At 35.9% G+C, this 134,645-nt stretch overlaps 4 protein-coding genes and 2 long non-coding RNA genes across 19 annotated transcripts; 2 read left to right on the top strand and 4 right to left on the bottom strand.

Moving 5' to 3' along the window:
- Nucleotides 1-5,055: 5,055 nt before the first annotated feature.
- Nucleotides 5,056-10,234, bottom strand: LOC123532371 (uncharacterized). Its single transcript, XM_045313795.2, has 2 exons — nucleotides 9,934-10,234; nucleotides 5,056-6,023 (listed from the first exon to the last, which is right to left on the bottom strand). The coding sequence occupies exons 1-2, from the start codon at nucleotides 10,139-10,141 to the stop codon at nucleotides 5,392-5,394; spliced, it is 840 nt and encodes a 279-aa protein (XP_045169730.2). The 5' UTR covers nucleotides 10,142-10,234; the 3' UTR covers nucleotides 5,056-5,391.
- Nucleotides 10,235-16,512: 6,278 nt separating this feature from the next.
- LOC123532749 (uncharacterized) lies at nucleotides 16,513-19,080 on the bottom strand. The gene is made up of 2 exons (XM_045314313.2): nucleotides 18,956-19,080; nucleotides 16,513-18,461 (listed from the first exon to the last, which is right to left on the bottom strand). The coding sequence occupies exon 2, from the start codon at nucleotides 18,448-18,450 to the stop codon at nucleotides 17,068-17,070; it is 1,383 nt and encodes a 460-aa protein (XP_045170248.2). The 5' UTR covers nucleotides 18,451-18,461; nucleotides 18,956-19,080; the 3' UTR covers nucleotides 16,513-17,067.
- A 2,356-nt stretch (nucleotides 19,081-21,436) lies between these two features.
- Nucleotides 21,437-55,029, bottom strand: LOC123531695 (late secretory pathway protein AVL9 homolog). The gene is made up of 17 exons (XM_045312879.2): nucleotides 54,867-55,029; nucleotides 50,717-50,837; nucleotides 47,364-47,449; nucleotides 46,381-46,452; nucleotides 43,717-43,866; nucleotides 42,085-42,174; nucleotides 40,883-40,952; nucleotides 39,992-40,106; nucleotides 37,662-38,298; nucleotides 34,817-35,339; nucleotides 32,750-32,955; nucleotides 31,673-31,807; nucleotides 31,142-31,280; nucleotides 28,824-28,904; nucleotides 26,986-27,154; nucleotides 26,214-26,302; nucleotides 21,437-25,164 (listed from the first exon to the last, which is right to left on the bottom strand). The coding sequence occupies exons 1-17, from the start codon at nucleotides 54,945-54,947 to the stop codon at nucleotides 25,061-25,063; spliced, it is 2,868 nt and encodes a 955-aa protein (XP_045168814.2). The 5' UTR covers nucleotides 54,948-55,029; the 3' UTR covers nucleotides 21,437-25,060.
- A 4,866-nt stretch (nucleotides 55,030-59,895) lies between these two features.
- LOC123532199 (uncharacterized) lies at nucleotides 59,896-79,451 on the top strand. 8 transcript variants are annotated; one of them, XR_008366083.1, is made up of 12 exons: nucleotides 59,896-60,108; nucleotides 61,846-61,939; nucleotides 62,810-62,990; nucleotides 65,113-65,293; nucleotides 66,092-66,535; nucleotides 67,626-67,844; nucleotides 68,510-68,772; nucleotides 75,091-75,168; nucleotides 75,939-76,013; nucleotides 76,393-76,492; nucleotides 78,984-79,106; nucleotides 79,422-79,451. XR_008366083.1 is itself a non-coding variant. In XM_053517556.1 (6 exons), exons 1-5 carry the CDS (start codon nucleotides 60,052-60,054, stop codon nucleotides 66,530-66,532), a joined length of 954 nt encoding a protein of 317 aa, XP_053373531.1. In that variant the 5' UTR covers nucleotides 59,896-60,051; the 3' UTR covers nucleotides 66,533-66,535; nucleotides 67,626-68,499. The 8 variants fall into 8 exon arrangements, 1 of the variants encoding a protein (XP_053373531.1); XR_008366084.1 differs by lacking the exon at nucleotides 67,626-67,844 and having other exon boundaries at nucleotides 68,514-68,772; XR_008366082.1 differs by lacking the exon at nucleotides 67,626-67,844 and having other exon boundaries at nucleotides 59,908-60,108.
- A 956-nt stretch (nucleotides 79,452-80,407) lies between these two features.
- Nucleotides 80,408-101,646, top strand: LOC128546610 (uncharacterized). 4 transcript variants are annotated; one of them, XR_008366092.1, is made up of 5 exons: nucleotides 80,408-80,503; nucleotides 81,461-81,701; nucleotides 84,527-84,672; nucleotides 89,682-89,810; nucleotides 98,792-101,646. It is a non-coding gene; the product is annotated as an uncharacterized LOC128546610 (long non-coding RNA). The 4 variants fall into 4 exon arrangements; XR_008366091.1 differs by having other exon boundaries at nucleotides 80,824-81,701; XR_008366090.1 differs by having other exon boundaries at nucleotides 80,414-81,043.
- Nucleotides 101,647-105,044: 3,398 nt separating this feature from the next.
- Nucleotides 105,045-125,989, bottom strand: LOC123532798 (uncharacterized). 4 transcript variants are annotated; one of them, XR_008366080.1, is made up of 11 exons: nucleotides 124,670-125,989; nucleotides 124,137-124,209; nucleotides 122,937-122,975; nucleotides 120,908-121,390; nucleotides 119,807-120,332; nucleotides 118,800-119,695; nucleotides 118,419-118,571; nucleotides 117,851-117,987; nucleotides 116,955-117,094; nucleotides 114,930-115,060; nucleotides 105,045-108,357 (listed from the first exon to the last, which is right to left on the bottom strand). It is a non-coding gene; the product is annotated as an uncharacterized LOC123532798 (long non-coding RNA). The 4 variants fall into 4 exon arrangements; XR_008366081.1 differs by having other exon boundaries at nucleotides 118,800-120,119; nucleotides 120,233-120,332; XR_008366079.1 differs by having other exon boundaries at nucleotides 118,800-120,332; nucleotides 120,908-121,001; nucleotides 121,293-121,390.
- Nucleotides 125,990-134,645: the final 8,656 nt, after the last annotated feature.

Raw genomic sequence — 134,645 nt, 5'->3', positions numbered from 1 at the left:
TGTCACATAGTGACAAGGTGAGCTTTTGTGATCACCCTTCGTCCGTCGTCAGTCCGTGCGTCCTTCAACAATTTCTTGTCTGCACGATAGTAGTTTCATTTTTGATTTTATTTTAACCTAACTTGCACACAACTTGTATCACCATAAGATCTCGGTTCCTTTCTTGAACTGGCCAGATCCCATTATGGGTTCCAGAGTTATGGCCCCTGAAAGGGCCAAAATTAGCTATTTTGACCTTGTCTGCACAGTAGCAGCTTTATTTATGATTTGATTTTTACCATACCAGCACACAACTTGTATCACCATAAGATCTTGGTTCCTTTCTTGAACTGGCCAGATTCCGTTATGGGTTCCAGAGTTATGGCCCCTGAAAGGGCCAGAATTAGCTATTTTGACCTTGTCTGCACAATAGCAGCTTCATTTATGATTTGATTTTAACCAAACTGGCATACAACTTGTATCACCATAAGATCTTGGTTCCTTTCTTGAACTGGCGATATTCCGTAATGGGTTCCAGAGTTATGGCCCCTGAAAGGGCCAAAATTAGCTATTTTGACCTTGTCTGCACAATAGCAGCTTCATTTATGATTCGATTTTAACCAAACTTGCACACAACTTGTATCCCCACAGGATCTTGGTTCCTTTCTTGAACTGGCCAGCTTTCTTCATAGGTTCCAGAGTTATGGCCCCTTAAAGGTCCAAAATTGGCTATTTTGGCTTTTGCAGCCATATAGAGACTTCATTTATGGTTTTATTTGATACAAGCTTCCAGAATAACTTCAACAACAATAATTCTTGGATTCCATGACAAATCAGATCCAAGCGTAGGTTCAGAGTTATTTATATCTGATTACCTCCCCTGATTGTAATCAAAATGGATTTTTATCAGTAAGTGCTTATAGGACTTATTTGAAATTTCATTATTGTCATTAGTTGGACTGAGCCAATCAGGGTAGATAACTATGGACTGATTTTATGTCAAATTACCTCCCTTTATTTCAAATTAAAATGGGTATATCTCCGTAACTAATGAAGATACTGATCTGAAATTTCATTTATGTCAACAGATTTATTTGGCAGATCCTTCTTTTGTTCACTTACAATAATTTTTTTTTAATTAAATCCCTTTAACGTTACTATAAATAGCTTATTTTTAGTAACTTTTTTATTATTGGCCGTAGGGAAAAACCGAGACCACTTTTCTGTGGTACAAAATGGATGGTACCTCCAATTTTTATGTGTATTTTGACCTATCTGTACCTTGCAAGAATTTTTTTTTCTTTTTGGTTAAATTTCTTCCCTTTGTTGTTACTGTCCTTTGGACTTAGATATTTTTTCTGAGGACCTTCTTGTCCTCAAGTGCAATGATAACAGGTGAGCGATATAGGGCCATCATGGCCCTCTTGTTTAATGTGTTTTCTTTTTAGCTCACCTGTCACAAAGTGACAAGGTGAGCTTTTGTGATCGCGCGGTGTCCGTCGTCCGTCCGTGCGTCCGTCCGTCCGTAAACTTTTGCTTGTGACCACTCTAGAGGTCACATTTTTCATGGGATCTTTATGAAAGTTGGTCAGAATGTTCATCTTGATGATATCTAGGTCAAGTTCGAAACTGGGTCACGTGCCATCAAAAAGTAGGTCAGTAGGTCTAAAAATAGAAAAACCTTGTGACCTCTCTAGAGGCCATATATTTCAAAAGATCTTCATGAAAATTGGTCAGAACGTTCACCTTGATGATATCTAGGTGAAGTTCGAAACTGGGTCACTTGCCATCAAAAACTAGGTCAGTAGGTCTAAAAATAGAAAAACCTTGTGACCTCTCTAGAGGCCATATATTTCACAAGATCTTCATGAAAATTGGTCAGAACGTTCACCTTGATGATATCTAGGTCAAGTTCGAAACTGGGTCACGTGCCGTCAAAAACGAGGTCAGTAGGTCTAAAAATAGAAAAACCTTGTGACCTCTCTAGAGGACAGACTTGTGAATGGATCTCCATAAAATTTGGTCAGAATGTTCGCCTTGATGATATCTAGGTCAGTTTAGAAACTGGGTCACGTGCCTTAAAAAACTAGGTCAGTAGGTCAAATAATAAAAAAACCTTGTGACCTCTCTAGAGGCCATACTTTTCATGGGATCTGTATGAAAGTTGGTCTGAATGTTCATCTTGATGATATCTAGGTCAAGTTTGAAACTGGATCAACTGCGGTCAAAAACTAGGTCAGTAGGTCTGAAATAAGAAAAATCTTTTGACCTCTCTAGAGGCCATATTTTTCAATGTATCTTCATGAAAATTGATCTGAATGTTCACCTTGATGATACCTAGGTCAGTTTCGAAACTGGGTCATGTGCAGTCAAAAACTAGGCCAGTAGGTCTAAAAATAGAAAAACCTTGTGACCTCTCTAGAGGCCATATTTTTCATGAGATCTTCATGAAAATTAGTGAGAATGTTCAGCTTGATGATATCTAGGTAAATTTAAAAACAGGGTCACGTACCTTCGAAAACTAGGTCAATAGGTCAAATAATAGAAAAACCTTGTGACCTCTCTAGAGACCATATTTTTCAATGGATCTTCATGAAAATTGGACAGAATTTTTATCTTGATAATATCTAGGTCAAGTTCAAAACTGGGTCACATGAGCTCAAAAACTAGGTCACTATGTCAAATAGTAGAAAAAACGACGTCATACTCAAAACTGGGTCATGTGGGAAGAGGTGAGCGATTCAGGACCATAATGGTCTTCTTGTTTCAAATACAGACAGTCGGCCATTTTAGGGGCCGTTCGAACGAAAAATAGAAATACTTTGAAACTACCTTTTCTCATGAACCACTTGATAAGGTATCTCCCAAGATTGTTTTCTAATAGGTGCACTTGGCATCCTTTAGGGGCCACTAGAGCTAAAATAGAAATACCCTTAATGATTCTCATGAACCACTTGATAGATATTTATCAAACTTGACCTATAGCATATTTATAAGTCTTTTTAGATTTTCTCCCGAATTTGTTTAAATGGATGCACTTGGCCTTTTATACTTCATTTTCTGTAAAATTCAGAATTGTTACGTTTTGATCTATGAAATAGTCATGTACGGGTCTGATACAGATGAAAAAGTCAACATTGAAGACGCATAAAAGGCAAAACCAAGCATTTGAAATAACAGACTTAGCTAAGCAATTCCTTAAGTTTTTTCGTGACTTTGATGGATCTTCATTCAGCTTCGTCAGTAGCGCCATTGTAAGGTTCGCTCTAAATTTTGTGCAGATGGGGGCGCTTGGCGCCTTTTAGGGGCCACTAGAGCTGAACATAGAAATAACTTTAAACAGCTTTTTCTCATGAACCAGTTGATGGATCTTCTTCAATCTTTGTCTGTAGTATCATATCATTATAAGGTCCTTTACTAATTTTGTTCAAATGGGGCTGCTGATGCTTGGCCCCTTGTAAGGCAGATGGAGCTAAAATAGAAAAACACCTTTAAATAATTTCCTCTCGCATATGGCTTGATTAATCCCCACAAACCTTTGTATGTAGCATCATGGTAAGGTCCTCTTCCAAACTTACTGAATCGGGGCATTCTGACCTGTTTTAGGACTGCTAATAAAAAACTAAATATAGAAATGCATGTACCTTTTTAGTTTTAACAATTTGTCCTGACCTGCTGGATGCAGATAACCATTGTAAACATGGTAAAGAGACCTTCCAATTGATCCAGTCGTCTGTGTGTATTTTTGCCACCAAATGTTTAAGACCAAACAAGCATACAGTGTTTGCACTGTTCGTCATTTGTCATTATACTAATTTATGTAAATCAGCTTCTACTTCCCCTTAAACTCTCGACGCCTGAAGCATATGGTCCTCTTCCAAAGTTGCACACTTAGGTGAGAGATTTAGGGATGTCATGACCCTCTTGTTTTTTGGTTTTGTTGTTTGTTGGACATCACACTGACGCAGTTATAAGACGTACAATATGTGGCGACTTTCCAGGTTTTTATGGTGGACGAAAACCCAGGGAGCCCTTTCAGGCATTGTTTCAGACACGGGCTGGCACCAGGGTGGAACCACTGTCTTATAAGCCAGCTTGATGGCTGCCTCACATACCAAGCGAGGTTTCGAATCCACAATGGTGAGGGACTTGTGATTCGTGTTGCTTAGTTAAAGAAACAAGACAGAATTATTTCGGCACGGGGAAAATAGATTTTTTATATCCATGTACTTGTACACATTTTTTTAGATCAATGGATATTTAGATATTGTGTAAGTGTCGAAGTTTCATTATTTGAAAATTTTGATGTGTTTATATCAAACCATTTTTATAACTACAATATTGTTTCAAATTAATTTCAAACTTTTTGTGGAGGGTCTCCGTGACCGAGTGGTTGAGGTCACAGACGTTAAACTACTTGCTCCTCACCGATGTAGGTTCGAGTCTCATGCACTTGGGGCTTTGAATTCTTCATTTGAGGAATCCATCTAGCTGGCTTAGGGAAAGTCGGTGGTTCTACCCAGTTGCTTGCCCATGATGAAATAATGCACAAAGGGTCACATGGGGTCACTCTCCAATATCGAAGCTGGAAAGTTACCATATGACCTGTAATTGTGTCGATGCGATATTAAACCCCATTCTCATGCATCAGAGGTTCGTCAAAGTCGCTATGGTAGACCTCTGGTATGCGAGAATTCGTTAATCCAAAGAAAAACAGTTTTTTTTGCTCTTGCACATGTGTCAAAGAATGCAGATCTGTTTTTGCTGCTGTTTATCTTGCATAAAACTGAGACTTTCTTATACGTGATCAAAAGCTTATGCGTAAGTTTTTGATATCATTATGTATTTCAATGGCTTAGTCTGACATGTGGTTAAGCTTTGTTTGTTAATATGATAAGTATAATCATTAGTCCTCCACTTTTGATTCATGTGGGGAAGTTGGCAGTTACTTGCGGAGAACAGGTTTGTACTGGTACAGAATCAAGGATCACTGGTTAGGTTAACTGCCCGCCGTTACATGACTGAAATACTGTTGAAAAACGGCGTTAAACCCAAAACAAACAAACAAAGGCAGACTGTAATTTTTGATTCCATACCTCATGTTTTTATTTCGATGTAAATGAGATGTGAAACCAAAATTTGTAGTCCTGTTTGGCGCCATATGACTTATACTGTGTTGGTGCGCCATAAAACCCAAATAAATAAATAAATGTAATTTTCAAGAATGAAATGAGTGTTTAAACGTTCATATCGCCAAGACAAATTTGATTCATGTTCGAGTATGATGCTTCTTGAGAGAAACTGAATATTTGTAAAAGTTACACTATATTGTTATACTATATACAATCACTAATCTTGTTTATATTCTTGAAATGATTGTAAGAGACAGATCAGTTGCCTGTTCGGTTCAAGCTACTTAGAACAAACAGCACATGTAAGCTCGCGTCCGTTCACGTACGGCGGACATCGCAGTGATCCACAGCGTGCTTCAACGAAATAAAATAACTTCCCGTTCTCGTTAGATGCACCGCCATCAAATACCTCTGGATCCCTATCTAGGCATACAAATTCGGATGCATGATGGTGAACATGACCACTTGATAGATAGCCTCCGTATTCCAACGTCCAGCCGTCAAAGCATTTATTACGACCTGGAATCATCAGAACACCTGTTCGCATGGTTCGACACACAGCGCATGGAACATCTTGATCGAGTACTTTCTTTCTGAAGAAGTTGTCCATATTTCGACTATGCAACTCGTACTCAGCTCCCCACACTGTGCCCGCAGCCTGCTCGGAATCTTCGTATACGTCCCACAAAGGCTCCTCGGGCAGGCATAGGTAATTTGAAGATGCCCCTTGATCGTTATAATGAGATCCGGCAGCATAACCCCTGTACACTAACTCTGTTCCATTTTCGGGGCACTGTGTTCTTCCCCAACGAACATATGTGTTTCCCGTTCCATCAGATGAACGAATCTTTTCCATCTTCGTCAGTCTTCTGACAATGTTGTCCAGCGTTGACCTCTCTTGGATGCCATCTTCTGTAATATACATTATTTTATAGTCGATTTCAAATTGGAAGGGTGTCAAATTTTGAAACACTTAACACAAATATAAATGGTGTGTAATGGGTACTTTCGTTGCTGCTAGGAAAACCAGTGTGGAGAAATCATTAAATATTAAATGCAGATGTCTGTATAATTTGTCAATTACTTAAATGGTGACCTTCTAACACAGAATTGGATTAATTCCTGAAAAGTTTAAGGTGTACATTGAATCACAGGTTAATTTGATATACTTCATTCAGAATCCGTCAGTTTATGAAAATAAACGAACATATCTTCATTGATCATATAGCACTTACTGTGTCAGGCCGTTATATAATGTATGGATAGGAAGTCCATTATCTTGTTATGTCAGAATGAATATTGTACAATACAAAACATGTGTTGCTTAAGCAAAACCGATGGCCTACCTCCAACGAATAAATAGATGCATAATTATGTACTACATGTAGTGCGTATCAACACCGAAGACTAGGTACAGTAAATTATTCCACTGAAGTAAGTACTGTACACTGGCTAACATTGGGCGCTAAATTTCGATAATTCAAAATGCTAGCAAATATTTATAGGCGATCAAAATAGTATCGAGAAATATGGACGAGTTTTTAAGCGGAAATAATGCACAATACTAGTCCGCTAAAGAACGAGTGCATATTTCTTCATGCAAATTTATTGCTGATATCCTTTTTATTACTTACGTATCTAAACCTGTAAATGTTATATTAATATTATTAATTTGTCCATAGCCTAAATGAAAATGACAATGCTGACTGAGATAGGAAATAACGCAACGACGCACATTAAAATGACGTCGAGCATCCGATATAAGATTTATACGTCAAAGAGGAATGTTTTTTTTTCTTTCTCTCAAGAAAAAATAAAATGTGAATACTGTAAAAATGACCAGTGGTACAAACTAATTGACACAAGAAAGATATTGTTATATAAACTATTACTTCCTTCCGGGTTTAAACAGCAAAGTCCTCGATGGCAAGTTTCAGCCAAGTTTCCATAATGAAAAGAAAGATACATGCTCGGGCAGTTATCAAATGCCTTTGTTAACCTTTACCCTTCTAATTTTGTAAAATGGACTGGTCCAACATTCAATTTGGGCAGTACAACTTATTATTTAAAGGAATGAAATTTACTGACTGAATAGCGAACAGTGCAGACCATGTGCAGGTTGATCTTGGTCTGCACTGGTCGCAAAGGCAGAATAACTTACCGCCAGCAGGCTAAAGGTTAATGTTGTCAGATAGAAAAACAACCAACGCCATGAAAATTATTCATGACACTTGAAATTCTTTAACACGAATTTTTATGGAATGATATTTAGGTAAATATTACACAGTGCCTGCTGACTGTTACAATTTACTCACTGACACTCCCATTATGCTTACTGGTATAGTAATCATGCATGCTGTCACCTTTAACACGCTTGTTGACAATGATACCACGCTTGTTGACAATGATACCATGCTTGCTGACAATGATACCATGCGTGCTGGAAGTTACAACTTCTTTGCTGCTTAGACCGTGATGTCTATATCATAATTTCATTTGGCAAAATGACAGTGCCGTGTACCGTATTGGAATATTTCAACATGCTATGGTTATACTGGTTAATCTGGTGCATCCAAGAACAAAATTCACGAAGTGATCAACCAGTAAGGAAAATGTAATCAGGCACTAGGCAAAATAGGAGTAAGCATAATGTCATTTCAAAAGTATATGTCACATTTTGATAACAGGGGGCGCTATGTTCAAGTGGTCGTGTTTTTTAATCCCCCGTCACAAGTGGTTGGGGGTTATAGGAATGGTCTCCGTCCGTCCTTCCGTCCTTCAGTCCGTCCTTCTGTCCTTCCGTCCGTTTGTCCGTAACACTTTCGTGTCTACTCCATATCTCCTAAACCCCTTGAAGGATTTTCATGAAACTTGGGTCAAATGATTATCTCATCTAGACGATGTGCAGAACCCATGAGTCAGCCTTGTCCGCCCAAGGTCAAGGTCACAACTCAAGGTCAAAGGTTTGAGCCTTCCATTTTTTGTCCGCTCTATATCTCCTAAACCCTTGAAGGAATTTTATAAAACTGTGGTCAAATGATCACCTCATCAAGATGATGTGCAGAACCCATTAGTCAGCCATGCCGGCTCAAGGTCAAGGTCACAACTTAGGGTCAAAGGTTAGAGCCTTCCATTTTGTGTCCGCTCTATATCTTCTAAACCCCTTGAAGGATTTTCATCAACTTGGGTCAAATGATCACCTTATCAAGGCAATGTGCAGAACTCATGAGTCAGCCATGCCGACTCAAGGTCAAGGTCACAACTGAAGGTCAAAGGTTTGAGCCTTCCATTTTGTTTCTGCTCTGTATCTCCTAATTCTCTTGAAGGATTCATTTTAAACTTTGGTCAAATGATCACCTCATCAAGGCAATGTGCAGAACTCATGAGTCAGCCATGCTGGCTCAAGGTCAAGGTCACAACTCAAAGTCAAAGGTTTGAGCCTTCCATTTTGTGTCCCCTCTATATCTCTTAAACCTCTTGAAGGAATTTTATAAAACTTGGGTCAAATGATCACCTCATCAAAACGATGTGCAGAACTTATGAGTCAGCCATGCCGGCTCAAGGTCATACCTTAGGGTCAAAGGTTTGAGCCTTCCATTTTGTGTCCACTCTGTATCTCCTAAACCCCTTGAAGGATTTTCATCAAACTTGGGTCAAATGATCACCTCATCAAGAACTCAATAGTCAGCCATGTCAACTCAAGGTCAAGGTCACAACTCAAGGTCAAAGGTTTGAGCTCTGTATCTCCTAAACCCCTTGAAGGATTTTTATGAAACTTGGGTCAAATAATCACCTCATCAAGACGTTGTGCAGAATTCATGAGTCAGCCATGTCAGTTCAAGGTCAAAGTCACAGCTAAAGGTCAAAGGTTTACCCTTTCACTATCCATAGCAGTGGTGGGGGATTTAGCTGTCTTTCAGACTGTCTTGTCCGTACATTGAATAATTATTTGCCGGAAAGATTATCGAGGATATCCGAATATGTATAGAGATCTAACAATAGTTACTTCCTCTTTTTGCAAATCGCCATTTGTCTTAACTTTATTTATTTTTAATGTTGCGTTTATTTACAAGTGACGTGTTATATAAATGGAATACTTACAGTTTGAAATTCCTGAGATTTCACAAATTAAAGTGGCTGTTAAGGACAAAATTTTGCAGATTGCTAATAATGTGTCAAACTGTCATTTTGAACATGTAGAATATGAACTCGAGTCAGTGATGATTGTTTTGACACTTAGCCAAGAGCTAATTAAAATCCGTTATAGGCCGGACATTCCCGTTACCTTTCGTGAAAACCACGAACTTGCGCCCCCTGGTATCAAAATGTGACATGCAATGTTGCACTTTGCATTATGCTTACTTTCAACTTGCTTAGTGGCTGATTGCATCTTTCATATTGTGTGGTCACATCGTGTATTTTCTTCTGTGAGCATTGTAACTGTGCAATGTTGCTTATATACAGTCCCGCCATGTTGAAATATTCCGATACGGTACATGGCACTGTCATTTTGCCAAATGAAATTATGATATAGACATCAGGGTCTAAGCAGCAAAGAAGTTGTAACTTCCAGCACGCATGGTATCATTGTCAGCAAGCATGGTATCATTGTCAACAAGCGTGGTATCATTGTCAACAAGCATGTTAAAGGTGCCAACATGCATGATTACTATACCAGTAAGCATAATGGGAGTGTCAGTGAGTAAATTGTAACAGTCAGCAGGTACTGTGTAATATTTACCTAAATATCATTCCATAAATTTTGTATTTGCTTTCTTTTAAAGTGGTTCTCTGGATTTAAACAAGCAACATAAAATTTTACCTTTCTGTTCCTGTAAAACTTTACTGAGTTCTTCCGTCCTATCTTTGACTTTATTCTGCTCAATCTCCAACATTATCATTTTGTGTAACAATTTATGTTCATAGTCAAACCTTGACGTACACATTGGTTCTTCTGTGATTGCCATGAACGTGGTACTATACAACATAAATTCTATTACAGCGAAACAAAATATATTAAATCCTTCCATTTTTATCGAAGCTTGTGTTTTTCCTATTTCTTTCTTGTATTGATAAGTAGCACACTGGGAACAAACGATCTAAAAAGTTACAACTACTTAGAAGTAAAACAGTTGTTTCCTGTCATTGAAGTAAGACTGGAGATAAAAATAGACACTTTTTACTTGAACTTTCCCCTGTTATATAGATATGATTTATTTGACGAAATTACACATATGATTCCGACTTTTTGACGCGTAAATTGCAACAGCTCATAATGCCTTTGTTTAACCCTTGCCCTGCTAAATTTCTATAATGAACTTATCCATTTTTCAATTTGGACAGTATCATTAACTGTTAAAAGGGGGTGCTTACCAAAAAGATACTGACTGAATGGCGAACAGTGCAGATCTTGATCAGACTGCATGGATGTGCAGGCTGATCATGATCTACATCGAACGCAAAGGCAGAATCAGTCGTGTCCAGCATGATAATGGTTAAAATGTGACGACCACATTTTTCATTATGAACATAAATCATATTAATTTCTTGTTAAATCCTATTTCTCTTATAATATTTGACAAAGGTTTGAATATTGATTAAAACAGTAGACAGTTTTATTGAATATATTGTTTTTGATTACCTCCCTTTATGGCTCTACCTGTAAAAGTTCATGTGCAGCATTAAAAGTAAATCTAGTACTTTTCTAACAATAAAATTATGCATAACAACTATTTAGAATGCTGTTTCATCTGTTTTGAACAAACAGTTTAAAGCCTGATGAAACTTTAAAGACTGAATGCAAGTAATTCAGCAAAAATGTTCCTCGGATGACTCTTTTCAGGGACCATCAGGACCCTATTGTTTAAGATGTCACATATTTCAAGTTGTTTCACATATAGATACATAGGACTACAAATAGATATATATTTGCATCTTAATATTACCTAACGTTGTACTGTTTGAGTAATGTAACAAATATACTCCTGTTATATTATTTTATATACCTTACCGTAACTGGTAACAAAATTTGAATAGGATAAAAACCTGTAAGGAAGACAGGTAAACGGAAGCGCGCACAATAACCGGCTTTTGTGATCGCCCTGTGTCCGGCGTCCGTCGTCGTTAGTCGTCCGTCGTCGTCAACAATTTGACTGTTAACACTCGAGGTCACAATTTTGGCCCAATCTTAATGAAACTTGGTCAGAATGTTACTCTCAAGAAAATCTTGGATGAGTTTGATATTGGGTCATCTGAGGTCAAACACTAGGTCACCAGGTCAAATCAAAGGAAAAGCTTGTTAACACTCTAGAGGTCACACTTTTGGCCCAATCTTAATGAAACTTGGTCAGAATGTTACCCTCAATTAAATCTTGGAAGAGTTTAATATATTGGGTCATCTGGGATCAAAAACTAGGTCACAAGGTCAAATCAAAGGAAAAGCTTGTTAACACTATAGAGGTCACAATTTTGGCACAATCTTAATGAAACTTGGTCAGAATGTTACCCTCAATAAAATCTTGGACGAGTTTGATATTGGGTCATCTGGGGTTGAAAACTAGGTCACGAGGTCAAACCAAAGAAAAAGCTTCTTAACACTGTAGAGGCCACATTTATGACTATATCTGAATGAAACATGGTCAGAATGTTAATGTTGATGATCTCAAGGTCCAGTCTGAATTTATGTCATGTAGAATCAAAAACTAGGTCACCAGATCAAATCAAAGGAAAAGCTAGTTAACACTGTAGAGGCCACATTTATGACCATATCTTAATGAAACTTGGTCAGAATGTTAATCTTGATGATCTATAGGTTCTGTTAGAATCGGGGTCAGGTGGGATCAAAAACTAGGTCAATATGTTAAATCAAAGGAAAAGCTTTTTAACACTCTAGGGGCCACATTTATGACTGTATCTTCATGAAACTTAGTCAGAATGTTAATCTTGATGATAGTTAGGTCAAGTTTGAATCTGGGTCATGTTTGGTCAAAAACTAGGTCACCGGGTCAAATCAAAAGAAAAGCTAGTTAACACTTTAGAGGCCACATTTATGACCATATCTCAATGAAACTTGGTCAGAATGTTAATCTTGATGATCTTTAGGTCAATAGATCAGGTGAGCGATACAGGGCCTTCATGGCCCTCTTGTTTACATAATTTTACTCTATGTTACAAAGTTTTATATTATCGATATAGTATATGATTAAATGCTTTAAATGAGCGAGTACTCGTTTTGGGTTGAGTCGAATATAATCAGCGTCTCAATAAACGGCAATGACATGGCTTACTTGGTTAGTATCACTAAACCTATATTAGATTACTGTAGTACTTGGGCATCGCCCTCGTGCAAATACAGCTTTAGCCGTACTGAATACTTTAATAATCAATAAAGACACACCATTTCCGTTTCATAAATGCCTATATGTTACTAGCATGTCTATGGAATTGATCATGGTGCAGTTCAAATCAGTTTGTTGTAGACAGTTCTGTTAATTTTGTATTTATGAATAAGTCTGACAGTCAAAAGTCATTCCAGTTCGAAAAGCTTCGGTTTCATAAGGATTCTGAAGCATCACTTTCTGGAGACAATGGTGTGGTTTTGAACTACCCATCCACCTTCCTTGATTCAATCTTACCACTTGCACATTCAGATAAAACCGATAGTCCTTAGAGTTTCAGACAGTTTAGATCATACTGATGACAGAAGGAAATTATAAATGGAAATGATAATGACAAACATCAAGAGCATGACTAAAATTAAAAGTGTTCTGTTGATTGTATCACATATGTTCAGCACTTGAAGCAATTTACATCACCTTGTACAATCAACAATAGGCCTACTTGAACAGGTGGGCGATACTGAGAAACAGAAAAGTAAAAAGGCAATTAAATGTTAAAAGAATTTCGAATTTCAAGAAAAAAACTTGTAGTTTAGACAGGGTATGGTTCTAGACTTTAACAGATTTTATACGTTCTTTGTCGCATTTAGTTAAGAGATAGAACTAGTGGACACATATTGGCTATCTATAGTCATTGTGGACCACTGGGCACGTGATGGCCATATTTGGATAAATATGGTGTTAACAATGTTGGAAAAAATCATTGTGTGCTTGCTTGAATCTTTTTTTTCCAATGTATTTCATTTTGTTAAACGAATAATTCATTGACTATTTTGCATTATTCCTTCGTTATTCCTATAGCGCTCTGCTCGTTCAGCACCCATCCTCACATCCCACGACCACGACCACGACCACGACTCCGTCTCCATGCCCCTCCTCTTCCACCACGTAAACTGTTTTTAACACTTTAAACCATTCTGATAAACCAACATCCTGTATACCTTATTGACCTTTTGCACCCTGTATTCAAGGGTGATATTCTAGTGTCCGCCCCCCCCCCCCCCCCCCCTCCCCCCACCCAACACACACACGCGCACGACAATGACGTTTATATCCCGATCAAGCAGAAATTACATATGATATTAGGTCATACAATTACCTAATCAGTGACGTCATTTTTATCACTATGGCAATATGTTGGATATATTTTATATACTTTATATATATATGTTATACGTTTACTGCTGGTCAAAACTCAGTATCAGATGGTGGTATAAAGTTATGTTGACTTGTACCTTTATCATAAACCTGTGCTGACTATACCTGTGCTACAAAGCTTTGTCGACTGTACCTGTGTTATTAAGCTATGTTGACTTGTACCTGTGTTATTAAGTTATGTTTGTGTTATTAAGTTATGTTTGCTTGCACCTGTGTCATTAAGTTATGTCGGCTTGCACCTGTGTTTGTTATTAAGCTATGTTGTCTAATGTACCTGTGGTATTAAGTTATGTTGGTTTGCACATGTGTCATTAAGATATGTCGGCTTGCACCTGTGTTTGTTATAAAGCTATGTCGGCTTGTACCTGTGTTTGTTATTAAGCTATGTTGACTTGTACCTGTGACATTCACCGATGTTGGCCTGTTGACTTTTACCTTTGATATTAAGCTATGTTTAATTGTACCTGTATTATTTAGATATATTGACTTGTACCTATTTTATTTAGCTCTGTTGATTTGTATCTTTGTTATTAAGCTATACTGTCTCATACCTGTGTTATTAAGCTATGTTGATTTGTATCTTTGTTATTGTTGTTGACCTGTAAAAATATTTGTTATATATTTGTTTTTCATGTGCGCCTGTGTAATAATGTATCGAGATCTTAGTGCGACGGAGGTAAGTTTACTTTTTTACAATGCCTTAATCGGGAATCGTTACAGTCCATCAGCCGGACCAGAAATATGCGTTTGTATCAATTTAAAGGTAGATTTTGGAATAAAAACATCAATACTGCCCATATTTGTACTGATGTGAAAGACGTTGCGGTTCGGACAAGTTATGTGGAGGCTTATTACGCACAAGGAAAATGCGTATATCTTTCCAAATAATCCGAAGTCAGACGCTCTGTGCACGTGCCGGAAGACCACATTTTTTTTAATTCGATAGTATATCTCATTCAGTATATATCGCATGTTACCGTAGGTGATCGAATATCGTTATGATCGATTCTCTACTAAATGACAAAGAGTTTCTGTTATCAAGGGGTAGTTGATTCCATTCGGAAATTGTAAACGGAAGAAATGAATGTGAGAAAAGTTATGTGTTGCTGTTTAAAGTTCCTTGAATCATTAGAATTTCTGAGACTGTAAGCAGATATGCCACTGGCATGATCAGGGACAATTCTTGATAACTACAATGGAGACATTGGACATTTGTCGTTTCATAAAAAGTTAAACTCAACCCGATTTATTTACTAGTACCTGTTTTAAAAAAAAGGCTGAAACACACGCACTGTTTGTGTGTCACATTTATTTCGCCCTAACGTCAAACATCATGGCGATGCTGTGGTAAAAAAAAAAAAGTTTGGTGAATATCTTCTACGTTGTTGATAATAATCCTTGAAAAAGTTAGAATCGAGATATCTCTACCATTGATTGTTCTTAAATATTCGTAATATTGTCGTTCAGAAGCGTACTGTAATATCATTCGGACTGCGCCCTCGTGATATAATTCCTTCGCATCTGAACTCTAAGCAGTGGTTTTATTCAACAACTTATCACTGTTCGAGATATGTTATTTCTTTAACATCATTATATGAGCCGCACCATGACAAAACCAGCATAGGGAATTTGCGAACAGCATAGATCCAGACCAGCCTGCGCATCCGCGCAGTCTGGTCTGGATCCATGCTGTTCGTTAACAGTTTCTCTAATTGCAATTGGCTTTGAAAGGGAACGCAGATGCGCAGGCTGATTCATGCTGGTCGCAGATGTACTATATGTTGGTTTTCTCATGGTGCGGCTCAATTTATGTGATTTCGCTTTATGGGGGATAATTATTAAGCATCCCTCGTAGGCCTAATTCAAATTCAAATTTTTATTTATTTTCATACATGTATACAATATTATGTACAAACATAAAACATTTACAAACAACAACTATATTATAAAAGGTGAACAAGAAAAAGTTAATCATTTGTATCATTTGTGTCAGGAAAAAACATTTGTTTTCGAGAAAACAGATTTATGTATAGTATATAACTTTTGTTAATCTAATACATGCCTGTCCATGTATAGTGCTAAAACGAAATAAAGAAAAGATATGGACAGAATAAAGAAATATCTGCTATTTTGTGACTATGCCCCGCTATCAGCCTTGTCAAGGTAAGACCAATCATCTTGGCTATAATAAAAATAATCCTTTTATTTTTTTAGTAATACTTATACAAATATAAACGCAACAGTTATGATATATGTAAAACATACAACGCGCTATTTAAAACTCTCTCCATCTCAGACAAACTCTCTCCATCTCAGATAAACTCTCTCCATCTCAGACAAACTCTCTATATCTCAGACAAACTCTCTCCATCTCAGACAAACTCTCTACATCTCAGACAAACTCTCTCCATTTCAGACAAACTCTCTCAGACAAACTCTCTCCATCTCAGACAAACTATCTCAGACAAACTCCCTCCATCTCAGACAAACTCTCTCCATCTCAGACAAACTATCTCAGACAAACTCTCTCCATCTCAGACAAACTCTCTCAGACAAACTCCCTCCATCTCAGACAAACTCTCTCCATCTCAGACAAACTCTCTCCCTCTCAGACAAACTATCTCAGACAAACTCCCTCCATCTCGGACAAACTCTCTCCATCTAAGTCAAACTCTCTCCATCTCAGACAAACTCTCTCCATCTCAGACAAACGTATTTATTAAGGCATTGTATATTATATAATCTGCAATACTTCAAATAACATTTTCATTTTGGGAAACCAACAAAATATTGAATATATGAATATTTGGGTTTTCGTAGAATATTTTATGTATGTATTTTTATAAGTGATTTATACGAAGGACATAGCAATATAAAATAGCATACATTTACAAAAACATATTTGCAATGAAAGCAAAATCTCCTGTCTCTGTCTTTGCCAAAATAACGACCCTGTTCAGTCATAAGTGGGTGTAAAAAAGATATTCTCAAAGTACTGAAAGCATATCTATAATTTAATATCTAACATATCAAGATACCTTTCATAAATAAAAATTGTTTTAAGATACCTATAAGAAATCAACTTAGCATTGCTATTACATTCTTCTGGCCATTCTTGTAAATAGTGATCCTTTAATCGCTGTAAATACCGACATAGATAAAATTCAGGGTTTTGACACATTCTAATTTTCCCAAACATACCCAGATCCATTTCTGTATAAATCTAATCTTACTTTCGTTACCCAATTTTGGTAACCAATAATATTACATTTCTTACATAACATATCTATAATCTGGCATATTTATTATCGTTGGCAAAAACTTATAACAACAACGTTTCGAGCATCCCTGGTATATAGCGCTTATTTATTTCAGGTAACTATAGACCGAATGTTTGTCCTTCACGAAAGAAGCCGACTAACTTTAGCCTCTAAAACGTCCGTGATTTCCTGATTTGATCTCCCCATCCGCCTCAGTTCATGGGGATCAAAACCCATCAACCGATTAATTTGTCTGTTAACTATACGATATTGCTCATTGTGTGACGCTGCCTTTTCCACGTCTTTAAGAGACTTACCTGGTCTGTAAAACATCGAAATAATCAATGTCTTAATCAGTACCAGTATTTCCAGATTATCTCTCCTCTCTCCGAATTCTCTTAAAATTTCCGGATTTTTATACATAATTACCATGCCATTTCTTAACTTGTCACATATCAGAAACATTTTGCCTCCGTCAAGGAATGTAACTAGCAGATCGGAAACTTGCTTTCTTTGATGCATATCCAGCTTTCCGGCAAACAGGTTCCTGTCTGGTATCATGTAACTGGGTAGATAGTTCTCATTCAAACACTGATTTAGATATTTCAGACAATCTATTATTCTTTCTGTCAAGGCATGTGGCACAAACTTTTCTACACCTTTTATTTCACATACCCAAAAAAATACATTCTTCATAAGATATGATGTGATATCCTTGCAAATCGGCTGAAAAGCAGACTTTGACACTTTTTTAAGAATGATATATACTTTTAACTGTGTTTCATTTAAATGTTTCATCAGGTATAACTCTGCCAATGTATAACAAATTCTCCATTCCATATATGCGTTAGTAGATTCCTTCATTCCAACTGGAGCCACGTGACCATCCAGTCGAGATATTGTCTGCACGTCCTTTGGTGAAGGCCATCCATGAGGCCTGTGTCGCAAAACCCAACGTTTAAGAATATCCGGGCAGACACATTTGAAACATCTAATATTATCAACCATGAGGTGCCTGAAAGACGATGGGTTAGATGGACCATGTCTTACATGAGATGTAATTCCAGATCGTATGCGCCATCTCCGTACAAATTGTTTGACCGCTAGAGTAAATCGATCACTTGACACATATTTTGCGTTTGTATCTGAGAATAAGAGAGCTGATTTTATTGATGGTTTATAGCATTTTCCGTTCAATTTTGATAATTTTAATGTGGTATATCCTGGTGCCGTGTCCAGCTGGTCAGTCTGAATAAGTGTGGTGTTTCTTTGATGACAAAATTCGCGTGGGTGGTCCGCACAAATAACGTCCCGGGCAACAAACATGTAGTCAACATCACTTTCGTAATACAAGGTTGTCCCTTCCCCTTTGCCGCCGGTAGTAACACGTATATGATACCGGGAGTTACAATACCTGTCGGCATCCGCAAACATCCTTTGTCTATATTTTATCATGTTGTAGCTGTATCCAAGGCGATCAAGAAGCTCGGATATGTAAAGTGACGCTGTCTGGCTTGACTCCATTATATTTCTATCTGAAATCATACTAACTATTAAGCAAAGTAATAATTTAGGTCTAAAGACACACGAAAGATACATCTATATATCTATATGCAAAATCCTTCTGATAAAATTATTGTAACATTTTCCCCCCTTAAGTTTAGAGGAAAATATGTATTATTTCCTTAATAGTTTTTTGGTTTGATATCATCGTACTTTTCTGATGCCCTAATTGTTCTTTTATATAACTTTGTAGTCAATACAAATTTTAATTGTATTCAAATTACGAATATGGTTATACTGCACGTCTTTCCACTTACAAAACCATCAAACCAGGACAATATTCAGCAACAATTACAGTCTGAAACTTAGACTTAAGACCGGAAAATATTCAACTTGCAATAACTTTGTCCCGAGCGAATTCACACTAATGAAATATAAAATATTTTACTCGATACGATTTGTCTAAAACGACAGCTGAATGAAAACATTTTTTACTAGTTCACCGCTTATAAACAAAGATACATACCACTGGAACAATGCCTTAAAGTTATATCCGAAACTGCTATTTGACAAACTTTGCAAAGTAATGGGTTGAATGTGATTAGATGTATGTAGCAATCAAGAGTGTACAGAGATGTGAAATCTGCAAAACTACCTTATACTGGGGAACAAGGACGGAAAAGCATACAAGAAACGCCTTAATAGCTATTCCAGTTTCCTTAATAAAATGGGATTATCTAGAATCTAATTCAAGAACGTGATGTAAATGAAAGCTTAAGTGTATTCCTCTCAATTTCTCTTTAACAGGAAAATTAGCACCATATAGAAGTATTCTGGTAATTCGAGAAGTGTAAATTTAGGAATGTATGATGTTACTGATCAAACTCCAACACAGTGTTGATTAATTTTAAGGTCATGAATAATTTAAGACATGACTAAATGAAACGTGATACTTCAGTGACCTAAATTACACATTTCTCAGCTTTACAGCACACGTTGTATTTTGGTGGTCTGAAACCTAAATCATTGGTAGTCTAAAACTTAAAACATATTATGGCATTAAACCTTATAACATTTCGTGGTCTGTAAATTAAATCATTTGGCGGTCTCTGACCAACATTTGGTGCTAATCAGCCTAAAACATTTGATGGCCTCTAACCTAAAATCATTTTGTGGTCTGTAACTTAAACAACATTTGTTCGTCTCTGACCTTAAACATTTGGTAAAATTCAACCTAAACATTTTTAAGTATGTAACCTAAAATATTTAAAGGTTTGTAACTAAAAAATTTTGGAGTATCTAGCCTAAAATATTTGATGGCCTGTGACAAAAAAGGCACCTGGTACAGTCTAACCCAAAACATTTGGTGGTTTTATATCGAAAATCATTTAGAGGTCTCTGATAAAAAATATTCTGTATAGCCTAAGACCTAAACCATTTGCCATTTGGTGGTCTCTGACCATAAATATTTGTTGGCTTCTAATCTAAAATATTTGGTGTCCGCCGACATAAAAATATTTGGTGGTCTCTTATGAAAAAAAAAATAAACACTTGAAGGCCTCTGACCTAAAACAATTGGTTGTCTGTTACCTTAAAACATATGGTGAATACTAAATTAATCTGAAGCGTTCCGTGGTCTGTTATAAAACATCTGGTGGCTCTTAACCTGAAATCTTTGTTGGCCTGTTACCTAAAACATTTGATCGTCTCTTACCAATAAAATCTGCAAAAAGATCAGGAAACATTTTGTTATCTCTTAACCAAAAAGTATTTTGTGGCTTTTGACCTGAAACATTTGGTGGTCTCTTATCAAAATATTTCTTGGTCTGTTACTTATCAACACTTGGTGGCTTCTGACCGAAAACATTTGTTGGTCTGTTACCTAAAAAAATTTGGCGATTTATTACCTAAAAATATTTGATGAATTTTCACGAGATATTTGGTGGTCTGTAACCAAAATATTTGATGGTCTTATCTCAAAACATTTGATGGCATCTGACCTAAAACAATAAGTGGTAAGTTACCTTAAACATTAGTTGGTCTGTTACCTCAAACATTGCTTGACCTAAAATATTTGATGGTCTGTTACCTAAAACATTTAGTGGTCTCGAAACCAACACATTAAGTGGTCTCTGACCTAAAGCTTTTGACTGTCTCTTACCTTTTCTTACCTAAAACATTTGGTGGTACTTTAACTAAGAAAATTGGGTGGCTCCTGATCTAAAACATTTGGTGGTAATTTACCTAAATGATTGGTTGCCTTTTACCTACACTACAAACATTTGGTTGCTTCTGACCTTAAACATTCTGTTGTCTGTTACTACAATGTAAACATTTGTTGGTCTTTAACCTTAAAACGTTTGGTGGCTTCTGCCCAAAAATATTACACGGCCTCTTGTCAAAATCATTTGGTGGTCCTCTGCCAGACAGATTTTGCTAGCTATTGTTATAATGACACATAATATAGCTCTACCGCCACCTTTTTGTTGTTGTTCCCTTATCAAACGAAACCTTCAATGTTCAAGGATGTGAAAGTAGAACTTTGTGACGTTTTTATGTGCGCTGTTTATAGAAGTGTCAGTATGAATGTTTTTGTTTTTTTTTGGTTGGATTTAACGTCGCACCAACTCAATTTTAGGTCATATGGCGACTTTCCAGCTTTGATGGTTGACGAAGACCCCAGGTACGTGCCCCTCCGTGTATTATTTCATCACGAGCGGCAGTATGAATGTAGTAGTCCGGCAACATACAATACAGAAGGTACAACACGGATTTTTTTTTCTGCCTTTTTGTATTTATTTATTAAGTACAAACCGTTTTGTTGACAGATTTCACTGGGTATATAATAAAAAATATTAAAATCTCCTTTGCCTTTCACCACTCTGTGTTTGTATCACAACAAAAGCTGAAGTTTCAAAAGTATAGCTATGGAAATGCAAGGGTTTTTATCACATTTCAATAATGGTTGGAGGTAGCTAACTTTATTATCTTAAAAAACAACAAACAATTTATAAAGTTAAGTAAACCCCTTTTATATTTACAATAAACATATATTTCAGTATAATGTATCACATTTCTTAACAAAGTTCATTAATAAAAACAAAACACATTTTAATTTTATCACTCAATAAACAGAAATAGGTCACAGGTTGCCAATAAATGCTCATAACAATAGCATTTTTTGTTGGGTTAGCAAGGCCTAAAAAAATATTGTTTGTTTCCGGTAACATGCCCCTGAAAAATAGGGTAGGTAGGAAATCTTTTTTTACAGTGGAGAAAGAGCAACACAAAGCGAACGCCGTAAAAACATTTAGCGTCACAGCAAATTTTTAGGGTAGGTTGGGATACCGAAAACAAACATTGTTTTAAGCCTAATACTAATAGTACAGTAAATATGTGATATCATTTCACAGTTGCATCATTTTGAGAACTAGGGCAATTACACTGAGTTAGAGAAAATGCCCATTGCAAACGTGTTTGCAGGATAACAGCAGTGGAAACAAAAACAGATTATGCAGTTTCAATGTTTGAACACACGCAAACACAAATATGCATGACATGCCACCTGAAAGAGTTGAAAACTACCTTGGATTTTCAAGTGGTAATAACATAATGGATTGCACATACATGTAAGTTCAACAATAGTAGAAAAATATCCCCATATAACATTGCACATAATTAAGCCATACACAACACTCTACCTTCCTGGTAATTTGCATATCTGTTGAAGATGTTAGACATCAAGGTAAAGAATTTCATTCTTCAAGGAATTCATTTATTTCTCTAAATTTTATATTTTTAGCCGGCTCAAGTCATAACTAAATACTACATATATTACATGTATAAATAACAATAGCAGTATAAATACGAAATATATAAGCTAAACTACGTAAGCAAATAATATCACCCAACATTTTTATTACAAATAGTTTTTCATCAAATGAAAGTTATGTAACATAACTGAGCCGTGCCATGAGAAAATCAAAATAGTGGCTTTGCGACCAGCATGGATCCAGACCTGCCTGCACATCAGTGCAGTCTGGTCAGGATCCATGCTGTTCGCTAACAGTTTCTCTAATTGCAACAGGTTTTGAAAGAAACAGCATGGATCCTGACCAGACTGCGCAGATGCGCAGGCTGGTCTGGATCCACACTGGTCGCAAACCCACTATGTTGGTTTTCTCATGGCATGGCTCAATATTATTTTTTTTATTTGTGTAATGGTAAGTTCTCTCTTCAAAATTTAAGGCCGAAAAAGCAAAAGCAATGTTCAACTATTTAACAGCCTTGTCGATTAAATGAAAATAAAAGGCAATAAGAGGCCCAAATGGGTCCAAGTCGCTCACCTGAAGACAACCTTAATCATCTGACTTTGCTTCTAACTAGGTTTGGTGAAAATCCTTAAAGTTGTTCATAAAAACAAAAGTTATTCTGCGACCATTTATTTACACCCAAGTAATTACTAGGATGTTTTTCTGAAGCAACAAAGTTGGCAGGTTTTATATAAATGACTACAAATTTGAAAATGACCTTTCTGACAAGGCTAATTTACCAGCTTCAGCCTACTGGTGCAGGTTGATCATGGTCTGCACTGTTTGTTATTCAGTCAGTAAATTTTCAGTGAAAATTCCTAATAATAAGTGGAATTCATAACTTTATCATGACATCAGGAATTTTAACGGACCAATCAGAGAACTGCATTTTCAAGTATGTGCCTGTTTCCACTTGAATGGGTAAAACGAAGTATTTTTACAAGGAAGATATAGTGACTTTAGACATAAATATCACATTATTTAAGAAATCAAATTACATTTTTGACTGCACATGCTACAGATGATGCTACAAATAACAAAACTTTGAGGTTTCATATAGATTTAGTACTTTGATTTTAGTTTAAAATTTGAGATTTTTCACAGGGAGTCTATGACAGTCCAAGTAAAATGTAATCATTACCAAAGTGAAATTAGTACCGCAATGTTTTGGACATATTAAAATTATGAATTGCCCCAACTGAATGATGGACCAATCCATTCTAGAAATTTTGCAGGGCAAATGTTTATAAGGGTTGATTTTTATCAAAATTAAGAGAAAAGGAAAGTAAAACATACAATTAAATATCTTAAGTGCTTTATAAATACAAACTGCCAATAATCTGCCTGCACTACCTCTATAGCCAGTTTCTCAATATATGCGATTTACAATGCATATTTACAACCTTTGCAGTACTTGTCATTTTGAATCCTGACAATGGTTTGATAACTTGACATTATGTTCAGTGCAGAAACAAAAGATCTTGTTCATTATAGACAATTATACAATTATACCGAATGCCCGTTGTATATGTGACATGTCTTGGGATGAACATAAAACTAATTCTTAATTTTAGTGTGTTTTTATAACAACTTAACATCCATTTCCTTTAAAATCCACAGTATACATGTACAAGAAATACACCCTTTCCATTCAGCCTATCAGTATCTGTCACATAAATTTTTACTTCTTTTTAAATCTGAAAACTTTCATGAAACATTTCAGTAACTTAAAAAATATTTTGCTGAACATTTTAGCTCTTTCCTAGTTGAATATAATTGGAATTTCCAATAAAAACTCTTACATAACTATAACTGGAGTCCTGTCTAACACCATGTCACTGGTCAATTTTTGAATAATTTTAAAACAAGAGCTGTCACTACTGGTGACAAATGCCCCCGAAGCATGCCCAAGAATGATACAGCTGTATGCGTAAAAGGTCACACCTCATTTCGTGACCTTGACCTTGACCTAAAAAACCCGGGTCATAAGTGTGACAGACATTCTCAATATGGTTAACATTTTTTTTTAAATTATTTTCAAATCTCCTGGTAAATGGTAGAGTTATGAACCAGACAAGAAAAACCTTTGACTTCTCTGTGTGACCTTGACCTTGGAGCTAGGGGTCTGGGTCTTGTGCATGACTCCTCATTTCAATATAGGGAAAATTTATGCCAAGTAATTTCAAAATCCTTTCATCGATGGCAGAGTTGTGGACCATACAAGCAACAGACCCTGTTAACTTTTAACCTCTGTGACCTTAAACTTAGAGCTATGGGTCTGGATCTTGCGCATGACATTATGAGGAACATTTATGCCATGTAATTTCAAAATCCATTGATGAATGGCAGAGTTATGGACCAGACAAGAAAACCTTTGACTTCTCAGTGTGACCTTGACCTTGGAGGTAGGGGTCTGGATCTTGCGCATGACATGTCGTCTCATTATGGTAAACATTTATGCCAAGTTATTAGAAAATCCCTTCATGGATGGCAGAGTTATGGACTGGATACGAAACAGACCATGATAACCTTTGACCTCTAAGTGTGACCTTGACCTTGGAGATACAGGACTGGATGTTGCGAATGACAAGTCGTCTCATTATGGTGAACATTTATGCCAAGTAATTTCAAAATCCCTTGATGGATGAAAGAGTTACCGCCCGGACAAGAATTAACCGGACCCATGGACGGACAGTGCGATTTTAATATGCCCACCTTCGGGGGCATAAAAATCAACCTATCAGATTGCTGGAATTTTAAGACTGGTCTTCAAATTTAACATTTTATCCCATCTTTCTTTATCTCTAGATAGCTGTAATTCATGTCTGTGTATCTTCTGTATCTTTTGTGTCTTTGTCACTGGATGATTTCCAGTTAGAGAACCAGGATGACAATGATGACTTTGCCTGTGTTAATGCCCCTCCTGTAAAAAATTCAACAAAATTCTTTATTTTGTCAGGTTTATGTCACATCCAACAAAAAATTTCAGTCATATGGAAACTTTTCTGCTTTTCATGGTGAAAAAAAAAAAGCACCAGGTCTCTGGGCATTATTTCTGACATGGGTGTACACAAGGGTAGAACCACCGACCTTTCCTAAGCCAACTGGATAGTTTCCTCACATAAAAGAATTCTACAACTAAGTTAAGGTTTCAGACCCACAGTGGAGAAGGTCCAGCAACCTTAACTACTGGGCTCCAAATGGTCTCTTTATAAAATCACTGATCATAACATGCTGCTGAAGTGTTCACTTTTAAAATCAGAAAAAAGCATTTGTAATGATTCTATGAAAAGCATTTTCAACCATGAAATAGTGTTATTATAACAAAGGGATGCTGGATTCGCCTGAAATGGATTTTTGCCAGATCAGATCTCACAAGGTGCGCAAGCGCCAAGTGTGATCCACCCTTGCAAAATCCACGAGAGCCGAATACAAAATCCCAGATCGAGCTACTGTTGTAATGACCCTTTTATTATGTACCTCCACCTTCTCGTTTGTTGTTTTGTTATAGAATGAAATCATCAATCTTTATCAGTGTTAAAATGGAACTTGTTGAAGCTTTTATGTGTGCTATCTATAGAACTGTGCATATCAATTAAAGTAGTCCGGCAACATACAATACAAAAGGTATAATAGAGATTATTTTTCTGCCTGTTCATATTTACTTGTGAAATACAAGCCAAATTTTTTACAGAATTTATATAGGTATATAATAAAAGATTTGTATGTCTACAGCATAACACAGTCATACTGCTGTGGCCTGGATAATAAAATCAAGTAGCGTCTGGAATGTCTCCCTTGTCTTATCTAAAACAGTCAAAAAAGGACCTCCTCTTGTATCTTACTTTGTCCCAAAAAGGAGGTTGCTTGTGCAACCTGAAAACAATCTATAGCTAACAGATCTACTATTTAATAAAAACAACATATTGAACATAAACCCAAAACAAAACTTGGAATTTTCTCATAACTTACCAACAGCTTTTCCTGTCTGGACAACATATTTTCCAGTTGTGGATACAGCTGCATTGATTTTCTTCCCACCTTCAGTGTTGTTCATTGTACTGAAGAACAAATCATATCATGCAGATTATGTTAGTTTGTTTAATTTAGATTTAACCTTTAGCCTGCTAAATTTCTAAAATTGACTGTCCATCATTCAATTTAGGCAGTACCAGTAATCATTCGAAGGGATGTTCACCGAAATTTTACTGATCGAATAGCGACCAGTGAGACCATGATCAGCCTGCACATCTGCAAAAGCATAATCACTTGCCACCAGCAGGCTAATGGTTAATGCAATTCTTCAACAGTTAATTAAAAAAGGTAAAACAACAAATACAACAATATTTTAGTGGTTTTATTTTCGAGAAAACAAAAATCGATAGTACCGCGAGACTGATGCGGCTCTCCGCCGTGGAGATAAAATTTATTACCGGTGTCGATGTAAACTCTACTTTCGTTTTCCATCCATCTCAAAATTGACCAAAAATGTTTTTTTCCCAGGATTTTGGGCTAAAATCGGGGGTGCGCATTATACACGGGTGCGCATTATACATGGGTATCTACGGTATTTCAGGTATGCAATGACAATCTGTTAACCAGTACTAACTTGTTCTCTACATGAATCATGCATTATCTCAACTCTGGTGCCATTCCTTTTACAATTCGAGCAAAATGAACGTCCAAACTGTCAACAGAACAAATAGGGAGTATGTAAATATTTATTGTTAAAGTTTGTACTTACTGTGCAAATCTAACTTTTATGTCTGCCACACTAAGGTGTCCCTGGCATGGATGTCCTGCCTGGACGTCTTTCCACCCTGGATAGGCCGTACTTGCCCAAACCTTATAATTGTGTGTAGTCTTCCAACAATGTATAAATGATACTCCAAAATCTTCAATTAGCTTTGGATCTGCAAGGATATACAAGGTGAAAAAAATAATGGAACAGAACTGATGAATACAGCAAAGTTGTGCAAAGTCCTTGAAAACAAGATTTGTCCGTAAGACAGCGCGCTCGACTTTTCTCAGTACTTGACTCTGAATTAGAGCTTTGCTAGGTACAAGAAATTCCAGGTTAAAAAGGGACATAACTGTGTCAAAATTCAAACCAGAGTTATGGGAATTGTGTCTCTTGGTGTAGACTTTGATAGTAAATAACTATTTTGAGTTTCAAGTCAAAAGCTTTAATAGTAACACAAATATCTGACTTTATCAAAAATTCTAACAAAAAAATCTAAAATTAAAAAGGGGCATAATTCTGTCAAAATTCAAATCAGAGTTATGGGGATTCTTTCTTCTGGTGCAGACTTTGATGATAAATAAGTATTTCAAGTTTCAAGTCAAAAGCTTTGATAGTAACAGAGATATTTGACTTTATCAAAAACATTAACCAACAAGAGCTGTCACTAATGGTGACAAATGCCCCCGCAGCGCCTTGACCTTTGACCTGGTGACCTTGACCTTTGACCTGGTGACCCCAAAGTCAGTAAGGGTCGTGTACTCAATAAGTACTATCAGCATGTGAAGTTTGGAGGTCCTAGGTGCAGTGGTTCGCGAGTAAAGTGCCTTCATGCAAAAAGTTAACGTTGTGACTAACGAACGAACGGACGGACAGTTGAAAACTAATATGCCTCCCTTTGGGGGCATAAAAATTCCAAGTTAAAAAGGGGCATAATTGTGTCAAAGTTCAAATCAGAGTTATGGGAATTGTGTCTCCTGGTGAAGACTTTGAGAGTAAATAACTACTTTGAGTTTTAAGTCAAAAGCTTTAATATTAATAGAGATATTTGACTTTAAAAAGGGGCATAATTCTGTCAAAATTAAAATCAGAGTTATGGGGATTGTTTCCCCTGGTGAAGACTTTGATGGTAAATAAGTATTTTAAGTTTCACATCAATAGCTTTGATAGTAACAGAGATATCTGACTTTATCAAAAACTTTAACAAAAAATTCTAAGTTAAAAAGGGGCATAATTCTGTCAAAATTCAAACTAGAGTTATGGGGATTGTTTCTCCTGGTGTAGACTTTGATAGTAAATAAGTATTTTAAGTTTCAAGTCAATAGCTTTGATAGTAACAGAGATATTTGACTTTATCAAAAACTTTAACAAACGGCAACGCCGACACCGGGGCGAGTGCAATAGCTCTACTTTTTCTTCGAAAAGTCGAGCTAAAAATGATGCAGAAAACCTTACATGCTACTGTGAAATCATTAGTCTTCATTTGGGACTAATTTTTGTGGATTTCGTGGTTCAGTCATTCCAAGAAATTTAATCCCAATGAAGCAGTAAAGTTCCATTTATTTTGTTCAAAGGTCAACAGCCAATACTTTATATCACCATGAATGAGCCATTTTAGCCGAAATCGTGAAATTTTGAGCCCTTCAAATCAAATGATTTCACAGTACTAACTTCAATTCAAACAATCTCAAATTTCCTTTTATACAGTAAATATAACAGCTTTAGTATTACAGAGCTATCCTTGATTTACCAGAGGAAGACCCCAGATGTCCTTGAGGTGGTAGTATAAGACTTCTCTCTAGAAGCAACCACATTCAAACAAATATCACAAAGCAACGTACCATCTGTTAAAACAGCCGCTAACATTCCTTCCAGATACAACCTGAATTGTGCTCTCAGCCATTCATCATTACCTTCCCACTCTGTTAAAAGAAACAAAATGTGAAAGTACAAAATTTCTGTGATATCATTATTTTTGCTCTAAGCATTAACTGTCCCTCACAATTCATTTAGCTGGCAACACATTGCGAATATTCTACCATGCAAATCAATTCATTTTTGATCATTAGCCTGCTGGTGGCAAGTGATTCTGCCTTTACGACCAGTGCAGACCAAGATCAGCCAGCAGATCCGTGCAATATTTTGGTAATTCATAAGCATTTAGGGTATGTTGCAAAACTGATTTGTCAATAAGTGTGTAACACTGGTCACTATCACTGTACCCACATTTTATGAATTTTTGAGGGGTTTCATTTACAAGCAGAAGATGGAAGTTGCAATGTAGATTTATTTGCTAAAGGAACAGGACTTCAGATTACTAAACCAAGGGGAAATCCTGTCCCCTGCCTTTAATGAAACCCCTGATAGTGTAAGCAAGATTTTTGAACAAGAGGGCCATGATGGCCCTATATTGCTCACCTGTTATCATTGCACTTGAGGACAAGAAGGTCCTCAGAAAAAATATCTAAATCCAAAGGACAGGAACAACAAAGGGAAGAATTCAAACAAAAAGAAAAAAAATCCTTACAAGGTATAGATGTGTCAAAATACACCTAAAAATTGGAGGTACCATCCATGTTGTACCAGAGAAAAGTGGTCTTGGTTTTTCTCTACGGCCAATAATTAAAAAGTTACTAAAGATAAGCTATTTATAGTAACGAAAAAGGGAAGTAATTAAAAAAATATATATATTGTACGTGAACAAAAGGATGATTTGCCAAATAAATCTGTTGACATAAATGAAATTTCAGATCAGTATCTTCATTAGTTACGGAGATATACCCTTTTTAGTTTGAAATAAAGGGAGGTAATTTGACATAAAATCAGTCCATAGTTATCTACCCTGATTGTCTCACTCCAACTAATAACAATAATGAAATTTCAAATACGTCCTATACTGTAAAATCATTTAATTTCGTGGGCATGAAATTTTGTGGTTTTGGTCAGAACGGCAATTTCGTGGGGATATGAATTCGTGGATTTCAACTTTTGAACATAAAATGAATGTGAATTTTACTTGTTCGTTGGGATTAAATCTCGTGGATTGACTCAACCACGAAAATTAGTCCCCCACGAATATTAATGATTTCACAGTAAGTACTTACTGATATAAATCCTTTCTGATTACAATCAGGGGAGGTAATCAGATATAAAATAACTCTGGAACCTACGATTGGATCTGATTTGTCATGGAATCGAAGATTTATTGTTGTTGAAGACATTTTGGAAGTTTGTATCAAATAAAACCATAAATGAAGTCTCTATATGGCTGCAAAACCCAAAACAGCCAATTTTGGACCTTTAAGGGGCCATAACTCTGGAACCCATGATGGAATCTGGCCAGTTCAAGCAAGGAAGCAAGATCTTGTGGTGATACAAGTTGTGTGCAAGTTTGATTAAATTCAAATCATAAATGAAGCTGCTATTGTGCAGACAAGGTCAAAATAGCTAATTCTGGCCCTTTCAGGGGCCATAACTCTGGAACCCATGATGGAATCTCGCCAGTTCAACAAAGCAACCAAGATCTTATGGTGATACAAGTTGTGTGCAAGTTTGGTTAAAATAAAATCATAAATGAAGCTGCTATTGTGCAGACAAGGTCAAAATAACTAATTCTGGCCCTTTCAGGGGCCATAACTCTGGAACTCATGATGGAATCTCGCCAGTTCAAGAAAGGAACCAAGATCTTATGGTGATACAAGTTGTGTGCCAGTTTGGTAAAAATTAAATCATAAATAAAGCTGCTATTGTGCAGACAAGGTCAAAATAGCTAATTTTGGCTCTTTCAGGGGCCTTAACTCTGGAACCCATAATGGGATCTGGCCAGTTCAAGAAAGGAACCGAGATCTTATGGTGATACAAGTTGTGTGCAAGTTTGGTTAAGATAAAATCATAAATGAAACCACTATCGTGCAGACAAGAAATTGTTGACGCACGCACGCACGGACACACTGACTGACGACGGATGAAGGGTGATCACAAAAGCTCACCTTGTCACTATGTGACAGGTGAGCTAAAAAGGACTACCAAAGGACGGAAACAAAAATGAATTTCACTTTAAATTTATGCCTCCCTTTTCTGCCTTCTAGTTTTATTAACTTCGTTCTTATTTCAACTGAAGATGAAACTTCATAAAGGAGATAAAAACGAAAACACAAACCTGTGCCATCAAAGTAACCATCCTCTGTTGCCCCAGTTACTGCCTTAACGATGATGTCAGCAAAGCGGAGATCAGCAGTTGTCAGTATAAGCTGTTTCTGCAACTCTCGTTCATGAATATCTACTTTATTTTCTGCAACCTAACAAAAACGTTATCTTCTGTAGTAACTTTATTTGTGCTACAAAGGTTACATCTGCATATCTTCAAAATAAAATTACCAAGAGTTCTGAACTGTCAAAATATATGCCCATCACAGAAAACTATCTTTTATAGTCTACTAATTGAGCAGCCAAGTTGTCAATTTTCTTGATTTTGACTAATTCACGGGCAGTAATTCCAGAAGTACTTATCAAAACTGGCTGGTAATCAAAGACCTAGCCTTTACAGAGATAAATATTCTAATAGGTATGCTTGAAAAAAAAACTCCATCAGTTTTTGTAATGATTCATGAGTTCATGTATGATAAATCTGGGATACTAATCAAAACTGGCTGGTTATCTATTAAGTAACAAGGTTTCGAGCAAAACTTACATCAACAACAACATCTGTCAGGTGGCGTTTGTGTCGAAACAGCATATTGGTGGCACCAATAACAAAACTTCTGATATTTACATCATTTAACAAGTCAAAGTACTGCAGAGATAAATACGGAAAACATACACAACCCTGAAAAAAAAAATTTGTATTAACTGTTGAGTCACATCAACACTAAATAGGTCACATAGTAACTTTTCCAAAGACATAACAAAACTTTATTCAGCACATATTTTTTCCTATTTTTTTTGCACATAACTAGCTAAAAACAAGATCGATGAAACGAGACAAAAACAATATATTGCATTCTGTAAAATCTTTACCGGGTATTTTTTTCCTTTTCCATAATACAAGTATTAATGAATTTTACAACTGTGTATATTTGAAGGTTCATAACAAATTATGGTGAGTTGCGTCTTTCTACATATTGCAAAAGTCACTACTACAGACTGTACCAATTTATGCAATACTTTGTTTGCAGTGTCTTGTTACTTTATGTTGCACAAAATTTAAAAGCAGTGATTGTGTTTGGGTTTAACGTCTTCTTCAACAATTTTTCAGTCATAAAAGTTTAAAAGGAAGAAGCAAAATTTGCCATTTAATAGCACCACAGTGTAAACGGGATATGTCTAACATGTACTAATGGACTATGATTTAGACAAAAATTATACTACATGATGTCAATAATCATTTTATTTATTTCACTTTTATCTTTGTTGCTTAGGCATTTCATCGGCTATGTTTCTTACAATCAGCTGGCTCAACTCTTCTATGCCACTGCAATTTACTGCCAGTGGGAAAGAAGCTACAAGCAAAATGATGTGCAATGAGAATTACTGGATGTGCATTTTACAGTATCTTTCCTTATCAACAGTACAAACAACATTAACCTTTAGCCTGCCTGTGGTGAGCGATTCTGCCTTTGCGACCAGTGCAGACCAAGATCAGCCTGCACATCCGTGCAGACTGATCATAGTCTGCACTGTTCGCTATTCAGTCAGTAAATTAAGTGTGAACACTCCTTTAAATAATAAATGGTACTGTCCAAATTGAATGATGGACCAGTCCAGTTACCTTGGTAAATATAGCCAATGGAAATCCAAATTCATCTTGGTGCAGGATAGGAAGCATTGGCAATGAAGGTGACGGTGGTGTGCTGGACTCACGGGATCCGGGTGTGGATGGTTCGCTCGACTCTCGAGATGTTGACTTGCGTAGCCTGCCTTTGAACCCACCAAAAGCATTGGTCAGTCTGCTTTTAATTGCTGCAGCTTTCACACCTGCAACCATAGAAATGTAAAGTATTTAGGAAGGGTGTTATTGGGGATTTATTTGTTATTTAACAAGAGCTGTCCGTAAGACAGCACGCTCCACTATTCGGGGATTTGACAGTAAAATGAATATATGTCTGAATAAGAGACCTCTACTTTAAAAAGAATATACACCAAGGGGCATAATTCCATCAAATACACAAACTTGAGTTATTAGGATTGATACAACACATGCAGATGATGATGATAAAGATATATTTTGAGTTTCAATTAATTATCTTATATAGTACCAAATTTATGTCCAGAAAACGAAGTTTGTAAAAAATTTAAGTATAAAAGGGGCATAATTCGGTCCAAAATACAAATCAAGAGTTATGGGGTTTGTTACCACACATGCAGATGATGATGATAAAGATTTTAAGTTTCAAGTCTTTATCTTATATTGCATTAAAGTAGTATCCAGAAAGCGAAGATTGCAAAAAAGTTTAAGTACAAAAGGGGCATAATTCTGTCAAAAACACAATTAGAGTTATGGGGTATGTAGCCACACATGCAGATGATTATAAACAAATACTTTTAATTTCAAGTCATTATCTTTTAAAGTACCAAAGATATGTCTATAAACGAAGCTTTCGAAAAAAATTAACATGAAAATAATTCTAACTCCTTGGTGACCTTGACCTTGGGTATAATGGGCCCAGCCCCTACACATACTTTGTTTGTATGCTGGACAATGTTTATGTGAACTTACAGTATGATATAAGCAAAAGTAACAAAGGTATGACAGAAAAACAAAGGTTGCCAAAAAACTTTAATCTTAAAAATAATCAAAGTATAACACCTTGGTGAACTTGACCTTGGGTATAATAGGCCCAGCCCCTGTATATACTTTGTTTGTATACTGGACAATGTTTATGTGAAGTTACAGTAAGATATAAACAATAGTAACAAAGATATGACAGAAAAACAAAGGTTGCCGAAAAACTTTAACCTTAAAAATAACCTAAGTATAACACCTTGGTGACCTTGACCGTGGGTATAATGGGCTCAGCCCCTATACATACTTTGTTTGTATACTGGACAATGTTTATGTGAAGTTACAGATATAAGCAATAGTAACAAAGATATGACAGAAAAACAAAGATTGCCGAAAAACTTTAACCAAGAAGGGTCAGTGACACGCTGACGCCGATGCCAGGGCGAGTAGTATAGCCCCCCTATTCTCCGAATAGTGCAGCTAAAAACCACTATTATTTCACATATTTGGAAATGTCTATGACAACAACTATTTCAAATACTTGCCAAAATATTAAAATTTCTATATAACTATTACAGTAAAATTTACCTTAAAAACAGTCAATACAAATCAGTCCTGTATTTTCTAAATCCTGATGTAAGATTATCAATTCAATCTTAAGAAATAACATCCTGACTTTCTTGTTTTTGTGTTTGGATTAACTTCAAACTGACACAATTATAGATCATATGACAACTTTCCATCTTATGATGGTGGAGGACGACACCAGCTGCCCCTCCAGGCATTATTTCATCACAGGCGGGCACCTGGGTAGAACCACTGCCCTTCTATAAGCCAGCTGGATGGCTTTCTCACATGAAGAATTTTACGTCCTAAGCAAGGTTCACACCCACTACTCGGCCACAGAGGTGCCTAACATCCTGATTTTTGACTTACAGCACACAAACACATTACATATTATATTGTTGCAAACATGAACTTAAAATTTTGGTTTCACATCTTAGCGAATTAAAAATATGAAGTCATCAAAATGTTGATGCTGAACAATGGACATCAGACCATCCACCTTTGGTTCATGCAGACTGAAACCAACAAGACACACAATTGTTTTACCTGGGCTGGATGTACTGCTCGATGGCATGTCTTCTGTCTGCTCCTTTTTAACTACATTATCTTCCGTTCCCACTTTATGAGCTTCAACTTCAGTCACTTGTATATGATCTAACACAGAAATCTCCTTGAAGGATGACGCAAGACCCGCCATATCGTCTAATCTATGGTCAGTTTTATCAGTGTCTATGGTTAGTGATAATTTATCATCCTCCCATGAAAAACAATCTTCTCGGTCAATCTGGTTTATACTTTCCGGAGAATCCAGCTCATCGACTTTCTCACTACTAATTTTAGTTGATAAAAACTCTTCATCGGGGTTTAGCGAGTCTTGGGTAAAACCAAGTTTGTGACTATGTTCTGAGTTTGAAACTGGAACCACAGGTCCAAGTTCTCCAGCAGTAGGGTCTGGGGTGGGAATAGGGCCCTCTGCTGGACTGGTACTACTGAAATAATCTTCTTTCAACTCCAAGGAGCAATGCTCAGTGTCAATAATAGAGCCATTCTTTGGAATGTTTTTACCTGCCTGAAAATGTGAACAACAATAACTATTACTGAGTATACAAGCAAAATGTTACCTTATTTAGTTTTTGTTGTTTAATGCCACAACATCAGAATTTAGGTCAGTTTTTGATGGTGCCCCTCCAAGATTTATTTAAGATAGAGGCAGGCAACTGGGTAGTATCAACTGCATTTTGAATGGCTTTCTCACATGAAAAATTCTACACTTCAAGCGAGGTTTTAAACTCATATCGGCAGGGGCCAAGTGATTTGAAGTAAGCACCCTTAACCTCTTGGCCTTGGAGGCTACACAAACAAATGGACACTAACACAACAAACTAATTATATACAAGCCTGCCTGTTTAGCTCAATAGGGAGAGAGGGAATCTATGAATCGCGGGGCTGTGGGTACTCATTGTGACATTGAGACATTGTGTCTATAATCATTCGTCCTCCACCTCTGATTCATGTGGGAAAGTTGGCAGTTACTTGTGGAGAACAGGTTTGCACTGGTACAGAATCCAGGAATACTGGTTAGGTTAACTGCCCACTGTTACATGACTGAAATACCCAAAACAAACAATAAACAAATTAATCATATACTGTAAAATCATTCAACTTCATGGTTAGGATCTACTGTGAAATCATTTAAATTCGCTGGCATGAAATTTCGCGCAAATGTGAAAAAGGACTGTTTCGCGCCGGCTTTAATTTGCGCATTTTTGATTTATAAATGAAAAAGTAAATTAAAAAATAATAATAGCGCGGTCTTAAATTCGCGCATCTGTTCTAGCGAGAAATACGTGAAAATTCGTCCTACACGAATAAAAATGATTTCACAGTATGTTGTGGATTGACACAAACCAAGAAATGAATGCATGGATTTAAAGATTGGGATGTTTTGAAATTTTACTTAATTTTCATGAACTTAAGGTAATTCATACCCCTAATAATCATGTATGTTAAAATGCTTGTTTGAAAAGGTTGTTTTTATCTGACATAATAAAGTGTGACTTGTACTGATTAATTCATCTGGAAACTATGGCTGTTTCCCCATACAAGACGAAACTTATTTTCACAGACTGTGCAAAATTTCTTGATAGCTACAACATACAGAAGATATTACACATCAATCTGGTGCAAAAACAGGGCCCACACTGGGCTGAAAAAAGTTGGAGCCACCTTTTTTCTCGGAAACGGTAGGGAGGGTGCTGGAGAGGTTTCCCTTCCCGTGGCGTGCTGAAAATTTTTGTTACTTCCCATAAGCAAATGGTGATATTCTAGCTATATAGGGGGACTTTTGAATGAAAGTGGGTATACCTCTAAAGCAAGTTTTGTATTTTAAAATGTTGTTGGATGTTTGAAGTAACCTGTCTGAAATATTTTTCCATTACAGCTTCTTTTTGTTGTGGGCCTACTATGTAAATGCATGGCCCGGGGGCTGTGTTTTAAGTGCTCTGTGCTTCCGAGAAATCTACCCTGATACAGGATTACATTTCAAATCCATTCCTAACTTTTAAAGACATTCAAAAAACTTGGCAAACACCTTTACTAATTACTTACTAAGATCACAGACACGGGTCCAGTGTATATTTTTTTTTTGATTAATATAAAACAACAACCTTTTTTCACACAGATATGCTTTCTATATGTTAGTCAAATGAAAAAAAAATGATGACAAAAATCCGGTCACAGTGTCGTGTATGATATTGTGACCGGATTTTTTGTCATCATTTTTTTCTCATTTGACTAACACATAAAAAGTATATTTGTGTGGAAAAAAAAAAGGATTTTTATATTAAACAAAAAATGCACTGGACCCATGCCTGTTACTAAGATACTGTCTGACGGTGGCAACAACGTTAAAAAATTCATCAAACCATTCATTATTTTGCCGATTTATTTATTAATTATTTGATCCATGGAAATTAAACTTTAAGGCATGTCATTTAATCTGCCGTAATGACAACAAAACAAAAAGATTATTTTAACCCGATAATCGGTTGCTAATTGATTGCAAATTGCATCTTCTCGCGTGTCAAGATGTTTATTACACAGTGTTATATGTAAAGTAAACGCAGACTGGGTAGTACTATCCCGAAATAAGTTAATTTTATAAGGTAAAATTATCGGAACCAGTCAACTGTTTTTTAACATAATTTCTCGGAGGTTACGATTTAGAACGTCTGAAACAAAATGGCGGTCCAAATTACGAACATTTTTTTCATTTTCGCCACTTGCGATTTTTCTTCGCCACTTTCATCGCAGATTCGCCAAATGGCTCGAGTGGCGAACGACAGCGTGGGCCCTGAAAAAGAGTGAGAAAAATGCAAGTCATAGTTTCTACCTGTACTGCTTCATAGTGTGCAAGTCCTAATATCACATCATTACTATCTGCCAGCACAACACGATGCTGTAAACCATTGGACTGTAGAACTTTTCCACCTTCCTCTTCAGTTATCTCCCTTGTTTGTAAAGGAACCTTTACTCTTCCGCCTTCTGTATCACTCAACTGCCTTCTTGCCACATCTTTCCCTTCATTATTGTCACTGACATGGTTATGAACTCTAACTCTCCCACCAGTTGTATCACTCATTTGTCTATGCACTTTTACTTTATCACTTGAACCGTTCAAACGTTTATGTATTCCTATCGCTCTATCACTATCACCGAATGCTTTTTGGATTTTACCATTTTCATCCTTTGCATAATGATCATCGACATAATGTAAGTTTTCTTCAATGTCTGTACCTACAGTACTCTTCATATTTGCACAATTCCCGAGAGTGTTTGCAAAAAAGTGATTACTATTTTTAGCATTTAGTGTTGGCGGGAGGTCTTTTGTATCACTCAGATGACTAGATAGTTTAGAATTTGGAGTATTATTATTGTGGAACAGTTTTTCTCCACCTCTGTCCATTGTCGGTGATTCAGGTTCGTTACTGTAATACTGGTAGACCTCAGGACGTAAATCTTCTGAGTACCTGTATGAATACATCAGAGTTTGATAATTTTGAGTTAACTCTAATTTTAAAACATCTTAAAGCATTCTTCCAAAGTCCACGTTTGAAAGATTAGGATGGAGAGCAGTCTCCAATCTCAAAGAATTTGATTGGTTGATTATGAGCTCATTTTTCTAACTGACCAATAGAAAGGCTACATTTTGTGACTGGTTTATAACCTTGGACCCATCATTATCATCAGCATAGAAAAACCCTGAGGGCCAGTCCAGGTATCACACTATATACTCAGATAGACATGTTGTGGTTTACTGAATTCTTCATACGACATATAAAACTCGCATAAGGCTTAACCAATTACTTTGGAAATGGTGATAACCTTATCTTTAAGCTATGAAAAGTTATCATAACATTGACTACAGGTCTTATAATAAATGTTGAATGTAGTACAAACTAATGGCCTCTAAAAGGGGCCAAGCACCCTCCAATTGAACAAACTTTTGAGAAGACCTTATATTGATGCTACAGACCAATTTTAATGAAAATCCATTTTGTGGTTCATGAGAAGTAGTAAGTGTTGTTAAAAGAAATTTTTCTTTTTAGCCTTAGCAGCCCCTAAAAAGGGCCAGTGGTCCCCATTTGAATAAAATTGGGACAGGACATTCTAATCATGCAGCAGGCCAAGGTTGATGAAGATCGATCAAGCAGCACATGAGAAGAAGTCCTATTTTTAGCTCTAGTGGCTCCTAGGGGCCAAGTGCCCCCAATCGAACAAATCTGAGCAAGAACCTCTGATGAAGATCTATTAAGCGGTTCAAGAGAAGAAGTTGTTTAAAGGTATTTCTACTTTTAACTCTAGCAGCCCCTAAAATTTGGGCCAAGTGCCCTCAACTGAACAGTGTTGGTGAAGGACCTTATAATGATGATACAAATCAAGTTTGATGAAGATCCATCAAGTGGTTCATGAGAAAGAGTCATTTAAAGACATTTCTAATTTTTGTTCTGGTAGCCCCTTAAAGGGGCCAGACGTCCCCATTTGAATAAAATTGGGAGAGGACCTTATAAATGATGCTAACCATGTTTGACGAGATGTATCCAGCAGTTCATGAGAAGAAGTTGTTTAAAGGTATTTCTAACTTTAGCTCTAGAGGCCACTTAAAGGAGCCAAGTGCCCCTATTTGTACAAAATTGAGAGAGGTCCTCAAAATGATGCTACAAACTAAGTCTGATGAAGATCCTTCAAGTGGTTCATGAGAAGAAGTTCTTTAAAGGTTTTTCTGTTTTTAGCTCTGGAGGCCCCTAAAAGGGGCCAAGGTGAACCATTTGAATAAACTTGATGGAGGTCCATGCCAGGATGCTACTGACCGATTTTGGTGTAATTCTGACCAGTACTTTAAGAGAAGATGTTTAAGTAAAAAACGTTGACACAGGACGATGTATCACATGATGCAATATGGTAGGTTACATAAACACCTTTATGACAATAAACTATATATTAGGTAAGGATAGACATAATACTCTTCATATTGGAATGATATCCTTGCACTGCTATATGAAGAGTATTAACTATACTTATATAACCTATAGTTTAATGTCATAAAGGTGTTTATGTGACCTAACATATCATGACTGTAACAGTCCATGCTATATCTAAAGCATCATGTTTTTACAGGTGCATATGCCATTTCATCAATGTCATGTCTATACAGGTACTTGCCTAATCTCAAGAAAATCTTCAGAATCACTGCTGATCTTTGTGTTTGCTATGGTAGGTGATATCTGTTTGTGTATGCCATAGGCAGTACTCTCTACCAAACCATGCTCTATCATACCTGTAACAAGGATAAACTTTATTTTACATGTAATATTGGACATATGTTTCTGAGAAAATACAAGTTTGTTTATTTGAGTTTAACGCCATTTTTTTTCAACAGTATTTCAGTTATGTAATGGCGGGCAGTTAACCTAACCAGTGTTAATTGGATTCCTGGATTCTGTACCAGTACAAACCTGTTCTCCGCAAGTAACTGCCAACTTCTCTACAAGAATTAGAGGCGGAGGATGAATGACTTCAGACATAAGTCTTTTATCATACTGTCAAGGTGAACATATGCCTCGTCCAGGGCTCAAACTCATGACCACATGATCTGTAGATCTGCGCTCTCCCTATTGAGCTAAGCAAGTGGGCTAACAGTAATCTGTATCATTTTAGATACTGCTACCAGAATATATCATCAAAACTAAAATATTCATTCAAAAGGTACAGTTTAAAAGCTATCTTATCTTGAATTCATGGCCTTCTTATTAGCAATGTATTTTTTTTTATTAAGCACATCTCTAACACAAAAATACAATGACTGGCCTTGACCACATGCCAATCAATATACTTGTCTAATTGGGAACTGGTGACCTCAAATTTACCACTAACCCAGTCAACCTCTAAACATGTAGTTACACCACTTTTTCTCTATGTGCTGTGCTCAAAACTTAAGTATATTAAGTGTTGGTCACAAAATTCTATATCTTCCTTGGTGTTCATATGCTCGCAATTTACCCTAGGTCTGTGTTTTGTACAAGCATTATTACTTTATTAAAGAAGAACTCTTACCTGGATACAATGAGAGAACAGACAGTAACGTGTTGCCCAATTTCTCCACCGGTGAACCAGTAAACAATACCTATAATACAAAATATATACTGAAATATTATTAAGTAGAGATCACATCGTAGACATGTGACATGATACCCCACCCAGTTCTATTACACTGACACCTGGTTGACCAGTCCTACAACTATACTCTTAATGCTGAGCCCACTCATAGAATTTACATATACTGTTTACCATTTTTTTTGGCAAGACACAGCCAGACAGCGAAAACATTTGTGACCATCCACACTTGAAGCAGGCACTCTACCACTAGACTACTAAGGCAAACCTATCAACTCTAAATAATTTGTGGATCTGTTTGTAAAATGAGCCGCACCATGAGAAAACCATCATAGTGCATTTGCGACCAGCATCAATCAAGACCAGCCTGCGCATCTGCGCAGTCTGGTCAGGATCCATGCTGTTCGCTTTCAAAGCCTATTGCAATTGGAGAAACCTTTAGCGAAAAGCATGGATTCTGACCAGACTGCGCAGGCTGGTCTAGATCCATGCTGGTCGCAAATGCACTATGTTGGTTTTTTCATGGTGCAGCTCAAGTATACACTACACTGTTTTACATGACTCATTATACACCAGTAAATTGCCAGTCCACAGTTAGTGCTATCGACTAGTCTATAGCTAAACAAAAAAATTTCTTGGCTAAAGTGAAAACTTGAGAAAAAAACATCATAAGAGTTCACTTCTGATACCGTATAATAAAGACTTACTAATTGGCTTGCCTATCAACAGTCAAAATTATTAATCAACTCAGTAAATTAAAAAATTTAATGAAAATCAAAACTTTTTTTCGGCCCCTCTTCCCTTAACTGGGACATAAAATATATAATTTATTCCTTGTTATGATTCCTTCCTTGTAAAGAAAAACACTAAGCTTACATGTATCAAGGAAAATATACTTCACCTATAAAATGAAAATATTACTTCACTTGTTAAGGAAATTAATATTACTCTTTAATAACAAAAAGTTATGTTTATTTTTCTTTAGTATCAGAAATTAGTAATATTGGCAGGAAATTATCAACTATCCACATCACTTACTAATAAAAAAAATTCAATACTTTGACAGATTTTTTTTTCTTCCTGTTTCCTGTTGTGTGTAATAACAGTATAAGCGCTATCAAAGTGCAATATATTAAAATTACCCTTCTTTCCAGCAAGATCAATTTAAACAGCACCAGTACTTTATGTCTGAATGTCTGCACCAAATCCTTTATATCCATACCCAGGAAAACCTGAAACAAATATGGATAAGCTACATATAAGTAGATGATGCTTACCAAAATCCTGATGTTTGTTTTGGTTTTGTTCCAAGATTGTCTATTTTTCAAACTTTTTTTTTTCAATTAAGTTATTGCCATCTTTTCTTCCAATTTTTGAAAGTACTAGAATTTTATACATAAGGACATGAAAACATCTCCACATGAAGTGAATTGTAGCAAACACTTTCAGACAAACTGGCTCTAGTAGAACCTCAACATGCACCAATATACTCTCTCGTAGATTGAGATCATGACCATTTCATTGCTAGTCCAATCTACATTGAAATAACAATAGTTTCCCAAAAAGAGCACCTGGATAATATGATTTTAAACTAAAACTTGAGTGAAAGCAAAATATTGACATTGATACTACCTTTGTTAAAATGCAGTACATTTACCAGGAGACAACCATCAAAGATTTCTGTAAGTAAGGCATTAAGGTTGTTGTTCATCTGTTTCAACTGAAATCCTTACCTTGGATCCACAAACAAGAGGGCATTATCTGAGGCATTAAGATTGTTGTGTATATGCCTCTTCCAGCAAGAAAACTAAAATGAAATCATTCAATGAATGCTTGCCTGGAAACCACTACAAGAAGGCATTCTGTGAGACATAAATTTGCTGTCTCTCTTTCTGTAAGCAAGGCATTAAGGTTGCTGTGTGTCTCTTCCAGTAACGAAACTCCACTGAAATCCTTACCTGTGAGCATCCATCAAGGAGGCTTTCTGCAAGCAAGGCATTAAGGTTGCTGTATGTCTCTTCCAGTAGAGAAACTATACTGAAACCTCCATCAAGGAGGCTTTCTGCAAGCAAGGCATTAAGGTTGCTGTATGTCTCTTCCAGTAGAGAAACTCCACTGAAATCCTTACCTGTAGCCTCCATCAAGGCGGCTTTCTGTAATTGAGGCATTAAGGTTGTTGTATGTCTCTTCCAGAAGACAAAACTCCACTGAAATCCTTACCTGTGAGCCTCCATCAAGGAGGCTTTCTGTAAGCGAGACATTAAGGTTGTTGTATGTCTCTTCCAGAAGACAAAACTCACTGAAATCCTAACCTGTGAGCCTTATCATGGAGGCTTCTGTAAGCAATGGCATTAAGTTTTTGTTTGTATGTCTGTTCTTCAGCAAAGAAACTCTATGAAATCCTTAACTGTGAGCCTCTATCAAGGAGGCTTTCTGCAAGCGAGGCATTAAGGTTGTTGTATGTCTCTTCCAGTAAAGAGACTATTGAAATCCTTACCTGTGAGCCTCTATCAAGGAGGTTTTCTGTAAGCAAGGCATTAAGGTTGTTGTATGTCTCTTCCAGCAGAGAAACTCTGTTGAAATCCTTACCTGTGAGCCTCTATCAAGGAGGCTTTCTGTAAGCGAGGCATTAAGGTTGTTGTATGTCTCTTCCAGTAACGAAACTCCACTGAAATCCTTACCTGTGAGCCTCCATCAAGGAGGCTTTCTGTAAGCGAGGCATTAAGGTTGTTGTATGTCTCTTCCAGAAGACAAAACTCCACTGAAATCCTTACCTGTGAGCCTCCATCAAGGAGGCTTTCTGTAAGCGAGGCATTAAGGTTGTTGTATGTCTCTTCCAGCAGAGAAACTCTACTGAAATCTAACTCTTGGAAGTATGCATGTGTAATCAGCTCCAGCTTAGCTTGTATTAAACCATACAATGGCTGAAAGTAAAAATATTTTATGTAAATTGAAGATATTACATGAGTGTCTTTTCATATTGAATTATTAAACAAGTTGAATAAAATATAATAAAATGTGAGGCTCTGCCGAGCATTTTATCAATTTTATTCAACATTAGTTTAATAAATTCAATGTGGAAAGTCTCAAATGTAATAATCTTTTTATCACATGTTAGCTTTTCCTGTCGAAACATCAAAAATTCTACTTTCTTTTACAATATGAACAAGTAAATCTAACCAACGTCTCCTATGTCAACGTCAAAGCTTTATTACACTGAAGTATTATCATATTTAAGTAATGGCTTTATTACACTCCCGCAACATCAGACATGTGATGAATCACCTTTAACATATGTATTTTAATGAGGTAAATGTGCGGCAACCTAAAGGTCTAATATGAAGAAATTCTGAGTTGACGTATCATTAATACTTAAGAAACACTATAAATGTACCATAATTATACTTTATCAAAGGCCTGAATGGCCTGAGTCGGCTAATGACTGATGTAATGACAGTATAGTCTACCAGTTTCAGTTTGTTTTTAGTTTTTTTCTTAAAATTTCATAACACAGCTCGATATTTACCCAAAATATTATATCCGGATACGATTAGTTTCAACAATACATTTTACAAATTGTGATGATACGAAGACATTTAGCAGCAATTGGCAGTATCTGACATTGAAGTTTACAGTTAAATTACCTCTTATTTAAATCTTTTCATAAAAAAGTTGTTTCGTTTCGCCAAACATAGACGATCTACTTTCGATTTCAAAAACTACAAGAAAATACAATTTAATGTTTCGCCGATTTGTTTATTTCTCGAAAAATAAGAATTAAAATCATTTTTAATATCAGTAGTAACTAAACAAACCAGTAAGAGCTCCTTCTTCCGATAATTTATCCGTTTACTGACTGCAAAATTCAACCCACGCAAAGTTTATAGAAATCATACGATGCGTGTTTACGTTCAATGTGGGAGAATTAAGGCTGATAGGCTATGTTACCTAACGCATCCAGACGATTCAGATTTTGTTTTTAAAAAAGCATTGTGTGCGTTTCTGTAATTTTATATACGTTTTTATACGCTTAGAAATTATTAGACATGCGTATTTGCATTATTTCTATACGTAATTTACGCCAATACGCATCTTATCTGGAGCCCTGCTGGAACTATTTTTGTCTTTCGCTGGATGTTACCCAAGCTTTGAAAGCCTGTGCAATTCTTAAAATGCACATTTATGCTTAATGAGTTACATTCGAGAATTGCACAATAACAAGTCATAAATATGACAGATTACATCGTATATTGGTCATAGCAAAGGGAATTGACACAACTTAACTTCATTCATGCAGTGAACTGTTTGAAGTTTGAGAAATCTAATGAAACTACATCCCTTCACTGTGTTATTTGGTCCATTTAGAGAATCGTTGGATAGCAAGGACTCGTCAAAAGGCTTTCAGTCTTTAGCCGACTCAATAATATGATTCTGTATTCTGTAACAATTATTTTTTATAGGGGACTGACTTTCAAAGACTGTAATGCTCTGTCAATCCAAAAAATTAAATTTCTACATATATATGAAATTTTATTTCATTCTTCTTCTAAAATTTTAAATCCACATAGTCATTTACCAATGAAATAGCTGTTTTGGGCCAAATCCACAAAGTCTTATCATACAGTGTCACGTAAACATAGTTCTCTATATTATGAAAATCGACACTAAAATTTACTGCTTGCGTTACTGCTTAAAGATATGTTTTAGTGTTGCTCTTGAGGTAACACAAGCTGGATGTGAACAAGAGCTGTCAGTGGACAGCGTGCTCGACTATTCTCAGTGCTTGATAGTATAATATAAGCTATGAGTAAAACTTTAACACTGCAATAAGCATATTCTAAGTGGAAAAGGGGCCCTAATTTGGTCAAAATGCTTGATAGAGTTGCCTCCTCATTTTTACAGACTGGGGTCATGATGGTAAACAAGTATGCAAAGTATGAAAGCAATATCTCAATGGACTTTGAAAATATTTGGGGTGGTACGCAAACTTTAACATTCATTCTAAGTCGAAAAGGGGCCATAATTCAGTCAAAATGCTTGATAGAGTTGCCTCCTCCTTTTAACAGACTGGGGTCATGATGGTAAACAAGTATGCAAAGTATGAAAGCAATATCTCAATGGACTTTGAAAATATTTGGGGTGGTATGCAAACTTTAACATTACAATAAGCATATTCTAAGTCGAAAAGGGGCCATAATTCAGTCAAAATGCTTGATAGAGTTGCCTCTTCCTTTTTACAGACTGGGGTCATGATGGTAAACAAGTACGCAAAATATGAAAGCAATATCTTACTGGACTTTGAAAATATTTGGGGTGGTACGCAAACTTTAACATTTGTGTGACGCTAACGCTCACGCCGACACCCGGGCAAGTAGGATAGCTCCCCTATTCTTTGAATAGTCGAGCTAAAAAACCAAGAATAGTCTATAATGTCATACCAAATTGCTCAGCACACAAACACTTTTCTGTACAGTACTGCGTGTTATGTCATCTGTTTTTATCTTCAACTCCTATAAATGAAAGTAGAAACTTTTTTATAAATATATTTCTCTAAGACTGCAGTCGAAACTGAAATTTTTTACTATGCATTTGAATAAAATTTTCCTATTTCCTCCTCACCTGGAAGATGCGAGTTACTGTAAAATCAGGATTATACCACTAATTTTGCAAACTTTCATGTCAACCATTTTGTCTTGTATGTTGGGGTGTTACTTCCATTCACTCCTCCCCCTTTTTATGGCCCCATTTTCCCCCTTCTTACACCCCATTGCCCCCAACACCTTTTCTCCATCTTCCATTTTTTATATCTTTCACATACATGTATTTAAAATATACATGTACCTCTTAATGGGTATTTGAAGCAACCAGTCTTCTACAATCATGTCTTTCAATTACAGATATTATTTGTGGGCGGCCTACTTTGCCACATGTGGCTCTAACTGTGTTTTTCCAGGCTAAATGCTTCCAAAGAGTCCAATCTCACATTTTAAAATTTTTATTTATACGTTTTTTTTAAATAACTCCTGACAAAAACTCAAATTATGGATTCATGCATGGAGAGAAAGCCTTCTACTATTAGATTAACTAAATTTCTTGAAATTTTGGTCATGCCCAAATATCTCCTACAGTTACTAACTTCTGTATACTGTCTGCAGGCAATCTAAGAATGTAAGATAAAATTTCTATGCAAGAGGGTTTTCTTTGTGTTTTTGTTGCACTTTGCTGGAAGAGTAAATCAATTAACATGTTGAAATTTGACACATTTTACTCTGTACCTCATTCTAATACACAAGCTACACCTAAATGGTAGCAATACATCTTTTTTTGATCACTGTAACTTAGAAATTCACATTAATGCTACATTTGTATATCACCCCCTCCTCCCCACACTGCCAACAACACCACCTCAAAAAATAAAAACCTTTGCATCAATCTGTCTGTAGCAAGCCACACCATACACAGTCTTGTTTGTCCCTTCCCTTTCCGGCAAATGGAAATATATGGTATCTACAATTGAAGAAAAACAAGTGAATGAAGTATTGCCATGCAATACAAAGTCCCCTACTGGAAGGCACCTAATTTTTTCTACTGCAGTATAACATAATGAACTGATATCTGTCAATGATGTATAAACAATATTGTACTACATATACAATATGTTATAACATTATAATAACACACTTGGATTAAAATGTGCATATATAAAAACCCACAGTTGTTTTCATATTGAATTTTTTTGGCTGATTATAAAAATGTTATCATGTAAGTTATTTATAGTAACAACAAAGGGAAATTAATCTTTAAAAAAAAAAAAAAAAAAAAAAAAAAAAAAAATTAATAATATAAGTCCACAAGAAACTCTTTACCAGGTAGAGATAGGTCAAAATACACCTAAAAATTGGATGTAACATGCATGCTGTACCACAGAAAAGTGGTCTCGATTTTTCTCTACCGCCAGTAATAAAAAAGTTACAATAAAATCTATTTATAGTAACAACAAAGGGATGTAATTCTAAAAACAAGGGTGCCTCATGGTGGTGAACATTTGGTCCAAGTTACATCAAAATCCCTCCATGCATGAAGAAGAAATGTTCCATACAAAGTCATTCTTGAATTTGACCTTTGACTTCTAAATATGACCTTGACCTTAGACCTAGGGACCTGGTTCTTGCGCATGACATGTTGTCTCATCCAGGGGAATATTTGTGCCAACTGATATCTAAATCCTGCTTTGCATGACAAAGTTATAGACAGGACAGGAAAAAAATCCTCTTGACCTTTGATCTCAAAGTGTGACCTTGACCTTTAAGCTAGGGTACTGGGTGTTGCGCATGACATGTCGTCTCATCATGGGAAACATTTGTGCCAAGTAATATTAAAATCCCTTCATGGATGGCAGAGTTATGGACGGGACAGGGAAAAAACTCTGTTGACCTTTGACCCCCAATTGTGACCTTGACCTTTGAGCTAGGGGTCCGGGAGTTGCGCATGACACGTCGTCTCATCATGGGGAACACTTGTGCTAAGTAATATTAAAATCCCTTAATGAATGTCAGAGTTATGGACCGGACACGAAACAGACCCTGTTCATGCTATGTTAACATTTGACTGCTAAGTGTGACCTTGACCTTTGAGCTAGGGGTCTGAAAGTTGTGCATGACATATCGTCTTATTATGAGGTACATTTGTGCCAAGTAATATTAAAATCCCTTCATAGATGGGAGAGTTATGGACCGGACAGGAAAAAAACCTTGTTGACCTTTGACCTCCAATTGTGACCTTGACCTTTAAGCTAGGGGTCCAGGTTTTGCGCATGACACGTCGTCTCCTCATGGGGAACATTTGTGCCAAGTAATATTAAAATCTCTTCATGGATGGGAGAGTTATGGACCGGACAGGAAAAAAGCCCTGTCGACCTTTGACCTCCAATTGTGACCTTGACCTTTGAGCTAGGGGTCCGGGATTTGCGCACGACACATCATCTCATCATGGGGAACATTTGTGCCAAGTAATACTAAAATCCCTTCAAGGATGGGAGAGTTGTGGACCGGACAGGAAAAAAGCCCTGTTGACCTTTGACCTCCTATTGTGGCCTTGACCTTTGAGCTAGGGGTCTGGGTTTTGCGCATGACACGTCGTCTCATCATGGGGAACATTTGTGCCAAGTAATATTAAAATCCCTTCATGGATGACAGAGTTATGGACCGGACACGAAATTGCGGACGGACGGAATGACGGAATGACAGAATGACGGAATGACGGAAAGACGGAATGACGGAAAAGAGCATTCCTATAGTCCCCAAAACTGGTTTTCAACCAGTAGGGGACTAATAAAACATCATAATCAGCATGTCAAATTTTTTTGTTGTTGTTGAGTTTAACGTCAAACCAATACAATGAAAGCACATGGAAGTTTTTTTCCTGTCACTGAATTTTTTTCTGTGTTAAGGAACTTTGACAATAGTTCTAGTCCTGACCAACCTATTCATGCATAAAAAGTTTAAGATGGGTCCAGAGAGGCAAACTGTCACTGTGACAATATTATGCGGTCACAGCATATTACTTTTGTCTTTTAAAATTACACTCTACTTAATGAGCATATTATTTGTCAATTTTCTAAATTTTGACTAATTCAATGGCCATTATTAAACTTAAGAGTGACAAAGATTATCTGACTGGTTATCAAGCTTGGCTGAGATGATATGCCAAATTAACATTCTAACAGATAAAAATGTACTGTCAATTTCCAAAATTACAAAGCCACTCAGACAATACTGTTACGGTAGTTATCAAACTTGGCCAACATACATGTATTACGCACATAAACATTTTGACCCATTTTACTGAACATTGGATAAGAACTGCTCAGAGAGCACACGCTGTCAATTTTCAAAATTGCGAGTTATTCAAAGGCCATAACCCCAATGAGATTTACACATGTTACAGGGTTATCGAACTTGGCAAAGATACTATGTCCGCATGAACATTGCATTTGGTGAACACAGTGGATGATAACTGTTCAAGTAAGAAAGTGGTCACTGTCAACTTTTGCAAAATTGATTAATTTAAGCGTCATTACTCTAGAAAATTGTAAGATCCAGCTGGTTATCTAAACTGGCTGAGATATGATATCCATAAACATTGTAACAAAGTTTGCCATTGTACAAGAACTGCTGTAGTTAAAGAGCAGACAACTTACATGGACGTCACCTGCAGCAGGTGATCCCATTATATGTCCCATTTCGCAAGCACAATAAAAAATGATATAAAATCTTTAAGTGTGACCTTGACCTTTGAGCATATATGACATGTTCCAAGCTGTCCCAATATCCCTTAGTGTATATACAAAAGTTACAGACCAAATAACAAAATGAAAAAATAAGATGTTTGACTTCTTATTGTGACCTTGACCTCTCAGCTTGGGTCTGGGTTTTATACATGACACATACACTATTTATGGTGATGAATGTTAGCACAAAGTTATTTTAATATCTATTCACAAAAAAAAAGTTTTAGACCACATGAAAACAATGACCTTAAAACTTACTTACCTCTAAATGTGATCATGACCTGTGAGATAGCAAAATGGATCTTGTATGCAACATCATGGTGGTCATTGGTGCCATGTTATTTTGAAATTCGACCAAGCATGACAAAGTTTTTGCCTGGACACAATACGAATGGATGGACATACACACACGGACAGAAGTAACATTGTTGTGCCAAGATTATAACTTGACATAATGATATCTAACAGCAACAAGATTCCCTTACCTTCTATATAATTGTGTGCACCATCGGGCACTGCAAGTGATGGGAGGTGTTTCCATTCTGGTGGGCATTCGTTACTGTGTACTTCACCTCCATCTTTGAGCGGTGGGTATGAGTATTCAACCTAAAAACAGAACATAACAATGCTGTCATGAAAAACAAAATGCGAGACACCTAAGATTTATATAATGATTAATCCTTAAAATGCTGGACACCATTTGAATGTGAAGAGTGTGGTGAAAAATTCAAAATTAAAAGTACAACAAAATGATTCAGTTAGCACACTTATCATGCTGGACATGATTGATTCTGCCTTTGCGACCAGTGTAGTCTGCATCCGTGCAGTCTGATCATGATCTACACTGTTCGCTATCCAGTCAGTGTCTTTTAGGTAAGCACCCCTTTTAAAAGTTAATGGTACTGCCCAAACTGAAAGATGGACTAGTTCATTATAGAAATTTAGCAGGATAAGGGTTAATCCAACATAAGCCATTTCCTTTAAGAAAGTGATGATAAATACATTACTAGAAGTTTGGGTAATATAGCCAATTAGAGATAGATGACAAGACAATCGGTTTCCAACAAAAACTGGACAAGTATAAAACTAATTGTTACCCTTGTAAGTTCAACCCACCAATTAACTTATCCTGCCCCAAAAATCTTTGTCCAAATGATCGTTAATTTCAATTGACTCAAACTAAGTCTAAGGACCCAAATCTACATTGGATTAAGACAAAGATTATTCATATTAATGGGCACCTGGTGGCACCAAAGAAGGCATAAGATCAATATTTTTCAACAAAAGTAACATCAGACAAGAAAAAATGGTGCTGCTATATTGAAGTAAATTTAATGTTCAATTATCAATATCAAATTCAATCTAAAGGAATTTATGTGGTTTAGAGCACTGAATTGTTTTCAATGTCTGAAATACATAAATATTAATTTAGATTAACGAATATTATAATAAACGTTAAATGGTGAACAGAAAGTCCCCTAGATTGTTACTCAAGTAGTTAAATGAATTCAACAATTTATGAGCAAAATTCATATTAAAATTACGAAAGAAAACATTTTATTCTTTAGCATGTTCAGTCTTGAAAAAAACATGAACTCGACAAAAGCTTCTGATTGCGGCATACAAAAAACTAATTGCCATAGATGCCCGTGTATAATGTGCATCCCCGATTTGCACCCAAAGTCCTGGGGGGAAAAAAACAGAAAATCATTCTTCTAGTCCTTGTTTACTTTAAACCTATCAAGTTTTCGGCACATGTAAACTACTTTTTTGCCACGGAAGTTAATTCTAATTTCGTGGTACGGCATCCGACTTGGAAAAACGCTTCCTGTCACATATAATCTTGTGAAAGTGTAAAATGTATCGGACCCCTATATTTTCAGAAATAATTTCATGAGTAAGACAAATAACAATTATTGCGATGTAAATTTAAGACAGTGGCAGGGTAATGTTGTCAAGTATTTGGACAACACACAATTCATTGCTGATTTTACTTTGTCTAATGATCAACAAGGGAATTTAAATAATTTACCTATGTTTATACAAATCGGGTGTGAAATGTTATCAGCTTTCAAAGTAGTTCAATTTATTTTCTAGTAGTGCTGCACACTGCTGTTCTTGCAAAAATCAAATACCTCGAGACCAGAATGATGTAACATGAAAATTGCAGCAAGAGGTATAAATATACCTTGTATACCAATTACCGGGATATATGTATTACCGCGAATATCCTGATTTGACACAACGTGTAAAGTGTTTTACATTTTTTTTCTCTCATTATTTATGCTCAATGTACTTAGATTTTTAGAAAAACTATTTTTGAACTATTTTTTATTTCTTTTTATTTCACACTAATCCAAGAAATTAAAGAATTTAGCCAAGTAGTAACTTAAGTGACTGGTTGTTATGGTTAAGGCAGTGGTGAGAGAACTGGAATCGGTTCCCTAGACAATATACTTTTTCATCCTGAACCGGTTCTCTAGCCAAAGTCCCATGCATAGGCTAGGGAACCAGAACTGTTTCTATGCATAAAGCTGCCAGAATTCACTTTGTTTCTTTTGGTAAGTATCATGCATATTGTTATCTTAATTAATTTTACCATACCCTTGCATTTATCTGTGTTTACTGTATCTCCAAATGCGTGCTTGCCGCATAATGTGTCCGCCATATTGGAATGATATGAACCAAAGTGTACGAATGAATGTGAGAAAACTACTTTGCCGTTTTTAAAACTTGTTGACGCTCTGCAGCTTCATAAGTATCACAAAGGGTCTCATGAACAATACCGCCTCACGTTAATCTAATTTAGTGGATTACTACCTGAGTGAAAATTATACCGTGAAGAAATACCGATGTGATCGACTACCAGAGAGACATTCGAGCCAATCAGGGCTCATGACTAAACGAAACTCGTTTGGTTTAAACATGTACTATGTTTAAAATATTTAATGTAAAATTGTATTGTTTCGTATTTGCATCATTAGACTACGGATGTACAAAATAATTTTATTGCCATTAAATCATCCAGTGGATTCTTTGATCACTTTAAATAGTAGTTTGTAACACCTTGGCATTTCACGTACACCAGTTTTTTTATTGGATTAAAGTTTGCAAGTGATTAGCAAATTGAAAAAAATAACATGAGATCAATACTAATTAACAGAAATTTGTTTTAATTGATTCTTTTATTGTATTGTACCTTTTAAGTTTAAATTTCAAGTTTATTTCGGCTTGGTCCAATTTCCGCATTAATTCGTACTAGTCTATATCATTCCAGTATGGCGGATAGTATGCGGCGAGTGCACTTTGGAGACACAACATGGCTTGCTGATATGCATGATACTTACCAAAAGAAACAAGGAAGTGGCTATTCCTACGGTCCCGTAAGAATAGCCTCACAGGCTATTCCTATGGCTCTCCCGTAAGAATAGTGAAATAGCCCGCAGGTGGCTATTCCTACGGCTCTAAAGACAGTTTTTATGTCCATCTTGTACTGCATTGTACTGAATTAATTCAACTGGTATATTTTCGAACAAATTGTTTACTTTTCAGTATCGCATCCAGAGGAAGTCAGTTCGAATAGCAAAAAAGGCTAATTTATGTCAAATGGGCAATATTGTTGTCATCACAGAGTGTATTAGTTACAGAAAGCGTTTCGTTATAGTTGAATAACAGTTTTCAACTCTATCCAGTTGAATAGCTGTATTCAACTACATCCAGATCATACCGCAGGGAGGTCTTATCACCGAGAAGGGAACATACAACGTGTAACATGATATTTAAAACATGATGAAAACTTAGAATAATGACATATTTATTACTCTCACTATTATCATTACATTCATTGATTTGTTGCATATATCTATACATATGTCATATAATGACTTTAAGAACTCATTATACTTATTAGATAAGCATTATTCATCTTGTTTTTCGGTCAGTTATAGGTCATACTTTAAAGAATTTCGGGATACTACATGCTGATATTAGGTACACAGTGACTTATTCCTGTAAGTTTGGGCAAAAACTTCATAGGAGTGACGAAATTGTTTTTCTCAAAAAAAGGGCACGCAAATTGACCATAATAAAATAAACATATCATTATTTCCATTTAGTCATCTTGTCAAAGCAATTAGATCGTAACGAAACAACAATCATAACACGGCCAGAGGGTAGTTAACCTAAGTGAAATATCACGACCTGTCAGTTTCTATTATGACCAATGTTGAAATTATTTTATTATGTAGCCATAGGAATAGCCACCTGCGGGCTATTTCACTATTCTTACGGGAGAGCCGCAGGAATAGCCTGTGAGCCTATTCTTATGGGACCGTAGGAATAGCCACTTCCAAGAAACAAAGCTTTATACATAGAAATTGCCTTCCAGTCATAATCGTTAATGATTGTTGGAAGTATCATGTAGATGTAGATGTAAAATTCCAGTTATGCACAGTACTTTGGCTAGAGAACCGGTTCCGGACGAATTAGTTCTCTATCTTGAGAACTGATTTGGGTTTTCGCCTTTCAAGCTGTCGATCTATTTATTTTTTATAGCTCTTTGGCCTGATGCTAAAGAATCATCTCCTGGACGGCATGAGAAAGACCCAATAAACTGAATTCTGGCGAATAACGAACCTGACAGCCTTTCTTGTGATGAAATCCTATGACAACTACATGAAGGACGGGCTTTGAGCCACTGCTCAGTAACGACGACATTGTTATATCATGCTTAGATCATGAAGTATTCATCAACCAAGTGTCACAGATTTTTGCTATGGGTCACTTCCGTAAAGATCAAAGTTCTGATAAAATCCTACGTTTGATTGGACAACATTTACATCAGGTAGCCAATCAAAACTAGTAATACAAATATTATTTTACCCCAAAGATAAATATCATAAATGAGGAATATTTAAGTACCAAAAAGATATTCTATACACTGACAAGAGATATACGCGAGTCGCGATTTTGTGATAATTTTTGCACAGGTCAATATCTCTCGTAAAGAGAGGGATTCTGACTTATCACGAAAATATCTCAGAATCAGTTCTGACGTCAAATTATTTGGACTAGGTGTCGTAGGGTCAGATATTTACCATCAATTGTATTAAATAAAACATTTATAAAAAATGATATTTATTCAGCCTGTTGTTTTCGTTTGTATTCACCCCTTTTCCCTAAACCTTACTATTAAGGGGAAATAACTCAGTTATTACTACAAGTCCAGCGTATTACTAAGTACAATCAAACTCCTGGCCCTATCTCCTATATTTTGATCACTTATATTGTCCTATACATGGTACCGTTATACGTTCACTAACATAACATCTACATCTACATCTACGGGGATACTCCCAACAATCAATTTATGATCATAACTGGGAGGTCGGGGTAGTTGTTAAAAACATGTTGCTATGTTACATGATACATGATATGCATGTGTTAAGAGAGTAGGAGCAGTAATTATTTAATATGTACAGCTTTGTTAAAAATAAAAACAGGATGATGACATTAGTACATATGCGAGTCTAGGTCAGATGTGAAGCACTGAAGGTTCACACTGTCCTTGATGTTATAAGGCAAAGCGTTCCAGTATCTGATCGTGCGGGGGGAAAAGGAGCTCATATGATATTGTGTTCTTGAAGATGGAATGATAAAGTTTAAATTTCTAGAGGCTGTCAGGTGGTTATGATCTACAGAGACGAGGTTGTGTGATATTTTATAAAACATAATTAAAGATGCATATATTCTTCTCTGTTCTAATGTCTGCCATTTAAGAATTTCAATCATTGATGTTACGCTGCTTTGGTAGGAATAATCATTCATAACATATCTGGCTTTGTACCTTTTCTATCTCATATGCTAAGTTTTTCTGCCATGGATGCCATATGGTGTTACAGTATTGTATTCTAATTGTGGGCGGACGTACCCAGTAAACACCTGACGTCGTACCGACGTTGGTTAGACGTTGGATTTTGGTCGCGACGTCGGCGACCTGAATCCAACGTCTAACCAACGTCATATCCACGACATCTAATAGACGTCAGACTTAGACGTCTAGAAGACGTTGGAATTAGGTTGGATAGAAAGTCTGATAAATGTTTTTAGTTATAAAAGTAACTGGTATAATTTTGCTAGTATAGTTTAAAGATATTTACTTCTTTTCATAAAGGCCTGGACATGCGCTTATTAATAATAGTTCATTCTCACAACAAACATTATATTAATTATGTTACAATATCGCATGAGATTGTCTATTTTCGGAGACGGATTTTTTCACGAACTTTAAACTGTTCAAGATAAAAATGCATCCTATACACATGTATACATTATTCTAAATTCACATAGATCTTCTCTTCTACACATGTTGTCTATTAGTCACACATTCGCGAGATAAGCCTGCATCGGTTTACACAGTCTTCCTGTAATTTGATATTTATTGGGATAAGATAGAGCAAGTTTATAAATACTTTACACAAAGGGAAGGATCCGCAACGTGAGTAACAGATTTTTAAAAATTTACTTATTTTAAAAGTTATACTGATTTATATTCGTATTTTTTTTTTTTAAAAAATTGACTTATTTTTATTTTTACTTTAAAAAGCAATTTCATTTAATTACATTTTACGAAGTTATAGAATTTTTTTTTCATAGAATTTAAAATATTACATATTTTTTTGGCACGTATTAATTATGCTCTTAGTAATAGCACTAGTATATTTGTATATGTTAAATAATGAAACTGTCAAATTTTATACATTTCAGGTGGAAATGTTGGTGGAGTTGAAGAACCATACAAAAATGACGAAACTTGAAAGTTTCAAATACTGCATTACTTTTTGGACTTATTGTATTAGACTTACGCCGCCATAATATGAAATAAAGATGATAAAATACATGTGTTGATTACTTGTTTGATTGCAAATTACGTTGAAAATTTGGTCAGATTTTGGTTGAAAAGTGGTTAGATTTAGGTTGGAAAATGGTCGGACTGCGACGTCTAGCCAACGTCAGGATCCGACGTCTAAACGGTTTGCAAATCCAACCAAAATCCAACGTTAATCCGACGTCGGGGTCCGACGTCTATACGACGTCTAACCGACGTCAAATGCCTACTGGGTATGCTTTATAGGCAGTTTCTTTGATATTACGGTTATTACATTGTACATTTCTTTTTATGAATCTGAGAGTGTTATTAGCTTTTGAAGATGTAGTTTCAATAAGTTTTTTCCAACTAAAGTCATCACTAATAGTAATCCCAAGATATTTAGCATTTTCTGTGGTTTTTAGTTCTTGATTATGTAGTTTATATGGAAAAATGATATTTTTTCCTTTTTTAGAGATTCTTATGATTTTGCATTTATCAGGATTGAATTCCATAGACCATTTACGTTCCCATTCTTCTAATTTTGTCAAATCATCTTGAAGTTTGTTAGAGTCTACTAATGAGTCGATGGTGAGGTATATGATGGTGTCATCAGCAAATAAGCGTATTCTACTTTTAACAGAGTCGGGAAGGTCATTGATGAAACAAAGGAAGAGAACAGGACTCAACACTGAACCTTGGGGAACCCCTAATAGAACTGGTAGAGAATCAGAGTGTGAGCGTTCAACTACTACACATTGAGAGCGATTACTACGAAAAGATTGAATCCAAGATAGAGATGTTTTGTTGACACCAAGTTTCATGAGTTTATAGAGGAGAAGTTGATGATCGACCATGTCGAAAGCTTTCGAGAAATCCATTACAATGAGATCTGTTTGTTTTCCAGATTGGAGATTGTCAAAAAATTCTTGTGTAAAGGATAATAGCTGAGTCTCACAGCTATGTTTGGAACGGAAGCCATGTTGGAAAGGTGTGAGAAGATTGTTGCTGTCGAGATGGCGCATGATGTTAGAGACCATGATATATGCTCCATTAATTTGGAGGCTATGCATGTCAAGGAGATTGGCCGATAGTTGCCAGCTTTGTATTTAGGACCCTTTTTATATACAGGTGCAACGATAGCAGTTTTCCAGTCCTCTGGAACTATACCAGTTCTCAGTGAGTTCTGGAAGACTTTAGTGAGAAAAGGAGCTGTTTCGAGAGAAAGTTCTTTAAGTAATCTTGGTGACAGCTGATCCGGACCAGACGCCTTGTTAGGATTCAGATCCTTGAGCATTTTCAAAACACCTTCTACAGTTATATCTATATCGGTCATTTTATTTACTTGCTGAATTTTGTCACTTTCAAAAAGATTTAATTCACAAAGTTGTTTAAGACTGACTGGTTTAGGTTTTGAGAAAACATATTCAAATTGTTTGTTTAGAATTGTTGCTTTATCATATGGTTTGGTATAAGTTTTACCTTCAGATTTTAAGTGTGCTACACCATGATTGTCTGTTTTTTATGTTTCACAAAAGAATAGAACTTTTTGTTTTTACCAGTCTCTGAGTCATTAGAAAAGATTACCGATTCTAAATATTCCCAGTATGATTTGCGTATTTCTCTTTGAATGGTGGCTTTAAGAATAGTAAGTCGCTGTCTCATTTTGCTATAATGTTCTTTTCCTTTAGCGTTTTTACATTTAGTGTGTAATTTATCTCTTTTATGTATCATTTTGATGACCTTTTCTGTTACCCAGGGAAGATCACTTCTGGGTTTAGTCATTTTGGTTGGTATGTATTTACTTGATAGCTCATTGACTTTATTTTTAAATTTTTCCCACAGTATGTTTTGGTCATTAGATGAGAGTTTAACAAAAACATTTTTTAAAGTATTCATTGAGATCAGACTTGATTGAATCCCAGTTGGCTTTTTTAAATTGTTTGATTCCACGTTTTACTTGACGAGGTCTACCAGTTTTAATGTTCATTTCATGAAAGACAGTATTATGATCTGACGATCCAAGACTGGGTAATATTTTGGTAGAATGAACTTGAGATAATACTAACCCGCCACCCGTAACATTACAACAATGATGTTATGTTATAAAGTTATATTATTGTTGTTCTGACAATTAAATATATATATCTACGATATATCTATCGTCTTTACAGGTTAGTTTTATATTTTAGTCATTGATTGTACTCTAAACATAGAATATGCTTTAATTGTCTACTTTGTAATATAAATTATATAATAGTTGTAAAAGGAAACGTTCTCATTTCATCATGAATGTGTATTGTACTGTTTTATATAATATGCTCTTTTCATTAATATGTGATGTACGTAATACTTTAATGAATGGCACTCGCCATCGCTACGATAAGTGACATAAACTTATATCATTGTTGTTCTGACAATAAAATATATATATCTACGATATATCTATTGTCTTTACAGGTTAGTTTTATATTTTAGTCATTGATTGTACTCTAAACATAGAATATGCTTTAATTGTCTACTTTGTAATATAAATTATATAATAGTTGTAAAAGGAAACGTTCTCATTTCATCATGAATGTGTATTGTACTGACAATTAAATATATATATCTACGATATATCTATTGTCTTTACAGTCCTCTTGCCAGTAGAGTCTGGAAGGTTACTAAGAACCCTCTGCCCATGCAAACATAAATATGTTGCCATGGATAGACAAAGGTCGGCTCAGGTAGCAACATTTTAAGCTCTACCGAAGCAACACGTGACATACAACACCCTCAACACCGCTAAGTATTATTAATCATGAATGATCCCACAACACGTTTCCTTTTACACACCGAAATGTCCGAGACATCCCGATTGGACGTCACTTCACTTGTGACGTCATGTAATGCAAACATAGCAACGTCTTGGCGACGGATTTATTACAGAGCTTTTGATGAAATTGCAAAACAATGACTAATTTTATGGATCGCATCCAAACTTCGATACATGCATTGCGGAGTAAATATGTAAGTAAAACTTTTTTGTTTTCTACGTAAACGTGATGTCATAAAAATACAAAAATGGCTTGAAGATAAACCTATTAATTGATTTAAGTTTTTCGTAACCAGGTTTTCTATTGATTTGTTTTTAAATAAAGATCACACCATTCATGTTATAGATCATTTAAAGACCGCTTAATGGTTGGTAATAGGAATATTTTTTCCCAAAATGTCTTGATCAGCTTTATATATTTCACGAATTTAATGTCATTATCCATCGTAATTTAAAAAAAAAAATCTTTTTGAAAGATCCCTTTTTTTGAAAGAACCATTAATTGTTTTCTTAATTTCTTAAGCAGTTGTATATTTCATGTTTATGTCATTTTCCATTGTAAATTTTGAGAGAGAAAAAATCAATTTTTTACATGATATTTTGGTTGGTTGTTATGAAAACTTTTAGGACATCTTAGAAATATTTGTATTTAATTTTTAACTTTAAATAATCTAATACAGTTAGGAAAAACACATTTTTGGTTATAAGATTGATGTTATCAAAGATATCGTAATAAAAATTTAAAAAAGGGATCCTAATACCGCTATAGAGACCTTTAAAACGATGCATACAGTAACTATATCTGGATCTCTCAAAATGAAGCAGCGAATCACGAAAACCCCAAATGCGGTTGAAAGAGGGTAAAAGTCATTGGCACTGTTTTAGAAATGAAAATGAATTAATCAGCTGCTAGAACGAAAGCAGCTAAATATGTTATTATCCCACTGGTTCCTTATATCATGTATATTTTGGAAAGATACAACAGGGTGGATCTAATAAACCGTAATAATGTTGATGGCGGTAGTGGTGGTGTGACGACTGGCTGCGTGGTGGTGGAAGTCGAAGTGGGTGGTAGTGGTAGTAGTGTCGGCAGCGGTGGTTAATGTTTTTTGGTTTTTTTTGGTGATGGTGGAAGTCGAAGTGTGTGGTAATGGCAGCGGTGTTGGCACTCGTGGTTAACGGTATTTGATTTGGTGATGGTGGTAGTGGAAGTGTCTGGTAATGGTAATAGTGTTGGAATTAGTGGTGGTAGTGGTGATGCAGTGGCAGTGAACGGAAGGTGTGGAAGTTGTAATGGTGGTGGCGGAAGTTGCAGATGGTACTCGATGTTGGTCACTACAGACCTGGAGCGGTCGTTCTGCGCATGTCACAAAATCATTAACACTGGAGCGTTCACTGCAAAAATACCCAAATTATTGCATGTCCGCACGCATTTAGTGTATGATGTGTATAATATAATGACTAAAGATTAGGGTTAGGATTGCCATAGTTACAAAACAAATATACATTGAAGATATTCGTTATTCTAATCGCTTGAACACTGGTACATACCCGGTACATACCGGAATCTGTAATATATATATCACAGAGGCACCAGATCTGTTTTTAGCCACAGTCGACGATAGTTGTAGTGGTAGTGTTTGTGATGGTAGTAGTAACAGCGAGTGGTAGTGGTACTAGTGGCAATGGTAGGGATAGGTAGTGGTGCCGGTAGCGGTAGTGATAGTGGTAGTGCCAGTGCAAGCAAATGATAGTTGAAGCGGTGGTGGTAGCAGTAAGCGGAAGTTGTAGTATCTAAAATTGATACAGCAGAAGTAGTATTCAGTTATTTACATATTCTCTGGCAGTGTCTTGATAGGGAACATTTTCACGAAATTAGTATTTGAAACTTCCGTATCCCATTTTTTTCATTTCTATTGATTTTATTTCAGCGCAGCACAGATCTTTGTGGAAAACTCAAGAAATATACGTGTGGTGCGGCTGGTGCCTTCAGTTGTTGCAGTGATGGTGGTATTGTGGACATTGGTGCGTATCTTACATTTCAGAATTCTAAGCCATAAATAGATCTACATAAAATTAGGAATGAGCCGAGCACAGCGGTCCTCTAGAATAGAACAAGGATTCATTGGACCCTTTCATTGGATCATATATTAATCACCCTCTACTAAGATTGTTAAGCGATCGTGATAAAGAAAACAAAACAAAACAACAACAACAACAAAAGTTGGAAAGTTGGTGTGTGTGTGTGTTGGGGGGGTGGGGAAGGGGTGTGAAGCTGGGCGTTGTGTGTAAATTTTCCACAAAACTCATTGGATACATCTAAATATTCTCTTTTGAATATGTAGGTCACTTTTCCATGCAAAAATGCAAAACTATAAAATTTTGGTGTCTCTTCTGCTTTTATTTTGAACCGCGTGAATTTTTGCTATATAATGGTTTAACTCATGGCTTTCAACAATATGCAGATACCATAACTTGTATCAAAATTCCTCTATCTGGATAGAATATAAAGATACAAGAAAAAAAAGCATGTTATAAGGCTGAGGTCACTATACAATGTTGAACTATTGCTTGTCTGTTGCGAAAGCAGACTGCAATCCTTTAGCTACAATGAGGTACAGGGAGGCCGGTGCCACTGACATCATAATGTGAACAAAATTGTCGTCAGAACTTTTAAGTCTGACAAACGTTCACTTTCGAAGTTTTAGTTTTTTCTTCCAAAAACCAGTGGCCGCATTCAAAATATTACTGACGACAACATTCGTTTTCACTTCACATATTGGATTTATTTCGTTTTCTACTCTTTTACTTTACCTTTTTTACTCTCTTTCTTTCTTCTCTTGTTTTCTGCTTTTTTATCTGACTTTTTTCTTCTCGCTCTGTCTGTCTCTATAGGTCCTTTTCCTTTCACATATGGCCGTAAAAACCAGTTCGATATGTCCGGATCATACGCCGGAAATCAATGTACAAGTATGGCCCTGACCGCCATCATTCAGCACAAGATATATTCAGAGTTTACACCCAGAACAATCAACAAAATCTTGAAAGAAGGCAACAAACTCCACACTAGACTCAGGTACCACTTATTTACCAGTTTTCAAGCCTTAAAGGAACTTGGGAAAATATTAACAATTAATGAATTTTACAGAACTTGCAAAACTTTTAAGTTCAGGCTGTTCTTGTTATTCATCACTTTGAACATTTGTCAATTTTTTCAAAAGCAGATGGACAGAACAAATAAAAATGGAGTTTATAGTTGTGTAATTAAGAAGCCATTCTATATATGGCACTTATTGTGTATTCAAAATTCCAGTATATGTATGCACTTACTGTGTATTCAAGAAACCATTCTGCATTTAGAATTTAATTGTGTAATCAAGAAGCCATTCTAAATTTGGCAGTTGCAGTTGTGTCATCAAGAAGCCACTCTATATTTGACAGTTATAATTGTGTAATCAAGAAGTCATTCCACGTTTAGCACTTAACTGTGTAACCAAGAAGCCATTCTACATTTGGCACTTAAATGTGTAATCAAGAAGCCATTCTTAACTGGACATTTATTGTGTACATAATAAAGTAGCCAATTTATATTTATGTACTCTACATTGGTTATTAATTGTGTAGTCAAGAAGTCATTCTACAGTTGGCACTTAAATGTGTAATCAAGAAGCCATTCTTAATTGGACATTTATTGTGTAATAAAGTAGCCAATTTATATTTATGTACTCTACATTGGTTCTTAGTTGTGTAATCAAGAAGTCATTCTACAGTTGGCACTTAAATGTGTAATCAAGAAGCCATTCTTAATTGGGCAATTATTGTGTAATAAAGTAGCAAATTTATGTTGATACTTTAGGAAAACCATCTTTCATACACTTATTGTGTAATCAAGACTGCCATTTTTCGTGTCGACACTTATTAAGTATTCAAAATACCATTCTGCATTTTGCATATTTTGTGTAATCAAGAAGTCATTTTACTTTTAGAACTTACAGCATGAGATACCTAAATCAGTAACAACTTGTCATTAAAGACGCACCACAGAAAAGCTGTATTCTTTTTTATCCTACCACTATGCATTTATCAGGCATCACTTTACCCTTGCCATGAATTAAAAATAAATCCGTTTTTTTTGTTATTATCAGTAGGCCTACTGTGTTATTACAAAAAAAAAAACGGATTTATTTTTAATTCATGGCAAGGGTAAATATGACTGCTTTCATTTGATTACAATATTTGGAAATACACTATTGATAAATATTGGACTACACGAGGACATTGATTCTGTATATAAATCGTTTTCCTCGTGCAGTCCAATATTAAATACATAGTCCAATATTAAAACAATATTGGACTCCACGTGCAAAATACTGTACTAAGTCCCATTGAAAGCAGTCCAATATTAAAAACACAGTACTGCGAGTACAAAGGAGTGACGCCATGAGAATGTTTTAATTAAAAACTGTTGTGTCTCGTTGCAGTTACTTGTTGTTTAGTGTTTATTTTAGCACCAAGTTTCAAACATTAACTACCGTTTTCAGAGTCCCATAATTCTTGGGTCTTACGACTATGTCATCTTTGTATTTTTTCAATATTATACTCTTCTGCTAGTCAACGTTTTTTGGCGCGTTATAGTTTATTTTATGCTATGGTAACGTAATGTCATATCCGTAGTAGTGTTATCATTATTATTGAGAAAGAAATGAACATGGTCGAAATGTGATGTGATCATCTCAGAACATTTATACTTGATAAAGGCGAATAAAGCCGAAACGTTGTATAAAACAGAGTTGTTTATTATTAATTCATTTTATTAGCATAATTATATTATAATGAATGTAGCATTATGCACAGTATTTTTTTGATGTTGAGTTTAGCCCACACTTTGTTTCTACTTACATATTGTTAAAATTATACTGAATGAATAAGTTTACAGATTAAATTGCGGAAACACATAAATTCAGGGAGGGCCTAAATTGCCAACCTGCCATCTTGTATTATACCAGCATTATCAGTATACTTTGCATGAAGTTCATGTGGGAGGAAAATGTAGGTCACTAGGTTGTGTTGGGTCTTTGAACAATGAAACTTTTAACAATATACGCAGAATCTACTCAACCAGAATCTTTTAAAGTCAAACACTTTAAGTATTTCCTGTTCACTTACGGATAAGCATACACGTTTCTGTAATTTCTTAGAGAAGATATCGTCCTGAGTAATAATTCGGATAACAGAGTGGCGGTTGAAGATTTCCCACACGAGGATTACATTGACATAGGAAAGGTATTTGGAAGGAATACCCATGTTAGAATGAGGGAACCTTGTCGAGATGTCTTTACAACTGGAAGAGATGATTTTGTTGATTTTTTAACCATAAGGGTAAGTTATTTTCCTAGCGTGTACTACTAGCATTTCCTTCGGGAAGGGGAGGTTAACGTCACAGCAACACAATAATAGGTACCAGCGCGACTTTTCATCTTTTAATGGTGGAGGAAGACCTCGAGGCCCCTTCGAGCAGAAAAACCGACCGCCCATTAGACAACTGGAAAGCTTTCTCAAGAAAGAAGTTTACACTCAAAGCGAGATTTCAAACAAACACAAAGAATAACTTGTTATAACATTTTACTTAACGGTTAATTAACGCGAAGAGCTAGGTTTGTCAAGTGCTAGCATGAGGAATACCGTTCTACTGTGTATCCTTTCTTTGCATTTAACTCTGCTATATTTCTATAATGAATTTGTCCATCTTTCTATTTGGACAGTACCATTAACTGTGAAAAGGGGTGCTTACCAAAAAGATACTGACTGAGTGGTGAATAGACAGTGCAGATCTTGAACAGACTGCACGGATGTGCAGGTTGATCATGATCAACATTGATCGAAAAGGCAGAATCAGTCGTATCAAAAATGATTAGGGTTAAAAAGTTTCTTGTATCTATTGTGCTTGTTTTTTGTTGTTAGATATTTATGTGGTACATGTACTGTATAACTGAACTATTCATATTTTGTGTCGTTCTAAAAATTCAATTCTAAAATCAGTTGCTAGTTTTAATGTATGGTGTAATTCTAAAATAGTTTTTTATTTGCTGAATACAGAAAATAAAACCCTTCCTTCTCTGAACTATATCAGAGTGTTTTTTTTTCAGTTTTATGTTACCTTATGGTTAAATTTTGCAGGAGTACTTAGAGAGTTGGTACACATGCCTGAGAAAAATGGGATTTCTCCTCACCATACATGCGTTTTCATACGCCATTCTCATCAACAAAAATGGAGTAGTCATGTTTGACTCTCATGGCCACTTAAAACATAAAGGAGAAGCTATAAAGTCAAAGGCCGGGGCAATAATGTTTCCATCAGCTGCGGAACTGGAGGAGTTTTTAGTTGGCATGTACGGTGTGGGGAGACACGCCGTCATTGCCCCGGTCTGCGTCTCCTTTAAAGAGAAGGCCACTCGACCAAATAAAGTGGAGAGAAAGAAGAAGAGCTTAAAAGAAGTATTGTACCAGCCCCTACTTTTGACGGCTCGAAATGTAAAGAACAAAAAAGTGCACGTCGAGGCTAACAATTACGAGTATGATGAATCACCATTTGTGGGAATGTTCGGAGGCGGGAACTAGAGGGTAATATTTGACATTATAATTTAACATTCAATTATATAAAGACATTATTTACTGTAAAAGCCAAATATTTCGCGAGGGGGCTTAATTGGTCATGCGCAGTGGTACAGTATATTTGTCAGTAAAATACAGGCTTGATACAATCTCATTTTCACATTGCACTATGTACCTTCTACATCCTAACAAGAATAAGCAGAGTTTGAATAATACCATATGACTATTACACCAAGCTTTTTATTTACGTTCATGCATACATAAAATACAAAGGACGTGGCCTTGAAGATTTTACAGTTTTAATAAACTAAGCACTGAACATTTTGTAAAACAGCAGAATCTAAATGGTAAATTTCGTCTCGCAAAATACATTGAGATACATTCTATTCTATCTATTATTGACAAAAATACAAGTGTACGAGACTATGCATTTCTAACCAGAACGCGATGGTACGATAGTGAAAACGCGATGGTACGATGGTGAAAACGCGATGGTACGTTGGTGAAACCACGATGGTATGATGATGATAACGCGATGGCACGATGGTGAAAACGCGATGGCACGATGGTGAAAACGCGATGGCACGATGGTACGATGATGAAAACGCGATGGCACGATGATGAAAACGCGATATTACATCGACGTTTCGCTATCGTACCATCGCACCATCGCGATTTCGTCATCGTGCCATCGCGTTTTCACCATCGTACCATCGTTGTTTCATCATCGTGCCATCGCGTTTTCGTCATCGTACCATCGTGCATCGCGGTTTAGTATTAAATAATAAAAAGTCACGATTGTCCAAACGGAACACCGTAAAAAACGGCATAATTTTATATCTAGGATGTTATGTTTGTTGCTTATCAGTGTAAAATAGAAATATCTTGCAAGAGTGAACACTAGATGCAATATTTTCACGAGTGGCATAGCCTGAAGTGAAAATGTAAGATGTCGTGTTCATGAGTGAAAGATATGTTTATCTTACATGTGAAACACAATTTCTTTTTATTTCATGTTTATAGTTTCGTACCGGTAAAAACGGAATTTATTTGATATTATACCAGTTGTATTTCACTCTAATATTTCGACCATTTACAGAAAAACGTAATAAAATCATTAAAGCCGATTTAAATTGTTACACAACCCAGCGATGCGATGCAACGACCCGATAATTCCAATCTTACACAATTGAAATAATCACCACGTTGTTCCCGGGGCAATGTTCACACTCATTCTACTTCGCACGTGATTTTCGTGACAAGTATTGATATAATTGTCGCTAACATGGATTTTTCACAGAGGGATACGTCTAAAACAGTATGTTTACGTTTTTTTTCCTTTCTTTCTTTGTTTTTCTGTCGTTCATTCTTTTCTTGTTCTACCATACTTTATGGTTCTTGTTAACTCTTTTGAAACCATCCCTAGGGGGAATTTTTGTTTTAGTTTTTTACGCCACATATACCTTGATTTATTATTATCATATACAACATACCAAACTATTCATAATAAGTGGAAGAAACTTTCAAGACAGGTTATATTTCATTAAACAGCACATTTTGTCCGATATCACATGTACTTTGACTGTTCTATGTTCTATTTTGTAGAAGATATCAAGCTTCTTTTTCCAAAGTATTTTTTCATTACTTTTACGGTTATTGTGTGTCTAACATATTTATCAAGGTACTCTGGGACCTGAAAGTGTTACAAATAATGTACATTTTTAAAAAATGTACAAAAGTTGCAACATGAAAGTGAAAGTAGAACTGTCAAAATGACCAAAAACTGCAATATTCCAAAAAATATATCTGTTAATCAGTTTTCATTTCCCGGAGTACCTATGTAAATATGTTACACACACAACAGAAACAAATTTAGAGAAAAATATGTTTTTCATCGTTGAAAATTCTGCTTTAACCACTCAAACTGTTTCGAAGTAAATAACGACAATCCAGATCAATACAGACATTCTTTTTTTTATTAAGGCAGTGCAGGACTGGAATAGACTGAAAGACAATATCGCATGCGCTGAAACAGTAGAGAGCTTTAAAACAGCTCTCACACATCGTTACTGAACACACTTATCCCGACGAATTTTACCAGAAGTGGTCCTGCGTCGTACAGTGTCGTATACCTACAGATAGATAGATACAGATGTTTGAAAAAGAAGTTCGATATTTTCTACAAAATAGAAAGTGGACAGTCGAAGTACATGTGTTGTATGACAAAATACATGTTACCGAACAAGGTAACCTTTACAGAAAGTATTTTCTAACACTTCTCAATTCTGTGTATATATGTTAAGGATATTATGGGTCTGTCAAGTATGATTTCCAAAATGAAAATATACCCGAGCGGTGGTCTCAAAGGTGTTTACATGATCCTTATAGTTATGATATTCATATGCGTTTGGTAACACTACCCATTTCACTGTTGGTGGTGTTGTTGTTGTTTTGTTTTTTGTTGTTGTTTTTTTTCTTCATCTGTACGAATGACAAAAGAGATGTTCAGCACCGCATTGAGTTCAAAATCTTGACACTTACAAACAAAGCCATGCACAGTGAATCTCCCAAGTATGCTGGACATGTACAAGCCTCGTAGAGAATTAATTAATTTGAAAACGCATCTCTTTCACACATGTTATTTAAAATAACAAAATCTGAAATACTATTGAAAATGGCGTTAAACCCAAAACAAACAACGACAGGTTTGTTTCATGCTAAGAAAGGGATTGGTCTTGTAATGTAATTTAACGATGAACATAATTAGCTCGACTATTCGAAGAATAGTCTAGCTATTCTACTCACCCTGGCGTCGGCGTCGGCGTCGGCGTCGGCGTCACACCTTGGTTAAGTTTTTGCATGCAAGTACATACAGCTATCATTTAAAGGCATATAGCTTTGAAACTTATTTATTCTTTTTCTAGGACAATTACCAACCTCACTGGGTCAAGTTCCATAACTCTAACATGTATTTTGAGCAAATTATGCCCCCTTTTGGACTTAGAAAATTTTGGTTAAAGTTTTACATGCAAGTTACTATCTCCAAAACTAATGCAGATATTGAATTGAAACTCACATGTGTCTTTGGGGTTATAAAACTATTTGATAGCACCAAGTCCCATAAACTCTGACCTTCATTTTGGCCAAATTATGCCCCTTTTGGACTTAGAAATTCTGGTTAAAGTTTTGCGTGCAAGTACATACAGCTATTACTAAAAGGCATATAGATTTGAAACTTATTTTTTCTTTTTCTAGATCAATTACCTACCTCACCGGGTCAAGTCCCATAACTCTGACATGTATTTTGAGCAAATTATGCCCCCTTTTGGACTTAGAAAATCCTGGTTAAAGTTTTACATGCAAGTTACTATCTCCAAAACTAATGCAGATATTGAATTGAAACATTTACATGTGTCTTCGGGGTTATAAAACTAGTTGATAGCACCAAGTCCCATAACTCTGACCTTCATTTTGGCCAAATTATGCCCCCTTTTGACTTAGAAATTCTGGTTAAAGTTTTGCGTGCAAGTACATACAGCTATTACTAAAAGGCATATAGATTTGAAACTTATTTTTCTTTTTCTAGATCAATTACCTACCTCACTGGGACAAGTCCATAACTCTGACATGTATTTTGGGCAAATTATGCCCCTTTTGGACTTATAAAATCCTGGTTAAAGTTTTACATGCAAGTTACTATCTCCAAAACTAATATAGATATTAAATTGAAACTTCACATGTGTCTTCGGGTTATAAAACTAGTTGATAGAATCAAGTCCATAACTCTGACATGTATTTTGGGCAAATTATGCCCCTTTTGGACTTAGAAAATTCTGGTTAAAGTTTTGCGTGCAAGTACATACAGCTATTACCAAAAGGCATATAGCTTTGAATCTTATTTATTCCTTTTCTAGGTCAATTACCAGCCTCACTAGGTCAAGTTCATAACTCTTAACATGTATTTTGAACAAATTATGCCCCCTTTTGGACTTAGAAAATTCTGGTTAAAGTTTACATGCAAGTTACTATCTCCAAAACTAATGCAGATATTGAATTTCAAACCTAACATGTTTCTTCGGGGTTATAAAACTAGTTGATAGCATCAAGTCCCATAACTTTGATATGTATTTTGGTCAAATTATGTCCCCTTTCGAACTTAAACTCTTTTGATATTTAACATTTTGGGTAATAATTTCCTGCTTCTGTGACAATATTTCGAATAGTCGAGCTTGGCTGTCTTACGGACAGCTCTTGTTTTTGGATGATCTTGTTGTACCCCCCGACAACAAAGTTGTAAGGGGGGCGGGGGGTATACTGCTTTCAGGTTGTCAGTCTGTCTGTCCGTCTGGTCGTCTGTCCGTCTGTCCGTAGACGCAATCTCTCCTTATCCCCTTGACAGAATTTAATGAAACTTCACACAAGTGATCAGTACCAACAGTAGTTGTGCATGGGGCATGTTAGGTTCTTTTAGAAAAACAATTTGCAGAGTTATGGGACTTTGTTTTTTTGTTACTATACTATATACATAGACACAATCTTGTGCGCACCATCTCTCCTCATCCCCTTGACAGAATTTAATGAAACTTCACACAAGTGATCAGTACCAACAGTAGTTGTGCATGGGGCATGTTAGGTTCTTTTAGAAAAAAAAAATTGCAGAGTTATGGGACACAATCTTGTGCGAACCATCTCTCCTCATCCCCTTGACAGAATTTAGTGAAACTTCACACAAGTGATCAGTACCAACAGTAGTTGTGCATGGGGTATGTTAGGTTCTTTTAGAAAAAAAAATTGCAGAGTTATGGGACCTTGTTTTTTTTGTTACTATACTATATACATAGACACAATCTTGTGCGCACCATCTCTCCTCATCCCCTTGACACAATTTAATGAAACTTCACACAAGTGATCAGTAACAACAGTAGTTGTGCATGGAGCATGTTAGGTTCTTTCAGAAAAAAATTTGCAGAGTTATGGGACTTTGTTTTTTTTTGTTACTATATATATAGACACAATCTTGTGCGCACCATCTCTCCTCATCCCCTTGACACAATTTAATGAAACGTCACACAAGTGATCAGTAACAACAGTGGTTGTGCATGGGGCATGTTAGGTTCTTTCAGCGACAAAAATTGCAGAATTATGGGACTTTGTTTCTTGTTAACATACTATGTACATACAGTCTGCATATGCAATCTTGTGCGTGCCTAATCTACCAAACCCTTGCACACAATTTAATGAAACTTCACACAAGTGATCAGTACCAACCCTAGTTGTGCATGGTGCATGTTACATTCTTTTAGATAAATATTCTGTATAGTTATGGGACTTTGTTTTTTGTTACTATACTGTATACATACAGTCTATATACACACAGTCCACATAATTATGCAGTCTTGTGTGTGTCAAATTGCAATGTACTGTGTCAGTGCATGCGGGGGGTACATTCATCACCTTTAGTGATAGCTCTAGTTTTAATTACTATTCCTTTTTATCTTTTACCAATAGATTTACATGTGTGCGTATGTATGTATGTGTTCTTTATGTTTTTGTAAAGCACTTTTGAATGTATATATTTTGTATGAAAAGATTGCTATATAAGTGTGGTATAATAATAATAATAATAATAATAATAATAATGATGATGATTATAATGTTCTAAACAAAAAGGACCAACATACAGCTGTTTTATTTTAGGGCGTGTTACTAGATCTAGTCATATCTCAGATTTTCTCAGAGGTGCCCGGGTTGGTTTCTTTTATTTCACTGCATGTATTTCGTAGGCTTATTCGTCAGTTCCACGGGAGAGTGTTCACATCTCAACACTCGACCCGAGTATATTGCCAAATGGTTAATAAACTTGTTAAAATAAAGACACTCAGAGAATGGATGCCACTGTCTTCTTCTTCCAAACTTGTTCACGTTCTGTTTTGTAGAAGATGTCAAGCTTCTTTCTCCAAAGTGTTTTGTCAACTTTTTTGACTATTGTGTGTCTAACATATTTCTCCAGGTACTCCGCGGCAGTTGAAATTGTTACAAACCATGTGCATTTCAAAACAATGTAAAAATTCAAAATAAAAATGAAAGTAGAACTGTCAAAATGACAATAAAATGCAATATTTCAAAAATATAAATGTTAACTATTTTTCATATGTTTGAGAAAGAAGGTTGATATTTTCTACAAAATAGAATGTGGACAGTCAAAGTACATGTGTTGCAAGACAAAATACATACTACCGAACAACATGACTTTTATAGAAAGTATTTTCTACTTCTTCTGAACAATTACATGTGTACGTTATGAATATTACGGGTCTGCTAGGTATCATATCAAAATGAAAATTTACCCGAGGGGTGGCCTCAAACGCTTTATATGATCCTTGAGATATGATTGGTTTGTCGCTTTTACTTGTTAGTTTTGCATAAAATGAACAATTGCTTGGGAAAAAAAAAAACAAAAACACACACAAAAAAACAAAAAAAAAAAAACAACAGAAAAACAGTTGAATTCTAAATGGAGATTTTGGTCCATATCATCCATCTGGTACCCGCGAAAAGTTTTGTTGATGGGATGCGTAGTATAGCTTACGCTGTTACTGGCTCCAGGTCTATTGTCAAATTGTAAAATAAATAGAATATATTGGCCTAAAAGAGCAACTTTGATATAACTTGTTTTAGCCCTTTATATCATATGTTGCCATAACTGTAAGGTTCAAGTAAAGTGTTTTGAAACCCCCGTCAGGCGAATCCTCATAGGAAAGTGTACTAAAAAATGCATAATGAAAGAGCATTTAAAAATAAAAGGTACTGTAGTTATTTTTTCATTACTGGAAATACGAAGGTTAGTATGTTAAACACACAACTAAAATAAAGTAAGAGAAAGAAAGTTTTTGAAAAAGAAGTTTGATAACACGTTGCCAGTCGATTGACTGATACAAGACAAAACAAAACAAAACAAAAATATGTGAACCTTTGTAGAAATTATTTCTTGCTTATTTTGAGCAATTGAGTATACCTGTTATGGATAGTAATGGTCTATTATGTATGCATTTTGAAAATTACAATTCACCTGAGTGATGATTTCCCAAACACTTAACAAGAACCTTAAATGACCTTCATTTATATTATAGGGTCAAATGCCAAGGCATGAATCTTTGTTTGAAGTCTGGTTTTTCAAGTTTGCCCTTTCTATCGACTGCAAGGTTTCATGCATGATGCTGCTAAAATAACCTTGACAGCTTTTACAAAATGTGAGGCATTTATGTTTAATAAAATCAAGTTACTGTTTTAATTTTTCTCTTTTTAGCTCACATGAGCCAAAGGCTCATGGTGAGCTTTTGTGACCGCTCAATGTCCTTCGTCCGTCGTGCGTCGTCCGTCGTGTGTCCGTCAACAATTCCTAAAAAAATCTTCTTCTTAAAAAACACTGGGCAGAATTACACCAAACTTCACAGGAATGATCCTTGGGTTGTCTCCTTTCAAAATTGTTCAAAAAATTGAATTCCAAGCAGAACTCTGGTTGCCATGGCAACCAAAAGGAAAATTATTCTTGTCCAAAACCACAGGGCCTATAGGGCTTTGATATTTGGTCTGTAACATCATATAGTAGTTCTCTACAAAGATGATTCAAATTATTCCTCTAGGGTCAAATACGGGCCCGCCCAGGGGGTCACATGGTTTTTATTGACTTATATAGGAAAAAACTTTAAAAATCTTCTTGTCTGAAACCTCAAGACCTAGGCCTTTGGTATTTGGTATGTAGCATTGCCTTATGGTCCTCTGCTAAGATTGTTCAAATTATGCCCCTAGGATGAAAAGAGGCCCTGCCTTGGGGGTACCAAGTTTTACATAGACTTATAAAGGAAAAACTTTAAAAATCTTTTTGTCTGGAACTGCAAGGTCTAGGCTTTTGATATTTGGTATGTAGCATTGCCAAGTGGTCCTTTACCAAGATTATTTAAAATTATGCTCCCGAGGTGAAGAGGCTCCACCCAGGGGGTCCTAAGTTTTACATAGACTTATATAGGAAAAAAAAACTTTAAAAATATTCTTGCCTGAAACTGCAAGGTCAATGCTTTTGATATTTGGTATGTTGCATTGCCTAGTAGTCCTCTACCATAATTGTTGAAATTTTGCCCCTGAGGTGAAAAGAGGCCCTGCCCTAGGGGTACCAAGTTTTACATAGACTTATTTTTGAGCATAAAGTGTGTGTGTATTGTATACTTTTTTTCATAAATTTTAAAAAAAGCAACGCTTCTATCAACATTTTTCTGCCCGCCGTTACATAACTAAAACGGCGTTTAAAACTCAAAACAACAATTAACTGTTCTTACACAGCCTTTCTGTATCGAATACACCCAGTATGGTTACTATGGAAACGCACATCTACATCCTGCTCTAAATAATGATGTAAATAGATGCACGGCGTTCATTATCATGTGTGTAATATTATTCATAAACCGTCTTCATTGATTTTGAGCCAAGTGATGTTGTCATGAAAACAAGCTTTGATTGCTTTAATGGCAAATGAAGGACAAAATTATACTTTCATTCTTGTCTTTTAGGTCGTGTCTTTGCGACAAGGATCAAGACCATACATACAGAACATTGACGATGGTGTGTTCAGATTAGGAGCATAAACGGTGTGTGTTTCTTTGTCCTCTTCGTCTTTCTTTCTAAAGGCAACACAACGATACAGTAGACGTTTGTTTCTTTTCTTATACATGCCCAACCTCCACGCAGGAATCTACTGTACCGATAAGGGGAAGTAACACTGTGATGGAGTTTGATACATGCCTTTCTGTATTTTATACTGTTTACATGCTGACAAGGGAAATATACATCTACATCTACATCAGAATAAAAATGAATGTTCGACTTTTGTAACTTGTCTGCCAATCTGACTAAAGTACATCTCCTATTACGCTACGGATAGGATCTGAGAACGACCTATTCATAGCCTCGTTCTGACGACCCTTTCGCTAGCCAATCAGAGCTTTACTTACAACATTTTGCAAGCCTACCTGTAACCTTGACTTTTGATATTTACAATTCTTATGTCGTAATATGTCAGATAGCCGGGTATCTCAGTCGGTAGGCCACTTGCTTTGTAAGCGAGGGGTCCCGGGTTCGAGCCCTGGAATGACTGCACATTTTCTTACTCTTTGACATTCGAACAAGTCGTCTGATTGGTTAAAATAAAAATAGCAATACTGGAAATCCAAAGTCAAGATTGCTTGTCTGTAATATTGTTCATAGATCATGGATCGCCGGCATTGATTTTAAGTTATTTGTCTAATACAAATGAAATTGCCATGAAAACAAGTGTTTTACAATAACTTTCACAATTTTAATGGCAAGTGAGTCATTTACGTGTAACAAAAGCATATTTTCTTTCTTCCTTTCTGTTTAGGTTGTCATAGCGGCAAAGATTAAGACCCATACATGATAACGTGAACTGATGTGTTTTCATATCTGGAGCATTAAGGTGTGTTTATTTTATTTTCCTTTTCTTGTCTTAATTTTCTAAAGGCAATGCTATGACATATTTGTTTCTGTTTATACACACTAGTAGCTTCCTCGCTTGGCGCTCAGCATTAAGAGGGTAGTGCTAGGACTGGTCAGCCCGGTGTCAGTATAATATGACTGGGTGGGGTATCATGTCACGGTGTCTACGGCGTGATATTCCAGTGAGGCAGCACTATAAAGTTGGGCATTGTGCTCACTGCTCCAAGTAGACACCGTCGTTTATATGACTGAAAATTGTTGAAAAAGACGTTAATCTCGAATACACACACACACACACACACACACACACACACACACTGTTCAAACACATGCCTTTCTGTATTTTATACACTCAGCAGGATTACCATGAAAACTTACATCTACATCAAAGCAATGGTATAAATGGATGACAGACGTTCGAATGTACAAAGTTATACAGTAGATTTTGGAGCATATAAGGTGTGTATGTCCTTTCTTGTGGCAATATTATGATACGTTTGTTTCTGTTTTACACATACTTTTCTGTAACTATACACTCAACAGGGTTACCATGGAAACGTACATCTACATGTTGGCAACGATATAAATGGATGACCGAAAAGTCTACAAAATATACAGCAGTGAGAGAAATCCAACCACTGATCACGTGGTGAACGCTTGTTAAGACCTGTAAATGAATTCAAGCTGAACTTGAATAAAAGTAAAAAAAAGGTTACCCTTGACTGAATTAATGGTCAATTGGGAGTCAATTCTACCTTGTTTTCTTCGTTTCGTAGTACTGTGTGTTCGGTGTTTGTTGTTTAGTCAGGGATTTATTTATCCTGATGTAACCTATTATCGGTGTACTAGCATTTAATATGTCCGCATTTAAAAACCAAATAAATCACCTTTTCTGCTATTAATGAATGTTAAAATAATTTCCTTTTCTGCATTTAACAAGCTGATTTTATTTCATCTACCATCTCAGCTAAGCAAGCAGTGACCTATTTTACAAAGTCACTGCATCCGCCATTTTGTTTTGATCTGTCACGTATCACCCACTGGCATCAGATCAGAAAGAAAATGCCTCCGTACCTGTTATACCCTACCCTTTGGTATTCTTTAAGAACCATGGTCATGAACGGGAAAATATACCAACCCATTTCAATCGCGTATTTCATACCTAAAACACGCAGTTCAGTAAATGTGTACTATTGATATTAAACAAGCGATAATTTATCTTCCATCGTGCACCAGTCACATTGTCTCAATATTCCATATTGCAGAGATGCTCCATATATTTTATGCTTTAGTCAACGTTACAGAAAAAACTTGCGTGAACTCCCCTAATGAACATCCGGTCTAGAGGTCACGGCAGTGTGCACATGTTAAACGAAATGTAAACAAACAAAAACAAAATGCAATATATTCACAGTTTTACGATAAGACTCGAAATGATGAATGAAATTAATCTTGTATATGATTTTGAATTTGAAATCATGCATTGGTATACATCTATTCTGTTTATTTAATTCATTTTGCACATTTATGCTGCATATAAACATTTTAGCGTGCACGTGTAGTAAAATGACGACTGACATACATTTTCACATCAGCCAATCAGAGTGTCTGTAATCTAGAACGGAACTTCACCAGGGAAGTTCAAGCAAGTTTTTTGTGTACCTTTGAAAAAACTGCAAACTACACGTTGTTTTTCTAAGATAAGAAGTATTGAAGAAATGTGACCGGTACACAACGGAAGATAAATTACCGCTTGTTTAATATCAATAGCAAACATTTACTGAACTGCGTGTTTTAGGTATGAAATACGCAATTGAAATGGGTTAGTATATTTTCCTGTTCACGACCATGGTTCTTATAGAATACCTATGGGTAGGGTATAACACATACGGAGGCATTTTCTTTCTGATCTGGTGCCAGTGGTATCACCGATGCATACATAAAATATTACCTACCAGTTTCTACTGAACTAAACTTCTGTCCAAAATTGGTCATAATACCAAATAATAAACACACTGCTATATTGTTACGATTGCTTATGTCTTACTGTAAGTTCACATAAACATTGTCCAGCATACAAACAAAGTATGTGCAGGGGCTGGGCCCATTATACCCAAGGTCAAGGTCACAAAGTTTTTATACCTGGAATTATTTTCATGTTAAATTTTTTCGAAAGCTTCGTTTATAGACATATCTTTGGTTCTTTAAAAGATAATTACTTGAAATTAAAAACATTTCTTTATAATCATCGTCTGCATAATAATTATGTGGTTACAAACCCCAAAACTCTAATTATATTTTTGACAGAATAATGTCCATTTTGTACTTAAAACTGTTTTTGCAATCTTCGCTTTCTGGATATTACTTTAATACAGTATAAGATAAAGACTTTAACTTAAAATGTATCTTTGTCATCATCATCATCTGCATGTGTGGTTACAATCCCCATAACTCTGATTTGTATTTTTGACCAAATTATGCCCCTCTATACTTCAAGTTTTTAACAAAGTTCGTTTTCTGGACATAACTTTGGTACTATATAAGATAATGACTTGAAACTCAAAATATATCTTTACCGTCATCATCTGCATGTGTTGTAACAATCCCAATAACTCTACATTGTGTTCTTGACAGAATTATGCCCCTTGGTGTATCTTTCTTTTAAAGCAGAGGTCTCTTATTGAGACATATAATTATTCATTTTACTGTCAAATCCCCGTATAGTGGAGCGCGCTGTCTTACGGACGGCTCTTGTTATTCTTTCTATTTAGTTAAGTTGCATTTTTCTCTTTTTTTCGAGGATATTGAGGCACTTGAAGAATAAAGACGCACGCGGCTTTGACGAAACAGACTATATGATTTTTGTTTACTATCATGACCATGTATTTTTATTTTTACTTATGTTGCATTATTTTGTCTGTACCTTGTGTTGTGATTGTGTATATTGCAGCTATGTTGGCTTATGTTGACTGTACAAGCGCGTGTGATGATGTCATGTGATGTCATGTGTTGTAGATGTCACAATAGTCTAGTGCAGCTCGGTCCTTTTATTTTTTTTTTTTGATGCAGGGAGGTATGTAATTTTCGTCTGTACGGTTCGTTTATTTCTTTTCCTTTATCTTATCTTTCATTGTACTCAAATGTTAGACGTGCAGTCTTTACCAACATATATGCGGGCATTCATTTTCATTTTATATTTATAAATTTGTTATTATCTGGTCATCATGTGCACTGTTTTAATTCTCCCCTATTTCTTTTCTTTTTTGTCTTTTTGTCTTTTGATTATTGTTTGATAATGACTATCAATATTCGCCAACAGTAGATTCTACATTACTTTAAACTTTTATAAAGTTTATGATATTTTTGTTTTCTCTTGGGACGGTTCTAGAGCATTTGAATGTGCACACAGACCTTGCCTGTACGAAATTTTACAGCTGTAAAAGACCTGTATTTTTCTTCAAAATAACAGTCATGCTTATTCCAAATTTACACCTGTAGATTTTATATAACAATATTGATTTTACAGCTGTAGATTTCAATTTACAGCTGTCAAACGACTGTAAAACAGTTCGAAATATGCAAATGAGATACACCTGTAAAAAAAGTTACAGCTGTAAAAATGAAAAAAGTTACAGCTGTAAAAATGCCCAAAAGTTACAGCTGTAGAAATATTATAGGTATTGAAAAAGTGGGCATTATTTTAAGGGACGAAAGTAGAGGTGCAAAAAGTTTTAGGATGAATTGCAATTCTCTAGTTAAGGTAGCAATTACTACGAAAATGGCAAAATAAATGATCTAGTACGTAAATATGTGGTATGATTACAGTATAGGAACAGCAAAATTCAAGAGTAGGATACAAAGTAGAACATATGCAGATCTTATTTACAAACCTTTCTTTGTCAATCATGAAAACATATGACAATCTTGTAATTATTTCTTTTAAACTTATCGGCTTCCAGTATAGCGTAAATAGTTAATGTATGTACTTATACATGTCCTTTTACAACTATAATAGATAATTAAACATATGTACTTACTCTATACCGCTTTAAATTCCAAAATTTTACAAGATGTTATGTCTGTGTGAATTTCAGTTATATCCCGCCAAAATGAATAAAAGATGGCTGACAATACTCATGTTTCCCTCCAAAAATGTTACAGCTGTAATTTTGAGACATGACCATTTTACAGCTGTAACTTTCAATAGTAAAATTTTTACAGCTGTAAATTGAGACCTTCATATTTTACACCTGAAAATTTTAACTGTATTTCTGATCAGTTTTCCACTTACAGGTCTTTTACAGTTGTAATTTCAAAATACAGGTATTTTACAGACCTTTTACAGCTGTAAAACAGGTCCTTTTTTCGTACAGGTGACTCCGAAGAAAGAAATACTCTCCGACGATAGCCGGAATTGTCCGTCGAGGAACACGAACCGACCGACAAGAAGCGGATTCCTGGATCACACACGTAAGGACTTGCTTATCATTTATAACGAGGTCGGTGTAGGTAATGATTGAATGGAGCTTAGTTACGCTAAGTTCCAAAACATTTCATGATTGGTCTGATTTGAGACAAAAGGCAATTTGATTGTACACACAGCATTGCTTAGTTATATGGTCTAAGTAAGGTTAATGTTGAGACTTGGTTCGAATCATCGAGTATCGGTACTTGAATCTTATTTTATCCAGAAAAAGTCAAATTCGGAGAAAAAGTATCTTTTTCATTATTCAAAGTGTTGAAATGTTCACATGGTTTTATAATTATTCGTTTCCATACTTCGATGTAAGTAAGTATTTGTGAGGACTGTCTTGCTGGTACCCTGACGATGCCGGCCACCAGAGATTTGGTGTTACCCAAACGGTGGCAGTTGCCAGAAGGGTTGTTGTACGCAACTGATGTCTGTCGCCAGATGTGCGCTGGTACCCGGTCGGTGCCGGTCATCAGAGGTGTGCTGGGACTCTGTCATATCGGCACTTATGTTAACATGACGATCAACTTTTTTCAAAGGTAAGCTACTAATTAACTTTATAATTGCAGTTAACATGGTCCGAGTTCGAGTTACCTTTGTTTTTTTTTTTGTGACGAATTCGCTTCTTTGACATAGCCGTGTTCTTGCCAGAGAGATAAACTACTGGTTAGAAAGCCAGGATCAAGGTTCTGAATCTGGATAGCCAGAGTTTATTGACTTATTTGAAAATCGTGTAAACTTGGGACTGTTGCTGGTATGAACTCACAACTGGTTCTGTGACAATTTCTTTCTGTATTTTTCCTGAACATGTTGAGAGATTTATCAAGTTATATAACATTGACTGGTATTTATATTAATGATAATTTTTGTACCTACAATAGAGAACAGTATATGCATACGATTTTAAAGATTAATAACGGCCCCATCAGTATGACAACTAGTTCCTTATTTTACAGATACTCATCCAGTTTGCAAAAGTCCTTCTTTCTAGCAGACGACACCAATCGCTTCTAGCAGAAGAAACTAGCTGCTTCTAGCAGACGACATCATTTGCTTCCAGCAAACGACAACAGTTGCTTCTGGCAGACGACACCATTTGCTTTTAGTAGACGACAACGGTTGCTTCTGGCAGACGACGCAAAAGTGCTTATAGCATTTGACGCCAGTTGATTCTACCAGACGACTCAAGGGGAGGAGGTAATACCTAGATTTTAGAATAATATGCATGTTCTTTTAAGAAGATTCATAGCATAGCAATTTGCTTTCAGTTACATAGATAGCCCTTCAACTTGCTTTGCGGAAACTCGTTTGCTTATAGCAGACGACACCAGACGACATTGGTGGCGGAAGTAAACAAGAGTTATCTTGCGATACATAACTTTGATAAAGCCGGAAAATAGTGTTTGTTTAGGGTAACGCCCCAAAAAAACTAGTAGATAGGGTAGATATGTTTTTTTTGTTTTCATTTTAACTAGACTATTCGAAGAATATGTAGAGCTATTGGAGTCATCCGTGTGTGGGTTCCGCGTCGGTGTCGGCGTCGAACTTTGATTAAGTTTTTGTGTTAAGCTGGTATCTCAGCAACCACTTGTTGGAAAGGATTGAAACTTCACACACTTATGAACGGCGATAAACTGACTTACACTGCTCAGGTCCAATTCTCACTAATGGGAATGGATTGAAACTTCACACACTTGTTCATTGTAATGATTGGACATATAATGCACAGATTTAATAACTTTACTTTGCATTTTTACAAAATTATGCCCCTTTTATAATAATTTTTGTTTGTATGTAAGCTGTTTTCTCAGTACCCGCTCATGGAAATGGATTGAAATATCACAAACTTGTTCACTGTGATGATCTGACATGCATTACACAGGTTTTATAACTCTACATTACATTTTCAGCTCTCCTGAGCACGAAGTGTTCAAGGTGAACTATTGTGAACGGCTATTGTGACCGGTCATTGTCCGGCGTCCGTCTTGCGTCGTCCGTCAACATTTGCCTTAGTAACACTCAAGAGGCCACAGTTGTGACCCAATCTTTAGGAAACTTGGTCAGAATGTTTGTATAGATAATCTCTAGGTCAAGTTTGAAACTGGGTAATGTTGGGTTTAAAACTAGGTCAGTAGGTTAGATCAAAGGAAAATCTTGTTAACACTCTTATAGAATCCACAGTTTAAGTTTGAAACTCATGAGAATTGGTCAGAATGTTTGTCTTGATGACCTCTATGTCAAATTTGAATCTGGGATATGTGGAGTTAAAAACTAGGTCACCCGGTCAAATCAAAGGAAAAGCTTGTTAACTCTGTAGAGGCCACAGTTGTGACCCAGTCTTTGTGAAACTTGGTCAGAATGTTTGTCTTGGTGATTGTTAGGTAAAGTTTGAAAGTGGGTTGTGTGAGGTCAAAAACTAGGCCAGTAGTTGAGATCAAAGGAAAATCTTGTTAACACTCTTGAGTTCATATATTTTAAGTTTGAAGCCCATTAGAATTGGTCAGAATGTTTGTCTTGATAGTGTCTAGGTCAAATTTGAATCTGGATCACATGGAGTCAAAAACTAGGTTACCCGGTCAAATCAAAGGAAAAGATTGTTAACACCTAGAAGCAACACTTATGAACCTATCTTTATGAAACTTAGTCAGAATGTTTATCTTGATAATCATTAGGCCAAGTTCGAATCTGTGTCAAGTTGGGTTGAAAACAAGGTTACTAGGCCATATCAAAGGAAATATTGTTGACATTCTAGAGAGCACATTTTAAGTTTGAAACTCGTGAGAATTGGTCAGAATATTTGTTTTGATGAAATCTAAGTCAGGTTTTAATATGGGTCATCTGTGGTCAAAAATTAGATCACCGGTAATATCAAAGAAAAACTGTGTGTGCAATAGGGGCGGCATTTTTGACTGAATATTCGTGAAAAAAATATATGTTCTGGGCCTAAAAACTAGGTCTCCTGGTCAAATCAAAGAAAAACCTTGTGTTTGCAATAAGGGCTGCATTGTTCATTTGATGTGCATGAAACTTGGTCAGAATATGTCTCTCTAAAATCCCGGATGTTTTATTAACCTGGGTAATGTGGGGTCAAAAACTTGGTCAGCAGGTCTAATCAAAGAAAAGGCTTGTTTACACTCTAGGGGTCACATTTTGTATTCTATCTTCATAAAGCTTGACCAAAATGTTTGTTATTATGAAGTCTTGGACGAGTTCTAATCTGGGTTATGTGTGATCAAAATCTATGTCACTAGGTCAAATCAGTGAAAATGCTTGTGTACACTTGAGGCCACATTTTTGGTCCAATCTTAATGAAAATTGGTCAGAGTATTTGTCTCTATGAAATCACTAGGTCAGAAATGTTTACACTGTTATGGTGTGTTACTCAGGCGAGTGACGTAGGGCCATCTTGGCCCTCTTGTTTAAAAAAGGGCTCCCTTTTTAACTTTAATATTCATTCAATTGACAGGTATGTTGAAATGTCGAGTGTTGCAGTCCTCCGGCAACTCTTGTTTCTACGCTTTTTCTCTTTGTTATTGTTTTTGTTTAGATAGAATTTTTACATAACCTCAAGGTGTGTTATTCTTAACAGAAAACATAAGAGATTACATTGATGAATTAAGGACAAGTCTGCATTTTTCTCCTTTAAAACTCCATCTTAGCCACTTTTTGAAATTTTGCCACAAAAATGTAGAAGGATAGGTAAAGTTACCCAAACAAAAAAAAGAAAAAAAAAACAACAAAAAACATTTTAGGCCTAAAATATTTTATTGTTGTCGTTATACACTGAAACTGGTTTTTACAGACCAAGGGCGATTTAAATCTATATTAAGAAGTTTTCCTTGGAAATAAATAATAAACTAAAAGTAGAAAACTGGATAATGCGCTTTATTGTGCAGCTCATCCCTTCATAACTCGTGGACTATTATATAAGATTAAATGACTTTTATTTTAGTATCATAAAATTATACTGTTTTTGCTGACATTGCAGTAAAATTGCTATCAATGTATGATGTAATTTTCAGCGTTACGGCGATGGACAAGATTTAATGGTTTTAGGTGAATTCAAGCCTTGACTGATCTAGCGTCTATATTTGTCCTGTCGTGTTGTTTGTGGTAGGCAGCTCTTTCATCCTTGAAGTCCCGGCTGACAGACAAAGTCTTCGTTCAGGTAAATAAAAACATACTTCATATTATGCCCTGCTCTGCTAGTTTGAATTTTATTTGACGTTAATTACTGTTTGATTTGATTGACAGACTCACACACATTGTCAAACTTTGTTATGATTGAGGGGGCCTCCGTGGCCGAGTGGTTAAGGTCACTGACTTCAAATCACTTGCCCCTCATCGATGTGGGTTCGAGCCTCACTCGGGGCGTTGAATTCTTCATGTGAGGAAGCAATCCAGCTGGCTTACGGAAGATCGGTGGTTCTACACAGCTGCCCGCTCGTGATGAAATAATGCACGGAGGAGCAGCTGGGGTCTTCCTTCACCATCTAAAGCTGGAAAGTCGTCATATGACCTGAATTGTGTCGGAGCGACGTTAAACCCAACCCAATGTTATGATTGAGAGTATTACACTCTATGCCTGAACTTGAAGTCGCTGTTCTGAATTCCGGTGAGAGAGGAAATAAACGTGGTACTAGTATTTGTTGAGATGCGAGTACTACGATTTTAATAACTCATTTCTATCAACCAAATGTCTAAGTAAATTAATTAGGATTAAAAAAAATGTACAAACATGTCACTCTGAAATTAAGACGGTATTTACGTCACCAATAGAATAGAATTTTCAGATAAAGAAAATGAAATTATTTGCCTACATTATATAAATTAATTATGATACCACATAAGTTTTAGCTCGACTATTCGAAAAATAAGGAGAGCTATCGTACTCACCACGGCGTTGACGTCAAACCTTTATTAAAGGTACCAAATAAAGACAAATAAAAAAGCATAAATCTTAAAAAAAAAAGACTACACATTTTGAAATATATATCTAAACATTACGAAAGCCGTGCAAAATTCCTTTAAGTCAAAACATGTGCAGAGAAACGAATGATTTTTTTTTGTATTTTCTTAGACTGACATGGGTGGTCATTTTGTCCTACTTTCGTGTTTATCGTTTTTCCGTAACCGATCGGAAATTCTTCGGGATCACGTGAATTTATAATCATTTCAAACGAATGTCCGTTTAAAGAAGCGCCACAAAATAACTGTATTTTTAATCACCCGCCACGAGTGGTGGGGGTTATAGGAATGGTCTCCATCCGTCTGTCCGTAACATTTCGTGTCCGCTCCATATCTCCTAAATCCCTTGAAGGATTTTCATGAAACTTTGGTCAAATGATCACTTCTTCAAGACAATGTGCAGAACCCATGAGTCAGCCATGCCGGCTCAAGGTCAAGGTCACAACTTAGGGTTAAAGGTTTGAGCCTTCCACTTTGTGTTCGCTCTGTATCTCCTAAACCCCTTGAAGGATTTTCATCAAAGTTTGGTCAAATGATCACCTCATCAAGGCAATGTGCATAACTTATAAGTCAATCATGTTGGCTCAAGGTCAAGGTCACAACTCGGGGTCAAATGTTTGAGCCTTCCATTTTGTGTCCCTTGAAGGATTCATATAAAACTTGGGTCAAATGATCAACTTATCAAGGCAATGTGCAGAACGCATGAGTCAGCCATGTTGGCTCAAGGTCAAGGTCACAACTCAAGGTCAAAGGTTTTAGCCTTCTATTTCATGTCCGCTCTAGCTCCTAAATCCCTTGAAGGAATTTTATAAAACTAAGGTCAAATGATCACCTCGTCAAGACGATGTGCAGAACTTATGAGTCAGCCATGCCGGCTCATGGTCAAAAGGTTTGAGCCTTCCATTTTGTGTCCACTCTGTATCTCCTAAACCCTTTGAAGGATTTTTATCAAACTTAGGTCAAATGGTCACCTCATCAAGAACTCATGAGTCAACTCAAGGTCAAGGTCACACTTCAAGGTCAAAGGTTTGAGCTGTGTGTCTCCTTAACCCCTTGAAGGATTTTCATGAAACTTGGGTCAAATGATCACCTCATCAAGACAATTTACAGAATTTATGAGTCAGCCATGTCGGTTTAAGGTCAAGGTCACAGCTCAAGGTCAAAGGTTTACCCTTTCACTATCCACAACAGTGGCGGGGTTTTAATTGTCTTTCAGACTGCCTTGTTTTTATTTCCATGATAGTTATTATACATGATTTGCATAAAAAACATGAGATCTAAAAGCTTTTAGTTTTAAATTGACAGACATTCGTTAGACCAAGACAATGTGTTTAATGTATATTTTTTTTTAATTAATGAAGCAATGTGTACATAAATCAGTGTTTGTAGGTAAATTTCAATCACATTTTGTTTCTACAGTGTGAGATAGCTATTCATCTATACTCTAAAAACTATTCTAAAAAGAAATTGTTTAAATAAATTTGCAGATCAAGTTGTGAAAACACATCTATTCAGGAAGGGCCTAAATCGTCCACCCGAAAACTTGCAGTATAGCTGTATACATATTACCTGTATTATAAGAATGATTTTCAAGAAGTTTTTGTGAGTTACAGAAATGTTGAATTCCCTATGTTATGTTTGTAAACGTCACGTTATCGTTGGATCTATTTATAAATTATAGCCTCGTTTCGGAGCATTCTTCCGAAAAAAGTCCGAAAATGCGCGAAGGGTTCGCAAGCAGTCGGAAAACATACTTTCGGTTTGAAATAGGCAAAAGGTTTTTGTTTATTTGTTGGTTATTCTTTAACATATTCATAACTATTTGGTCAGATCCGATGCAGTAGGTCATATTTTCAGTAAATATGAAGTCTCAGCTACAAACTCTGATTTTCATTAATACTCGTTCCGGTTTTAGTAGTGGACCTTTAAGTTTTTCGTATCAGTTCACATTTTACAAAACCCTTTAAACTTACAACACTTGTGTACCATCACCATGTCCAGTTTTATGCAAGAGTATATAACTCCATCAAAAATTTGTCTCAAGTTTGGCCGCTTTTAACTTACCTATCTTGGTTGAGTTTTTCTTACCAGTTCATATTTCTGTACACAGTTTTGACATTGGGTTTTAAAACTTTTATCACTTGTTTATTATAACAGTCTCTATTTTAGACAAGAGTACATAACTCTGTCAAGTATTTTGGATGAATTAAGGCCCTTTTAGCTCGACTTTCCGAAAACAAAGTAGAGCTATGTAACTCGCCCCATTGTCGTTTGTTAAAGTTTTTGATAATGTCAAATATCTCTGTTACTATCATAGCTATTGACCTGAAACTTAAAATACTTATTTACTATCAAAGTACACCAGAAGAAACAATCCCCATAACTCTGATCTGAATTTTGACAGAGTTATGCCCCTTTTTAATTTATAATGTTTTGGTTAAAGTTATTTATAAAGTCAGATATCTCTGTTACATTCAAAGCATTTGACTTGAAACTTGATTATGTACTATCAAAGTCTACACCAGGAGAAACAATACTCATAATTCTGATTTGAATGTTGACAGAGAAATGTCCCTTTTCAACTTAAAATTTTTTGGTTAAAGATTTATAAAGTTTTTTACTGGCAAAGCTCTCTCTAGTTCAGATTCAAGCACTGAGAAAAATCAAGCGCGCTGTCTTACGGACAGATCTTGATGGACTTGGAAATTGGGTCAGTTTTTGTACAAGTCCACATTTTGACAAAACCTTTTGACATATAGCTTTGAAACTTTCAACACTGAGTACCATCACCATGTCCAGTTTTAGACAAGAGTACATAACTACATAACTCCATTAAGGATTTTATTTGAATTATGGCTCCTTATGATTTAAAATTCTTGGTTAAGATTTTTGTACCAGTTCATATTTTGTATAAACTGTTTGATATTTAGCTTTGAAAAATTGAACGTTTGTCCATTGTCAAAATTTCCGTCTGCTGTCAAGGGTCTTTGGTCATTTTTGGACTTTGAAGTCAGTTAAGTTGTTCGCACCAGTCCAAATTTTATCTAAACTGTCTGACATATGGCTTTTAAACCTTGACCACTTGTTTACCATCATAATCTCCATTTGTATGCAAGACTACATAACTAGGACACGGACTTTGGTTCAGTTATGGCTTCTTTTTGACATAGAAATTACTTAATATTTTGAACCCATACTTACATCAATTCTTTGAATAGTCGGGCGCGCTGTCAGTTCTCATTCTATATTATTCTTTCCTTCGACGAGTATAGACGACTACCTTTGCACAGATCTATTGTGCGTTTATTTCATTGACGATGGTTCGGGTGGTCATGTGAAATCCTGCATTTGTAATTACAAAAATGTAAAATTGTTTTCATCATGTCTATACTGTTTGATAAAAAAAAAATCCGTAAAAATGTATTTGCTTTTTCGCGGATTGCGGCTTTCCGGATTTCGCATAATGCCGCAAGGGGTCGTGAGGGGTGTTGCATCATGAACAGACTCAGTCAAACCGAGTTTTTATTATGTTGCTTGGTTGTGTTCTCTGCTTCCAACCGGGATCTTTTCGCAGATTTTTTTATTTATTATATAAGATTCAGATGTTATTCAAAGTTATACATCATTAAAAAAAAATTTCGTTGGTAGAAGGATCTTTTTTTGTTTTACTTTTTAGAGACTGTTTTAAGGACGTATGCTAGAATTTGGTGCGAAAATTTTCCCAATAACAGAATTTCTTCAAACTTTGGATATTGAAGGACAATCATCTAAGAAACAAAAAAAATGCAATAAAAATCATAGGTCACCGGTATCGAAAAGAGTTATCTGCCCTTGAAAACGGCATTTTCCCCCAAAAATGACGTTTTCAAGGGCAGATAACTCTTTTTCGAATCCAGTGACCTATGATTTTTATTGCATTTTTTTGTTTCTTAGATGATTGTCCTTCAATATCTAAAGATTAAAGAAATTCTGTTATTGGGAAATTTTTCGCCCATCTCATATACAGGGAATTCTAGCGTACGCCTTTAAAATATTCATTTTATGGCCAAAAATGTATTTTTCCAAGTATAAAATTTCTGGCTCTTTTTTGAAATATTATTTTTTTGAAACTTTACAGTTGTTTTACACGGAAATGTAACTTTTATGCTGACTAAAAATGGTATCCTGAATGTTTTATAACAATCTCCTGAAACGTGTGATGTATTTCAGGTTATGAAAAAAAAGGCAAGAAAGACATTGTTTGGCCTTATTGAAAGACAGACTGATGGCAGAAAACAAATATCATCGTAAAGTTTTGTGTTTGCTGTTTCCAACAGCTGACAGACTGATGTATCCAAGGTAATAATCTTCAAGATCTTTATTAGTCTCCTACTGGTTGAAAACCAGTTTCGGGGACTACAGGAATGCGCTTTTCCGTCATTCTGTCCGTCCGCAATTTCGTGTCCGGTCTATAACTCTTTTATGCATGAAGGGATTTTAATATTACTTGGCACAAATATTCCCCATGATGAGACGACGTGTCATGCGCAAAACCCGGACCCCTAGCTTAACGGTCAAGGTCACAATTGGAGGTCAAAGGTCAACAGGGCTTTTTTCCTGTCCGGTCCAGAACTTTGTCATCCATGAAGGGATTTTAATATTACTTGGCACAATTGTACCTCGTAATAAGATGATGTGTCATGTAAAACTTTGAGACCCCTAGCTCAAAGGTCAAGGTCACATATAGCAGTCAAATGTTAACATGGCATGAACAGGGTCTGTTTCGTGTCCGGTCAATAACTCTTTCATCCATGATGTGATTTTAATATTACTTGACACAAATATTCCCCATGATAAGACGACATGTAATGCGTAAAACCCGCACCCCTAGCTCAAAGGTCAAGGTCACAATTCGAGGTCAAAGGTCAACAGGGCTTTTTTCCTGTCCGGTCCATAACTCTCCCATCTATGAAGGGATTTTAATATCAGTTGGCACAATTGTACCTCATAATAAGACGATATGTCATGCACAACTTTCAGGGTCAAGGTCACACTTAGCAGTCATGAACAGGGTCTGTTTCCTGTCCGGTCCATAACTGTGTCATTCATTAACGGATTTCAATTTTACTTAGCACAGGTATTCCCCATGATGAGACAACATGTCATGTGCAAATCCCGGAGCCCTTGCTCAAAGGTCAAGGTCACCATTGGGGGTCAAATGTCAATAGGGCTTTTTTCCTGTCTGGTCCATAACTCTGCCATCCATGAAGGGATTTTGATATTACTTGGCACAAATGTTCCCCATGATGAGGCAACATGTCATGCACAAAAACCCGGACCCCTAGCTCAAAGGTTAAGGTCACAATCGGAGGTCAAAGGTCAATGTTTTTTTTTCCTGTCCGGTCCAGAACTTTGTCATCCATCAAGGTGATTACAATATTACTTGGCATAAATGTTCCCCATGATAAGACGACGTGTCATGCGCAACACCTAGAACCCTAGCTTTAAGGTCAAGGTCACACTTTGAAATCAAAGGTCAATAGGATTTTTTTCCTCTCTGGTCTATAACTTTGTCATGCAAAACAGGATTTAAATATCAGTTGGCACAAACATTTCCCTGGATGAGACAACATGTTGTGCGCAAAGCCCCGGCTCTAGATCTAAGGTCAAGGTCATACTTAGAGGTCAAATTCTAGAATGACTTTGTCTGGAGCATTTCTTCTTTGTGCATTGAGGGGATTTTAATGTAACTTGGCACAAATGTTCACCACTATGAGACGAATTGTCACGTCCCTAGGTCAAGGTCATACTCAGAGGTTAAAGGTCAAATTCAAGAAAGACTTTGTCCGGAGCATTTCTTCTTCATGCATGGAGGGATTTTGATGTAACTTGGCAGAAATGTTCACCACTATGAGGCACACTTTTTTTTTTTAGAATTATGTCCCTTTGTTTTACTATAAATAGATTATATTGTAACTTTTTTGTTACTGGCCGTAGGGAAAATTCAGACCACATTTCTGTGGTACAACATGCACGGTACATCCAAATTTTAGGTGTATTTTGATCTATCTCTACCTGGTAAAGAGTTTCTTGTGGACTTATATTTTATAGATTTTTGTTTGATTTTTTAAGGGTTAATTTCACTTTGTTGTTACTATAAATAACTTTTAAGATAACATTTGTATGATCAGCTAAAAAAATTCCAAATGAAAACAACCGACGTTTTTATATATGCAAATTTTAATCCAAGTGCTTTGTTATATTATATTGTATATATAGTACAATATTGTTTAAACATCATTGACAGATATCAGTTCATTATGTTATACTGCAGTAGAGAAAATTAGGTGCCTTCCAGTAGGGGACTTTGTATTGCATGGCAATACTTCATTCACTTGTTTGACATTGAAAACAGTCTTTGATGAATTATGTGTCATATAATTTCTGAACTGTTAGCTTTTAGCTCTACTCGAATCAGACTGAATCGGCATCCAATTTTTGTAAATGTTTTGACGCACTTTCACTTTACTGTTCAATAGATTTGCTTCTCCTTACAGTCCAGAGATAGGGCACTTTTATTACATTTTTTGAGCCAAGCAAACTTTTTATTTCGTTGATACTAAAAATTTGAATTTTCAGAAAATCCATTTCTAGTTTCAAAGCGGTGGAATCACCAAATTTTCAAGATTTTTTCGTTTAAGTTTTGTATGTAAGCTGGTATCTCATTGCCCATTAATAGGAATGGATTGAATTGACTATTGTCATAATCTGATTTGGACTGTACAGGTTTCTTAACCATGTGTTGCAATTTTACAAACTTATGCCCTTTTTGGACTTTAATATTCATTCACTTGACAAAGCTGTTGAATAGCCGAGCGTTGCTGTCCTCAGACAGCTCTTGTTAAAAATTATACCCCTTTTTATATTAAGCAATTTTTGGTTATGTTCTTGTATGTAAGCTAGTATATCAATACCCACTAGGTCACAATCTTATTTAATGTAATGATCTGACATGCAGTGCACAGGTTCCATAACTCTTTTTGCATGTCCCTTTCCGACATTCACTCAATTTATTTCTTCAGTGACACCACTATTAAATAGTCGAGCATTGCTGTTATCCGACAGCTCATGTTACTGAATGAATTTGGTCTAAACTTGAATTAGTTGTTCCGCACCTTATTATACATGACGGGGTGCATTGATCTAGCACTAATAAATACTGACCTATGTCCCTTAGTTTTTAGCTCGACTATTTAACTTATAAGACACGCATGCACGCAAACACGCATCCCTTTGTACCTCACCACTTTCCAGATATTTCTTATACTTATTTAAAACATTATATTTTTAAGATTAATTGGTATCCCTCAAACACCCAACTCAAACACATACCGTAACATGAAAAGGAATATTTTGAAAAAAATCTACGAAGTATTGTCGTCACTTGATCGTTGGCGTTGGTGTCGGCGTCGGCATTGGTTTAAATCTTTGTTAAGGTCCATCTTTTCTCAAAAACTATAAGAGCTACTGCTTTGAAAATTTGCACACTTGTTTGCCATTATTAGTTGACTATGTAGGACAAGAACCATAACTCTAATTTGCATTTTGTCAGAATTATGGCCCCTTTCGTACTTAGAAAATTTGATTTTTGTCGAGCCCGCTTGCGGAAGCGAAGACATAGTTGTCCAAATGGCTGTTTGGTGTATGTGCGTGCGTCCGTGCGTGTGTCCGTCCGGATTTGTTTGTCCGGACCATAACTTTGACATGCATGGAGCAATCTCGTTTATATTTGGCGTGAATGTTAATCTCAGCGAGACGTAGTGTCATGCGCAAACCGCAGGTTCCTATCTCAAAGGTCAAGGTCACACTTGGAGGTCAAAGGTTAAATTCAGTAATGACTGTCCGGAGTATTTCTTCTTCATGCATGGAGAAATTTTGATGCAACTTGGCACAAATGTTCGCAACCATGTGACAGAGTGTCATGCGCAAGAACCAGGACCCTAGGTCAAAGATCAAGGTCACACTTAGAGGTCAAAGGTCAGATACAAGAATGACTTTGTCCGGAGCATATCTTTTTCATGCATGGAGGGATTTTGATGTAACTTGGCACAATTGTTCACCATCATGAGACGGAGTGTCATGTGTACGAACCTAGAATTACTTCCTTTTGTTGTTACTATAAATAGCTTATATTGTAACTTTTTTTATTACTGGTTGCAGGGAAAAATCAAGACTACTTTTCTGTAGTACAATATGCATATTACATCCAATTTTGAGGAGTATTTTGACCTATCTCTACTAGTAAGGATATTTGTGTGGACTTAGATTTTTTTTAAAGATTTACTGCCCTTTGTTGTTAATATAAATAACTTATATTGTATTTTTTATTTGGCATAAATGTTTGCCTCAATGAGACAGGGTGTCATGTGCAACTCCTAGTCCTTTTGACAGCTGGCGGGCTCGACATGTTGCCCGTGGGCATCTAGTCTTGGTTAAAATTTTTGTTTAGGCCACTTTTTCCCAAAAGCTATAAGATAAACAGCTGTAACATTTTGCACACTTGTTTATCAGCATTAGATGAGTAAGTACACCAAGAAACATTGCTCTAACCTGCATTTTGTCAGAATTTTGGCCCTTTTTAGCTCATCTGATTTTTTGAAAAAAAATGATGAGTTATTGTCATCACTTGAGCGGTTGTCGGCGTCGGCGTCGGCGTTGCCTGGTTAAGTTTTATGTTTAGGTCAGCTTTTCTCCTAAACTATCAAAGCTATTGCTTTGAAACTTGGAATACTTGTTCACCATCATAAGCTGACCCTGTATAGCAAGAAACATAACTCCATCTTGCTTTTTGCAAGATTTATGGCCCCTTTTGTACTTAGAAAATATCAGATTTCTTGGTTAAGTTTTATGTTTAGGTCAACTTTTCTCCTAAACTATCAAAGCTATTGCTTTGAAACTTGGAATACTTGTTCACCATCATAAGCTGACCCTGTACATCAAGAAACATAACTCCATCTTGCTTTTTGCAAGATTTAATGCCCCTTTTGGACTTAGAAAATCAGTTTTCTTGGTTAAGTTTTATGTTTAGGTCAGCTTTTATCCTAAACTATCAAAGCTATTGCTTTAAAACTTGCAACACTTGTTCACCATCATAAGTTGACCCTGTACAGCAAGAAACATAACTCCGTCCTGCTTTTTGCAAGATTTATGGCCCCTTTTGGACTTAGAAAATATCAGATTTCTTGGTTAAGTTTTATGTTTAGGTCAACTTTTTCTCTTAAACTATCAAAGCTATTGCTTTGAAACTTGCAACACTTGTTCACCATCATAAGCTGACTCTGTACAGCAAGCAACATAACTCCATCCTGCTTTTTGCAATAATTATTGCTCCTTTTGGACTTAGAAAATCATTTTCTTGGTTGAGTATTATGTTTAAGTCAACTTTTCTCATAAACTATCAAAGCTATTGCTTTAAAACTTGCAACAGTTTTTCACCATCATAAGTGGACACTGTACATCAAGAAACATAACTCTATCCTGCTTTTTGCAAGAATGATGGCCCTTTTTAGACTTAGAAAATCATGGGTAGGACAATATTTCTATTACACTAAAAAAAATCAGATGAGCGTCAGCACCCGCAAGGCGGTGCTCTTGTTATACTCAGATTTTTTTTTATTTCTTGCCATGGTTATAGCTTTTTTGTTTAGGTCGACTTTACTTGAATTCTTTGAGAACAATAGCTTTGATACTTGTTAATCATCATTAGATACAAAGGAAAAAGAGCCTAATGACTGATATACATTTTATATGAATTATGGCCCTTAATGTACATAGAAAATTTGAATTTCTTTTTGTTAAGATCCATTTTTCTTGAATTCTATTAGAGCTATGGCTTTGATTCTTTGTATACTTGTTTATTGTCATGAGATTAGTAGGTAGGTCAAGAACTACAGTATACATCTCTTGCATTTTGTCAGAAACATCGGGTTTTTAGCTTAGATAAAATTTCATGTTTTTTGTTTGTTTTTTGTTTTTTTCTTTAATTCACTTTTCTGGAATACTTATTATAGCTTTGAAACTTCAAACATTTTTTGTCATCAGTTAACATGATTAAGAAGGCCAAGAACTATAACTCTTTTCTTACATATTGCCCAGCACCTGCAGACAATGCTCTTGTTTACTAATTTCCTTACACTAACTTGTATCTGATAATTTTTATTTTTCTTAGATGCCCACATACACCCGCTGTCTCGACTCACCCCTATACGTGCCACACACCCTCAGAAGTCTTTACTTTTTACGTGTAATTTATTATGTCACATATATCTTCTGTTTCCTTAGCATCCCTTATTACTATGCCCCCCTTTCCCCGACCCCTACACACAGAGACACACAGACAGACAGGCAAACACACACAATATCATTTCTCAGTCTTGCTTTTATCTTATGATAAACCTTTTCGAATAGCCGAGAGTACAGTTCTTACGACAGGTCATTTCACTTATAATTTAAGGCTTAAGTTTTGATGCACTATCTCCATTATTAATGTATTGATTTAACTTATTTTTATGCGTTTGAAATGTCTGTCTGTCCGCCCGTCCGTCATTTCAACACAGCTATATTACAACTACATCTGTAACTTGTGTGTTCCACTCATCCTAAAATCTCCATCCGATTCAAATGAAACTTGGTATACATCATCAACATGACGTAAACATGCAGTGTCATTATTTTTGTATATATATATATATATCATAACCATACTACAACTACGTCTATACCTTGTGTTCTCAACTCCTGCTACGATTTCCATCCAGTTCCATTGGAACTTGGTAACATATGGTTGAGAATTACATGTTACATTTTTCCTAGCTGGCCGCTTTGTATTTTAATCTTTCAAGCATGTAAAAGATGGGGTGGGTGTGTGTTTTGGGAAAAAGGGCTGCATGTCTTATTGACATGTTGAAATCGTTATTGTTAAAAGTAATACCGCATCATTATCACCATCGTAAAAACCAAGGTACATAACTTTGAGACCTTTACAACATCAATTATGTCCCGTTTTTACTTAGAACTGAAGGTTTATGTTTCAATACACGTTCAGCCTCTTTATGAATTTCTTTAAATTTTAAAATGTTGTTCAGCATCATCACCTGCATCATATATGACAAGGACCATAACCCCACCACCAATCATTTATAAATCATTTCCTCCGTTTGGGAAAAACGGGAAGTAAATTCTTTTATACGAAGTTTCAAGATGCTCCTGACACGAAATATGGGGGACAATGTTGACTTATAGTCTCCATTTGTGATCTTAACACTTGGCCTTCTGACCCTGTTCTTGCACTTTGCACATTGTCTCATTGCCACCTACCTATATGTCAAGTTTATAGAAATACCTTGAATGTTTTTGTTACGTTATGTCTGGTCAAGAAATATGACACACAGACAGACAGACGGAGAGGTGCATTCACCATAAAATAAAAGAATGTGTTGCTTCCACGATGTGCAGAATGCTATATTTTATAAATGTTTTATTCCTGAGAGGGTGATATGAAAAATGTTCACCGCGAGATATATGAAAAATATCGACCGCGGCGCCAGGGTTTGACCTGTCCGTCCGTCCGTGCGTCTGTCACACTTTCCTCTGTATTCAACACTTCATATAGTTTCCATTCAAGCAAAATGAAACATGGTATACATTATCAACATGAAGTGGACATGAGCATATTATTTTATATGTCCAATAAAAGCGTTATGTCCCTTTTTGCTCTTAGCCATATGCCATCTACATATGTACCTTGTGTACACAACTGCCCAGACGGTTTCCATTTAATTCAAATGAAACATTAGTTTACAAAAGAAAATATTAAGTGGGCATGCACAAATGATAAAAGCACAAACGGACGAGCAGGGGCACTCTCTTTTTAATTGATTTTAATTTTGAAAAATAATCCCTTTTGAATCACATTGAATTTGAATTGAAGAATCTATGCACATTAGATGTCGTTTTACATATATTGTCATTCCTTGTTTCCAACAATCGTATTTTAGTGCAGATTTTTAAAATTTAATTCCATCTACATATTGTAACAAGGGTGACAAAGGCTTCAGTTGTAATTACGAGTGTACAGGGCTATTGAAACACACCTGTTGTCAGTGTTTTGCTCACATTTTAGCTCGACTATTCGAAGAATAAGTAGAGCTTTTCTACTCACCACGGCGTTGGCGTCAGCGCCGGCGTCGCACCTTCAATAATTTTTTGTACCAGTTTACATTTTGATAAAGTCTTTTGAGATAAAGCTTTGAAACTTTCAACAATTGTGTACACTCACCATGTCCAGTATTAGGCAAAAGTGCATAACTCTACCAAGGATTTTGGCATAACTCTGTAAACTATTTTGGCTGAATTATGGCCCTTTTTGGACCTGGAAATTTGTACAATTTTTGAAAAAGTTCATGTTTTGTCAAAACTATTTGACATGTGGCTTTGAAACTCTGAACAATTGTTAATCATCATGATTTCCATCTGTAGGCCAGAGTACCTAACTTTGTCTGCTTTTTTGGCTGAATTATGGCCCTTTTTGGATTCGGAAATTGGTTCAGTTTTCGTACAAGTACGTGTTTTGTCATCACTATTTGACATGTGGGTTTGAAACTATGCACACTTGCTTATCATCATGATTTCCATTAGAAGGCAAGAGTACATGGCTATGTCATATATTTTGGCTGAATTTTGGCCCTTTTTGCACTAAGAAATCAGTTAAGTTTTTCAAACCGGTCACTTGTTTGCCATATGGCTTTGAAACTTTGACCACATATTTTACCATCATAGTTTACATATGTAGGCAAGACTACATAACTAGGACAAGGACTTTAGCTCAGTTATGGCCCTTTTTGACATAGAAATTAGTTAAGTTTTGCATACCATTCCATATTTTGTCCAAAACTGTTTGATATATGGCTTTGAAACTTTGAGCACTTACTTACCATTATAGTCGCACACTGCCATATGGTGCAAGACTTATCCAAACCCACAAATGCTGGTACATAGCTCGCTCTTACCTATTCTTTTTCTTTTGTCTTAAAATCTCTGGTAATATTTTGACCCTATACTTCTATCAATTCTTCGAATAGTCGAGCGCGCTGTCAGCAGACAGCTCTTATTGTGATATGATTTCTGTTTTTAATGTGCTTCTTCCTGTCAAATATTTCCATTCCCATCTTAAGTTGTTTTATTTTTACTGAAAATTCGGAAAAACGGAATATGTAGTTTGATTTGACTTAATCTTTGTCTTGAAATATTTTGTTACATATAACATTTGTCTCCATTTTCAGGATGATTTTAAACACAAAAGTGAGAACTATCTGCAGAATGAAGAAGGAAGAATTAAGTATTGTAAATCCATAACAGTCCACAACAGCCCGGAAGCAGCACAGACATGGCACTACAACAGCACTGGCATATAAGCACACAATCATGGCAACGCTGGCACAAGCATGATGGATAGCTCACAAATATATAATTGAGAATGTTTAATAACATAAATGTATTTTGTTAAATTCTAGGATAAATAACTGGAGTAAAAATGAGGAGTGTTTTTTTTCAGAACACCGATACATACTTTTGTTTAGACACAGCTAGTAATTCTAGATCGGTTATTTTTGCAGGACAAATAATAGGTGAATCTCATTACTTGGTTTAAATAAATTCAAATATGACATACAAGTAACGCCCAACACAAGACAAAGAGGACATTTGTTTCAGTGCAAGATGGAAATATATTTAAGATCGTTCAGATAAAATCGCCTGAAAATAATTCGATATACATATATATTAAATTTCATCCACTAATACCTTTTTTCCAAAATGTAACATACTTTTCCAACGCATCGTCGCCACGCAACTTCGCATGTTATGAACAACGTCACGTCTAATGTCATGACGTCAGAATGAATATGTTGAAAAAAGTTAGATATTTCTGTAACATTTTAATAAAGCAATGTAAAGTAGATGTATTTTCTAATGCTAAGGACCTCCTATAATTAGAGCGATGTATTTATTGAAGCATATTTTCGGTTTATGTAATTCATATTTTTTAGGGTTAAGGTGTAGCTTCATGCCAATTAACGCCATATTTTGATTTCTCGTTGTTGAAACAGTAAGATTATCAGGATATAATGTATTGTTATATTTTGATAATCCTTTGAAAGTATTAAATATAATTACATACTCTACTAATTAAAACTGTACAGATAAAATCAAATTTCATTTGATTAAACTTATATTCTACCGTCCTTTGTCGGAGTTGTCTAAATCTAGCCTTTAAAGTCATTTTAGCCCCATTTCTTGTACACTGCATTTTACACTGATTGGCATAACTCTTAACTGACACCTAGCTTTGAGCACTAACATTAACGCTTGAGACTGAAATGACTTTTTGAAGCAACTTTGTCTTTTATAAGTGCAACGTTTGAAATTTAAGACTGGTATATGATAAGGGGTAAAAAGATGCGTTGATTAAATGTTAAGAAAAATATGTGCTTGTAGCCCTAAATTTTAATGGATTACTGGAATATAATTGTGAATTATGACCTGATAAGGTCATTGCTTCAAACACAGAGAAATCGAGAAATCCAAATATGATGTCTACTGGTAAGGAACTGCACATGAACACGAAAGGATATAAATTAGAAAGAAGTGGATAATTTTATTGAAAGACAGAGCTGTATAAATGCTTGCAAAAACACTAAAATACCCACCAAAGATAAACATATGCATCTCGTAAACTTATAAACATAGGCATCGTGACGTCATTAAGTTGCGCGGTTGAATGAGTAAATTCATTTAAACTCGACAAGAGATCAAACATAAGCTGTGAATGACCTTTTTATACGCCCGTCTCTGAAAGAGCGGGGCGTATTATGTGAACACCCATGGCGGGCGAGCGGGCGGTTGGCGTCCAAAAATATGTCCGTTCTCTAAGTCAAACAGTTTTCATCCGATCTTCACCAAACTTGGTGACAATGTTTGTGGGCATAATATCTCGTCCAAGTTCGATAACCAGCAAAATCGCTCCAGGCACCCATGAAATATGGCCCTTGAATTACTTGAAAATCTGCAATGTTAGCCTTGTCCGCCCTCTAAGTCAATCAGCTTTCATCTGATCTTCACCAAACTTGCTGACAATGTTTGTTGGCGTAATATCTTGGCCAAGTTTGATAATCAGCAAAATCACCCAACTGCTCTCTTGGATTATGGCCCTTGAATTACTTGAAAAAATTGGGAATTTAGCCTTGTCCGCTCTCTAAGTCCAACACTTTTCATCTGATCTTCCATAAACTTGCAGATAATGTTTGTCGGCATAGTATCTCAGTCAAGTTCGATAACCAGCCATATTGCCCCAGGCACTCTTGGATTATGGCCCTTGAATTACTCGAAATCTGCCAATTTAGCCTTGTCCGCACTCCTAAGTTGAACAGTTTTCATCAGGTCTTCACCAAACTTGCTGACAATGTTTGTGGGCAAAAGATCTCGGCCAAATTCGATAATCAGCCAACTCGCCCCTGGCACTTTTGGATGATTGCCCTTGAATTAGGCCAAATGCGATGACGGGCGTATTTTGTGACAGTCTGCCACTCTTGTTTAACATTGTATGATTAAAACAATTAGACAGACAATACTAGTAATTGTAAAAGAACATGTAATACTGAATGAATTATCTTTCACTCGGGAAGAACAGATTTAGTTCACTCTATGAAAGATAGTCCGATCTTATACTGAAACATCTTATATATTTTATATACATGTTAACAGTAGTAGTATTTTAAAATACGTTTAAAGGTAAGCAGATACAGACAAGGACAGAAATCACTGAAACCATGTTTATCATACTAATTTATTGATAATAAGCAGTTTGCACTTTGTATTGTAGTATTTTTTTTTCTACCGGCTAGTTCTTTCTCAATAGCAGTCAGAGCTTTGAACCTAATCAAAAGATTACCACGTTTTTCTTTATTTTTTACTGTTGAATTCAGTGATTTTTATAGATCCTGTTCAATTTGAAAATAGTGATCTTTCATATATCCAGAACATTAACATTTTAATTTGCATCTTAAAAGTACCATGGTAATATAAGACTATTTTATGTTATTTATTGCTGCTTGAAAATTGAATAAAAGGTATAACAGTTTTGGTGATTATTTTTATTTTAAGATAAAAGATCATAAAATTTATATATTTCCGCCCAAAATTACCTCCCTTCCCCTCCTTGGTGCCATTTTCACTATACAGTGGAGGTCAGCCTAACCGACTCGATTTATTTTTCCTTGCAAAGTAACCTACTCTCCCCTCGACGCTATTTGCAATAGGAAGGGGAGGTCAGCCAAATCGACTTGTTTCTTTTTCCATCCAAAGCTACCTCCCCTCCTTGACGTCATTTGAAAATGCAGGTCAGGTCATCTTTACAAACTCGGTTTCTTTTTCCATCCAAAACTTACTCACTTCTTCTCCTAGACGCCATTTCCAAAATGGGAGGTCACCCTTATCGACCTTTTTCCTGTCCCATTTCCATCTTGACGCCATTTGAAAAATTCATGAGATGTCCCTAACCCACCATTTTTGCATCCACAGTTACTTCTCTTCCTCATTTTGATGCCATCAGCATTTTTTCCCTTAAGTTACCAGCCCTTCCCATCCTAAAGCCACTTAAAGTTCCCTTCAAGGTTAACCAACTCTTGTCACAACGCCATTCGCAAATTGCATGGGAGGTCACACTCCTTTTTCCTCCCCTAGCCACCTCCATTTACAATTTCCAGCGGTGGTCACTCTACCAGACCATTTTGCCTTTTTCCAAGGTTACCTCCCCTAGCCACCTCTGCGCCATTTGCAATTTCCAGGGGAGGTCACTCTAACCGACCCTTCTTCCTTTACAAGGTTACCTCCCTGGTCACCTCTGCGCCATTTGCAGTTTCCAGGGGAGGTCACTCTAACCGACCCTTTTTCCTATTTCCAAGGTTACCTCCCCTGGCCACCTCTGCGCCATTTGCAATTTCCAGGGGAGGTCACTAACCGACCCTTTTTCCTCTTTCCAAGGTTACCTCCCCTGGCCACCTCTGCGCCATTTGCAATTTCCAGGGGAGGTCACTAACCGACACTTTCCTGCCCCCCCCCCACTCTTTTCAAGGTTACCTATTTCCAGGGGAGGTCACTCTAACCGACTCTTTCTCTCCCTCTTTCCAAGGTTACCTCCCCTGGCCACCTCGACGCCATTTGCAATTTCCAGGGGAGGTCACTAACCGACCCTTTTTTCTCCCTATTTCCAAGGTAACCTCCCCTGGCCACCTCGACGCCATTTGCAATTTCAAGGGGAGGTCACTAACCGACCCTCCCCCCTCTTTCCAAGGTTACCTCCCCTGGCTACCTCGACGCCATTTGCAATTTCCAGGGGAGATCACTCTAACCGACCCATTTCTTCCCCCCTCTTTCCAAGGTTACCTCCCCTGGCCACCTCGACGCCATTTGCAATTTCCAGGGGAGATCACTCTAACCGACCCATTTTTCCCCCTCTTTACAAGGTTACCTCCCCTGGCCACCTCGACGCCATTTGCAATTTCCAGGGGAGATCAGTCTAACCGAGCCATTTCTTCCCCCCTCTTTCCAGGGTTACCTCCCCTGGCCACCTCGACGCCATTTGCAATTTCCAGGGGAGGTCACTCTGACCCTTTTTTCCCCTCTTTCAAAGGTTACCTCCCCTGGCCACCTTGACGCCTTTTGCAATTTCCAGGGCAGGTTACTCTAACCGATCCTTTTTTAGAGTGACCTCCCCTGGAAAATTGCAAATGGCGTCAAAATGGCAAGGGGAGGTAACCTTGGAGGGAGGAAGAAAGAAAGGGTTGGTTAGAGTGACCTCCCCTGGAAAATTGCACATGGCGTCAAAATGGTCACGGGAGGTAACCTTGAAGGGAGGAAAAATGAAAGGGTCCGTTAGTGACCTCCCCTGGAAAATTGCAAATGGCGTCAAAATGGCAAGGGGCGGTAACCTTGGAGGGAGAAAAAAGATCCGTTAGTAACCTCCCCTGGAAAATTGCAGATGGCGACAAAATGGCAAGGGGAGGTAACCTTGGAGGGAGAAAAGAAGGGTCCGTAAGAGTGATCTCCCCTGGAAAATTGCAAATGGCGTCAAAATGGCAAGGGGAGGTAACCTTTGAAGGAAAAAAGAAGGGTCCGTTAGAATGACCTCCCCTGGAAAATTGCAAATGGCGTTGAAATGGCAATGGGAAGTAACCTTGGAGGGAGAAAAAAAAGGTCCGTTAGAGTGACCTCCCTGGAAAATTGCAAATGGCGTTAAAGGGGGAAGAGGCAATAACTGGATAGGGGGATAGGGAAAGAAGCGTGTAAGTGACCTCCCCTTTGTATTGCAAATGGCGTCAAAGGGGGAAGGGGCAATAACTGCATGGGGAAAGGTGTGTAAGAGTGACCTCCCCTTTGTATTGCAAATGGCGTTAAAGGGGGAAAGGGGCAAAAACTGGATAGGGAAAGAAGCGTGTAAGTGACCTCCCCTTCGTATTGCAAATGGCGTCAAAGGGGGAAAGGGGCAAAAACTGGATAGGGGGATAGGGAAAGAAGCGTGTAAGTGACCTCCCCTTTGTATTGCAAATGGTGTCAAAGGGGGAAGGGGCAATAACTGCATGGGGAAAGGTGTGTAAGAGTGACCTCCTCTTTGTATTGCAAATGGCGTTAAAGGGGGAAGGGGCAATAACTGGATGGGGAAAGGTGTGTAAGTGACCCCTTTGTATGGCAAATGGCGTCAAAGGGGGAAGGGGCAATAACTGCATTGGGAAAGGTGTGTAAGAGTGACCTCCCCTTTGTATTGCAAATGGCGTTAAAGGGGAAGGGGCAATAACTGGATAGGGAAAGGTGTGTGACCTCCCCTTCGTATTGCAAATGGCGTCAAAGGGGAAAAGGGGCAAAAACTGGATAGGGAAAGAAGCGTGTAAGTGACCTCCCCTTCGTATTGCAAATGGCGTCAAAGGGGGAAGGGACAATTACTGGATTGGGAAAGGTTTGTGAAAGTGACCTCCCCTTTGTATTGCAAATGGCGTCAGAGGGGGAAGGGGCAATAAATGGATGTGGGAAAAGGTGTGTAAGAGTGACCTCTCCGTTTTTGCAAATGACGTCAAAAGGGAAGGGGCAATAACAATGTGGGAAAGGAGTCTGTAAAAGTGACCCCACCCCTCCGTAATTCAAATGGCGTCAAAGGGGGGAAGGGGCAATACCTTTGGATGGGAAAAAAGTCGACAAGTGACCACTTATTTAGCAAATGGTGTTAAGAGGGATAAATTGAAGGACAAAGTACGTGTTGGAATAACTTCAGTTTTCAAGGTGAAATATCATTGGTGGTTGACAAAAAGCATATCAATTAGGATAATCTCCGGATAAAGTATGACCAACTGAACACACCTGCATGTTGCGTACGGTGTGACGGTAAGTACTTAGAGATACTAAAGGAAAGTCATTTTTGATTTCCGAAACATCAATAACCAATGCAATTGTATGACCTTTTATTTCTTAAACTAAAATAATCAACACAACTGTATCTCATTTTATTCATTTTTCAAACAGAAATGAAATGTAAAAAATAATCACAAATAACATTTGAAAAGTATAACTACAGAGTTAAAACAATAAAAATACTTCTAAAATACTATTATTTTACAATTTAATACGATATGTACAAAAATTCCTTGAATTCAACTCCTTGAGAAAATATGGTAAACTTGGAATTATATTTTAAAATATCTACGTTACTGTAATGCAAGGTACAAAAATGTGTATCATTAATAAATCAGTATAACAGACAATATTTGCACCAAAAATGAAACTGACTGTCATTTCAAAATGGTAAGGGATTGTTTTAGTTATTTCTGTCACCTTAAGTTTTACCCATTTGCTATCGTAAAAGGTATAGAAGACATTCGTTTATTTCAGCACCGAGTGAACTTAATCTGGCGTTCCCAAGTGAAAATAATTCATTATGAAACGTTGATATCTAATTCTTAACTTCTAACAGTTTTAACCAAATTACATGTATACACATAAATGTTGTATTGCTTTATGTCTTGTTGAGTTAAACTAGGCTAATTATTTTTCATACTATCTTTTCTTATTCAGCCATGCAAAGACATGCGCTATGGGTAACGTCACGCTATATTTCATGACGTCACAATGCTTATGTTGGAAAATAAGTTCAATAGGTCTAAGAGATGTATAAGAATCTTTTATATTTCAATGATTTTCTCGTGTATTTAGTTTTTTTTGAAAGCATTACTATACAGCTTTGTTGCTTTTAAGCATATTTCACGTCCTTACAATTCATATCCTTTCGCGTTTAAGTGTAGTTCCGTTCTAGTGAACATCATATTTGGATTTCTCTCTGTTTAAAACAATGAATTTATCATGTTATACTACAGTACTCCATTAAAAGGATAGACTAAAATCTTGAAAGTTTGCAAACAATTTTACCTATCATATATAAAGATATGCTAGTCTTATTCCCATAAAAGACAAAGTTGCTTTAAAAGTCACTTCAGCCCCAAATGGTTAAGGTTAGTGCTCAGAGTTAGGTGTTGGTTAAAAGTTATGCCAAACAGTGTGTAAAATTCAGTGTACAAAAATGAGGCCAAAATGACTTTTAAAAGCAACATGTAGATGACCCAGACAAAGGACTAGAATGCGGATTTGAATAAAAGAATTACAGTCTTATCGGTACATTCTGCAGTTACTAGTATATGGAATTATATATCAAATTTTGAGAAGGTTTCAAGAAAACAACGATGCATTATATCCTGATAAAGCCACTGTTTAAGGGTGGGAAATCCAAATATAATTTTCACTTGTATGTAACCACAATTTAACGCAAGAATATAAAAAACGTAGAATCGGATATCTTTTTAATTAAAACAGAAGTACACATAGATTAAAATGTCACTATGTCACTTTTTTCCAACATATATATTGCCATTAAATGTAGAGTAACGTTGCACATTGCGTATGACGTTACGTTGGCAGAAAATATAAAATAAAAATAATAAAATGCATTAGAATAAAATCCGTGATTACTTTTTAAAAAATTTCACGTGTGAACACCAGAATGTTTCTATTTCGAGCTTACACTGAAGCAAAGAAATGTCTTCTATATGTTTTAAAATATATGAGAGTCTGGAATTTAGCCCCGCTCCAAAATGTACAATTTGCGAAAAGTAGCTTTTTATACATAAACTAAACTACGCATATTTATTTTTGAAACTATCCCTGACCAGTTAAAACGCAACTGTTCAAAAGAGCAAAAATTTGAGACACTTTTTGAAATATTTAACCAAATCATTTTTTTCTTATAAAAATTCGCTGTCCCTGATTTTTTTACATGAATGTCAAATGTGCTATTTATAACAAAAATATCATTTAGAAAAATACCTTGCATTAAATCATGACTGACAACAAACCAAGCTAAAATATTCGTTATGTCTAAAAATAGTCCGACTGTATCAGTGTTCAAAAAACAATGTCCTGATTTTTGTTTTATATATTTATCATAAAATTAAGGAAATATTTGCCAAATGGTTGATACAATTACAAATTTAGTCCGCTAAAATGATAAACGAGCTACTGTTACCCCCAGACGCTGCTTTGATGCAGGGTAAGTCAACGTTGGTCATCATTTTGACATTCAAGTGTAACCTTGACCTTGGATCAAATAATCTGGGTTCTATACAGGTCTTCTTGATATTTATTGCTAGTTTTATGAGTGTAAGGAAAATGAGGTGGTTTTATGAGTGTAAGGAAAATGGGGTTACAAGGTATGTAGCAGACACAAAGCTATTTGACCTTTGACCTCCTGTGCGTCACACTGACCTTTAACCTTTGGCATGTGTTGTGCTTTTCGTATTTCGGCTAGATGGAATTGAGAGTTAGTGCTTACTTTATTAGATTAGACAATATGGTGCGGTCTCTTAAGTCAGAACTTAACCTTTGACCTAATGAACTAGGTTGTGAGTGCCTACATCTATTTACTAATCCTAATTTTATATCAAGAACTGTTGGAAGGAAAGCCCGCGTGACTATTCGGAAATGCTGACCAATATTTATTGTTATAGGATATAAGTAAGCGTGAGTTATGAAACAATAAGACTCTTTTCCATTTGGGGGTAGGGTAGGGGGTAGGAGCGGGTGAATGAGAAGATATAAGAAACAATTTAAGATTTAACCAGCATAATTACAAAATATGACCCCAGTAACTTCGACCTTTTGGATGCTTGACCCCTAACAAATAAATGTCTGCGTATTACCACAATCAACCCTCGTGTGAAGTTTGATGCTAGTGATGCTATGGGCAGTTAAAAATATATAGTGACTTTGAGAATCATATAAAAATTTAACCTGAATGCAACGGTGACAGTGACCCTGAAGGCAGGGCGAGTACAAAACGAATGTCTGACCTAAATATTCGTTGCAGTTTAGACAATATGGACCGGACACTAAATTAAAGTTATTTGAACTTTGTCCTCCAAGAGTAATACCGACCTTGGGCCTAGTGACTTGGGTTGAGCACAACGAACATTCTTGATGAGGCTTATAAATGAAGCCAGTTTTTTTTTTAATCTTCCCAGCGGACATGATGGACAAATAGGCGAACGGACGAATGGACCCGCCGACATGTGTGACTCCAATATAATCCCATGTACTTTGTACATGAGGGTATAATTATATACATGTCAGTTCATATCTATTCTGTTTAACAAGGCTTGTGTCGGGGCTGTGGTGGTGCCATGTTTGCTTGTGCCAGGACTTTCGTGGATCTACCATAATTAGTTCTTCCTTCTGCAGATACGTCTTACTTGTGAATCTGAAAATGAAAACAAATAATTAATATACGAAATACTTCAAGATGTAATGTCAAATTAAAAATTGAACATATTTTCAAGCTATAGCTTTTGCAGAATTCAAGAAATGTGGATTTTAACAAAAACTTTAACCACGAAATCCCAGTCTTCTTAGTACAATAAGGACTATAATTCGAAAAAAAGAAAAGTGAGACTAAAAATTGTACAAAGTTTCAAAGCTATAGCTCTTATAAAAATAAAAATGTGAACCTAAACCAAAAACTTCTAATTTTCGATGTACAAAAACGGTCATAATTTTGATAAAACGCAAGTAAGAGTTTCAAAGAATACTTTAAAACTAACGTAAGATTAACAAGTGCACCGCCTGGCGGATGCAGACGCTCACCTGTTTTTTTTTTTTTGTCTTTGTAAGATAGAAATATTGTCCTACCCATGATTTTCAAAAGGGGCCATAATTCTTACAAAAAGCAAAGTAGAGTTATGGTACTTGCTGTGCAGAGTCAGCTTTTAATGGCAAATAACTGCTCTAAGTTTTAAAGCAAAAGCTTTGACCGTTAAGGAGAAAAAATGACCTAAATGCAAAAATTAACCAAGAAATCTGATATTTTCTAAGTCCAAAAGGGGCTATAAATCTTGAAAAAAGCTGGATGGAGTAATGTTTCTTGCTGTATAGAGTCAGCTTTTGATGGTAAACAAGTGTTGCAAGTTTGAAAGCAATATCTCTGATAGTTTAGGAGAAAAGCTGACCTAAACACAAAACTTAACCAAATAATCTGATTTTCGAAGTCAAAAAGGGGCCATAATTCTTACAAAAAGCAGGATGGAGTAATGTTTCTTACTGTACAGAGGCAGTTTTTGATGGTAAACAAGAGTTGCATGTTTTAAAGCAATAGCTTTGACAGTTTAGGGAAAACAAATGACATAAACATAAAATTGTAAAAAGAAATCTGATATTTTTGTCCAAAAGGGGCTATAAGTCTTGCAAAAATCAGGATCGAGTTATGTTTCTTGCTGTATAGAGTAAGCTTTTGTTGGTGAACAAGTGTTACAAGTTTTAAAGCAATAGCTCTGATAGTTTAGGAGAAAAACTGCCCTAAACACAAAACTTAATCAAGAAATCCAAAAGGGGCCATAATTCTTGCAAAAAGCAGGATGGAATTATGTTTCTTGCTGTACAGAGTCAGCTGTTGATGTTGAACAAGTGTTGCAAGTTTTAGAGCAATAGTTTTGATAGTTAAAAGAAAAGCTGTCCTAAACATAAAACTTAACCAGGCAACTCAGACGCCGACGCCGAGACAGACGCCGACGCCGATCAAGTGATGACAATAACTCATCTTTTTTTTTCAAAAATAAGATGAGCTTAAAACCATGTACACAGTTTCAAAGCTGTAATTCTTAAAGCTTACAAGAACGAAAACAAAACAAGAGGGCCAAGATGGTCCTAGGCCGCTCACCTTAGAAACACATCATAACAGTGTAAACATGTTTGACCTAGTGATTTGGTGGAAACAAATATTCTGGCCAATTTTTTCTTAGATTTGACCTAGTGACCTTGTTCTTTACCCCAGACAATCCATATTTGAACTTGATCTAGATTTTATCAAAGATAATAGGTAAGGGTAGATTTCTCGGAAGCATAGAGCACCAAAAACACAGCCCCAGAGCCACGCATTTACATAGTAGGCCCACAAGAAAAAGAAGCTGTAATGGAAAAATATTTCAGACTGGTTGCTTCAAACATCCACCAAGTACATATTAATAGAAGCTAAATATCGATAAAGGAGAAGGAAACAGCAAGGGGCGAAACGGGGCCGAGGGCGGGGGAGGACCCCGAAGGGGAAAGCCAAACAATTATTTTGACCAAATTTCATGAAGATCAATTTGAAAATACAGCCTCTATTACATACACAAGTTTTTGTTTTTTTTATTTGACCTAGTGACCTAGTTTTTAAACACAGAGAACCCATTTTCAAACTTGGCCTAGATTATATCAAGGTTATCATTCTAACAAAATTTCATAAAGACCAGTTGAAAAATACAGTTTCTATCGCATACACAAGCTAAATGTTGACAGGCAGACGACGGAAGCCGGACATCGAGCAATCACAAAGTCTCACCTGAGCAGCTAAAAAATAAACTTTATAAAGCTGACGACCAAGTGGTACATATATTTTCAAATCAGACGAGCTAAAATGTGTACAGAGTAAGCTGTTGATCAAAATGACAGTAAGAGTTATGAAACTTAGATCACTAACTTGTTACTATTATGAGGAAGGAATGTAAACAACAGCTATCACAGGAGACAGCGCGCTCGATGATGGATGGTGAAATGGGCACACCTGAGGAAGCTGGAACTGTCACTAGAGAGTTTAATGACTCCAAGGACAATAGCTTGAGTCTGTGTCAAAAGTAATAAGAGATAAGGATTAAGTGTATCAAAACATTAAATAAGTATAATTCTAAGCAAAAAGGGGGCATAATTCATGAAATATTGGTGCAATAATGATGCACCTTTTGTCCTATGATGTGGATGATGATGTGGAACAACTACATGTACTTCAAGTTTGAATCAAATCCATTTGATAATAACTGAGGTAGAGTTAAGGTGCATGAAAACTAACCTTCTAAGTAAAAGGCGGGATGGGGTGGGGAGGGGGTCCATGAAATATTGGTGCAAGAATTATGGCCCTTGTGTCATATGATGTGAGTGGTGATGTGGTGCAACTTTTTCAGTTTGAATCATATTCATTTAGTAATAATTGCAACAGAGTGAAAGTGCATCAAAACTTTAACCTGAAATTCTAAGTAAAAAGGGGGGATAATTCATGAAATATTGGTGCGAAAGTTATTACGCTTGTGCCATATGATGTGGGTGATGATGAAGAATAAACATTTTACGTTTGAAACAAATCCATCAAGTAATTACAGAGACAAAGAGAAAGTACATCAAAACTTTAACGACGCCGGTTCGAGTAGGACAGCTCTCCATACTTCGTATAGTCGAGCTAAAAATTTCATTCAGTTGGTTCAATAGGTAATAACAGATATTAGCTTGTTTAGAAATATGATTGATAATGTGTCTGATGTATAGGACAATCTCCCTGGCCTTACGTAACAGCGGTTTTAGAAGGGGAAATAAATCATGAAAGATTGGTGCTAGAGTTATGCGAGTTATCGTACATGCTGTTGATAATGTGAAATAACTTTTTAAAGTTTAAATCAAGTCCAATGATTTATAGGAATGATGCACATGTCCCTTCAAAATGTTTGCCAGAATGAGATTAGAATGTCCGAAAACGGGACATAACTCATGAAACCCTGATTGCAATTAGAATTCCATTAATATGCACTAAAACACTTCATGCTGATGATATATTCTAAGTTTCATTTGAATTGGTACACAAGGTACGGTTGTAGTTGTAATATATTTATTGCGAAATCCAAAGAAAAAAATGCTATTAATCGGACGAAGTATGACTAATTTGCGTAAGCACGCTTTACAATGAAATCCGGACAAGATGCAATTTCATGTTAATGACGTACACCAAGTTTCATTTGAACTGAGTGGAAACTGTAGGGTGTTGAATCGGAACAAATTATATGTTGGATTATTGTTAAATCCAAAGAAGAGCACCACCCTTTGGGTGCAGATGCTCATCTGACTTTTTGTCTCTGTATAATAGAAATATTGTCATACCCATGATTTCCTTCTCTGTATAATAGAAAAATTGCCATACCCATGATTTTCTAAGTCCAAAAAGGGCAATAATTCTTGCAAAAGGCAGGATGGAGTTATGTTTCCTGCTGTACAGAGTCAGCTTTTGATGGTGAACAGGTGTTGCAAAATCTAAAGAAATAGTAGTTTACGAGAAAAGTTGACCCAAACACAAACCTTAACCAAGAAATCTGATTTTCTAAGTCCTAAACGTGCCATAATTCTTGCAAAAGGAAAATGGAATTATTTTCTTGCTGTACAGTGTCAACTTTTGATGGTGAACTAGGTTGCAAGTTTTAAAGCAATAGCTTTGATAGTTTAGGAGAAAAGCTGACCTAAACATAAAACTTAACCAGGCAACGCCAACGCCGATCAAGTGATGACAATAACTCATCATTTTTTTTTTAATCAGATGAGCTAAAAAGTGGACATAAATCAAGAAACAATTATTGACAATGTGTGCGTGTCTACTTCGTGTTGCTGTTTACTGATCTTGATTTGAGATGGTACACATGGTACAGGTGTACTTGTCATTTTGTCAAGTCTAAAACGTTTCATTCGAATTGAAGGAAACTGTAAAAGGGGTACACGAGACAGGTTGACGGCTAGGTGCAAGGACGGATGGGCAGTACAAACTCCTAATGCACACCGGGTCTTCAACACTGAGCGCAGAAAAAAAAAACACGAACTTAAAACTTTAAATTAAAGTGGACATAATTCATGAGAGATTGGCACTAGAGTTATGGACATTGTGTCATATGCTGCGGATGATGAAGAACCAGTCTTTTAGGTTTGAAGAAAACCCATTGAGTAATAACAGAGATAAAGCGAAAGTACATTAAATAGCTGACGCCGACGCAGGGTGAGTAGGATAGCTCTCTACATAATTAGCAATGTCGAGCTAAATAAAAACTGTTGCAGATTAAATGGCATAAAATTAATAATAAAGTATGTCTACCACCATTTGCCACGCAGAAATTGCCAAATGCCACAACTTAAGGCCATAGTTCTAGGGAAAATGGCTGAACCATAACATTCCAATGATGAACACAACTTAGCTCGGCAGTGGTATATCATGCGAAGTTTGGTGGAATTCTTACTAGTGGTATAAACAAGAGCTGTCCGTAAGACAGCGCGCTCCAATACTCGGGGACTTATAGAATGAATTTTTTGTCTGAATAAGAGACCTCTACTTTAAAAGGAAGCTACACCAAAGGGCATAATTCCATCAAATACACATTTCTGAGTAATTAGGATTGTTATAACACATGCAGATGATGACGATAAAGATATTTTTTGACTTGAGTTTCAAGTCATTATCTTATATAATACCAAAGTTATGTCCAGAATACGAAGTTTGTTAAAAAATTAAGTATAAAAGGGGCATAATTCGGTCAAAAATACAAATCAGAGTTATGGGGATTGTTACCACACATGCAGATGATGATGATTAAGATAAAATTTTAAGTTTCAAGTCTTTATCTTATATTGCATTAAAGTAGTATCCAGAGAGCGAAGATTGCAAAAATGTTTAAATACAAAAGGAGCATAATTCTGTCAAAAACACAATTAGAGTTATGGGTTATGTAGCCACACATACAGATGATTATAAACAAATACTTTTAATATTAAGTAATTATCTTTTAAAGTACCAAAGATATGTCTATAAACGAAGCTTACGAAAAAATTTCGCATGAAAATAATTCAAAGTATAACTCCTTGGTGACCTTGACCTTGGGTATAATGGGCCCAGCCCCTACACATACTTTGTTTGTATGCTGGACAATGTTTAGGTAAACTTAAAGTATGATATAAGCAAAAGTAACAAAGATATGACAGAAAAACAAAGGTTACCGAAAACATTTAACCTTAAAAATAACCTAAGTATAACAGCTTGGCGACCTTGACCTTGGGTATAATGGGCTCAGCCTATACACATACATTGTTTATGTTAAGTTACAGTAAGATATAAGCAACAGTAACAAAGATACGATAGAAAAACAAAGGTTGCCGAAAAACTTTAACCAAGAAGGGTCACGCCGACGCCGACGCTTGGGCGAGTAGTATAGCCCCCCAATCCCCCTCACCTATTCTCCGAAGAGTGGAGCTAAAAAAAAGTAGCGCTGATCACAGGAGTTGACAAATCAATGGTCATGACTCCACTGAAAATCATTTAACCACAACATGACGATAATATGTACAACTACGCTTCACACTAATCTCTCGCTAGGTTTGGTGAAAGTCAACCTAATAATATACAGCAAGAAGTGTAAACACTGTAAAATATGACAAGTCAAGGATCATAACTCTGCTGAAAATCACTGAATCAGAACATGTCGATGAATCGCATAACTAGGCTTGGCACTGATAACTCATTTTAGGTATGGTGGAAATCTGCCCAATGGTGAAAGAAAAATTGCCGAAATATCATAAAATCTGACAAAGTAAGGGCCATAACTCCTCTGAAAATCACTAAACCAGAACATGTCCAAAATATGATAATTGGTACTTAATTCTCTTGTACGGTTTGGTGGAAATCTGCCAAATCAAAAGAGAGAAGTGGCTAAAGCATCAAAACAATTGACGAATCAAGGGTCATAATTCCACAAGAAATCACCGAACCAAAAACTGACTATGATATACACAATTAGGCCACGCAATGATCGCTCTTGCGAAATTTGGTGTAAATCCATTCAGTGGTGTCGAAAGAGTTGCGTGGACAAACTTTATGACAGACGGACGGTCATACAGACGGACGGACGGACAGCACTTAAACAATATGTCTCTCCACTACATATTGGAGGCATAACTGCTTACAGACAGTGTTAAATATCAACCAAAAATTCTGAAAGGCATTACCTGGCTTACATCGGCCTGTCAGCGGTTGGAAACATTAAAGACAAGCCGGTACGGTGATATGTGTTTTCTGTCATGGCTTCTTTTTCTTTGTCTTTCAATAATGGCAAACACTGTCTCCTTGCCTTTTAGATCTGAAATAAATCATACTTTATTGGCCTGGTGTTACAATAGCCAGTAATTCCATGAAAATCAATGAAAATATGCAGAGTAGCTCGAGGTCATTGAATTCTTTCTCTTCAAGGTTTGCTGTAGGCATGTGGTCAATATTTAAACATATTGATTTGGCCAATTATCAAGGAATTTATGGTTATATAGCTTGTTTATACAAACTGAAATGCTTTCTTTTTGAAAGGCCTCCTAGTTTTATTAGTATTGATGTCTTACTTTGTGCGTTTTATCTTTAATGTTTTAGCCTTTCTGTAACAACGCTTTCCTTATTTTCTCTTTACATATAATATATCATATGCATGTTATACGACTGTATGTCATAGAGGGCGATACTATGAACGTTTTAAAGTTTCAAAATATCTTGATTTGTTTTGAATTTTTCGTAAAAAACCCGATTTTGATGAGATGTTTTCCCTTGTAAATTTCAGTCATTTTGGACACTAAAAATGTCTGTAACTTCAATTCCGAAATTGATTGTTGAAAATGACTGTTTCTGGATATTTAAATGAGCATAAAGATATATTACCGTTTCAATCATTAGCAAAAAATTCGAAAAACAAGCATGCCTCGAACATAATCATGCGTGTTGTCTCTAAAGAGTGGAAAACTATGTTTTACAAATGCAGGATTTCTCAAGTGCCTTTAAACCATGCAAACAAAACGAACAATAGTTTTGTGTAAATTTGCAAAGGTTAAGTCATTGTTGTCTGTATTTGTCGAACGATGTCATCATCGCTATAACACATGGCGTCTAAAATGTATGATGGAATAATACTAAATTAAAGAAGGGACAAATCTCCAGAAACATTCGAGTTGGGCAACTCCAGAAAAACAAGGAGGTGCGTTCAATAAACGCTTGATGCCCTCAGTGGCATCCTTGTCGATAGATTTTGCACGTAAGCCCAAAACGAGGTCATGGTCAATGTCAAACTGAGGTCAGGTGATGTTTGAAGATGATGAATGGTCACAGGTTACATCTGTATTAGTATCAAGTCATTCTAGTAAGGGGTATTGATGCTAGACGAAACGGTCCCATTTGGTTAACCTCATACGGACGGACGAACGGACGGACAGGACTATCAGTAGATGCTGGGGGCATAAAAATGCGCTTGTGTACTTTTGAAGTTGATGATGTTTACTAAAAATTCCACTTGAATTTGAGGAGTTGAGTGCAGAATGTTTACTGTAGTTGTGATATTTTCAAAGTCTGTAAAAAGAGCCATTACTCCAGAAAAAATATCCACTTCATCTTTATTTCATTTGAACTGTGCAAACTAAAAGAAAAATGACTACACTATGTTCTTATATAGTTGTAATGTTTCAAAGTCCAAAAATGGCAATTTCTTCAAAAGAATCGGACATAAAACTCCCGACAAAATGTACAAGTCCACTTCATGTTGATGATGTACACAAAGTTTCATTTTTATTGAAGAGAAACTGTAGGAGTTGAGCACAGAAGAAATATGACTGACAGACTTACTGACGGACGAACAGGCGGACTTAATGACGGACGGAAAGTTTAAACACTATGTATGTCTCGCGGGTCTTTTACGCCGTTGATAAAACTGATCCTAACCAGTACTCGCATCTCATCAGCATATGAGACAGAAGTCAATTTTCTCTCTCATCAAGATTCGAATCGGCGACTCCAGACAACAGGTCATGCTCAACCAAGATAACCACGTTTGCCATTTGTGTAAGCACATGTAATTCATGAATTTATGGGGCAAACATATACAATATGTATTTGCTAGAAGAACTGTTTGCCAAAATACCATGTTTATGAAACTATTTTTAAACAGCTGCAGACAGTGCAGTTCTAACACAGCATACATATGATCTAATATTTCTCCTTACCTAAACGAAGTCTTCGTCCGAGGGGGTTTCTCTGTTGTGTACGAGGTGTGGAACAGCTGTCTACCATCAACAAGACGGGACAAATACCGAAGAAAGGTCCACCAAGGCTTGAATTCCACTATAACCATGCACTATCTTGCCTATCGAAAAGTGATGAAAATTAATATCATACATTTACAACTTTTTATTGCTCTATATGAAATGACAGTATATGACACTAATGACCCCAAGAAGCAGTTCATAAATTGCCACAAAGTGCACAAACAGAGCAGGCTCATCAGTTGTTGTTTTTTTTTTTTTTTGTTATTTCCGCTACAAACGGCTTATAAATTTAAATCGCCTTTGATTTGTACGTTAAACAATCCAATATCAGTGTCTATAACGTTGACAAATAAGTTTCAATATATATATCTTATTAAAGGTTACTCTAGCCTTAAGTCTTCCGCTATTTGAGTCGTCTAATATAAAGAACATGTGTCGTCTGCTAGAAGCAACACTAATTGTCATGCTATGAATCTTCTTATATCACGTGGATATTATTCTTAACTGCAGATACCGAAATTATTAGTTTGTAAATTAAAATAAATACCACTCAATATTACGTTACTTTATAATTCTCTCGACATGCTCAGGAAAAAATCAAATAAAGTTCTTGTCACAAAACCAGTTGTCTATACCAACAGTAGCTTTCGGTGTGCATGTCACATTTACGTTGTTTCAAATAAATCGACAGAATTCAGTTCTCTAAACCTGGGTTTCAAACCAGTATAGATTAGCTCTCCAACAACCGCATAGTAAGGTCAGCAACAAAAAGTTTATTTGTCACCCATTTATACAAACTGTGACTACAACTCGCGTCGCATGAATTATAATTCTTGAGTAATTTAAGAGCTTACCTTGTTGATAACGGCTGATTACCATGTTAACGCAAGGGTTCGATAGGGTTTCTATGCACATCTGGTGACCGGCTTCGTTAGGATACCAGCAAGGTCGTTCTACTGCCACTATTGTTCCATCAACTAACATTTTCTTCCTATTGATACAATAAAGTAAATAGCCACATCCGTTTTTTTTCTTCTTGGGTTTCTCACCAATACTTATTTACATCAAAGCCACGTATGGAAAGCTAGGCATTTTTCAACTTTCTTAAAAAATGAAAAGACACTTTTATCCTGTTTACTCTTTACTGAATAAAATTTAAAGTTCGTATAAATATGTTACAATTTGTAAAACCGCGTCTGAAATTCACATAGCGGTGATCACGGATTCGAACCCCGTCTCAAGCTAATATTGTCGCAAACCTTTGCCTGATTTAGACCATAAAAATTACATAAAATTACACTAATCATGAAAATCTTCGAATTTATACATCTACCAGTTAATGTAGTGTAACCACATTAAATTCTGTCATTCCCGAAACTGACTTGTATCCAAAATGAGTGATATATTACAGTAAGTCCTTACGTGTATAATCCAAGAAATTGCTTCTCGTCGGACATTTGAAGTATTTCTTTCACAAAAAAAACAGGATCTGTGTCCACATTCCCATGCTACTGAATTACTCCCTGTTGACCTTTGCTTTCTGAATGTTGAAAGTTATGCTCTGCTGACTGAATACTGGTAGACAATCATTAAAAAATAAACAATAATTGGGTTTAAAATAAAAAAAGAATTAAAACTATGTAAATTAAAACAATGTAGACCTACATAATAACCAGAAAATAACCAATTTATAGAACATTTTAAATTGAAATGGAAATGAATGTGTGTAATTTGACTGAAAACTATACTACTAATATAAAGCTTGCAAAAGAAAAACATTAATTGTACAGAGAAATTATATACCTCAGTGCGTCCGAGAAGAAGAACCAATCTGAGTCGTCCACTTCTACATCATGACATCTTAGTTACGCTTGTCTGTACAGTCAACATCAGCCGCGCTATCTTCACTATCCACTAGACCATTGTGTCATCTACAATGCGACATCTTTACATCTGCTTGTATATAACTTGGAAAAAAGCAATGCAAAACAAATGGAATAAAAAGCAGAAATAAAACAATGGCGCACTCTTACCCAGTCCAAGCTGTCGTCTGCACACGATGCCTGTTCGTCTGCATATATCTTCATATGTGTTTCCGGGTATCTAAAATTTGCTGGACAAGTAAAGTTACTATAACACAATGTAATATTGAACTTATTCTAATAATTTTCTACAGTATACAAAGCGAGTAATAATACATTGGTAATGGCAGAAAGAAAACCACCATGACGAAGAACCCAATACAACAAACAAAACGCACCAAATACCCGTCTTCAACAAAACAACACAGCCATCAAGAATAAAACCGAGAAAACCACATTAAAACCACCGCAGACACCTCCATAAACACAAAACACCACAACAAACACACAACAAACACCACAACAAACACCACCACAAACACAACCAAGTAGCCACTGTAAACAAACCCCTGACAAAACAGCAAACACTAAACATACAGTATTACGAAGCGAAAATATAAAAGATAGATTACGTGCTCTCTAAGTGCATCCAGTTATTTTACTTTTGTTTCAGTTTTACCTGACATTCATTTTCAGGTCTTAGCAAGGCTTAAATTATTTAAACCTAAGCCTGTAGCACTTGGTCGACAGCTAGATTCCTCTCTTTGCCAGGGACTTGAACGACGGCCATCAGTTGATAAATTTGCCTAGATGAAGAGGTACGTTTCCATGGTAACCCTGTTGAGTGTATAGATAGAGAAATGCATGTGTAAGAACAGAAACAAACATAATATTATATAATCTTAGTATTACCTTTATACGCATCAAAGGAAAAGTAAATATACACACCCTTTATGCTCCAAAGTTTGCTGTGTAACTTAGTACATCAGAACGTCAGTCATCCATTTATACCATTGCATTGCTGTGGACATGCCTTTCCGTGCTAAACCTGTTGTGTGTATAAGATACAGACAGGCATGTGTAAGAACAGAAACAAACATATATAATCTTAGTATTACCTTTATACAAATTGCGCATCAAAAGAAAAGTAAATTTACACACCCTTTATGCTCCAAAGTTTGCTGTGTAACTTAGTACATCAGAACGTCAGTCATCCATTTATACCATTGCATTGCTGTGGACATGCCTTTCCGTGCTAAACCTGTTGTGTGTATAAGATACAGACAGGCATGTGTAAGAACAGAAACAAACATATATAATCTTAGTATTACCTTTATACAAATTGCGCATCAAAAGAAAAGTAAATTTACACACCCTTTATGCTCCAAAGTTTGCTGTATAACTTAGTACATCTGAACGTCAGTCATCCATTTATACCATTGCATTGCTGTGGACATGCGTTTCCGTGCTAAACCTGTTGTGTGTATAAGATACAGACAGGCATGTGTAAAAACAGAAACAAACATAACACAATGTTGCCAAAAGGAAGAAAAAGTAACACAACTTATATGCTTCATCAGCTGTAAAACTTTGTGTATCTGAACGTCTGCAGTCCGTCTATATTATTGCCCTAAAGTAGATATACGTTTCCGCGGTAACCCTGTTGAATGCATTAGATACAGAACGGCATGTGTAAAGACGGAAACAAATGTATTATAGTGTTACATTCTTTTTGTTGGATTTAACGTCGCACCGACACATGATAGGTCATATGACGACTTTACAGCTTTAATGGTGGAGAAAGACCCCAGGTGCCCCATCCGTGCTTTATTTCACCGCGAGCGAGCACCTGGTTTGAACCACCGACCTTCCGTAAGCCAGCTGGATGGCTTCCTCACATGAAGAATTCAACGCACAGAGTGAGGCTCGAACCCACATCGATTCAGTTCAGTTATTTAAGTTTAATTAGTATCTATAACTTTTATTAAGAAGAATTCAACGCCCCGAGTGAGTATGTTGTTACAAGAAATTAAAAGTAAACATGCATACCATGTATTCTCCAAAATATGCTGTATAACTTTGTAGATCCAGGCGTCGGCCATCCATCTATGCCATTGCCTAGAAGTATGTTTCCATGGTAACCCTGTTGAGTGTATAGATGCAAAATTGCATGTGTAAGAATATAATTAAATATGTCTATAGTTTGGCAACAAGCTAGGAAAAGTAAATATACTCACTTTAGTACTCCAGAATCTGCCGTAAAACTTTGTAGATCTGAATGTCTGTTTTCCATTTGCACCACTGCCTAAATGTAGTGTTACGTCTCTATGGTAGCCCTGTTGAGTGTACTGATACAGAAATGTATGTGTATAAACAGAAACAAACATATCACAGTGTGGCCTAAAGAACGGAAAATTAAAGTAAATATACACACCCTATATGCCCCAACATCTGCTGTATAACTGTACGACTGGACGTCTGTCATCCATTGATATCACTACTTAGATGTAGGTGCATGTTTCCATGGTAACCCTGTTGAGTGTATAGATACAACAACAGCTGTCCGTAAGACAGGGCGCTCCACTATTCCCGGATTTGACAGTAAAATGAATATATCGCGGGCTTAGCGCAAAACGGTTGTAACTTATATGAAATAAAGAAGGAGTTACAACCGTTTTGCGCTAAGCCCGCGATATGTCTGAGTAAGAGACCTCTACTTTAAAGGGAAGATACACCAAGGGGCATAATTCCAACAAATAAACAAATTTGAGTTATTAGGATTGTTACAACATATGCAAATCATGATGATAAAGACACATCTTGAGTTTCAAGTCATTATCTTATATAGTACCAAAGTTATGTCCAGAAAACGAAGCTTGTAAAAAAGTTAAGTATAAAAGGGGCATAATTCGGTCAAAAATACAAATCAGAGTTATGGGGATTGTTAAAACACATACAGATGATGATGATGATAAAGATACATTTTAAGTTTTAAGTCTTTATCTTATATTACATTAAAGTAGTATCCAGAAAGAGAAGATTGCAAAAAAAGTTGAAGTACAAAAGGGGCATAATTTTGTCAAAAACACAATTAGAGGTATGGGGTATGTAGCCACACATGCAGATGATTATAAGCGAGTACTTTTAATTTCAAGTCATTATCTTTTAAAGTACCAAAGATATGTCTATAAACGAAGCTTTCGAAAAATTTTAACATGAAAATAATACAAAGTATAACTCCTTGCTGACCTTGACCTTGGGTATATTGGGCCCAGTCCCTACACATACTTTGTTTGTATGCTGGACAATGTTTATGTGGACTTGCAGTATGATATAAGCAAAAGTAACAAAGATATGACAGGAAAGCAAAGGTAGCCGAAAAACTTTAATCTTACAAATAATCAGGAATAAGACCTTGGTGACCTTGACCTTGGGTATAATGGGCCCAGTCCCTATACATACTTTGTTTGTATGCTGGACAATGTTGATGTGAACTTACAGTATGATATGAGCAAAAGTAACAAAGATATGACAGAAAAACAAAAGTTGCCGAAAAACTTTAACCTTAAAAATAATAAAGTATAAGTCCTTGGTGACCTTGACCTTTGGTATAATGAGCTCAGCCCCTACACATACCTTGTTTGTATAATGGACAATGTTTATGTGAAGTTACAGTAAGATATAAGCAAAGGTAACAAAGATATGACAGAAAAACAAAGGTTGCCGAAAAACTTTAACCTTAAAAATAACCTAAGTATAACACCATGGTGACCTTGACCTTGGGTATAATGAGCTTAGCCCATACACATACATTGTTTGTATACTGGATAATGCTTATGTGAAGTTACAGTAAGATATAAGCAATAGTAACAAAGATATGACAGAAAAACAAAGGTTGCCGAAAAACTTTAACCAAGAAGGGTCACGCCGACGCCGACGTCGACGCCGGAGTGAGTAGTATAGCCCCTCTATTCTCCGAATAGTTGAGCTAAAAGTCATACTTAAGAAAAGAAACAAATAATAATTCTAGTGTTGCCTTCAGAAATTCCAGACAAAGAAAATAGGAACATATGCATACCGTTTGTGCTCCAGATCTAACAACACCTTTGTGCATGATCTGTATGTTGTGCTTGATCTTTGCCACTAAAACACAACTTAAAATGCAAGAAAAAAACAAGAGCTATCGGAGGACAGCACCGCTGGACTATTCAACAGCCTTGTCGATTGAATGAATACGAAAGTCGAAAAAGGGGCATAATTTAATAGAAAAGCAAAATAGGGTTATGGAAACTGCATAGTGCTTATCTGCTCATGACAGTGGACAAGCATGTGAAGTTTCAATCCATTCCCATTAGTGGGTACTTAGATACCAGCTTACATATAAGAATTTAACCAATAACTCCTAAGTTGAAAAAGGGGCATAATTTTGTAAAATGTGAAGTTGAGTTATTGACCCTTTGCACTGCATGTCATATCATGACAGTGAACAAGTGTGTGAAGTTTCAATCCTTTCCCATTAAATACTGAGATATCAGCTTACATACAAAAACTTAACCAAAATTTTCTATGTTGAAAAAGGGGCATAATTTTGTAAAAAAGCAAAATAGAGTTATGGAACATGTGCAATGTAAGTCAGTTAATCACAGTAAATAAGTGTGTGAAGTTTCAATCCATTCCCGCAAGTGGCTACTGAGATATCAGCTTACATACAAAACCTTAACCAAAAATTTCTAGGTCAAAAAAGGGGCATATTTTTGTAAAAAAGCAAAACAGAGTTATGAAACCTGTGCAATGTAAGTCAGTGTATCACAGTAAATAAGCGTGTGAAGTTTCAATCCATTCCCACAAGTGGTTGCTGAGATATCAGCTTACATACAAAAACTTAACCAAATCGGGACGCAGACGAGGACGCGGACGCAGACGCCGACGCCGGCGCATGGACGAGTCCAATAGCTCTACTATTCTATGAATAGTCGAGCTAAAAATATGATTTTGTTAAACTTGAATGCCTCACTTGCCCTAAAACTGTTTAATAAAACATGTTTTCATGAAAACATCACTTTTATTAGACAAATGACTCAAAATCAATAAAGGCAATCCATGAACAATATTACAGAATCAGTCATTCATGTATGGCACCTATATCAGAATGTAGATGTACGCTTCTATAGTAACACGGTTGACTGTATAAAATACAGAAAGGAATGTGTAAAAACAGAAGCAAATATAAATCAGTTTTGCGTTAAATAATCCAGACAAAAAAGGGGAAAATACATACATTTGATATTCCATATTTGAAAAACACATCCACCCGTAATCTGTTTCTTTGATCTTTGTCACTTGAACACAACCTACATAGCAAGAAAACAGAAAACATAATGTTACTCTGCCTAAATATCTCTTCTGGAGGACGAATGATTTTAGACACAATGTCTTTCATCAAAATTTGAAATTGTCACGGAGAACGTACGCCTCCGTCGCGACCCCGCGATCCATAAACCTACGCCCTCCCTGTCGAGCTAAGCGTGTGGGCTTATCTCATTTAGTATTTAAAACTATTCTAAAGTATTTACTTCCATGGCAACGCCTCGACAACCAAATTTAGTAAATACTAAAAATCAAATAGAGGTCAAATATCTATTTAGCTGAACGTCGGTCATCCTTTTTATATCATTATCTAGATTTTCGTTTGCACAGTAACCTTACTAAGGGTATGAAATGCAGAAAGGGATGTGTAAGAACGGAAGCAAATATTTATCGAAGTGTTGCCTTTAGAAATTTCAAATACAGAAAGTAAGACAACATACGCACCTTTTTTACGCTGCAGCAGAAATCTGAAAACACGTGGACCCATCTATAAACTTATATACACCACTTTATCTCTGCCACAAAAACACCAACCTAAAAAGCAACAAGACTTTGTTAAACATAAATGTCTCACTTGCAATTAAAACTATCAAAGTTATTTTAAAATACTTGTTTTCATCGGAACAACACTTACACGAAAAGCTTGACAATCAGTAGAAAGACTCACAGTCTATGTAGATCGATCGAGAACAACCAAACTTACAAAACTGATCGTTTTCACTTCCAGGATAAGAAAACGCTCCAGACCAAAATATTTTTTATTATTTTTTTGTAATTTATATTTTATCTCCTTTTACATGTTCACATAATAAAGCATGAATCTTTCAGTAGGCTGATATGTTGAATTACAAACAGATAACTGCACATTATACATAATGACAAAGTCAGTGAATAACAGCAACAACAGTCGTGAATATTCTTTTGCCATCAAAGATACCATTTGACTACAAGATAACTGAAGGGAGATAAAAGCTGTTATTAATGATACATTATTTCTGACTAAGTTGTTTCCCTTTGCATGGATGTGTTAAAAAGCTAAGAAATTGATATAAAACAAAAATTATTTTTTTTTGTTGTTTTTCATTCCTTAAAATTTTAAATTATCTTTACGATAATATTTCTTATTCTTAATAACAATTTCTTCAGTTTGTTTAAGACAATAGAAATATTCACCGAGTTAAAGAGAGAAAAAAAGACAACAAAAGGGCACAGAATCTAGTTTGTAAGGCAAGATTGTCAGTTGATACTGTAATATATTGAACACAATACAACAGTACTCCAGGAGAAAAAACAACAACAACAACAAAAATAGAAAGGAAAAGAAAATAAAAAGGCAAGGAATTTTAGCGTGTGAGTCTTCTATCTGTGTGACCGGGTGTTTATTTGAAGGGAGTGGGCAACCTATTTTTAACCTGATACAAACAATATAGAAGCGCTTTAACTTTGAATCTTTTGATATAAGAGTATAAAAGGTAGAAAGGAAGCGGCATTTATATAAATCTGGTATAATAGTAACCACAATAATTTCTTTTCAAAGAATTTCTAATCTATCAATTGGAGGAGATGTCTCCATTGACTTTCAAAATTTTGTAACTTAAAAGTTTTAGCTGCATTGTGTTTATTTACTTTAAATAAATATTTAATACACTTTTTAAGTCTTTCTAAGTTTGGCAAGCATTTTTCAATTTACATGAATAAATGTATGATTTACATGAGATAAGGACAAGGTTAAATACATCTGGAAACAGTCTGTTACCAAATAAAATATCAGTATTTGTCCAGTTTGCACCTAATGTAATTGATGAACACTTACATTGAATCCAATTTCTAACATTTAATCAGAATGTGGTTATAAATGGACATTCGTAAAACAGATGTAAAATAGTTTCTGAACTCTATGACAAAAAGAGCATTGGTTATCATGTACAATACTCATTTTGAAACAAAGATGATTAGTTCCTATAAGATTCTGAGATTGTTTCTGTACTGTAACCACTGTAGTTTTGGATATTTTTATTATTTGTCACAATACAATAAGGAAGTTTCAAATAAATATTTTTTTCGAATTAAAATATTTGCATTTTGATGATAGACAGGGGCAGGATGCTATACCATGCGTCCCCAAAAAACTTTTTTCATTGGTGCAATTTGTTTGCGCGATCAACAATGTTCCCATTAAAAAACACATTTGATCAAAGCATAATTTGGCTGTTTCCATAGTTATCGTTCATTTCTAAAAATAGGAACATGTACACACGAAACTTCCATCATATCTACGTGAGTTTGGGCATAATCATTAGGTCCCAGAAAAGTCACAAATTAGCTATATAGTTAAATCTAGCTATATATAGCTAGAAGTAGCTATAAAACCAATACCAATAATGCAAAATATGTGAAAACAAGATGCAAAATGATCATAATTACGTCCCAAAGGTTTATAAGATGGAAGACATTGGTTGCAGTGCCAATGCCATCTTATATTTTACCTCCTACCCGGCTCACTAGACACATGCATTCCCTATCTTTCCGGCAAATTCAAACACCCTGTAATTATTACAAGTTCTCTTTCTACCCGGCTACCATCATTCTCTGGAATTCTTTGCCGGCTGACATTGCTCAAGCACCTACCCTGGACCAGTTTAGGCAAGGGGTAACCAAACTGGGCCAGGACTTCTGAGTGACCAGGCTGTTTTTAAATCATTTTACTGTACATTTCGCCTTTTTATTAGCACTATCAGCTTTGTCTCAAATTCTCACAAATACTTTATGTATTACTTTATTTCTCCTGTACATTCCTGCTTTTAAACTCTTATGCACTGACGCGCACCTGCATAAAATACTATAGATAGACAATAACACAAATCCAAGATCTTTGTAGTCACATTTTCAATAACTGTGGCAGTATTTTGCGGTAAATCATCACTGAATTTTTCACTTGTGATAATCATTGTTACAGTAGTATAAGACAAATTTATAAATGACTAATCGCAGACATTCACAACATGTATTGAAACTGAAACTGCATAGATTTCCATTCTTTGTGACTGTCTTCTGTCTCATAAACCATTTGAATGAGATAATAATTATTTTACATTTAAGGCATCGCCTACAGTGGCGGCCATCTGACTCAAAATTTTACATGCAAATTTTCATAAAAATAAAAGATGACTAAGTGGTAATAATAAAGTCAATAAATTTGTCATAATTATGTTTTAAATATCTATGTGAACATATGCAAGTAAAAGGATGTGCATTTCACTACCTGTATTATGCCTTTATTCGATATTTTTCTATGACAAAATTTTGCAATTTTACGTGCAGTCAAACTAAATATATATTCAATACATTTCAAAGATAATTACAGCCAATTGTAAAGCAGACCTTGAAGAATAAAGTCTTCAGAAATTATTTTGAAATTTTACCCGATTACTGAATTACACACAAAAATCCCAACACCATCAATTTATCCAATTTGTGTTATCTGTTCACACATAATTTACATGTATATAAACAGATGATATTATAGGATTGTGTATAGGTTTACCTGGCTGTGGTCATAATGCATGTACAAACAACATTTTAAATTAAATTTACATGGGGTTGTCTTTTTGTGTCTAATGCAATAACCAGGAACAATTTGGACAAAAATCCATGAGTTTGCAGTATACATATTGTACTATGAAATTAACTAAATTTTGTCTTTGTAATATTTTTTATATTGGAGTTTGACTGCACATAAAATTTCAATATTTTGGGGTAATCTTTCGGTCTAAAAGAGACTCAAACATTTTACAAGCGGCATATGTACTATAAATCATCAATGCTTCTTATGTTGATGATAATTTGACCAGCTGTTAAGGCTTTAGTGTAATTTTCAAGGGAAAAATACTCGGCCTGAAAATATGAACTGATACCGAGTTGTGACTGTGGCGATGCCTTAATATACACATATGTTAAAAAATTGTTATTGGTTTTATAGCTATTTCTAGCTATATACAGATATATAGCTAGATTTAGCTATATAGCTAATTTGTGACTTTTTTGAGACCTGATCATGGTCTCTCTCCCGATGCTTTTCACTCCGAGTTAATCAATTAAAACTATGAAAATTCTGATGTATTATTCTTTTTTATTAATCCGCAGAACTGAGAAAGCAGTGGCACTAGCTATTTCTCTAGAAATAGTTTCCATTGTTTACACTACAGTCGAATTTGCACGAATTTTATCACAGGTAAAAAACTGAAAAGCATGTGGTAAACACAAAATGAATAACTAATAAATATAACAGAAGAAAAGAGAAAAAGAACGACAAAAACAGAAAGAAAATAGAGAAAAAAAATAGAGTAAGAAAAAATGTACATACCATCTTAGACGTGTCTCTTTGAATATCCGCGCTAGCGCCAACAATAACAATATCCCCCGTGAATATGTAGTCATAAAAATCACGTGCTAAGTGAACTGAACACCGGGAAAAACGTGTTGATTGATTTATAAAGGATGAGTGAATTGTGTAAGACTGTGTCAAACATGTTTTGTACGAGTTCATTTGACTTACCGGGTCGTTGCGCCGCACCGCTGTGCTGTGTAACCATTTATGCCTTCCTCATTTACCAAGTTGATTTTTCTCACGTTACATCATTTATGGAGAAAGTTACTACAAATGCCGATTAACCTTGATGAAGATATACTATGGCCAGTGACTGTCCATCAATCACTGTTGCTGTACCTCATATGACAACAACTTTAATTGTGACAGCAGTGACTGGCCTTCATAGCAAAACGCAACCGAACTTGATTCAAACGTACAATTTATGTACCACAGATGCCGGGTGAAATATACCCTATATAATATAATAACAATATGATATTTGTGCAAAAGATCTGGGTTGAAAAACATCTGGTCAACTTCTCTCTTCTATTGTTTCTATCACATGGACCGGCCGGACGTTAAAAGACAATTAAGCCGGTTCTTTTCAAACAAGATTTTCAGCTCCTGGATGACACCTCATCGCCCATATCTGACAGGGGTAATATAAAATCTGGCCGTAGCTGAAGTTTCGAAACTTAAAAAAGTGAAAATTTTGGGGCGCGCATCGGCACACACGCACTTACATCATCTTCCGCCACTTCTTCATCGTTGTTGATTGATGTGCATTTAGTAAACATGGGACGTAACCTTTTCAGACTGATGTCAGTGAAAAAAATGTGCACGCTCGGTTTACGGAAGACTTAAAGAAGTTTAAAAGCGTACTTGCGACTTTTCATAGCATACATAACACACTGAATAACGTAGGTACGGCTTTTTAAAGCATACGTGCGCCTTAAACAATATACGTGCGACTCTTTACTTTTGCGCCTGACGTAGAAATCTTGCTATGATTCTCATCACTCACATATGATGAAAAGTACCAGTATATTGAGATTTTCAAGTTTTCTTTTTTTCTCTTGTCCATAGGACTCCTCCTTAGTCCTAACTGTGTGTTTAATGAAACATACGGAAACGTCAATTTTGATATTGTTAAACGGTTCCGTTTAAACACGTAGTTGCAAAACAGGAAAACAAGATGTGTTTTGGAATAATCGGGGTTATATTTCTTGTATCTGTCCCCTGTACTACATCACGTGAGAAACTTTGATCTCCCTTCCCCTAAATTAAGGTTCACTGCTCGATACACTAATTTCATGTCCGTGTTTTTATGTGTGATTGACAATTTATCGACAAGCCACTCACTTTATGTATTATAACATGACGTCATAAATACATATACGCAGCTTCCATGTCTTCAAATTTTGACTTTTACACAGCACACCAGTGTTGAGCTATTGATAGGTCAATATTACAAACTATAGACCGGTGATTTATACAAAGAGTCAATATCTTGATGTGGTAGTAGGATTTTTTTTTCAAATTACGAAGATATTTTTATGGCTCATAATTTGTGTATTTTCGTTGAAAAACTTTGACCTGTGAAACAAACAAAAAATAGGGAAAAAATCTTAAAACTTCAAAAAGTTTTGCAAGAATTTGTTGCTTCTATGCTAACACAGATATTCTGAAAGTTCTTTAAGGACTTAACAAAAGTTTTAGTCCAAGTCATCGTGTATCTCACCAAGACTGACTTTAAGCATAAAGTTTATCATAATCATCTACTGAATTCTTCAATAAGAACAAAAAGACCCGTTTACTGGTTTATATTTTTTCTTTAAAAATCCACATTTATCTTACAGAAATATTTTAAACAACAAATACGTAAGATACGTAAAACTTTTTTCTGGTAATTTCGGGTAACATAATAACTCCATACCTACGAAAACCCAGCACTGCCATGTTAAGTATAGTCATACAGGGAAGTTTCTGAAATAATTCGTTAGAGCACACGAATATTTACGTCAAATTTTAGACCACCTTTATTTCCTTTATGAAATATATTTATTGTTATGAACTTTTCTGTCAAAAGAAAATGCCGAAACTAAACTATCGATCTTTACTGAAATTATTAACTCACTCATTAAATATCTAATCATACTGGAGGACGGATTGTCTTGAAATGTATTGCTTCTGTCAGGTCCGAGATCAGCAATGTCCCTTTTCTGTTGGGAGTATTAAACTAGTAAATGTCTTTTTTGGTTTTTTTTTTTACAACAGTGTAACCATTTCCTTGCCAAATTTCTATGTTCATTGTGAATTTAATGACTAAATATGAACAATGTAGACTATCATTATCAAACTGCACAGGCGTACATGTAGACAAATACACACAATTACAAAGCAATTATACATTTTGTAATAACTATTGTATAACTATAATAACATAGGGAACAGAAATAAAACGCATTTTTTAAGGTCACTAATTATAGTAGGGACAGTCAGACTTTTAAGGAATACACATAACTGATTACAGTGTTGCAAATCAAAATAGGCTGTAATAGCCAAATCCTTTGAGCATGAAATATTTTGATCTTGAGCTAGAATAGTAATAACTTTTACAGATTTACCGAGAGCTAAGTAATATTGTATTCGGCAATATAATAGATTCTTCTCTCAATAAATTCCAAGTATCATAAATCATCGAAAAGTTTTTAATTCTTGTGATTATCAAAAGCATCTGTCAAAGTTCTATTATTCTATTTCATTTCTTTGTGGTGATTAAAAAACAAATATCCAAAGTTTTACTTCCTTACATGAAGAGTTCTACATCCCGGGTGATATTTCAAACCCAAACTGATGAGCGAATATCTTTCAAAACCAGTAACCTTTACCATTCGGCCACGGAGGCCACCAACGGGAAATATGCGAGTAAATAAATGAATAACTTCAACAATACGAAGAGATATTTTTGATGTGCATATACTTAGCCAGAGTTCAGCCATAGTAGCCAGAGTTCAGCCAGAATTCAGCCAGAGTAGCCAGGACTTTGGTTACTCTGGCTGGCCAGAGTAGCAAGAGTTCAGCCAGAGCAGCCAGAGTTTCTAGGATTTTAACACGTTCTGTCTACTCTGGTTAGCCAGAGTAGCCAGAGTAACCAGGATTTCATTTGCTCTGGTTACTCCGGCTGGCCAGAGTAGCCAGAGTTTCTAGGATTTTAACATATTCTTGCTACTCTGGCTGACCAGAGTAGCCAGAGTAACCAGGCTTCGAGTTCACAAAACAGTTTCAGTCTTAACTGAGTTTGATTATCAAACTTAATATGCCATTTCTATCTAAAAAGCATGATTAAAACTGAGTTAATAGCTATTTTCAAGTGGCTGTTCAGTATTCAAGGGACAGGACGTGAAGTGGTTGCACACATGGTTCAAGCGAACGAAATGGTTACAAACTTACAAAATGGCGGATATTTTCTGAAATCATCGCGTGTTCGCTTGTTTTTTTATCAGGTTAGTGGGTTTCTATAGTGTTTTGAACTCTACGGATATGTGCATGTATCAGGTCTATGTTTACGTCACACTCGGTTTTGCGTTTCGGGGATGTATATTTCGAATTCTCGAAGTTATTGAAGTTATAAAATGGTCATGTTCATGTTTTGATATTTGAATTGCCTCGTGTCTTGTCGTATTTTCCATTCTAATGATCAAACTAGACTGTTTGGATACCGTACAACTTGGGTTTTGCCTTTTCCGAAGTTGTCTGTATAGTGTGTATAGATGTACAAGATCCAAAAGACAAAATGTACCTATAGACAATGTCTCCAAAAGTTTAATTTTATTTCTGCTTGCAATCTGGACAGATAAATCTATAAACAGGGAAGATCTTTAAATTATGTATGAACACTAACCCTAATCCAAGCAGGTTCCATGTAAACATGATAAGGTTTTTTATCAACAGTTATATTAAAATATCAAAGGGCCATTTGATGCTATAAAAATGTACGACCTTAAACAGAAAAGACATGTACACGAGTTGCACAATAAACATTTTCTGATAGTTGGACACTATTTTTTTTTCAAAAAAAGTTTGCAACAGAAATTGTGTGAAGTACAATTTTGCAACAAAAAAGAGCTTGAACTAGATTTATTTGGGTATAGCACTATCCCGAAAACATGGAGAGCCATACGTTTATAGAATTCTTCACAATTAGTTGTTTTGTCTCGTTTAAGGGCCCCCAAACAGTCTAGTTTGATCATTAGAATAGAAAAAACGGAAAGACACGACGCAATTCAAATGTCAAAACATGGACATGACCATTTTATAACTTCCATAACTTCGAGAATTCGATATTCACACCCCTGAAACGCAAAACCGCGTGTGACGTAGACATAGTTCTAACTGATGCATGCACAGATCCATAGAGTTCAAAGTACCATAGAAACCCACTTACCTGATAAAAAAAAAACAAAAAAACAAGCGAACAGGCGATGATTTCAGAAAATATCCGCCATTTTGTAAGTTTACACTTTATACATATGAAATAAAGACTATTGTAGTCATTTTGAAACATTTACGGTGAAGAATGACAGAATATACAGAAGATGTTTTGATATTCTAAATTGCACAGACAAGGACTAAATTATATTATGTGTTGGAAAATTCATTGATACACCGTAACATTAAGAGAAACAGTACTAAGAGTAACAATGCATCAATCATAACAAAAAAGTTTGATTATCAATTAAGTTACATGGCAAAGGTTACAAAGGCATTACCCCTCTTTGCCAAAAGTTCAAACTGCAGCAAGAAACTCGAGATTTTGATACAAATTGCTTCAGAATCAAAGTGTAATCAAATTTCATTCATAAAATAAAAATTTTGAGAGCCTATGATCTTCTTTTGTCATTTGCTTTCTAATTTATGAATGATATGCTATAAAGCAACATATTATTCATAACAGATAACCAACAAGAGAGCAAATATGCTATATTAGGTAACACTAAAGTGAAAACATCGTTAGTAACATCTTAATCAAGACATGCAGAATTTGATTCTTGTAACACTACTGCCTCATAATCTATGCATTCCATATTTTTCAGACATTCCATCTGATTTTAAATTCAAATTTGAAATAATACATAAAATTCACTATAACAGAACACTGTTTAAGCTAGTGCTAGGGGTATGAGGGCAGTTTCACATTTCACTACATCGAACGAACAATTTGCTATTCCTTAAATACTCTTTAAGTGTCATATGATGGTGGTTGTAAAAAGTGTCCTAGTTTTTATTTATTTATTTATTTATTTTGATTTTCTGGCCTTTTGGACCATACGTACTAAAACAGAATTCCTCTTGAGCAATGCTAGGGGGCGTAAGGTGCTTTTCACACTTCATTACCTTTCATAAACAGCCTTGATCCAACTGAGTTTGCTATTTACTTGCTTGGTTGCGATCTTTGCTTCAAAAGGATATTCTTAAAGTCTATTGCAAAATGTTTTGAGCAACTCATTAGTGTCGTCCATGTAACAGCACTCAGTATCTTTCTGTCAGTTTTAAATAGAATAATATGATTGTTTTCCTAACGATTTGGTTTTCATAGACTTAAAATCTTTCATATTCTTGACTGCTTTTGCCAATTTTATAAGTTTAAATCTAAAGAGTACTTGAAGAACCTGAAATTTCATTTTTTTTAGTTTTTTGGTTAGTGCAGCTTTCAACAGTGAATACTTTATCAATAAGCACATGAATATCTCAATACAATTCATGTATTTCTGAAACTAAAAAACAAAATGCTTTGTTTCTCACGTAAAGAACTGCATTGATGCACTTCACAATAACACAAAACGAGATAAGTATCCCATTAAAACGATTTCCATGAATTCACAGGAAGCCCCAAATTGTAACCCTATTATCAGTGTAAAAATGTTAGCAGGGATGTATACATGATTATATGTACAGAATATATACATACAAATATATAATGAATGTAAAATAAGTATTGACAACAATATTGAAACCATCCAATAAAAGAACAACACATTTAAGAAACAG

Source organism: Mercenaria mercenaria, chromosome 11, assembly GCF_021730395.1.
Source record: "Mercenaria mercenaria strain notata chromosome 11, MADL_Memer_1, whole genome shotgun sequence".
Lineage (NCBI taxonomy): Eukaryota > Metazoa > Mollusca > Bivalvia > Venerida > Veneridae > Mercenaria > Mercenaria mercenaria.
This window is presented reverse-complemented; position numbering and strand designations above follow the sequence as displayed.

Excerpts from the sequence above, each read along its gene's own strand:
- LOC123531695 (XM_045312879.2), bottom strand. The coding sequence starts at position 54,947 with ATGTCGTCGTTACTGAGCAGTGGCTCAAAGCCCGTCCTTCATGTAGTT. Across the intron at positions 46,453-47,363 it reads ACAGACAGATTGATGCAAAG|GAGTTGAAGATAAAAACAGA; the intron begins GTTTTTATTTTT and ends TTTCATTTATAG. Across the intron at positions 28,905-31,141 it reads TGGTTACTTTGATGGCACAG|AGTGGGAAGGTAATGATGAA; the intron begins GTTTGTGTTTTC and ends TTCTTTTAACAG.
- LOC123532199 (XM_053517556.1), top strand. The coding sequence starts at position 60,052 with ATGACTAATTTTATGGATCGCATCCAAACTTCGATACATGCATTGCGG. Across the intron at positions 60,109-61,845 it reads ATGCATTGCGGAGTAAATAT|CGCAGCACAGATCTTTGTGG; the intron begins GTAAGTAAAACT and ends ATTTTATTTCAG. Across the intron at positions 62,991-65,112 it reads AAACTCCACACTAGACTCAG|AGAAGATATCGTCCTGAGTA; the intron begins GTACCACTTATT and ends GTAATTTCTTAG.
- LOC123532749 (XM_045314313.2), bottom strand. The coding sequence starts at position 18,450 with ATGGAGTCAAGCCAGACAGCGTCACTTTACATATCCGAGCTTCTTGAT.
- LOC123532371 (XM_045313795.2), bottom strand. The coding sequence starts at position 10,141 with ATGGAAGGATTTAATATATTTTGTTTCGCTGTAATAGAATTTATGTTG. Across the intron at positions 6,024-9,933 it reads AGTTTTACAGGAACAGAAAG|AAGATGGCATCCAAGAGAGG; the intron begins GTAAAATTTTAT and ends TGTATATTACAG.